Source organism: Cryptomeria japonica, chromosome 3 (genome assembly GCF_030272615.1).
Source record: "Cryptomeria japonica chromosome 3, Sugi_1.0, whole genome shotgun sequence".
In the NCBI taxonomy this organism is placed as follows: Eukaryota; Viridiplantae; Streptophyta; class Pinopsida; order Cupressales; family Cupressaceae; genus Cryptomeria; species Cryptomeria japonica.
The window spans coordinates 26,370,350-26,514,528 of record NC_081407.1 but is presented as its reverse complement, the minus strand read 5'-3'; positions in this window follow the sequence as shown (position 1 = coordinate 26,514,528).

Sequence of the window (144,179 nt, the reverse complement as noted above, 5' to 3'; positions counted from 1 at the left end):
TCATCATCCACACAGTGAACACCACAATCTCCAAAAATTGCAAGTTTGAGTTTTTCCACTTTACTACCCGGTATTTCTGTTTCTTCGACAAGACAAATTAGATAGCAGGTCATGCTTATGGGGGTGCTTTAATCCCCTTATATTCCATGAGATCACCTTCATTTTGCATGAGGGGGGGATCCCATCCCCATTTCTAGTAATGTTCTCTGAGCTCCATCCGCAATGGTAACCCGACTTTGTCTATCTCTGCTAACTGCATTAGAAGGTCTCCCCACCCCTCTTGTATCCAACCCATAGTCTGCTCTTTTTCTGTTTCTGGTTAAGACACCCCTAGGAGTCGGGGTGATTTGGCCAATAGGGGAGTTCTTTCTTCTATTTTTGGGCTTGACCTCAATAAAAGAAGTAGGGTTTTCAGGAGGAGGATCCTGCAAGGGGCAGGTCGGGGGATTCAACTCAAAAGAGTTATCCATATCAACAATCAACTGAATGGGAATATCCTGGGCAGATCTAGTAGAGGTTGGGGAAACCCCGTCAATGCGGGGGGCATTCACAGCAGAGGGTTCCCCAACAATCTCCAGAGGGTCTGAGCTGCTCGGGTCAAGGTCAACAGGAATGATTGGCTCAGGTCTAGAACCAACCAGATCAAAGCCCAAAATAATCGAGGAAGGCTCTGCGACCAAGGCATCCTTCTTTTCTAAGAGCGGCTCATTCCTTTTTCTCCATTCCTTCTTTGGCTTAGACGAGCACTGCCTGGCCCAGTGACCAAATTTTTTGCAGTGGAAACATGCAAAGGGGATGGATTCATACTCTACTTTCTACACCCATCTGCCAAGCTTGGAGAAAAGATCTACCTCAGAAGGTAGGTTTGAGGATTGTTTGACATTAACACATAGTCTAGCATAGACCAATCATATTAATAGCTTGGAGAAAATTATCAAGAATTTAAAGATGAAGTAAACTATATTTTTTATGTAGATTCTAAATATATTTTAAAAAATCAAAATTAAATTAAATTGTGCATATTTTATGTAACTTTTGATAACTTAATTCTTATAAGTATCAAGACTTTTCAAAATTGACGTTTATTTAGTCATGCATAACATTTTTTCTAGAAAGAATAAAATTCTAATTTTTAAAATATATATTTATCACACAAAAAAGATAAAGAGGACAAAAAAGATGAAAACAATAAAAAGACAAAAAACTCAATTTGTTAAATAGAATGCGAAAAATTTATTAAAATTCTAAAATGGAAAGAGAAGGGAGATGAAATGGGATGAAACATAATGCCTTTGGTAGTCATGAATATTATTTAAGATCTTTGAAAATTGTATATATATTGTATCTTTCTCTCACATGATTTGCTTCTTGTTTTATATTTATTTTGTAATATATGTGTTGTTTCTAAATCTTCTCTATTTCATATCATTTTGAGTCTTATAAACTAATTTAAATCTTTTGTAAATGTTTATCTATAAAGTAGATTTAATCAATAATTTGTACTCTTCTAACCAGAATTTTTTCATTCTTTTTTTTTTTCACTTTATAATAATAAGAATGAGAAAAATTATATCAAAAACTGAAATGAAAAGTAAAAGAGAGATTAAAATGGGCTAGAATAAAGTTTGCTTGATAGTTAGTTACTGCCCATGTTTCAATAATAGTTCACTTCTTGCATTTGTTCATAAGCATTGGCATTTTAAGTGCACAAATTTTGGGACATCTTTAAGCACGAATCAATTACTAAATTTAAAGAAACCAAAAAAAAAAAGAACTAAAAGTCCATTAACAAATTTCACATGTACAAATAGCAGGCAATTTTTTTAGCATTTTTGGACCATAATTGGCCCATTTGTGCACCATTATTGGTACCCATAGTGCACAACTACTCGGGCATTTGTGCAAAAGTAAAGTAGGTATCAATTACCAACTTTAAAGAAACCAAAAAAAAAAAACCCTAAAAGCCTATTAATAAATTTCACATGTACTAATAGCTGCCCATTTTTTTAGCATTTTTAGACCATAATTGGTCCATCTGTGCACCATTACATTTGTGCATAAGTAATGACAATTTAAGTGCACGGTTTTGGGGGTATCTTTAAGTTGGTATGGATACTTTGAAATGTGTACTTTTTGACCCTTGCACACATAACAGATCCCACAATGTGCATCATTACTACCCAAAAGGAAGAACAATAACTGTAATCTATTAAGTGGCATACCCAGACAACCAAAAAAATTGTCAAATCCAATATACCATTTAAAATATGTAGGTGAACAAAACTAGCTATAATGATGCTTCCTTTAATAAATAGAAAATCTATAGAAAGTGAAATATAAAGCTAAAAAAGGAAGGTGGAAGGGGTTGGTTGCTAGTTAGTGGCAAGTAGGCATAAGCACATCGTTATCTTTGGAACACAAGAACGTACTTGAAATTGCACGAGAGGATGGTGTGCACTGCTGCATGTGCTTCCATGTGACCGGTCGCTCAAATATGGCCCACCTTCCTACATTGCACATCCATTTCATCCATACTTTTCCACTTTTCCCCCTCTCCTCATTATTCTTGTTTACTCTTGAGAAATATGCTGCATTCTGTCACATTTCGTTAATGATGCAGCACCTGACGTGGGGAAGGAACAAACACCTTCTTGGCAACTTCTAACAGAAACTTCCCTCTCCAATGAAATCTTTCTTTCACTTAGGTTACTACTTACTGTAATTGCGTATTTCAGAGAAATTTTTGAATTGCTCTATTATCTATTGTTTCATGATGGCTGAGTTGGCAGTAAGTTCCGCTGTTATATTATTTTCTAGTTCATACTTACTATTGCTGATTATTTATAGTATTCTTAGATTGTTATATTATTTTTTCTTTTAAAAAACTAAATCTGTTTACACTCTTTTAAGGCAATCATCACTGTTGTTATTTTGTTTCTTAAATAAATATTATTAGACTGAATTAGAGAGTTTGATTCAAAATGTCAATAAATTTTTTTAATATGTCAGTCAAATTTAGAAACATCTCCCATCAATATCATGAATTTGGAAATTTTATATGCGTAAGGATTAAATTATTTAAGAACACACTTTTACCAATTCTAACAGTGTTCTATCTTGGAAAACAAAACCATCCACATTGATTAGTTATTAAAAAAAGAAATGATTTTGTTTTGTTACATTATTCAATGATCCAACATCATATTCAATCAAGTGTATATGTTTCTAAGTTGAAATTTCAAATCATATTCAATGATCCAACATCAAGCAGACAGTGAAGATTTAGATTGCAGACATATCATATATAAAGATAGAAATTCTTAAAACTTTGTCTGTTCTCTATATAACAATTAGTCAATAAATATGATCTGAAGCCTGATCAAAAATATAAAAAACTAATTAGATTTAAACAATTTTTTTTAAATACCACATTAATTATATAAAACTAAGATCAAATTATTATCATATTATATCTTTATTGACTACCAATTTTTTAAAAAGCAAAGATAACACCATCAAATTACCTTTCAATGGTGGACTAAATTAAAATAATTCTGAAATGTTTGAAAAAGATTTTCAATTTCTCTTGTGGTGAGACATGGTAAAATACCATATGCAAAAGACTATTTTTGTGATATTCACAGTGATACCAAGATTATTATGTTTCTTCTTGGACTAACACCCAAGCGTGTGCTTTGACAAGATGCATGCCTGGTTAATATCTTTATTGTACGAACCATAGAAAGCTAATTATATTGACTTCTATAATAAAGCATATAATTGATTCTACTAGCTATTATAGGAAAGTTGTATCATTGGAAAATTGGTAAAATAATAATAATTTTTTCATTTTTCAATATCTTATTATTATTTTTGGAAGGCATCTTTTTATATGAAATGGACGGAGCTAGCTTTGTCTATCAACGGCCTACACTTGCAAGACGATCTGAATCATCACAACCGTTCCTCACTCTGTAAAGGCACGTGACAAAATTAAATTACTCTTGACAATGTCTGTCACAATAAAAGTAATACGGTCACTTTGAATATAATGGTAATAGGTATTTAACCTTATTTTGGAGTTAGAACTCTACATAGTGGTAGTCCTTTTAAATTTTTTAGTGGAGATTCAACTTTTAACTTTTAATTTATATTAATTAAATTATGTTATATTTTATTTATTAGTATTCATAATAAATTTACCCTTCTATTATTAATGTTAATATTGTAATTTTATATTTTTAATGCATATTTTATTTATATTTCAGTTCTAAAGAACTAAAAAATAATATTATTTTGATTTAATTCTTAATTAACTTAATAAATTTTACCTATTAAAGGTCATTGTTAATCCATATAAAAACATGTTTCCTAAACATGCTTCCTCCACATGCTACTTTATCTTCATTTGTTAAAATAAAAGCTACAAATGCAAAATGACATCTCTCTCTCTCTCTCTCTCTTTTCTATCTTTAAACATATCTCCCTCTCTCTATCCATAGATCTCTCTCCCTCTCTATCCCCCTCTTCCTAGACCTCTATATCTATATCTCTTTATCTCTCTAGATATCTCTCTCCATATTTCTTATTCTCTCTCTCTCTCTCTCTCTCTCTCTCTCTCTCTCTCTCTCTCTCTCTCTCTCTCTCTCTCTCTCGCGTTATCTATCCATCTATCTCTACTTTTACATCTCTACCTCTATTTTTATTGCAAAGATAGAACAATATGTAGCATTTAAGCAAAAGGAGGACATCAGCATGGATTTCAGCACCTCTCTAATCTTATGAAAGGGCTAAAGAACACTACACATTGCCCCTTCAATTTTCATTCCTCCATTCGCATAACTAATACAATGTCATCCAAGATAAATTGTTATCTCTTATAAAATAAAATCTTAAATATGTGTTTGATATATTTCAATCTACATATGAAAAATAAATGTTTGAATTACCTTGAATTCCAAGATTGATTTGAACTAAATAAGTATTAATAATCAAATAAATTAAGATTAAAGAGTCGGTTTATTTGTATTTAAAAATCTCAAAATAAATAGATAATAAAATATTAAGTAATTGATTAAAATTGTTAATAGATATTATTTTAAAAATATTATTATTTTTATATTTATAATTGTATATTATATTTTATTATATTGAAATTATTAAATATAAATATTATATAATATATAATTAATGTAAAATATCTTTTTATAGTATGCATTTCCTTCTACGAGCTGCACGATCTACTATTTGAAATCGATGGTTTGGTGTACATGAGAAAGATGGAAAACGATGTAATCAATCTTAGTCACTCATGTCTTTTCATAGTCATTTTTGCTTGTTCCACTAGCATTTTCTCAAGACAAACTAAATTCATATTTTCCATTCTCATTTTTTTCTTGTTGCCACTTAGATTAACTTCCCTTATCCTACATTCCACTTACCATGATGAACTACATGACACTTCTCATTTTTCCTGACCAATGAAAAAAAATGTTTTCACTTTGATATACTTAAATTTTCCATCTTTATCAGTCCCTCTCTCCTCTCTCTTTTTATATTCCCCGTCTCTTTTTCACTCTTCCTCCCTCTACCTCTCCCTCTTTCTATCTCTCTCTCTCATTATTGGTAATGGAGCTTAGTTATCTTCATAATTATAGTTTTTGTTTTGGTCATGCTTGAATCCCTCAAATCGGATGAAAATTTAATTTGAAGATATAACTTTTCCATTGAGATCATTTTTGCACAAACAACATAATTTTCTAAATGAACTACCAATTAACCTAAAGTGATGCACAAATGCAAGAAAAAAATAGAACATCTTTCCTCTCTCTACCCCTCTTTGCCTTTGTATCTCTATTTCTCCAAATTTCTTCTTCCATCTCCCCCTCTATCTCTATCTCATTATCTCTCCATCTCACTCTACTCTTGTATCTCTCCCCCTTTCTAACTCTCTCTAGATATCATTTCCTACTTGTATCTTTGTCTTTCTATATTGCCCTCTCACTCTCTCCCTCTCTATCTTTCTCTATATATTTATTTCTCCCATGTCCATCCCTCTCTCCTCTATCTATTTATCTATATCTTCTTGATTTATAGTTTTTGCTTCATTCATGTTTGGATCCCTACAAGTGGATGCATAGTTCATTTGAAGTTATAACTTCTCCATTGTGACATTTATTGCACACACAACATCATTTGCTAAATTGACTACCAATTGACCTCATACCCTATACAAATATATGCAAAATATATTCCATGATTTTATCTAATTGACCTTCCACACCTCTTCTGCATAGCCATTTGCTAGTTACTAGCAATAATATTTGAAAGTGCTATGAAATGACAGATATTTATACTCAATCAAAAAATATATTATTAAAATTAAAATCATATGAAATTTAAATTTATTAATCTATAAATTTTTGTGAACTGTAACCAATAATTCATAATTTTAATTTATTATATTATTCTATATTTTTATAAATTATTCTTTTCATAAGTATATAATTGATTTTACAAATTATCATTGAAAAGCCTTCAAGAATTGATTAAAGTAATGATTTATTTTTTAATTTTTTGTAGTCTTAGTTTGTTACGAGTTAGTAAATTAGAATAAACATCAATATCTCTTTTATGTTCAATTTCATTATTATATTTATATTTCCTTTCATTCTCATATTATTAACAAGAAGATTTAAAGATACTATAAAATGACTTATATTTATACTGGATTAAAAATTATATTATAAAAAATAAAATATTAGTGATATCTCAAATTTTGTAAGAATAAATCATTTTATATTTTAATCAGTAAATTATAATTTTTTTTTTTTTTGATAAAAGTGGATGAGACCACTAAAATTATATTAATTATATATATCTTTTACATGGTGACTGGTTCAAAGAGCACTAAGGGGAAAGAACCAGTAAGAAAACCCCTCAGTTTTTCTCAAAAAACATAAGCCTACCTACCCAATACAATCACCCATATGTAGCCCAATATACCCTGATTACATTCTCAATTACACTAGATATAAAGGAAGCTTTTACATAAAGCTTGTACTAGTAATTCTGTAGAGAGGATATCATCCCAAAAATGCAGCCAAGTTCAGTGGCATCTCCAAACACTAATCCACTTATGCACCACATGAGTCTAGATATCTGCAGAGAACAAAAAACACAATGAAGAGGGAACCAAGGAGAAGTAGACCTGACAACATAAAAATGGTTAGCATACATAAACCTATCCACATAAGAAGTAGTGGAAGATGGAGACAACCTTCAGGAAATGGGTGAAACCAATCCATATAATGATCCATAGGAGTTGCCAAATGAGTAACAACATGACAAGGAGCCATTTACCCCACCCAAAACACTACATTTTTCAATTTCTCAGAAGAATCCACAACCCACCAATTTTTCCCAATAGATTCCACATCCGGCTAAGCATTGTATAATCCAAAAAAAGAAACAGACAAATATGAACCATACCTAAACACCCATCCAATATATATAACAAAGCGGGGGTTATCATTATATGATTATCAGAATATCATAAGAAGAGAATACCCAGCCAGATAACACCTTCGAATGATAAAAAATGCTTCACATACAGCAAACCCAACCAATGAAGCAAATGACTCACCAACATTATACCCGCAAAGCATAATGATTCATTCAATGGACCAATGCGCAGAAAATGAAACCCAAAAATCATGACACAATCACCCACCACTGCCTGCAAGAAAACATGATTGGCATAAAAGGCAGAGCACATACTTAAGTTGAAACACAACATCTAATGATTACCATAGAAAGCAATATAAACCAGACCCACTAAACTGAAAAGAAACAAGGCAACCAACTATCATGATTGAAGAGCTAATAACTTCCAAATCTGCCAATCGTACATGGAACACAACCTCAATCACCAAATGGGAACAAAAAGAAACCAAAACCAAGCAACCCCAACCACCCAAATTGCAAAAAACTATCAAACCAATATCGGCTAGTCTCAGAAACTACCACCCTCCATCCTTAAAAATGACTCCACTTCCAGGAATGACTATAACTAAGGTGTTGTCATAAGGCAAGGCATCACCCCACTTATAGACACTCAAAGAAGTAAACTCCCCATAAGGCGAGGAAAATTTCCAAGACTAACACCAAAAACCTCCATTCATAATGGGGAGATTCTCCCAATAAATTTCAATAACAACGGTATTATTCCAAAGGCAAACACCCTCATTATAGGCACTTACAAAAGAATGGCCACATCAACAAGGAATTTTAAGATAGAATTTTCATACATGAGATAGGAAAGTCTGAGGGTGCAAGTTATATACAGTCTACACCATCACTAACAACCTTATTTGCAAGAAAATCCACAAATACATAAATTTCTCTAAAGCAGTGAGAAATCGAGAAAGTGGAAAAGCCATTAAGTTGAATAAGAATGTGCTCCAGAAGGTACTGCAAATGCCAAGAGACACATTTTTTGGCAACAACCACCTGACAGACAAGCATTGAATCCCCTTTAATAACAACATCCTTGATATTTAGAGAATGAGCTAGATCAAGACCAAAGGATAGACCCTGAAAGTCAGCCATGTTGTTAGTGCCATAACCAATGCATTTGCCAACTTCCTTGACAATTTTTGAAGAATAGTCAAAGATAATTACCCCAATCCCAGACTTTCCTGGATTGCCCTTAGAGGCCCCATCAAACTGAAGTTTGAAAGAAGGAAAAGGGGGAGGACTCCACTTAACCATATTTCGCTTAAGATGTGAAGAAAAAGAATCCGAAAAAGCCCCATGAGAAGGCAATAAATGCAAAGAGGGCCACCTCCAGGTAACCCAGTTATCCCAGTGGGAAAAGGTTGTTAGTCGCCCTAAATTTTTGTGAATGAAAGAAAGCACTACTTCACTAATGGAGGCTTCAATTTTACCTATGACGTGTGTCAAAGACATAGACTTATGATTAAAAATTCTTGAATTCCTTTCAAGCCACAGATTCCACATCACCAGAGATGGAGCAACTATCCACAAAGATGAATAGGCCGAAGAAGGAAACAATAGGGGTCAGGATTGAAATTGTGAAAGTAGAGTTGAGCAAAGAGTAGAAGACCACCCTAACATACCAGACAACCAATACCAACACTCAGAGGCAAAGGGACAAAGCAGGAAAAGGTGATCCATTGATTCCATGCAATAACCACAAAAAACACAAGGAAAAACTACAGTAATACCAAACCTATCCAGACGCATTCCAGTGAGGATTCTACCTTGAACTGCTAACTAGGCAAAAGCCCCTGCTTTTGGAAGACAAGCAGAGTGCCAGAATAGCTTAGTAGGCTAGTAGACAGATACAGGGGTCTGGATCAAAGAATTGTACCCATCTTTCACCGAATAGGAGCCTACCGTATTTTTAATCCAAACCAAAGAATCCTCTTTATATTGAAAAACTATAGGTCTCTTACGAAGTTCTTCAATAAAAGATAAAATGATATTAATGTTAATAGCCAGGGGAGGGATTTCCTTCCATTTGACCACTTCACAAGGCCCTGAAGTGTCAATGATGAAATAATCTGCAACAAAAGGTCCCCAAAGAGTTGAAAGGATATCCGGCAAAGGGGACCAGTCACGGATATATGAGAGAGCGGGATGCCCATTCCAAACTTCATCCCAAAAATGGGCCTTTCTCCCATTATGGACAACCCAGGATAAATGAGGCAAAACCACCTCTCTACAAGAAATCAGAAAATTCTAGAATGCAGAGCCCTTCGGAAGGGAAGTTGCAGTAAAAATCCTTTCTCTTGGTGAACCCCTTAAATATTTAGCAAGCACAACGAAGGCCCATTTAGAACTAGGGGTTGTGTATGATTTCCAAATCAACTTAGCCCCCACTGCCTTATTTTGAATAGCTAAATCATGAATACCCGCTCCCCCCAACTCCTTGGGATGACAAACTTTATCCCACGCTAGAAGAGGAATCTTATTATTTCCTCCTAAATTATCATTCCAAAGGAAGGACCTAAGGGATACCTTTAAACGCTTAACAACTTGAGAGGGAGCTTGTAGGATAGACATAAGATATGTAGGTATAGCACTCAAAACTGATTTGATTAGAAGAATTTTGCCTGCCATTGTTAACCATTTATGATTCTAGGAGGAAATTCTAGAGGAGATAGAATGAACAATTTAATCCCAAAAAGAGTTCTTATCTGCCCCCAAAAAGAAGGGAATTCCTAAATACATACAGGGGAAAGACCCAACTTGAAAGTTCCAAAAGTGGATAAGATTATCCCTAACTAAAGTGGGGACATTGACAAAAAAGATTTTGGACTTTTCCTTATTAACCTTTTGGCCAGAAAAGGCTGTATAGTCAGAGATAATTTTCTCAATAGCTCGTGGTTCTCTCATAGTGGCCTTCCCAAACAAAAACATATCATCAGTGAATAAGCAATGAGATTGTGAGGAAGGGAGGCCATCCATTCTGATACCTAACCAAAGACCCGAGGTCATAGCATTAGAAATATCCCTACTTAACGCTTCTGCTAGAATAACAAACAAAAAAGGGGATAAGGGATCTCCAAATTTTGTATAGTGTGGTACACAAGGCAATTGGATGAAAGTCTGAAAAAGATGTAGGATTATCTACCTTAGGGATGATCGCAATAAGAGTAGTATTTATTTCTCTTAGAATCGCCCTATTCCTTCTAGACTCCTCCAAAGCTAACAACGCATCTTTCCCTATAAAGTCCCAACATTTCTGGAAGAATAATGCCGTAAATCCATCCGGTCTCGGTGCCTTTTCCGGGTGCATGGAAAAGACTACCTCTTTCAATTCAACCAAGGAAAATGGGGCCATCAACATCTTATTATCTTCTTGAGAGACAAGGGGAGGGATCGAATTTACAAAACCCTCATCAACCACCATTGTAAAAAGCCAAAACTTTAAGTTTGACGTTCTACTCTTAACTATTCCAAGCATCCAATTAGATGATGACGCAACTAATGAGAAGTGAACAACAGAATCTTTCCAAATAATTGCCAGCCCACCTGACGTCCCTAAAGAGGGAGATGAACAAAAATTCCAAACTTTCCAAGAGGAGAATAACCTATCCACCGATTGCAAATGAAGCTTAGTTTCTTGTAACAGCACCAAATCACACTTCATTAAGTCTAATTGTGACTTAATCAAGTGTCGTTTGTTAGGGGCATTTAAGCCCCTAACATTCTAGGAAATTAACCTCATTGTTCTTGAGGGTAGGCCTCAACTCCCATCGAAGCATTCAATGAGATTGGGGAAACCACCCCAACCGAAAAACCCTTATGAAGACTATGTTTAGTAGCTAAAGCTCTTGGAAGAGGAGGACTAAAAGGTTTCTTCGACCTCTTCTTCTTTGAAGTTTCTAAGGAAGACAAAATAGTAGATTCGACCCCTGCAACAATTTCTAATTTTGTTTTGACATGCTTAGGCTTACGCCCCCTCTTCCTTAGAGTTGACAAGGATGAGGAAGGAAGAAGAGGAGTTTGAACCACAAGAAGCCCTGAAGTAGCCACCGCGATGGCTTTATCTACCCCATTCTCCTCCTTGTCTGAGGCCACAGGGACTAGTGGTGACACAAGTCCTGGAACCACCGACGCCTTATCCCTATCAAGGAGATCAAAAGGGTTATTGATGGGAAAAGCAGCCAAATCATTCTCCAAAATGCCTAAATCCACTGAAATTGAGGAGATTACCTTTCTAGCTAAAGGGGAATCCAGAAGAGCCTTATTAGTATTAGCTAAATCCTAAACCTGAGCAATGAGAAGGTCATCTAAAACAATGTCCATCGAATTAACATTTTAACCCTCAGATACGTGCGAAGCATGATCAAACAAAGTCCCCTCAATTGATGCAGCTACAACACCTATATCTTTATAAGGGAAACCAGGGACCCCTGTATCAGCCCCAAACATATAGCCCAAGTCAACCGTAGGCTCAGAGATGCCCAGATCAACCTCAGTCTCAGAAGATGGAACCAAATTAGAGACATTAGGTTTGTTCAATGAAAGAGCATTTCAATGGCCAATCCTCGCAGAAGGACTAGAATTATTGAAAGCTACTACAGAATCCATAGCAGAGACGAGTTTGTTCACAAGGGGAAGAGGGTTGAAAGTAGGACCAGATAAATGTATTTTTTCCCAGGTATGAGGTTCCACATTTTCAACAAACGGAGATTCAGTTTCTCCCAAACCAAAACGGATGGATTTCATGTGAAAAAACATTGGGGAATCCATAACTACAATAGAGCGACCAAAAACACCCAAATATTTAACCAAATTTTTCTGCCATAAACCAAAGGGAGACCTAATATTATAAAACTTTGGCGGCAGAGTGTTAGGGCAAGTTAACACACAAATTTTAACAACTAGTACCCCATCCTCAAGCAATGAACAAGACATCAAGAATTTGCCCAATGAATCCCCAATTTTTGTTAATATGTCAAATTCAATAAATTCAGATGGTAGGAGTGGAAGTTTAAACCACACAGGGACCTGTTTTGGACCAACTCTAGAAGCTTCCAAAAATGGTTTCCAACTTTCCACAAAAATCAGGTTTTTTCCAAGCCAAAAAAATGGAGTACTAAGAGCCTTATCCCTAGCAGATGCTGAATCAAACACAACAAGAAATGAGCTTACAGAAAGCACATGAAAGAACAAAGTGCCATACCATCGAGCGTGAATTTTATGATGAAGCTTGAAAAGGGAAATAGGATCACCCCAGACCTGAATCACAACCGCAAGAACTTGAAGATCCAAAGCTTTCTTCCCCAAAACGGCATCTGAGGCATCAATCAACGAAATCAGAATCGGAGCAGGTTGCGAGGGCAAAACCGAACTCTGTCCATGACCCCCCAAATCCTTAACCAAGTTCGCAGAGGTATTTGCCAAATGACTCGGAGCCTTATTTTTAGAAACCCTCCAATTTTGTTTGCCCTTATGTCGAGCTCCCAAATTTCGAGCCCGTTTTTGATCTCGTCAGAAAAATCCTTTGAAGTAAGCAGAAGAAGGGACAAACTGAAATGTTTTCTCCTCCAACGAGCGAGCGGGCGAAGCCAACACATCCACCCATCTGCTCCCCTGGAAAACCCATTGCGGCACATGTCCAGCTCGAGTGCCAAAAGGGTCCTTCGGAGGAAACAGATCAGACACCGCCTCATCCCCCCAACGCGGAGCCCTCTGCCTACCATTCACATCAATCTCCAAGCTTCGCGCACCCCAAAAATTCTCCATAATAAATTATAAATTAATTTATTATGTTATTCTATATTTTTATATGCAATAATTTAAAATATTACATTGATAAAAAATATTTCATTGTATGATATTTTTCTTCTCTAAATACGTTTCTTTAATAATTTTAATTTCTTCTATCTTTAATATATATATAGTTATAGTTGATGTATACATGGTTTTTGCACAGTTTCCCAAAATGCCATATTTTACTGCAGTTTATTACGCTGTAAATGTTTGATTTTCTGTAGAAATTTTATGTGAAATCAATATATAGTTGAACCTCGAAAAGATTGTGTGTTGCTTGTGTTATTCCTTGCTGGATTTTCCTCCCCAAAGAAATCTTATTGTACGACCATATCGACTACTTACTGTAATTGCTTAGTTGAAAGCAATTTTTCCATTCTTCTATTATTCTACTATTTCACTACTTTCGGCAATGACAACTATGTTTGAGCTGCTATATTATTTTCTACAACATAACCTACTATTAATGATTATTTACGCTATTCTTAAATTGTTATATTATTTCTTCTTTTGGAAAACAAATCTGCTTGGATTCTCTGAAGGCAATCATTATAGTTGAATTTTACAGTCATCTATTATTTTCCTTGTCAATAGTTTGTGTTTTGTTTTTTAATCTGTAGTTCATAAATCATGAGGTTCTATTTCAAATATTGCTAAAAAAAACTTACACAGTCAATTCTACACATTTCATATTTATATTGTAGAAAGTAGAAATTTTATATATGTAAGGGTTAAATTATTCAAAGATACAGTTTCACCTTTTCTACTAGTGCAGAAACCAAACCATCTACATTTTTACACCATTAAAAAAGTGGTGACTTTTTCTTATTTATTTATTCAAAAAATTATTTCTGAAATCTATTAAATATGTTTATGAATGCATTGAACTAAACTTTAAATCCATCTTCAAGTTTTTTCACAATGTTCTCTAGAAATTATTAATAAACTTGGTATCTTAGTATGAAAATATGCTCTTCGGTAGATTGTGAAGTCTCACCGCATCTTTGAAAAATAACACTGCAATATGAACAACATCATTATTCTTCTTACAAAGAATAAAATGTGTCATCTTTGAAAATCTATATACTACCACAAAAATGGAATCATGATCTTTTTGAGTCTTTGGTAAAAAAGGAAGAAAATCCATACTAATATCCTCCCATGGCCTCTTTGGTATAGGTAATGGCTGATCAGCCCTATATTCTTCTCAGTTCCTTTTTCCATCTGACACACTCTACAAATCTATACACATTTCTTCAAATCTTGCTACAATTGCATTCAATAATTTTATTTTTTCCAACAAGTGCTATGGAATTATTACAACCAAAATGTCCTACTAGTCCTCCACTATGCTTCTCCTTAATCATGTTCTCTCTCATGGAAATTCTTGGAATGGATAGTTTTCTTCCTCTAAACAACATAGTATCTTGGATTGTGTAATCTAGCCACTTTGTTCTATCCAATATAATGAGCTCTATGCAAGCCTTCCAAGCTTCTACAAAATCATGATCCTCTAAATAGAAACTCTTGAGTTCATTTAACCGAACCACTTAAACTTGCATTTTTGTCAACAAATTTGCCACTAAGGAATCTCCAATTCTAGTAGATCTTCCACTCATATGTTTCAAAAAAAATGTATAACTTTGCAAAAATTCATCCTATTTCAAATGTCTTTGATTTAACTTCCCTTGACTATTCAAATACTATAAAGTTTGATGATAAGTAAATAAAACAAACTCTTTTGAAAAAAGATAATGTATCAATTTCTTTCATTATTGAACTATTGCATAAAATTCGTAATCATAAATTGAAGACTTCTTTCCCTCGTTGAACTTGTCACTAAAATAAGCATTGGGTTTACCTTCTTGACTCAAAAGAGATCCAATGGCATTGCCACTAGCATCACAATCAACCTAAAATACCTTATTAAAATATATAAATGTCAAAACAATTTTCTCTATAACTTTTTGCTTTAACATATCAAAATTCTTTATTTCTCTTACTGTCCACTTAAACTCTTTTTTATCCACTCTTATTGTTTCAACTATGGGTGCACAATTACTACTAGAATTCCTAATAAACTTTCTATAAAAAAATTCCAAACCATGAAAAGATCTCACCTCAATAGTCTTCCTTGGGGTAGGCCATTTAAGGATGGTATTTACTTTCTTTGGGTCCATTTTAAGACCATATGTTAAGACAAAAAATCCTTGGTACACTAACTCTTTCACAAAACTACACTTATTTAGGTTGTCAACAATTTTTCTATTTTAAACTTCTCAAAGACCTTATGAATATGTATTTTATGCTCCTCCAATGTCTTACTAATCAGAATATTATCCAAGTAAACAATATAAAACCTACCCAAAAACTCTTTTACTACATCATTCATGAGCTGCACAAATTTTCTCAGATGATTGGTTAACCAAAAGGCATGACTAGAAACTTGTACAAGCTCTCATGGGTTTTAAAGGATATTTTTTGTTCATTTCCTTCTCTAATTAAAATTTGGTGATATATCCACTCTTCAAATCTATCTTTGTGAAGTATTTAGCCCCAGTCAAACAATCCACAATGTCATTCATCCTTGGAAAGAGAGATATATGCTTGATAGTAATCAGATTGATAGCTCGAGAGTCTGTACACATCGTCCATTCTCCATTTTCTTTGGTTTTAGTAGTATAAGTACTACATATAGACTAAAAATTTCTTGAATTAACCCTTTTGGCAACCACTCTTTGTTGGAGTCATTCTATGAGTTGCCTTATTTAGTAACTTGGCTCTAGAAATGAGGTCCATTTGATGACTATTCCTTCTCACTAGTGGCAATCCATCAAGGACATTATTAGATACAATATCCTAAAACTCATCTAACAAATATACATCTTTCATAGGTATATCTTCTACTTATTCTTTATTAGCTTTAGGAAATAGAGAAAAAAAGGGATGGTCTTTCTTCATGGAATCTAGAAATTTTCTTCCATCAACTAAAAATATTTAAATTGCATTATCTTTGATCTTCTTCAATGGCTTTATATTGTGTTGAACTCCATATTTTATTAATGAATAAGTATTTTCATATCCTTCATGTATTGCATGACAATCAAATTATCATGGTCTCTCTAACAACTTATTGTCACGACCCCCTGTGTCAATCCTCGCCTATCAGCGGATATAGACACTTCAGAGTTTCAATTTTATCTTGAGTTATTTAAGGTTTGATTCGAATAATATGAACATGGAATTACGAACTTGCCTTGATTATGTTTACTAATGGATGCAAAACAACATAAATTGCTTGCAATCTCATACGTGTGAGATAGGAATGATCACGCTTAATATGTACAATCAACTTAAAATGACTAAACACTTTTAATCGATATAATTTACGATTTCATCTATGGTGAATGGAAATAAAATAAAATAAAATTAATGGCAAATAATAGAATCAACATTAGATGAAGCTAATTTTATTTGATGTTCTAATAAAATAATGTTTATGGATAATTAACATTTATTCATAAATATATTTAGGGAATGGAATAAATGAAATATTTATTTGATAATTCATAGAAAACTATTAATAAATAAATAATATATGTATCAGTCTTAAGATTTATTGATTATTTCATTTATTGGATTATCTATTTAAAGCTTAGGGAGTTATGAATTAAGGGGGGTCATGGAAGTGTTTGGAGAAGTGCATTATAGGCAGGTGTAATTTGGGGGAAAGGAGAGGAAAATCCATTTTGGGGGGGGTTGTTAGTTTTCTTGGGGATGCTGGAATTTGATTCTGGTGTTGGTTGAAGGGTGGATTGTATATGGGTATTAGCACAAGCATTGGAGGGAGTATTCGGGGTAGCATGCTGATTTTTGTGGTTGAACCGATAGAATCAAGATAGATGGGAGTCTTGGAGCTCTTTTACTCTCTGTCGCGTCCTTGGCAAGACATATGCTACTCCATATCTGTATGCAATGTGCAACGAATATGTTTGTGTTCTTTTTCTTTATTCATTGATCGACTAACACAATCAGTGCCATTTTTATTTATCATCTGATTGATGCTTTTGGTCAGCTCTTTGTGATCGAGTATCATATTGATTTTTCCATGTTTACCTACCGATTGATAAAATCGGTGTGTTGTGTCTCATTATCCGATCGACACTTTCAAGATGCACTCCTTTATTGGTCCCTTTGGAAATCATTTTCTTGTATCGAGTCGTCTTTATAACTATGGAATCGGGTGACCTTGATTGTTAACTATGGTACATCGAAGGATATCGATGTGGTGCTAATTTCATGATCCATTTCTTGTGTATTAGTCATAGGTTTTCTTGGGGTGTCTCCTTATTCATGCAGATACCAATATTCGACATGCTATCAGTATCATTACTTTCCTCCTTAAGCCTGGATGTATGCATGTTTGTCCGGATGATATATTGAAAATATTGGTCTGTCATTATGCGACCTCATTCTTGCTTGAGTTAGGACCAATTAGTGCAATCGATGCCTCTTTCTTTGTCTCTGATTCATTAGATTAGCAGTCGACTTCTCCTACTCCACTTCAGGTCATGTTTTATATCCATCTCCCTCTCTCTTATTTTGGCATGTCACGGATGGTCGATGTCTTGTGTTTGATTGCATGTTTCTTTTTATATGGATATCATTCTTTTGTTAGTCAATGACATGCCTCGTTAGTCTCTCGTCCATCCCTTTCTTACCGTCTTTGGTATACTAAGACAGTGTACGTTATTGATGTAGACATTCTTACATTTATATATAACTAAAGATTCACAAGAACATTTTCACCAATCCTGCCATGCAAACTTTTCTTCCAACTCCTTCCATCATAATAGCCCATTCATATATTCGTTCATCCTTGTATTCCTTCCTTCATTATTTCAACACCATCGAATGACATTTGTTAACTCCCTCCTAGGAATACTAGTCATACTACTATTAATAACAGTAATGACGCCATACCCATAAGATGCATTATATATTCCTACACTATTTTCTTTAGTCATATCAAACTTATATTTGCAGTTATTTTATCAGTGGAGCATTCATAAACTAAAAGGGGCCTTGAGTGGTATGGTTGTTTAAGAATCTCATTATGTTGGTTGGCAAATAACTTATATATTGTGTGTGACCTAATAAACTTTAATGGTGTTTTAGCGAGATGATTGTTTATGATAGCATATTGACATATGTAACACTGTGGAGAAAACCCCATGCTCATTACCATGTGATTTGAAATCTATTATACTAGTCTCGTAATTGTTGATTGTGGTGTAATCTTTGTTGGTTTAGCTTTGCTCTGATATTAAATAGTATTTGATAAGTTGATAATGGAAGTAAGATCTTTATTGGTTTATCCATACTTTGTTGATCCCATTTAGTTTACCACTGCTCTGTTATTTTAGTATTTGATAAGGGAAGTTCGATCTTCATTGATTTAGCTCCATTATGTTATTTCAGTGTTTGTGTTAATAATGGAAGTCTAAACTTTGTTTTGGAAAAAGTAATCATGAACCACTAGTTATATCTATCTGAACTAGGTCATAGCATGATATAACATTCTTTTGATCTACTGAAATTAGTGTTAGCCAAATAAATGGACTATTGAGATGTATTATTTCTATGATTGGAAGTTAAAATATACTCTCATTATTATTACATAGGTTTGGGCAGGATTCTATTTGTTGTACAAATGCAGGTTAATAGGAATAATATTAATTAATTTGGACAAACAAAGTAAATAGGTAAGCATTATATTTGCATCTAAAAAGAGCCTTAGACCTCGTAGCCTCATAGCAGGGCATAACATACCACTATGTCCATACCTATATTCATAAGTGCAAATGATCATAATTGACTATGAACTTATTACATTGAATCGCTTCTCCATTTATGTTGCTAGACATGTATATTACCCTAGATTAATCAATGAGTTGGTTTGAATTTCTTTATATCGCATATATATAATATATACATATCAATGTTAATAAGTTGCAAGAAATTATAGCGCTAATGGGATGCCTTCCTTATGAGGTTATAGTGTTAATAGGATATATGGATACTAGTACTAAAGGGTTGATGTGGATATCTAATTAAATAAAATAATTTGTCTTTGTTTTACTGTTGTTTAACTATCGCTGAATAACCTTGTTATCATGGATGATTATCACTTAGTGATAGAAGAATCATTTAATAACTTGGTGGTCATTGGCTAATTATCATTGAGCAAATTAATATTCATTTAAGTTATTGGGGTTAGTTTAACTACCATTGAATTTTTATGTTGGATAAAATAGTTGGGTTTTATTTTGGTGAAATAGAATTCCTTACCTTGTCTCAAGACTTTGTTTGACGCAGTGATAGAATTTTCACTATAATGGTATAAGAAGAGATGATGTTCAAGGTAATTTTCTTCCAAAGAAGGTGGCTATATTGGTTAACTTTGATAGTAAATCATTTAGCCATAACAAGTCTCGATCTTAAAGATATATGACATAAGTTATGTTACGAAAGCTAAAATTGGCTAGGGGTGCATACAATTCTAAAATTAAAGAGAAAGCATGTAGTTTATGTTGTTACCATGTTGTCATACTGAATTACCTCATTAGAATGATAAAATATTTGTCGTTGACTACTAAGGGTTAGTAACCAATAATAATATGTCATTTTATTAGAGATAAATTATCAAGGTTGATATTTTCAATACAAGCTATAACTAATGTAGTAAGAGAAACATGTTGCATCAAATATTTGCTTTATAATATTTGTTAATATTCATTCGATATTGTATGGTAGTTCCCTATAGTATTCATCAATGATTGATTTGTATTGATTTGGTGCATATTAGTATTTTTATCAAGATATCCTGATGTGCAATTGGGCTTCTTTATCATGTATTAGGATTCAAGGAATGGAAGGTATACAGTGTATTAGTGCACTTGTGATTATTCTATATGTTGTTTATAGAACATCTTAACTCTTACTCTTATTTGCAAATTATAAATTGTATTAAACACTTTGATCATACTCATTCTATTCTCCACCTTACTATTTAATTTGAGAGGTAAATATTATGGATTCACCTTATATGAGCCAATCACCTTAATTTGGTAGAGAAAACATATAGTCATATTATTAAACCATTAAAAAGGCATATCAAAGTAAATAGGACATCATTTTCATAAGGATTATATTTATTGGAGTAACCATTTGGGTATTACTATAGGTAGATTTATTTTATTATTTATTTTAGTTTCTTTTATTATGCTATTGATAGTACATGTTCATCACAAATCTTGATAAATCTCAGTTAGGTGTTTTATTTAGGAACTTTCTTAGGCATAGAGTAAAGAGAGATAAGCCTCAGGGGAAAGCGAATAGGTCTTTCGTCCCTGTTTCACCTAAGTGGGTGGCAGCCGATGAGGGTACTGTCTGGGGTACTGGACCCTAGAAAGGGTTGCATACCCACTCTTACTCCAACATATTAGATGGGTTTTAGTTGTTTTCATGAACTATGATGTCTCTGTGCTTTCACGTAGGCAAGGCCATCTATGATGAGCCCCTGAGACATTAGGTCTGGCCCTTAGGTCTCATTTTTTTAAAGTTTGATTGATCTTTCCATATCTTCTCATTAATATGCATGTCTTATTCATCTTTATAAAATCAATAGTCATCTATTGTATGAATGATTTAGTTAAAGTATTTCTATGATTTGATATAAATAATTGTAGACCTTGTGTTGAACATCTAGACAAGTAGGCAAATTGTGCATGCAGGTCTAGAAGAAAGGATAATACAAAATGATGGATTGGTGAGAGCAACTTGAATACGAAGAAGGTACATTTAGTTGTGCTAGATGAAGCCATATGTTAACGTTTAATATATAGCATTGTATGGAACGGTTACTTGACATATTTTACTATTTCTTGTAGTTTGCAAATGTGTTAGGTATAAAAAATTAAAAAAAAGCCTATTGAAAATTCATAATTTTTGAAGTGGGTCCTTACACTTATGAGAAACATCCATAGGCATAATATCACATAATACCTCATCATGATAGTTTCCAATCTTCAACATTATTATATATTATCCATTAACCAAAGCCTTGTGGTCCTTCTACAACCAAACAATCTAGTTGGGATTCAAATGCCTTTTTAGTTCTAACTTCAATATAATAATCATTTCCTTTCAAACAAGGTTATCAATACTACAACCATCTATAATAATATTCCAAACTTTACCATTACACTTACATCTTGTGCAAAATAAATTATTCCTTTGCATTGGTTCTTTCTCATCATTCAAGAAGGTTCTTCTAGTTATGATAATTTCTCCTATCTGCATCTTCAAAATGTGAAGACTCAACATCTTCATCTACATAGGAAACTCAAGAATTACTCTTAGGTCTTTTAAATTTGTATTCCCTTGATGTTGGGGACACTCATAGGATCTACTTCCTTTTCCTCTGCACTGGAAACATGTTCCACAATCGTAGTCCTCATTTTATGTCTCTTCCTCTTTATATCCATTATTTTGATCATGGAAATGGGAGGCATTATTTTCCTCATAATTCTGACTACTACTAGATTATTCATTCTTCTCCTAATCTTGATTTTGACCTCCATAAGACTATCCACTAGTCCTTCGACCATGAGCTCTTACACTTTTCTCATTCTTAAATCTTTATTTTATCTTCTCTTCTGCCTTCAAACCAAAGTGGCATGCATCTTCATGGTTTAAATTATTATCAAACTCAATTTTTCTTGAATTCTTGGATTTAACCCATAGTAGGCAACCTTCTCCTTGTTTGCCATAGTATTGTTGTTCTGATCAAGATTCAATAGAACTCTTTTGTATACTCTTTTGTATATTTTCCTTCTTTCTTTAACTCTTGCATCTTATAAATACCAAACCAAGTTCATGGTCAATAGGAATTATAAACTATCTCTTTAATTTTTTCACCTTATAATCCCATCTCATAATTTTATCTTTTTTCTTCTGTTTTTTTTTAATTGAACTTCTCTAGACCAAATACTGGCATGAACTTTTAGCTTGTTATTTACAAACTTGACCTTCTCATAGTCTTCTACTTATTCATACTCAAATTATTCTTCTAGATCATTGATCTAATTGATCAACTTTTTAGACTAAGATTTCCAAAAAAAATGGAAACTTCAATCTTTATCTTTTTTCCAATCTTGGATTTGGCCCTAAAAACCTATAATTATTAGGATCCCTAGTCACTTCTTAGATTTCTTTGAATTATTTTTCTTCTTTAGATTCATCCTCACTTTCATCTCTTTCCCTAATATCAAACCCTCAATGTAGCTCCTCTTGCAATGCTTGAACTTGTCTTGGAGGACTCTAAAACCTTCTTCTATCACAAAATCATTTCTTCCTGCATGGTTCCTTCATGGAGGCATTTTTATCTCTTTTCTCACAAACCCACAACCATAGTCCCAGTGCAAACTACCCCATGTTTACTGATTTATTTATGAACTCAAGATCTTTTACTCTAATACCAATTGATAAAGGGCACGCCCCTTTAAAACCCAAACACGCAACAAAAATAGATAAATAGACATAAATGCATCGAAGAAACACTTGCTTTCTTTTATCCCAATGAAATAAGAACTATAACATTCAAAAAATTAAATGCTACGGCCACATGGCTCAAAAAAATTCAAAGAAAATCAACTCTATAAGAAACCCCTACAATCTAGTGCCACAATTTATACTAATGGATGTCTCCCTCTGTAAACCTTGGTTAACCTTTTTATTTACCACCAATAACTACCTTAGAATGTTTTAGAAAGTTTAATTTTCTTCTTTTGGTGTTCGATGGGGTTCATTTTCCCACCATGGTGGATTTTCATTTAAATTTGAGTTTTGGTAGGACAACTTTTGGAGCCATAACTTTTGACTTAGCCATCTAATTTGCTATTATAAGATATCATTGAAAAGATCACAAATAGATCTACAACGCTAAATATATCTAAAGATCTTTTTCTTTTCCAAACCTTTTTGGGTCTTCTAAGGTCCATAATTTTGGGTTTGAAACTTGATTAGAGAAATTTCTCGGGAAAATAAGTTGAATATCTTCCAAACAGTGTAGAATATTCAAATGATTTTTTCACCAATCATTTTATTTTTCAATGTTTCTCCTTGGGGTTAGTTTTTATGTCCGACAAACTCAAAAAGGTCAACTTACTAAAAATAGCAAGTGAATATTTTTTACGATTTTACACCTTATAAGCGTCATTATGGGCTCTAAAACAACTAAAGAAAACTACAAAACAAAAGGAAAATATAATATTTTGGGTGATGCAAGATTACCCTTACACCACTAGATGCTCTTGCATCAATCTTACTCAAATACTTTACAACCATCCTAATAATGCCCATAATATAGAACCAACATTCGTATAGTAAACATGAGAATGAAAAATACTTTAATTATCCCATTCATTTTATGTGTAATATTTAATATCTATAGCAACCTATTATGACTAGTAGCATCACACAACTACAAATTCCTACACGATGTGTATAGCATCTACACAATGACTATAGTAGTTTCATGATACCTTTAGTAGCATACATAATGTTTATTGAAGTACACATGATTCCCTAGTAGTCTATATACACACTTAATCATCCTAAACAATGTTTTTTTGTGACAATTGTAAATGGGCTATACCTGATCTTGTGTACCTAACTTTTGAACCTTTTTTATCCATACTACTCAACCACTTTTTTAGCAGTGTATAATTTTCAAACAAATTAAATGCATGCCTTACTAATGTCATTCTATTATAATAAATATGTTATTGTTGGTTAATTTATATTGTGTACTAAACATTGTTCAATTTATATTATGAAGTATATTTAGAAAAGTCTTTTGAAGTTATTTCAATAATATCATTGTTGTCTATGTTTAGATTAACAATCATTACAATAATTGAACAATAATGATTAGGAGAAGAAGTCATTTAAATTATTTTGAAATTGATAAAAAAACAAGGAAAAGCCTAAAAACTAATGACAAATACAACAATTATTTTTCAATAAATTTCTAGATCACTTAAATGCACTATTAAATTATTATTTTTTAAATATTCTTTGAAAAAAACTCATAAAATATGAAAGTATTTTTTAGAATAAACTTGTACAATTGCTTCAATAAAACCATTATTATTATCTGTCTATCTAGATCTACAATCTTTATAACAATTGCTAGCCACAAAGAATGGTGAACATTTAAATTGTTTAAAAAATTATTAGAAATCACAAAAAAGCCTTGAAACCAGGCATGAAGCAGCAATTAGTTTTCAGTGCAATATGGAAGAAAGTGTAAGAACAAATATCTAACACACTCTGCTTATTCTAACCACTCTAATAATTAACAGTATTTCTCTATGAATATTGTTGGGCTTTCAGCAGTACAATATTTTTCTTTATTGGCATAAATTCCTATCATCACGTCAAGTCATACGTTTGGTGGGCTTAACTGATGTTACAAAGTCAATATTTCATTTCTCAAATGGTAATATCTCAACTCTTATGCGATGAAAAGCTACTCTCATGAAAACTGTAGAAATCCACAGCACAAGGATGACCAAGCAAGCCATCTGAGAAAGCACGGCAGCATAAATGCGTACAGGCATTACAACTAAATGTAAACCCACAGCACTAATTTTTAAATTATAATTCATAATTGTATCTTTTAATATTTGTTTGAAACACAACAATAATCTTTAAATCAGGGGAGGGGACCCAATAATAAAGATATTGTGTGACAGTTTGAAATCACTCTCAATTCTTGATAGCAGCTTTCTTGGCAAGTTTCTTATTTATAACTAAGTTTTTAGATCTACATCAGGAAATATGATGTCCCATTGGCATGCTTTTTGTCGATGTGGCCAAACACCTCCAACAAATAAATATTCAAACACCTGCAATATTTTTTAGCCAACATTGTTACTATTAGATCTAACTGCAACAAATAAATATTCCAAGTTGCCACTACTCTATGTCAAGATTATCAAATATTATTTAAGAGGAACAAAATCCATATTTAAGGCATAATAGATGTTCAATAAAGTAGTTTTTAAATGTATCTTTAAGTATTTAAAAAATACAACTAAATGACCGATGAGTTTAATGATTCTTATGGTTTCATCATTATGATTTTATTTTCCTTTTTTTGGTAGTGTCTTTATATAATGTCTTTCTCTTGCATGATCTGTATTTTATTTTATATTTATTTTCACCATGTTAGTTTCTTTTTTTTGAATAAAAGGGGTACAAAAATTATTGAAGATCAGGCACAAAAATTACAAGGAGGACCAAAGCCCCAAGGTCCCCCAAAAAAGAGCCCTAGGCCCAGACCAAGCTCAGCCAACATCATAACTATCCATGTCCTCAACAAGAATCTTCCGCAAGACTTGACAGTAATCTGGGGAGAGATGCTCCCAACCTTCAAACTTCCAATCACTATCATGTTCTGAAGCCCACTTAGCCAAACAATTTGCACGGGGAATGTGGATGAAAGACACCTGCTCCATTATTGAACTAATCTGAAGAATCTGATGAACAATCCCTGCCAGCTGCCAATGAATCCCACTCACCTTCTACTCAGTCAACAAATTAACAATAATTTGTGAATCCAATTCACAGATAACCTTCCTACAACCCAACTTTCAAGCCCACTCCAGGGCATAGAGAATAGCAAGTCCCTCCATATAATTATTAGATTGAATCCCTTTATGCACCGAAACGAGGAAGACCACATCTCCCATACAGTTCCGACCTATCCCACCAACCCCTGCAGGGCCTGGGTTACCCCTACCACCATGTTAGTTTCAATTCCATTAATCATTTTTAATATTTTGTAAATACTTATTCATAAAGTAAACTAAATTAACAATTCCTACGCTTTCAATATGAACACTTTTCGTTGTATTTTCCTTCACTTTATGATTTGATCAAAACAAAAAATATGGAAACAAAAAGAAGATAAAGAAACTCAATCTGTGACATAAAATGTTAAAAGTTTATTTTAAAAAATAAAATGAAATGAAGTATGGTTGCTAATTAGAAATGGAAGGTAGATGAAATGAGACAGACTGAAGTGTTGTTGTTTGCAAATAGTAAGTAAAAAAGTTTCCAATGTTTTAAAAAAAAATAGGTAAGAAAGGAAAAATAAATGTAATGATATGGATTAATCAAAAGATTTTTCAAATGTGTGCTATTCAAGAGATAATGAAAAGATATAATATGCTTTAGTGAGATTAATAATATATAAAGAATAATGAAATTAGATATGTAAGATATAATAGATGTCTAATAAATTAATTTTTAATTGTAACTTTAATTTAAAAGAAATAAAATTAAATGATAGATGAATTTAATGATTCAGATGGTTTCAAGAGTGACTTTTTTAGTTTTTTGTTGTAGCGTCAATTTTAGAGTATTGTTTAAGATCTTTTAAAATTGTTTTTATATATTATCTTTCTTTCTGTCATGTGAATTGTATTTTGTGTTATACATGCTTATGGTGAAAGTGGAAACAACAATATTGAAAGGCTAAATGAATTCAACCACTAAACCCTAGCCAAACAATCAACAAAGATCCACCATAACATTTGAAGATTACCTAAGGCAAAGCAAATCAAATAAAATCACAAAGATTATACCATCACATGTCCAATAGGGTTTGAATCTCCATTCTTCCTATCTCCACTGATCTTGTTTGATATATTTGCTCTCATATTTTATGTGTGCACAAGATCTCAACAAAGAACGAAAATGTGGTTGCAAGTAGGCTTGATCGCATATGAAAGTTGGAAAGCATAGAGTAGTCAAGGATTGAATAGAATTGAATAGGGTTGATAATGAAGGAAGCATCTCCTTATATAGAAGACACTATAAGAAATGAAGGGATAAGATTAAGAGGTAAAAGATAAATGGTCGGCTAAGATTAGAGGGTAGGTAGTGTAGGAATTAAGAGATGAATGGCATGTGTCATAGGTAGAAAAGGTTAATGAATTAATTAAATAAATAAAGATTTATTTAATTAATAGAGAAAGTGAGATCAATTAAATAAATAAGATAATTATTTAATCTAGGGAAAGGATAATTTAAATAAATAAAAGTATTTACTTAAATGAGAAATAAGGCTAGAAGAGGATAAGTAAATTAATTAAATAAATAAAGATTCATTTAATTAATACAAGAATTAGGCTAAAATAATTAAATAAATAAAGATATTTATTTAATTAGACATGACAATTTTAGGTATCTACATTTTGCCCCTCTCTGAGACAATGCAGCTTGTTGCGTTGTTTCAAAGAAGATAAGATGAACTAATACAAAGTTGCCCCAAGATGGGAATAATATGCCCCCTCGAGAGATTGGATGAAAATGTCTGAAAAGATCGCAGACAATCGCTCGATAAGAAAGAAAGGCTACAATGGACTGACCAGATGAAGTGACAGAGTCACAGGATAAAGAAGATTGACTCGAGAGACTAGGGCTAGGGTAGTCTATAAGATAGACTATGAGGGAACACATCCTCATTGTCATCCGCACATCCAAGAGATCAGAGTGTAGAGATAGCAGAGAGCAGTCAGCAATGATGGCATTGGTGCACAGATTCGATCGTATTTGTCAATTTCATAGGCCAACAGATGCAAGAGAGCTGGTAAGTACCACAAAACCTCCTTGTACTTTTGTCGCATTAAATGTTGTCATAAATGCATGCTAGGTAGGTAATAAATGCGCTTTAGGTATATCAAGTGGGGGGAAAACACTAAGGCATGTCTGTGTTGGTGTCAGGCACGTTTGGGTAGGCTAGGTGTGTCTGTGTTTGTGCTAGGAGCATCTATGAATGCAACACCCTCTATGTTCAATGCGAGCGCATATGTGCAGTATGTAAGCATGTTTATGTCTTCAAGGCCAAATCGACAGTTATGTGATGAACATACATTGTTTATTGGATAAGTTGCTAAGAGGATATACTCAAGCAGGTCCTCTAGGGAAGACTAGAATAGCAGATAGGGCTAGGATTGACAATTCTGTGATAGAACATACCTTGGCAATCAGGAAACTACTCAAGAGGATACACTCAAGAAGAGGCCCTAGGATAGGATCAAAGCAACACTTTGTGATGAACAGGGAATACCAAAATGTAGTACTAATGTATGGGGGAGAAGACTGATGACAGGGGAGAGCATTTCAGCATTTCAGAATCTCATAGCAATCTGAATCAATTAGGTCAAATCAATTGGTTTTTCCATCATTGCCAAAGGGGGAGATTGTTGGCATTATAACAGACAAAGAGAGATTGTTGGCATTATAACAAACAAGGAGAGATTGTTGGCATTATAATAGACAAGGAGAGATTGTTGGCATTTCAATAAGGATATTGAGAAGGTTGTTGATGATTATGGATATAATTGATTAAGGATGTTTACTATCTTAATATTATTATTTTGTCATTGATGTCAAGAAATTGATTTTCTAATTCAGTATGATGTTGCCATATCTTAAGAAGTATGATTTGATGAGTATAAAGATGTCTGTAAAAGACACAGAAAGAATGTGATGAATAAGGGGAGGAATAAGTTATTCAATGGGCAACTATTACCGAGTTAGAAAATGATGAGATCATGATGTTTAGATTGTTTTGATATCATACATATGTTATTTGATTGTAAGGTTAATACTATACTATGTTACCGAGCAAAGAACCTAGTCGATAAACACTAAGGTTATCGCTATCGGTTAATGAAGGCAGAATGTCTACCAAATGAAGTTTAGTATTTACCGAGTTGCAACCGAGTAGTAACAGAATGCATTGAATGAATAAAAGCATTATTTAATGAAGGAAGTTGATGAGCTAGCTATGATTAAATGATTGGTATGCCGTGCATGAATTTTGTTAAAGAATCTATGGCAAAGGAAAATCGGCAGGAAGATCTATAGCTCAGATTGAACCGTAACACCCTAGCACAAGTTCCAAGAAATATATGCAAGTCCCAAGGCGGGGTAAACATTTTCAGATCGAAGGATACATTGAACTTGGTCAAAGTTTGAAGATCTGATGGCTATGATTGATCATGGGAAATATGATCAAGGAGATTAAGTGGTTGGCGAATTGTTTATAAATAAGGAACTATTGATAAACAATGTATGTGGGCAAGTGTATGCACAGGGATGCTACATAGTGATTACCGAGCATAGAAGCTTGAAGACCTGTTTTGAATAATAGAGTATAGAGCCCAGCAGAAGGACAAGATTAGTTCTATGTCTATATTGTATTGAGAAAATAAGAATATGCTTTAGCATTTTAGATGTGAAGTTGCAGATAGATTTTTATTACTGTTATTTTGTAAAGTGACAGAAAATATCTTAATCGAGTGGACTTAATAGTCTTATTTGTAAACCCCTCTAGCAAGGTGACATTCTGATTGAATGTTTGAAATCCTTTAACAAGGTCACTTCTAACAAGGTGAAGATCCTAACAGATCTGAGGGAAATGCCTTAACCGGGTCACATCTAGCAATGTTTTTGTAATCTTTAACAGGATTTGCTTTTAACCGAGCATACTCTAGAAGAGTATATTTCTTAGTGGGTCCGAAATCCCATAGTGGTTTTTCCCTATTTGGGTTTCAATGTTAAATCTAGTGTTATGAGTGTTATGATGTTCATATGCTTTTGAGTTTGCATGTTTAGCAGTTTTGGATATATTACTGAAGTATATGTTACCGAGGTTGAATCTAATGTTTTTATGGAAGATTAAGTTTTTATGATTCACCCCCCCCCCCTCTCATCTTATTACCTTGGCATCTGTACTTACATTAAGTATCAGAACTATCAATTGGTATCAGACCTAGCAATTGGTATCAGAGCTTTGGACTCGGGAAGAAAAAGTTTAAAGGTACTTGAGGCAAAGATCCAAAGATGTATAAGAGGGATGCACCGAAGCTGAAAATGTCAAGTTTCTCTACATGGCAAAAAAGGATGAAGCTGCATCTATCAGGAGGTGGAGAATATGCTGTATATTATCTGGAGAATGATTTCATCACACCGAGCACCTATCCATTGACAATGGAAGAGATAAAGGCAAAGCAAGAACATATCCAAGCAATGATTGAAATAACATCTACATTGACTGATTCAAAGTTTAATGATCTAGAAGGCTGCAATGATGCAAAGGCAATGTGGGACAAGCTCATATCTGTATATGGAGGTGATGAACATGTTCAAAGAGAAAAAGTGGGTAGTCTAAGAGGACAACTTGAATCTATGAGGATGAATGAAGGTGAGAACATAACCCAGTACAGTACAAGACTAAAGGAGATTGTCAATCAAATCAAAGGAGCAGGTGGAACTATTGAAGAAAAGGATATAAAAAGTAAGTTGTTAAGAACCTTTCTACCAGCTTATGCAATCCGAGTCTCTACAATTAATGAATTGAGGTCTATACCCAATATGCCAGTTTCTTTAGATGCTACTATTGGTAAGCTACATGCATTTGAGCTAAGTAACTTTGATAACACTGGGTCATCAGTAAATAAAGTTGAATCTGCATTTAGTTCTTTTCATATTGGTGAATCTGATGATTACAATGATAGAATGAGTAAATACACTAAAGGGGATCACAGTGGAGCAAGTCAAAGATTTTGCAAAAACATGGAGGAAGTACACAAACTGTATGAGGAAATGAGAAAGCAAGAAGAGTTTGAAGCACTATTAGCCAGAAGGTTATCGAGAGGCAAAGGAAAGTATAAAGGAAAACTACCTTTGAAATGTTTCAATTGTGATAAGATAGGACATATGTCTTCTAACTGTCCTGACAAAGATTCTACTGAAAAAAGAGATTACCGAGATGATAGACAGAAAGATAATCATTACAGAGGACACTGAGACTTCAGAAGAAGAGATAGAAAGTCATGCTTAAAAGTCGATGAGGAATTCAATGATGATAAATCAGATGAAATTGATACAGAGGAAGTCATTTATGTGGCTATCAAAGATGGATCAGATGAGGAAAGGTATGAAGAAAAAGCCCTAATATCTCACATAAATACTAATGATTCTTGGATCATAGATAGTGGATACTCACATCACATGGCAGGTGATAGACACAAGTTTGTTATGTTAGAAGATTATGATGGAGGCTATGTAAGATTTGATAATGATGCACCATGTCCGGTAAAAGGTAAAGGATCCATAACACTTCTTGACAATGCAAAGTGCAATGATGTTTATTGGGTTGAAGGTTTGAAATACAATTTGTTAAGTGTATCACAGCTAAACAATACAAGATGTTGAATAGAATTTCAGAAAGAAATTGTCAAAGTTCATGACAAGAATGGAAAGTTAGCTACTACCGGGACACAAACAAAAGGTAACACATTTCACCTTGACTCAACTCAAAATAAGTGTCTATATGCAAAAGATAGATGATACCCGGTTATGGCACAAAAGGTTTTGTCATGTAAATTTTGATAATATGATCAAAATAAGCAAGAAACACCGAGTTAGAGGTCTACCAAGTCTTGAAAAACCTGAGAATGCTATGTGTCGAGGATGCCAAATCAGTAAAATGACAAGATCAAGCTTTACAAGTAAGTCCTACACCTCTAAGGGAATTTTAGATCTTGTGCACACTGATCTTTGTGGTCCTATGAAAGTTCAAATTTATTATGGTGATAAATATTTCATATTATTTGTGGATGATTATTCAAGGATGATGTCAGTTATGTTTTTAAAAGAAAAATCAAAAGCTTTTCAAATGTTTAAATGGTACAAGGCAAGAGTTGAAAATGAAACAGGAAGACAACTTAAATGTCTTCGATCAGATAGAGGAGGAGAGTTCACATTTGATGAGTTCAACTTATTCTGCAATGATCATGGTATAAAAAGACAAGTCTCTGCACTGAGAAATCCACAACAAAATGGAATTGCTGAGAGAAGAAACAGATATATTGTGGATTGTGCCAAAACCCTGATGATTGAAAAGAAAGTGCCACAAACATTTTGGAGAGAAGCAATAAGCACAGCAGTTTACACCCTGAACCGAGTACAACTGAAGAAAGGAACTTTGAAGACACCATATGAAATCTGGTATGACAAGAAACCTAATGTAAGTTATTTTAAAATCTTTGGAAGTAGATGATATGTACACAAAGATGATATAAATGGCAAGTTTGATCAGAAATGTGAAGAAGGAACATTTATTGGTTATTCTTCTAGAAGTAAAGCATTTAAATGTCTAATCAAATCATCTAACAAAATAGTAGAAAGTGCAAATGTGAAAATTGATGAATTTGCAGAAAGAAATGATGAAGGAAATTCCAAAGAACCAGAAGATTATGATGAATTTTTCTATGTTCAATTGACAAGTCCTACCAAGAAAACTGTACAAGGAAATGAAGAGAATATTAGGTTACCAAGTGATGAAGAAGATCATACAGAGCCTACCGAGCCTTTATTAGCCAAGTATGTCAGAAGACGTCATGCATCAAGTCTAATTATAGGAGATAAGGATGATCTAGTGATGACAAGGAACAAACTGAGACAGAACACATGTCTGATATCTAAATTTGAACCGAGAATAGTGAAAGAGGCATTTAATAGTGAAGATTGATCAAATCAAGAAGAATGACACATGGACTCTAATCCCAAGACCGAAGGACAAAAATGTAATCGGTACAAAGTGGATTTTCAGAAACAAGCTGAATGAAAAAGGTGAGGTCATTCGAAACAAAGTAAGACTAGTTTGCAAAGGTTATGCCGAAAAGAAGGAATTGATTATGGTGAGACTTTTGCACCTGTGGCAAGACTTGAAGGAGTAAGAACATTGTTGGCATATGCTACTTACAAGAATTTCAAGGTATATCAAATGGATGTCAAATCTACATTTCTGAATGGTATATTAGAAGAAGAAGTTTTTATTGAACAACCTGAAGGATTTGTTGAAGACAAAAATAAAGATCAGGTATGTAAATTGAACAAAGCTTTATATGGTTTGAAACAAGCACCTAGAGCATGGTATGAAAGATTACACTCTTATTTAATCAAGATTGGTTTTATAAGAACAAGTGAAAACAGCAATATGTACATGAAGAATAATGAAAATGGAATACTGATATCAGCCATATTTGTTGATGATATTATATTTTGTGGAAATGACTCTCTATGTAAGAACTTTGGAAACAAAATGAGCAAAGAATTTGAGATGTCATTAATCGATGAGATAAAGTATTTTATAGGTTTACAGATACTACAAATGAAAGATGAGATTTTCATTACTCAATCCAAGTACATAAAAGAAATCTTGAATAAATTTGGAATGGAGGATTCAAAACCAGTAAGTACTCCTATGACTACCAACTGTAAACTATCAAAGAATGATGAATCTGCATCTGTTTATGAGACACTTTACCGATCCATGATTGGAAAGTTACAATATGTTGTTCATAGCAGGCCAGACATAGCACATGCAGTAGGTATAGTTGCAAGATTCTCTGTAGATCCTAAGGAAACACACATGACAACGATCAAGAGAATTTTTAGATACTTAAAAGGAACTGAGGATTATGGCTTAATATATCAAAAAGGAAATGATTTTGATTGAAAAGTTTATACTGATGCTGATTGGGTAGGCAACATTGATGACAGGAAAAGCACAAGTGGAGGAGCTTTCTTTTTAGGAGAAAGACTAGTAAGTTGGCTTAGCAAGAAACAAGGATGTGTTTCACAGTCAACAGCAGAAGCTGAATACGTTGCTAGAACATTGAATTCTACCAACATAGCATGGATCAAACAACTGTTGGAAGGTATAAATGAGAAAGTTACCAAGCTAGTAACTATATTCTGTGACAATACTAGTGCCATTAACATTTCAAAGAATCCTATTATGCACTCTAAGACAAAGCACATCTCTATCAAATATCATTATCTTAAAGAAGAAGCTCAAGAAAAGAAAGTGGTGTTGGAGTATGTTAGCACAAAGGAACAAATAGCAGATATCTTCACCAAGCCACTGCCAAGGGACACTTTTGAGTATCTTAGAAGTAAGTTAGGGGTCCTACCCATCTTCTACTCACTGACCGAGTTTGGTGAAAGCATCAATTCGATGACTCTACAGAATATCTTTTAGGAGTTGATGTTGATTTACACACTTTAGGATGTTTTCTAAAGGTGTACAGGAAACAAATACAGAGAATAGGAATTGAAGACACAAATGCTCTGACCGAAACTAACTTGACACACAATAGTAGGAAACCACTTTATACAGGAACAAATTATGTTTTAGTTCTTTTTGGCATTGTTGTCAAAGGGGGAGAAGACTGTAGAGAAGAGGAGAAGAGTAATGTATGGGGGAGAAGACTGATGATAGGGGAGAGCATTTCAGCATTTCAGAATCTCATAGCAATCTGAATCAATTAGGTCAAATCAATTGGTTTTGCCATCAATGCCAAAGGGGGAGATTGTTGGCATTATAACAGACAAAGAGAGATTGTTGGCATTATAACAAACAAGGAGAGATTGTTGGCATTTCAATAAGGATATTGAGAAGGTTGTAGATGATTATGGATATAACTGATTAAGGATGTTTGTTGTCTTAATATTATTATTTTGTCATTGATGTCAAGAAATTGATTTTCTAATTCAGTATGATGTTGCCATATCTTAAGAAGTATGATTTGATGAGTATAAAGATGTCTATAAAAGACACAGAAAGAATGTGATGAATAAGGGGAGGAATAAGTTATTCAATGGGCAACTATTACCGAGTTAGACAATGATGAGATCATGATGTTTAGATTGTTTTGATATCATACATATGTTATTTGATTGTAAGGTCAATACTATACTATGTTACCGAGCAAAGAACCTAGTCGGTAGACCCTAAGGTTATCGCTATCGGTTAATGAAGGCAGAATGTCTAGCGAGAGAAGTTTAGTATTTACTGAGTTGCAACCGAGTAGTAATAGAATGCATTGAATGAATAAAAGAATTATTTAATGAAGGAAGCTGATGAGTTGGCTATGATTAAATGATTGGTATGCCGTGCATGAAGTTTGTTAAAGAATCTATGGCAAAGAAAAATTGGCAGGAAGATCTATAGCTCAGATTGAACCGCAATACCCTGGCACAAGTTCCAAGAAATATATGCAAGTCCCAAGGTGGGGTAAAACGTTTTCAGATAGAAGGATACATTGAACCTGGTCAAAGTTTGAAGATCTGATGGGTGTGATTGATCATGGGAAATGTGATCAAGGAGATTAAGCGGTTGGCGAATTGTTTATAAATAAGGAACTGTTTATAAACAATGTATGTAGGCAAGTGTATGCACAAGGATGCTACATAGTGATTACCAAGCACAGAAGCTTGAAGACCTATTTTGAATAATAGAGTATAGAGCCCAGTATAAGGACAAGATTAGTTCTATGTCTATATTGTATTGAGCAAATAAGAATCTGCTTTAGCATTTTAGATGTGAAGTTGTAGATAGATTTTTATTACTTTTATTTTGTAAAGTGACAAAAAAATCTCTTAACCGAGTGGACTTAACAGTCTTATTTGTAAAACCCTCTAGCAAGGTGACATTCTGATTGAGTGTTTGAAATCCTTTAACAAGGTCACTTCTAACAAGGTGAAGATCCTAACAGATCTGAGGGAAATCCCTTAATCGGGTCACATCTAGCAATGTGTCTATAATCTTTAACAAGATTTTCTTTTAACCAAGCATACTCTAGAAGAGTATATTTCTTAGTGGGTTAGAAATCCCATAGTGTTTTTTCCCTATTTGGGTTTCCATGTTAAATCTGGTGTTATGAGTGTTATGATGTTCATATGCTTTTGAGTTTGCATGTTTAGCAGTTTTGGATATATTACTGAAGTATATGTTACCAAGGTTGAATCTGATGTTTTTATGGAAGATTAAGTTTGTATGATTCACCCCCCCCCCTCTCATCTTATTACCTTGGCATCTGTACTTACATTAAGTATCAGAACTATCAATTGGTATAAGAGCTATCAATTGGTATCAGAGCTATCAGTTATTTTGATATTAGGGGAGATCATCTCTTGCTCTTTTTCTTTCATAGGATTTTTATCTTTGACTTTGATTTTTGGAGAGTCCAATAGCTTTTGATTTTGATTTGGACTAAAGGACTTCTCTTTATTTTCAACTTTTAGATTTTTCTTTTCAAAGCTTGATTTTTGATCTGCAATGAGTGAGGGCTTTTGTAATTCTTGTTGATCCAAGTCTAGGAGCGGAGTGGAAATGGAATGAGTGGATGATATGGTAAGGCTATGTGAGTTCTCAAGAGGGTTGGAGATACGCTCAATAGATTCTTTGTTTTAACCACTCTTAGGACTATTGATATCAAGAGATGTTTGCACCACTAGAGGAGATTTGCATTCACACTTAGTAGCCACAACACTAGATGGTTCATACCCAGTTCCTTGGAATTTTGAATTGTTTGTAGGTTGTTCCTATCGACTAAATACCTTAGGAGATAGTGGGAGTTGATTAACATGAAAGATATACTCACCACATCCCATGTCTTTAACATTGAACTTTTCTTTTATCTCTATTTGTTTGGATGTAGAAGGTTTCAAGGATTTTGGATCAACATATGTTGATGATGGAAAAGCTTCGCGATTGGCTAGAATTGTTATTGTTGATCTATGTTGTAGATTGTTGCAATATATGAATGGATTTGGATCAGATTTGACGGTCACTTCAACTCCATTGTGTGGGAACGTGATACATCGATGATATGTTAAGAGAACAAATCTCATTTCATGAATCCATGGGCATCCCAAGAGTATGTTGTATGTGAGATCTAGATCAAGGACTTGACAAACCACATCTTTTGTATCTAGCCCAACTCTGAGAGGTAAGGTGATTGTGCTTTTTGATGAATGCTCTTCATCATCATATGCCTTGATGATAATTTTATTTGTAGCATTCACAACTTTGTCTAAATATCCCAATTGTATTATTGTGTTCAAAGTACATATGTTAAGACCAGCTCCTCCATCTATCAGGACTTGCTTTATTCGATGTTTGTGTAGGAAGGCTTCAATGTGTAAAGGTGCATTATGTTGTTGGCTCACGGAGGCATCGTCAGCTTCTATGAATGTAAGGGAGTGTGGAACGGAAAGGTATCCCACCATGGCTTGAAACTGGTCCATGTTCAGATCAGTAGGGACAGAAGTGTCTCTCAAAGTTTTGTCAAGAATGGATTTATGTGCAGGGGATATGCATAAGAGCTCGAGGATGGAGAGAAGTGTGGGTGTCTTCCCTAACTGTTCTACAAGGTTATACTCGGATTTGGTTGATGAGGAAGTGGTGTTTTTAGCTGGAGCACCTTGCAAGGTGAATTTACCTCGACGAGTTGTGACATTACATTCAGAGGTAGGTTCGAAAGAAGATCAAATGCCTTTTAGGACAATCTTGGGTCTTTGGGTAGATTTCTCAGGAGTTTTGTCCTCGATGATAATGGTAGAGACATAATTATCCATTGAAATGTGATTGGCAGTTGAATCATAGTTATAGGATGCTCTTGTATAGTTGGTTTTCTCATCTGTGGCTTTAGCTTTTCCCTTGTCATGTTTTGGGAATGGTTCTTTAAACATTTCACGTTCTTGATTAGATGAGTGTCCTTCAATCTCAATGTCACCTCTATCAATGAGATCTTGTATGATGTTCTTCAACCAATGATAGTTTCCTATTTTATGTCCCTTGCTTTTATGAAATTCACAATATTCATCATCATTCCACTAATTTGATTTGATATTTGTCTCATATGGAGGCAAATCTGGAATTGTTATTATTTTGTTTTCCACTAGCTTCTTGAAAGTTGACTCAAGCGGTTCTCCCAATGGGGTGTACTTCCTTCTTGATTTGGAAGTTGTTTAAGTATTCACTTGATTGTTTGTAGAGCTTGATCCCAAAAAAAATGATTTTCAGTCGTACTGTATTGGCATCAACAACATCATCATTGACTGTGTTCTTGTTTTTATTCCAAAATCTTGGCTTGTCTTTTCTTTTATAGTCCTCTTTGTTTTCTTTGAATATTTTGATGATGCCTTGCTCAATTAGGACTTTCTCTGTTGCTAAGCCTTTTTCAATGATGTCCTTGAAGGTGGACAAATAGGTTTTTCTTAAGTCATAACCAATGTGTTTGTTAACATTTTGGGTGAACATCTCTACCATTTATTTTTGTGGAATTTCACAAGAGCATTTGCTGGCTAGATTCCTCCATCTTTGTAAAAATGATAAAAAAAACTCTCCATCCTTTTGCTTGGTGTTGCACAAAGTAGTGATTGATATGTCTGTCTCTATGTTGCATGAGAAATGTCGGATAAATGCCTCTGCTAAGTCACCCCGTGACTTAATTCTAGGTGGAAGTTGGGAGAATCATTCCATAGCTTGATCACCTAAGCTTTGTGGGAATAATCTCATCAAATATGTCTGTTTTGTTGCTACCTCAATGCAAACTGTGAAAAATTGTCTTATATGTGTCTTAGGATCCGCTTTTCCTCTGTACTTATCAAACTTAGGTGTCACAAAGTGTGTAGGAAATGGAGGCATTGGAATGCTTTTGCCAAATGGATAGGGACATATATCTCTCATTGTGTAAGCTAGCTTCGGTGTATTTATGTCTTCCATTTTTTTTGTAAGTCCTTAATTTACTGCTCCAAATTGTTATTAGGTAGAGATCGACTTATTGGACCATATCCCATGCCTAAGCCACCGGGTGGAGGAGGAGTATGTTGCATTTATGGATGGTATTGATCATACACATGTTCATATGGAGGAGGTCTATAGTGATGCTGCATATATGGACCACTTGGAATAGAATCATGATGAGTAATGGAATATATGTTTTGTCCATGTATACCATACTCTACAGGCATGTCATGAGTTTGTTCTAATGTGTTGCCCCCAAATTTGACATGGGGTTTCCTTGTGTCCAAATTTTGAACATGCCTTTGGATATCCAATTGCTTTGGTGGTTGGTTCTTAGCATTGGCATGTGATTGAGTATATTTTTTTGGATAAGTCTTCAATAATGGTCTGCGAAGATGAGTATCATATGCTTGACCATGTGTATGTAGGACCTTAGGGTTTTGAAACAAAGATGATGGTGATTTAGGCACAAAATGTGGTCATCTATTGCCTCCACTATTAGGCCTCCTTTGATCCATGTTGAGATGAGGTTGTTGCAAATGTCAATTTTCCATTATTTGAGACATGTCAAAATCATAAGGGATCTTGGCTCCACTTTGTGCCATCACTTGTAAGAAATATTGTCTATCTCTCCTCATTATCTCCTCAACCAATCGATTAAAATAGGGATCCATAATGGATTCTTCCACTTCTGTTGAATGTACTGAAATGTTGTCCATATTGTCATTGTGTGTATCATTGTTGTTTATAGTGTCCATGTTCTCAACATTTGGAATGTTTCTATAGGCATCCATGTCAGGTAATGTAGTATGATCATAATTGAAAAAGACATCATTGTCATACTCATAGGCACTCATGTTTGCAGACTCTTGAGCCTCTTTAGCTTCTCTCCTAGATTTTTGGGAAAGGTTTTCAACCATGAACTAGGTCTTGACCAAGATGTGTGAGACTAGATGAAGATGGAAGAGTATGAAAGACCAAGAGTTGGATGGAATGTAAATGAATCTGAGGTTTACTTGCAATGTCCAAAGTGTAAGACCAAGTATGTATGTAGTAAAGTAGGTGTGACTTCCAAAGAGATGATAGTTTCTCTTGATGAGGTAATCTGACCTTGACTCTAAATAAGACCAAATGAGACCCAAAGGTGATAGACCTTGATGAGGGACCACTTAGCAAAATGTTGTTGTATGTAGTGTGTTGACAAAGCAAGATGAGGACAAGCAAGTGACCTTTTGACTCAAGTTTAGACAAATGTGAATGTAATTCAAGGTGTAAAGAAATGATGGATTTTGTGAGACCCAAAGATAGGTTGAATGATAGATGAAAATCTAGAGAAATAAATTAGGAAGCTCAAGAATTCTGAAACTGATTGCTCTTGTTTGCTGGACTGTAAATTTTGCAAAATTTGTGAAGTTGTTTGTTGTGACCAAATCTAAACTTTTGACCATTTTTTGTGACAAGAGGACACAATGTTGATGAAGACTCAATGTTTGCAAGTGTGTAGACTCAAAAAAATGACTCAAAGAAAAGTGTGTTGTTTGATGTAAAATTGTTTTTCATACACTTGAAGACATAATGTTATGATGTTTGGTCTTGAATGTTTGAGTATTTAAAATAAGACAAGCATAATTCTTATGGTTGGTCAGGACTATAGTTGTTGATCCCACATGGGGTTTCCCCCGAGGCTATGCTATTCAGAGTGGATACTTAGATACTTGACCCCACTGGCTCCACCCTCGACACTCACTTCTCCGGGGAAGCCAAGCATCAGTCCCCATGAAAACTCCCCATGGAGAACTTTGTATCTCTACTAAGAACCGTATGAGTGTGGGTCGCTCCAGAGGTCCGACCTCCTGACCCAACAACTAGAAGGATTTTGGCTTTCTAAAAAAAAAAGGTGCTAGTAAGGGCATCCGCTCGTGTGGCCATACATGCGGCACTTTCAGCTCTGTAAATATAGAAGGCTCCCAGCTGGTAGGGGTTACACCCTAGAATTGATCAAACGGGTTAATGGGGAGACATAGTGTTGGTACGAACTAACCAGCACACGTTACCCATGGCTTTCACCATGGATACAGTTGTTTATAGTGGCTCAGAAGAGGATGGCTTTTCGTTGCTACCACTTGGTTCATTCTCTCCTCACTAATAGTCCAAATGACCACATGAGGAGACAAGCCCTCTAGAGATTAAACAAAAAGAGCTTATTACCCAAGACACAAAAGACACTGGTTCAATTTTAGTGCACCAATTGAAGTGTTTGATAATCTATGAAAACAAGGCGCACAATAAAGATCAAAAACCCTTGCCAAAATTCTGTAACAAATATTTGTTAGTAGTTTTGCAATAATACCCCTCCTGCAAGCACACAAGTTAGGTAAATTTTATATCCAAAAGACTTTGTGAGATAGGGGCCTTCGACAAAACGATTTTTTTGATAGATTCAAAGATCAAATTTTCCATGAGTTATTTTGCATCATAAAAACCATAGCACCTATAAAATTTCAAGAAATTTCTAGAAATGTAAGAAAATTAAAAAAATTGCTAATTTGCTCCAAAAATTAATTTTTTATGAAAAATCATAAAAAATTCATATAAAATGCAAAATTGATCTAAAAAATCTAAAATTTTTACTCGACATGCTCGATGGTCTTCCAAGCCTTCATAAAAAACATTTTGCAAAAAAATCCAAGCAGTTTGTGAGATATGAGCAAAATAATGCAAAACCTTAATTTTCAAAGATCCAATTTTTTAGGAATGATTTTGCATCAAATTTAAAATCACAAAGAATAGATCTTGTGTATAAATTAGAGAGATTTCCAAAAATATAAGAAAATCCAAAAATGTCGCTAATTTGCTCTCAAAATTAACTTTTTATGAAAACTCGTAAAAAAATTCATAGAAAATTCAAATGTGCTCCAAAAAACCTGAATATTTTACTAAGACCCTCTGACAATGTTCTTGACCTGCAAAAAAATTTTGATGCCAAAATTCAAAGCCATTTGTGAGATTTGATCAAACTAAATAGAAACCCTAATTTTTAAAGATCCAATTTTTAAGGAAATATTTTGCATCAAAATTAAAATCACAAAGAAGAGATCATGTGTATGAATCAGAGAGGTTTCGAAAAGTAGAATAAAATCCGAAAAATTCGCTTATTTCCTCTCAAAATTAATTTTTTTATGAAAATTCATACAAAATTAAAATATGCTCGAATAGATCTAAATTTTGGTTTGAGAGTTGTTGATTCTGTCTTCCACCTACCAAAATAATTTGGTGCAAAAGGTCCAAGCCGTTTGTGAGATCGGATCAAATCTCTCCAAGATCTTGATTTTGTGTCCAAAACCCTAGCTGCACAAGGTTATTCTCCAAATTGTTTTTCAAAACAACAATATAGGGTTAGAAAAACCTGCAAAAAAAAAAAATCTAACAAAAATCCATGTCCCACTGGGCATGCCAAAATGTTTATGGTGAAAGTGGAAACAACAATATTGAAAGGCTAAATGAATTGAAGCACAAAACCCTAGCCTAACAATCAACAAAGATCCACCATAACATATGAAGATTACATAAGATAGTGCAAATCAAATGAAATCACAAAGATTATACCATCACATGTCCAATAGGTTTTGAATCTCCATTCTTCCTATCTCCATTGATCTTGTTTGATATATTTTCTCTCATATTTTATGTGTGCACAAGAGCTCAACAAAGAACAGAAATGTGGTTGCGAGTAGGCTTGATCACATATGAAAGTTTGAAAGCATAGATTAGTTAGGGATTGAATAGAATGATTAGGATTGAATAGAATTGAATAGGGTTGATAATGAAGGAAGAATCTCCTTATATAGAAGACACTATAAGAAATGGAGGGATAAGATTGAAAAGTGTAAAAGATAAATGGTCGGCTAAGATTAGAGGGTAGGTAGAGAAAATAAGAAAATAATGAGAGGGTAGGTAGTGTAGGAATTAAGAGATGAATGACATGTGTCATAGGTAGAAAAGGTTAATGAATTAATTAAATAAATAAAGATTTATTTAATTAATAGAGGAAGTGAGATCAATTAAATAAATAAGATATTTATTTAATTTAGGAAAAGGATAATTTAAATAAATAAAAGTATTTACTTAAATGAGAAATAAGGCTAGAAGAGGATAAATAAATTAATTAAATAAATAAAGATTCATTTAATTAATAGAAGAATTAAGCTAAAATAATTAAATAAATAAAGATATTTATTTAATTACACGTGACAATTTTAGGTGTCTACAATACATATTTTGGAATTTTCCTATTTCTCTACATTATGTTATTTTCAATCCCATAAACCAATTTTAATCTTTTGTAAATGTTTATTCATAAAGTAAATTAAATTAAGAATTTTTACTCTCTCAATGTAAACATGTTTTACCCTTTTTCTTTCATTTTATTATTTGATAAATACAAAAAAGATGAAAACAATAAGAAGACAAAGAAAGTCAATCTATTATATACAATGCAAAAAAATTATTAAACATCTAAAGTGGAAAGAGAAAGGTAGATTAAATGAGATGAAATGAAGTATGGTGCTAGTATGAATATTATTTAAGATCTTTGAAAATTGTAAATATATTATATCTTTCTCACACATGATTGACTTCTTGTTTTATATTTATTTTGTTTTCTAATCTTCTTTATATTATGATTGTACCTAAAAATATTGTAAAACATCAAATACATCATAAGCTATGCAACCACAAACATAACCTAGTATATGATAATTCTAGCAAAACATTCAAAAGAAGAAGGAAATAAAAAAACTATTATACTATGCAAACCATATATTTGAGCTCATTCCTTGACCTCCATTGTTTCTCTTTCTCCTCCAAATTATTGTGGATCTCACCTCCAAAATGCAAGTGTATGCAAGCAAGATTATAATTTGAAAATGATAGCGTAAGCATACTAGAGACGTGGTCCTTAAATGATTGAAAGAGGCCTCCAATTTATAGAATTTGGAGAGAGATGAGACAAGAATTCGATGGATGAGATCGATTCAATCTGACAGTCGACATCACATGCAAAGGGGAGTCTCTTGGGAAATTACCATTTTGATGGCAAGTGGAAGATGAGTTAGAAGGACAATTCCATTTTCGACACTTGGTTGAAAATGGAAACTTTGCCTTTGAGAGAGGAGACAAGTGATTCACTTTTTAGAAAGTGAATCACTTAAGTGAAGACATTTGAGTGAGGTGGAAATTAATAATTAATAATTATTAATTTCACTCATAAAATCAAATTAGCCAATTAATATTAGAAAAATATTAATTGTGACATGGACAAAAATATGGTGATATTTATTTATTCAAAAAGGGACATGTTAGTAAGAAAGGGGATTATTTAATTATTTAATTAATTAACCTAGGGGAAATGATTTGAATAAATTAAGATACCAACCCTAATGATGAATTAAGTCCTAATAGTGATAATTGATTGGCTAATAATTGATGAAAATTAATGACAATTGACTGAATTTGACAACAAAATAGGACAAAGGATCAAAAAAGACCCAAAATTGATAATGATTTTGATAAGAGACTGATAAGATTGATTGATAATGACTTGAAGATTGCTATCGACAAGACCTAATTCAAAAGCGAGAAAAATGAGGAATGCAGAAGAAGGACTCGATGCTCACAAATGATAAAGACCAAGTGCGCAACATAGAAGAAATGTTAATGCAATGCAAGAACCCTAAAATAAGGCAATGCGCAAATGTTAAAGTATGACTCCACAAGCGTTGACCATTTTTAGATGTCTACAATGATATTTTCAATTTTATCGATTGATTTATTTTTTAATAAATATTTGTTCATACATAAATAAAATTAAGAATTCATACTCTTCCAATGTAAACTTTTCCACTCTATAAGATGATGTCAGTTAGTTAATAGTAAGCAGAGAATCTATCAATATATAGCCTAAAAAAGGTGGAGGGAGGTGATTGGTAGTGAGTGGCAAGTAGATAAGCACGTAGTTAACTTTGGAACATAAAATAAGTAGTTGAAATTACAATTACAAGAGAGAAGGTGTGCACTGCTACGTGTGCTTCCATGTGACTGGTCACTCAAATATGGCCCACCTTCCTACATTGCACATCCATTTCATCCATACATTTCCACTTCTCCCCCTCTCCTCATTATTCTTGTTTTTTTGTGGAGAAAGTGCACATTACATCGCACATCATTATATAATCATATTCATATATGAAATGAATAGTTGGGAGAATGCGAAGGGTCATGTGACTGTTGGACTTCACATTCCCAACAATCTACCCCGTGAAGGCCAACTGGCACAGCCATGCACTAGCATCCATGCTTCCATTTTTGAAATTCACATTAAAACCAACTTGCTAGATTTTAGCTTCGCGAACTCTTGATCACATATGCTTTGAATCAGCCTTTTCCAAATCAAAGCAGAGTAAAAAACTCTATTAGGCACAAACTCACCCATTATGCCAAAAACTAAAACACCACTTTGTTCTAGTTTAAAATGCATTTCTTCATCACCATCACCTTAACTCCCCTGTAACAGAATATCTACCGATTCACAATTACTGGATTCTAATATCCAAACATAAAACTCAAACCTTACAAGGAACAAAACAATGGCATTATTTTCATCATCAAACAACTCCATCAGATTGTTATCACGAGTTCAAGTTCTCTCACCCTCAGGTTGTTCATTATACACATTGGCACTATCATCCACATCCATCCAATCAGGTTGGTGAATGTCAATGCATTCTATCGAGATAAAACATCTCCTCCTCCATTAGAATAAGCATTAACAAATTCAATAACATTTTCATTCACTCCATGTGACACTTGAAACCGCTTGGAGCGATGCCCATTGTGCTCTGCTCCTGTCAATGGTCTCTTTTGCTTCAAACTAGAAAACTGACTTTTATCATTTACTATGTCATCTAAATCCATAGACTCATAGACTTCTATGAAATTATCTACACAAAGGTTGTCATCATTATGGGAGTGCTTCTTTATTTTCGCCAAGGCCATGCCATCCACAGAGCTCTTAGAAGTCAAAATTTCTCCCAGGCCTCCTTGCCTTGCTACCTCACTCCAATCTGCACCCTCCTCATCCTAGGAGTCAACTGTAGATTCAACTTGGGTCTCCAATGGCATACACTCTTCCTCCCGCAATCTCTTGAGTTCATCCTCTTCAACAACAACCACTTTTTCAACATCTTTCAACTTAGAAATTTCAGCGTCTATACAGGGACTATAATGGCATTCAGCCTTCACCACACGAATGCCAACAACTTCCCGGCCATTAACAATTTGGCCAATAAGTGCCAAGGCTTCCTCAAGGGGAGAGCAAATAAGAATCCCAACATCCTTTTCCTTCGCTAGATTCTCCTCTTCAACTGAGTCCCCCTCTTTCTTCCAGCCATCCCACCAATGTACGCGGTGCTTGAAGCATAGTTTTACATGGAACGTAAAACTGCCATAGAAGTTATAAGTTTTATCTTCTCCTTCTTCCTCCATCTCTGCTCAAGCCAACATGGCTTTGATATCAATTGTAAAGATTAGAAAGAGAAGAGAAAACAATAACAGAAACAGAAAAGCAATAAGAAGAGACAACACACAATTTATCGTGGTTCAACAAATATGCCTACATCCACACTCAAAGTAGGGAATAACTTCTATTAATCAGCTCCCAAATACATGGGCTACACACAGCCATTATATAATCATATTCAGATATGAAATGAACAATTGGGAGAATGCGAAGGGTCACGTGACCGTTGGACTTCACATTCGCAACACGCACATCTTATAGGACAAGTAGAAGTCCTGAAATCTCTACCAAATTTTGTGAATAATAACAAACACCCAGCTTGAATATAGCAATATAGAGCAGATCAAAACAATATCGCCATAGCTAAATAACAGGTGGTGTTCAGTTTTTTGCTTGGTTTTTCCTTCTTTTCTATTTCTCTTCTTTTCTTTCAAAATTATGTTATATATATGGTTTCTCTCAAAGTTTTCCAAAATGCTATATTTTACTCTGGGTTATGCCCTAGAAACGGTTTGAAGACAAGGCCTTTGTAATAAATGTTTGATTTTGTGTCAAATCAAAATATATTTCGCCATATTGTGGAAACCCAAAAAGATTGCCTCTTCCAGTCTTTGATTTAGGTTGCATGCGTAACTACTTACTGTAATTGCTTAGTTTTGAGAATTGTGGAAACCTGAAAAGATTGCCTCTTCCATTCTACTATTCTATTATTTCATGATGGCTAAGTTGGCAGTAAGTTTGGTCTGTTATATTTATTTATTTTTATGTTTTTATTTTTTAATTTTTTGATAATGAATTATAGAGTTTGATCTAAAATGTCAATGGAAAAGTTTAATATAGTCAAATTTAGAAACATCTCATGTCAATATCATGAACTGTGGAAATTTTATATCTACAAGGACTGAATAATTAAAACACACATTCACCTACTCTAACAGTATTATATTTTCGAAAATAAAACCATCCACATTAGTTAATTATTGCAAGACTTTTGTTCACCATTAAAAAAAGGAGTTATTTTGTTTTGTTACATTATTCAAAACATTACTTCTAGAATCAAACTATCTAACATGAGAAAGCAAACAGTGAATATTTGAATTGCAAACGTATTCTTAAAAAGATGTGGAAGTTCTTAAGACTATGTCCCAAATCCAATTCTTTACTGTCATCTATATAATAATGAATCAATAAATATGATTAGAAATATGATTAAAAAAATACATAATTAATTTTTAAACAATTTTCCTCAAACAATATAAATTATAAGATACTAATGCGAATTATTATTTCTTTATTGACCACAAATTTAAAAAAGCTAAATAATCTTGCCAACATTTAATCAATTTAGCTGTCAATATTACCATTGGTTGACTCCAATTTGTTTTCTTTACTTTCCAAGTAATCCATGGTTTCGATTCGTTTAATTAGCAAGTCCATCCGGTCTTGCACTTGAAACAAAACCACCCACACTGAGATAAATGCGTCAGAGTTGGTCATCAATTGCAAGTTATTCTGGTAAGGCATAAGAATGGCTTTTTGATTAAATGAAAATAATTCTGAAATGTTTAAGGGGGATTTTCAGTTTGTCTTGTGATGAGAAATGGTAAATACCATATGGAAAAAAGGTTATTTCACCATGGGGTCTATTCACGATATAAACATATTTTTATCATATTCAGAGTTAGACCAAGATTATTATGTTTCTTCCTGGACCAACACCCAATCGTATGCTTTGACAAGATGACTGCCTGCTTAATGTCTTTATCGTATCCACCAATAAAAAGTTATATCAACAAATAATTATCTTGACTTCTATAATATAATATTTTTTAAAGCATACAATAGATCCTGCAAGCTATCATAGGAAAGTCTGTAACTTTGAAAATTGTAAAAACATTATTTTTTTAATATTTTATTGTGGTAATTTGTTATGAGTTTAATATTACTTTTATGTTCAGTTTTAGAATTATATTTATATTTGTTTCATTTTGTTTTTACCCGGAATAACAGTTGAAAGTGCTATGAAATAATGGATACTTATATTCCATAAAAAAATATATTATTAAAATTAAAATTTTGATGAATCTTAAATTTATTAATCTATAAATTATTTTAAATGTCAACTAATAATTTATAATTTCATTTATCATATTTTTTTGGTCAATAAAAGCGAATCAAAATTTATATTATAATAAAGATAAGTTTTATAGAGATATGTTTAAAAGAGATCTTGTGGATCTTTAAAACCCATACATATGATACTAACGAGTTCCTGCAGATTATGAAAAACCACACAATATGAAACTAAGTCCAACATCTATAGAAAGAGGAGGAAGAGCCTCCTAGCAAATTCTGAAAAATTAGCAAGATTTTCTTTCAAAAACTGAAAGCACACATCAAGAAAAAACAGGGGAGTGCATATCTCTCAAAATTCGAATGGAGCAACTACAACAATTATGCTCTTGGCAAGTGACCCTGACCCCTCTTGCAACCACCACCCCATGGGCAACCTTTGCTGCAAACTAAACCACTACCATACCCATTTTCAGAAACATTCGGACTAGCTACTTGAGAATCTCCACTTGGGAGAGGAGGGTCAATTGGTTCATCCTCTTTGTTGAGAAACATGTGTCTCAACCTTGCAGTCTTTTTCTGGAAAATTCCAAAATTTGTTTGAGGTAGTTTTCCACATGTTTATGCATTGGAAAATGGTTAGTGAGTTGTTAAAAATGAGCTTGTCCATAGTAGAATATAGGTGGGCCATTTTTAGAGCCTTAATGACTCATTTTGTGACTTTTAAGAGGGTCTAAGCTAGGGGACAAAATTATGGACGGATTTACTATTTTAACCTGGTTGTTTTTCCATTTTGGAAATGTAAATGTCAAAAATGGGCACCATGTGGCATGGTGGTTAAGCCCATGGTTTTGTAAAACCACAAGTGGTTTCTAGGTTGTAAAATCACTATAAAAGGAGGGCTTGGGGAGGAGTTTTATAATTGAGTTTTTAGCAAGACTGGATGCTAGAAGGAGTCTCTCTGAGTTCGAGTTGTGGTGATGCACTCCTGTAAGAACTTGCATTGCAAGTGTATTGTAATCAGCTTGATTTGATAATACATTGTGTGAGTTTTGGAGGGTGGGGTTTTTCTCCCAGAAGGGTTTCCCCATGGTAATCACTCTGTTATGTGTTCATTGCTATTTTGTTTATGCTTTATTGTGCATTTCTTGATATCTTAGTAATATGTAAGTTGAAAGTTGCATAACCATCCCCTCAAGATTAGCGTAGGAAGCGTTTCCGCACACCTTTGCTTCCTTACAAGTGGTATCAAAGCCTGGCTAGTTTTGGTTCTATTTGTTGGGTACAGGGTTTTTTGAGCTAATCAAGGTTTGAGTGGGAGCTTGTGCAGAGTTTTTCATTTCTATATTGCAGGATCGTAAAGATGGCAAGTATATTAGGGAGGATTGATGTAGAAAAGTTTTCTGGCACAAACTTTGAGATGTGGAAGCTGAAGATGGAAGATCTGTTGATTGATTGAGATCTATGGGATGTGATTGATAAGAATAAGCATAGGCCCGCAGATCCGACTTTAGCTGCACAATATGATGTAATGGATAGAAAAGCTAAAGGTCTCATAAGATTGTGCCTTGCAGACTCAATTTTGATTAATGTCCATGAAGAATCTACTGCAAAGAAACTTTGGAAGAAGCTAAGTGAGATCTACCAAGCGAAATCACTTGTGAACAAGATCTTCTTAGGGAAGAAATTGTATTCTTTGAGAATGGGAGAAGGTGGACAAATTTCTGAGCATCTAGAAGGCTTTAATATGTTGGTAACTCAGTTGACCTCTGTTGGGGTGCCAATGGATGAAGAAGAAAGATGCCAAATCTTGCTATGTTCGTTGCCAGACTCATGGGAGAGCCTTGTTATGGCCATAGGGAGCACTGCAGTCATCTTGAAGATGGAGGATGTCTTTGTATCCTTAAAGATGAGAAGGAAGGTCTCTCTGAATGCCAAAGAGGCTTTGAGTGTTCGAGGAAGACCAAAAGAAAGAGGCAAGAATGAAAAGCAGCATGGCCGTTCTAAGTCCAAGAATAAGGGGAGATCAAAATCTCCTGGTAAGTCCAAGGTAATTTGCTGGAATTGTGGAAAGCCCGGACATTTCCGAAAGGACTGCAAAGAGGAGAAGAAAAAGAAGAAGAAGAAGAAAGATTCTGATTCTAAGTCCGAGAAGGAAGATGGAGATGCTTTCATCGCAGCCTTGGCCACTCGTGCAGGTGACAATGCATGGTTAATAGACTCAGGTGCATCTTTCCACATGACTCCTAATAGAAACTGGTTTAGTAAGTATGAAAATTTTGATGGTGGTAAGGTGTATTTGGGTGATAACTCAATACTTGATATTGTTGGTCGTGGAAGTATTCGTGTGAAATTTTCTGATGGTAGAATTAGAAGATTTGATGGTGTCTTGCATATCCTGAGACTAGCAAGGAATTTGTTATCTATTAGCAAGCTAATAGATGTGGGTGTGCATGTACAGTTTTCTGAAGCAGGTGTGAAAATGGTAAGAGGTGCTATGGTGATAGCAAGAGGAAGCAGAATGGGTACATTGTACCAGCTTGATGCATGCATAGTTGAGTGCAATAGCACTTCTGATAAGACTATGATAAAGACTATGTTGGAAAAGGAGAGGGTTTCTCTTTCAACAGATGGTCGTGGTTTTTGGGTACCCAAGGGTGCTCTATCTACCGAATCAAAGTTGCCTACAAAGAAGACCATGTTATGGCACCAAAGACTTGGCCACATAGGTGAGAAGAGTCTACGGACCTTGAAAAATAAGAACCTTGTTGATGGGTTGAATGATTGCAATCTTGAATTTGATTTTTGTGAGCATTGTATTTATGGAAAACAAAACCGCATTCAGTTTTACTCTAGTTCTTATAAGTCTTCAACTGTTTTGGATCTAATCCATTCGGATGTATTTGGTCCAGTTGATGTTTCTTCTATTGGTAAATCAGTTTATTATGTTTCTTTCATTGATGATTTCAGTAGAAGAACATGGGTTTATTTTCTTAAGAGTAAAGTTGAAGCTTTCAGTCATTTCAAAGAATTTAAAGCAATGGTTGAGTTGCAGACTGGAAAGAAGATAAAATGTTTAAGGACAGATAATGGTGATGAATATTGCTCCAATGATTTTGACACATTTTGTAAAGATTGTGGTATTAAAAGAGAGAAGACAACTCTGTATTCTCCACAACAGAATGGAGTTGCAGAAAGAATGAACAAGACCTTGATGGAGAAGGCTAGGAGTATGCTGAGTGGAACTGGACTAGAACAAAAGTTCTGGGTTGAAGCTGTAGCCACTGCCTGCTACCTGATAAACAGGTCTCCTACATCAGCTCTTGTTGATAAGATGCTAATGGAAGCATGGTCGGGCCACAAGCCTTCACTTAGACATCTGAGAGTGTTTGGTTGCGAAGCATATGCTCATGTGCCAAAGGAGAAGCAAACAAAATTGGACAACAAAGCTGTTAAATGTATTTTCATCAGATACAGTTATGGTGTAAAAGGATACAAGCTTTGGAATCTTGTTGAACAAAAGGTATTTTATTCAAGAAGTGTTATTTTTAGAGAAACTAAGCCTTCTTCTGTTACAGTGCAGTCAGAACAAACAGAACAAAAGAAAGATGTGATTCAACTACCTGCTACACTAGAGAAAGTTGAATCGAGGCCCTTAGAAAGACAAGAAGTCGAGGAGAGCTCTATGAGTTCTGAATCATCAGAGGAAGAAGAGGTACCTGAAGCTGAACCTGAACCAGATCTTGCTCGAAGGTCTAATAGACAAAGGAAACCACCTGAAAGGTATGGCTATTCTCCTGATGATTGGAGATGCATATTTGCATTGAATGCTAACATTGATGAACCAAGATCTGTAGAAGAGGCTCTTGGTATGAATGATTCAGAGTCCTGGAAAATAGCCATGGATGAAGAAATGGCAGCTCTTAAGAGGAATGAAACATGGGACCTTGTACCATTGCCTGAAGGATGAAAGCTTGTTGGTTGTAAATGGGTGTTCAAGAAGAAGATGGGTTCAGATGGAAGCATTGAGAAGTATAAAGTACGTTTGGTTGCAAAAGGTTACTCTCAGGTTGAGGGAGTAGATTATGGTGAGATTTTTTCTCCAGTAGCCAAAATGGCATCCATTAGATTTTTACTTTCTATTGCAGCAGCCTATGATCTAGAGATCAAGCAAATGGATGTGAAAACAGCTTTCCTTCATGGAGATTCAGAGGAAGAAATTTACATGACACAGCCAGAGCACTATGTGATGAAAGGTAAAAGTCATTTGGTCTGTAAGTTCAAGAAATCCTTGTATGGTTTACAACAGAGTCCTAGGATGTGGTACCAGAAGTTTGATACATATGTGTTGAGTTTGGGATTTGTGCGATCTAAATCTGATCACTGTATATATTTTAAATCTGATGGTGATCGTTTCTTGGTCATTGCCCTGTATGTTGATGACATGTTTATTGGCAAAGGAAAAGGTTTGATTGCAGAGTTAAAATCTTAGCTCTCGATAAAGTTTGAAATGAAAGATCTTGGTGCAGCTAGGCACATTCTGGGAATGGAGATTGTAAGAGATAGACAAAACAAAAAGATTTAGCTAGGCCAGAGCAAGTATGTTGGTACTATGCTGAGAAGATTTAATATGCAAGATTCTAGACCATTGAGTGTTCCTGTTACAATGGGAACAAAGCTTTCTAGTTCATAGTGTCCTACATCCCCATTGGAGATGGAAGAGATGAGTCGAGTACCATACCAAAGTGATGTTGGAAGTTTGATGTATGCTATGGTCTGTACAAGACCAGACATTGCCCAAGCAGTGGGAGTTCTTTCTCATTATATGTCTAATCCAGGAAGAGCACATTGGGATGCAATAAAAAGAGTTTTCAGATACTTGAGGGGTACTTCAAAGTACTCGATATGTTTTCATGGAACAAGAAATGAGCATTCCTTAGATATTCGAGGCTATGTGGATTCAGACTAGGCCGATGATGTTGATAGAAGAAGATCCACCAGTGCATATGTGTTTACATTATTCAGTGGTGCAATTAGTTGGATGAGAAAGCGACAGGCTGTGGTCGCTTTGTCCACTACTGAGGCAGAATATATGGCAGCTACTCGTGCTTGTAAGGAAGCCATCTGGCTAAAGAGATTGTGTTCAGATATAGAGTTTAAACAGGGTGCAGTGACAATTTACAGTGACAGTCAGAGTACAATCTACCTAGCGAAGAACCCTACTTTTCATGCCAGGACCAAGCAAATTGATGTACAATATCATTTTGTGAGAGATATGATTGAGGATGGCAAGGTGAAGCTGGAAAAGGTAGAAACTTTGGTGAATGTTGCTGATGCATTAACTAAGCCCGTGAGCATAGAGAAATTCAGATGGTGTTCAGAGTCTATGGGCCTCTCGGCCCCTAGCAATTAAGTCCATGATATTTTGGATCCCCTGACTCTTGCAAGGTGTTCGACAAGTGGGAGAATGTTGAGAAACATGTGTCTCAACCTTGCAGTCTTTTTCTGGAAAATTCCAAAATTTGTTTGAGGTAGTTTTCCACATGTTTATGCATTGGAAAATGGTTAGTGAGTTGTTAAAAATGAGTCTTGTCCATAGTAGAATATAGGTGGGCCATTTTTAGAGCCTTAATGACTCATTTTGTGACTTTTAAGAGGGTCTAAGCTAGGGGACAAAATTATGGACGGGATTACTATTTTAACCTGGTTGTTTTTCCATTTTGGAAATGTAAATGTCAAAAATGGGCACCATGAGGCATGGTGGTTAAGCCCATGGTTTTGTAAAACCACAAGTGGTTTCTAGGTTGTAAAATCACTATAAAAGGAGGGCTTGGGGAGGAGTTTTTAGCAAGACTGGATGCTAGAAGGAGTCTCTCTGAGTTCGAGTTGTGGTGATGCGCTCCTGTAAGAACTTGCATTGCAAGTGTATTGTAATCAGCTTGATTTGATAATACATTGTGCAAGTTTTGGAGGGTGGGGTTTTTCTCCCAGAAGAGTTTCCCCATGGTAATCACTGTGTTATGTGTTCATTGCTATTTTGTTTATGCTTTATTGTGCATTTCTTGATATCTTAGTAATATGTAAGTTGAAAGTTGCATAACCGTCCCCTCAAGATTAGCGTAGGAAGCATTTCTACACACCTTTGCTTCCGTACACTCTTGGAGGAAACCATTAAGGATTACATAGTCTTTGAAATCCTTCACTTTGTTCTGGTCTTCTGGCTGGTTGGGAAGGATTCTCCATTTCGAGTAATCGATCACCGCAGAGATATTTTGCCTGTGATTTCTTCTACCAGAACCCTTAAGATCTAGAAGGAGGGGATAGTAAGTGACGGTTTCTCCTTCCTCATGGGTTGCCTCAATTTCTGCAGACCTTGGAACACTCGAGCTAGGAAGGGAATAGTATAAATCCTTATCTAACCCATACAGTAATTTCGGCTCAAAAAGCTCAAAAGCCAGAGAAGAGGTGATATCCTCAAAGAACCCTGCATTGAGAACAAAAGCAACAAAATGAGAGGAGTTGTGGGTGTTATCCCTATAGAATTTGTTTTGATCAAGGTGCTCCTATCCCAATATCATTTTTATTGTTGTGAGGATGAGGAGATTAACCAAATGGATCAAATGCTTGAGCCTGAGGTTTGTTATCTCCTTGAAGCAAACTTGTCGAATAGGACTAGAGAGTGAGATTGGCATATCAACTCCAAAACAAGGAATATTATCAGAGGATATTTTGATAACAAGACTGGGAGGAGGCACCACCATTGCTAGTTTTGAGGCCAAGGAACCCTGCAGAAAACACAAAACCAAACAACCTGCAAAGAGAGAATTAATAAAGTGAGTAGGCTGAATTCTTGAGACAGAGGGGTTCCTTCCATTAAAATGACTCTTTATCAACTTGAAAGGATTTTTTTGTTGTTTTCAAGAAAGCTTCGTCACTCTCAAGATGGAGATGCAATCATGACATGATGTTGATTAATCCCTCAAGGCAAAGCCTTCGCTTCAAAAAATTAATTCACCGCCAACTTCTTCAACTATCAAAGCTGGAAAATTGGAGGAAGCCTTAAATGCTAGAGCTGTTGGAATGGATTGATTTGATGGGACTTCTAGCTATGTCAGAAATCTTAAGACAACTATTAGGCTTCATGATAAAGAAGAGGAAAGTGATTTGTTCAGGTGAGAATAATCTGCCAATTCTATCACTATTATTTAGAGGATCCGGTTAATACTGAGAGGGGGGGTGAATTAGTATTAACAACAAACTGAAATCTTAAACCAAACTGATTAATACTTCACCAAAATAGATAATAACCAGTATCGGTAGCCACTAAAATAAATCTACTAATCATATTTATCAAACTGCTTATTTAAGTGTTCCATATGATGCATGCAATAGAAATATATCAACTTAACACAAACGCAAATCAATTACCATATGAACACTAGGATTTTCACGTGGAAACCCAAATGGGAAAAACCACGATGGGAATTGGTACCCACTAGATTTTGCACTCTTTCGGAATGTGCCCTGTCAGGAGCCTAGCTCAGTTAGGAGCTTACAATTATGCCCGGTTAGGAGCAAACTCTATTAGGAGTCCCCCAATTAAGGGATTTACCTCAGCACTATTAGGATCTTTACTCTATTAGGAGTAACCTTGTGAAAGGATTTAGAACCCAAGCTAATGAATCACCTGGTGAAGGGATTTATACAATCAAGCCTATCAAGACCTACCCGGTTAAGGGATTTTGAGTCTACTGCAACTGTTATGGAACAAAAGATGTATGATTTGAAAATAGAACTCTCTACTTGCTTGTACATATCCTTTTTTGCTCCAATCTGCTTCTCTCTTGCAGACACATACACTGGTTCAGCCACACACTCTTCTTTTGATCATCGACATAGTAAATCATTGCCAACATACCCTAAATAGACTTTACAACTTAGTCGATTACAAAACCCTAACCTCGTACTAAGATTTACATCATAGATCATCACAAATATTTATAAATCATTACAACAAATCACAAATCAATTACAACTGTTGAATGATCATCAATGATCATCGCACTTTGATCTGATAAGCAATCAAGCCCTTAAAACATTCTTCTATGTTCTTCGTTATTTCCAAAGTGATTGCATTTTTAATCATGCCAGAACAATACTTTAACACTTCACGCAGATTTAGCCATGTCATTGCCATCTTACAAACATAATGTAATACACCGCTGAACTCAAAATCATTACCAGTTATAAGATTTGAATACTGGTTCTTAAACCCTATAGAAAATACATCAGTCAATCACAAACATGATTTTCAGTAACCAAAACATGATGTGGTTCTGGTGATAGCCTCATTACAATATTACAAACACATATTCCAAACCGCAACACCAAATTCCTCATCAATCTCTAGATCCAATTACTTAAGCATAACATAGTTTCACATTTACCGGTTAAAGTCCTATTTGCTAGTTAGCTGTCAAATCCATTCCATAGCTTTCCAGTCAATCATAGACGACTTAGATAACATGATAGAACAATGTAACCATAGTTGTCATCAATGACAACACAAACTGATCATCAAGTCATCAAACAACATCTCAACTATATCATCACCAATAGTCCTTATACAGGTTCATCAATATCATCAATAGTTATGCCAATATGCCAACAATCACAAATAGAAATTTCCTACCCTGTGAAGCTAAAAGAGAATGAGTCATTTTAGTTTTATCTGTGTTGTTTTTCCTCTCCAAATTTAAAGTTGAGAGGAGAAGGATGTTCACTTCCAAACTCAGGCAAAGGTAAAGGACTGCATGAGCCTTGGAAGTCAACTTGATTAGCTAGCAAGGACAGTCACACATGAGGTGATCATAAACGCGGTTCAGACCACATCTTTCAATTTCATTGAAAAAAGATTTCCAACGGCTTGCAATTATACCCATACTAGAAAAAATTTGCCAAGTCAGTTTGAAAGACAAATAATTTTGATCTACTACTAGTGCCCACATTAGACAATGACAAATAAAAAATATTTGGAAAGACTGAGAGAAGCCTATCAAAGATCATTAAACCATATGACTATTTAGCAATAGCCTATAAAATTAAAATTTTACTAATTCAAAAAAGGCGGGAAAGGCTAATGGCCTGGATTGAGATATTGACCATCCGACCACCAACAAAGTTTCGTCCCTTCTGCTGCTAATTTGGAGAGCTGATCCACCTCCATGTTGGATGCGTTGTAGATATGCCTAATACAATATTTATCGAATTCTTCCTGTACCAATAAGATATTTTCCAATAAAGCTTTTAAAAGCCAATTGGGAGTCTTCTAGGAAGCAATTGCATTTATCAGAATGGTCGAGTCCCCTTCAATTTCCAAATCCTTAATACCTCTCTTTGAGCACTCTGTAACACCAATAAGAAGAACTTTAAATTCTGCTATATTGTTTGCATCCTACGGGATAGGAATGACAAGTTTGCCTATAAAGGATCCAAGATGGTCCCTAACAACACAATTGATGCCTGAAGGACACGAGTTTACTTTTGAGGCACCATCAAAATTTGGTTTGAGCCTTCCTGGATCGGGAGGAGACCAAGCAGAAAGTCTCCTTTCTTCAACCTTCTTACTCATAAGGGGAGGAATTTTAATGCCCTTCCATCTTAAGTTTACCTTTCCATCCCAGTCCATAAATCTATGACTGGGATTAAGACTGAAATACAATTTGCAATTGATAAAATCCACTATTGAATTGTCAATGAAATTGATGACGGACTCAACCTTCCTGGCTTTGTTGTTGAAAATTATTCTATTTCATTCCTTCCAAACCTCCCAAATGAGGCTCGAAGGGCTTATTTCTCATAGGGGGCTAAGAACACCTTGAATTGATCTAACTAGCTATCCTTGGAAGAGGGAGACAATATCATTAGAAAGTGTTGAAATCCATCCCAATCTGGCACAAATCCACCTCCAGCATCTAGCCGAGAAGGGACAATTTAGAAGGAGGTGATCCATTGTTTTCTCTTGAGCCTTACATAGAATGCATCTGGAGGGACCTTCGAAGCCCATTTTCTTGAATCTTTTTCCATTTTCTTTCTCGTAGATATCTAGGAAAAAACTCCATCTTTTGGGATGAGATTGCTGCCCTAGAAGAGGTTACGGTGAATTCCAAAGGCTTCTTGCTTATGGTGGAATGCTATAAGATTATAGCAATCCTTAACCATGTATTGCCCAAATTTGGCATGAGTCCATATCAAGGAATCCTGACACTTTCTGAAGAACAATTTTCTATTTTTGATGGTTTTCCAAAGAAGATCTAGTTCATTCTGAGGAAGAGGAAGCCCTTCAAAGATTTTCCAATGCTAGCCTAAGGGGTCTTTCTCAGAGTGAACAACATAGTCCTTGATATATATTCCCCGATTTAGTTTGAGCCAATATTTTATGCTTTGAATGGAAATCAAGCTATCAATACTTGGATAACCCCCCCAAGAATCCTCCCAGAATAAGCACGAAGACCCTTCATGGACATCCCAAGATAAGTAATCAGCCACTAAGAGCTTACATTTGATTATGAAATTCCATATCCTTGATGCATTTTGAAACCTATCGACTCTCATAAAGTTATTAGATATCCCATTCTTTACATATTTAGCTTTCATGAGTCTTACCCATCTTGATGTTTGGTCCTTGATCATCTTCCATGCAAGCTTGGCACCCAGAGCTTGACTCGGAAGGCATTGGTTGCGGATTCCCAATCCACCTATAGAATTAGGCTTGCCAATTTTATCCCAGTATATAAGGGCAATCTTGTGCGTCTCCTTAGAGATTTTCTAGAAAAAAATTATCATTTTATAAATTAAAAAGGAACTCATGTCAGTTGTTAAAGAAAGACAAGATGGAAGATAAATTGGGAAGGCATAAATTAACATCTACAACATAATCAATATTCCTGCCTAAGAGAGCCATTTTCCTTTCCAAGAGTTGATACTATTCTCTAATTTCATCTTCAAAGGGTCCCAGAGTTTTGAATTCCCCAGTCCTTTATTAATAAGGATTCCGAGATAAACACAGGGGATAGATCCTTTCTTACAGTTGAGTATCCTCATAATTCTAAGTTCTGCTTTAGAAGAAGTAGAAAAGAGATAAATTTATGATTTCTCTCTATTGATAACCTATCCTAGGGCCTTTCCATAAGAGGTTATGATGTTATGAAGATGATTTAATTCCCTATGAGTGGCTTCACCCATTATCAAAGTGTCATCTGCAAATTTAAGGTGGGTAGCTGAAAAATATCTTACAATTTTGATGCCCTTAAGCAGACCCGATCTATGAGAGTCTTTGAGCACTCAACCCAATTCCTTTGCCATAATGATGAATAGAAATGGAGATAAGGGGTCCTGTTGACGTGTTTTTTATGACTACATCAAACACATAATAAAGTTGCCTAACGGTCACTTCACTCTTTCTTGATCAAAGTGCGATTGCATGCTAAGATTGCAAGAAGTTCAAACAATCGACTCCAAAGTTCCTTTATGCTACAAACATAACTCAGTTGGCTAATGTGATTGCTGGTAATCCAAAGGGTCTTAAGTTTGGATCATTCCTTCACTTATTTGCTGAGGCGTAGAAATTTATCATTAGATATAGCAATTTGGTAATGCTTCTACTTTGAATGAAATTGGAATGAACTAAAAATTAAGGGGAAAGAGTTTAGAAGCATCTAAATCTACTCCTCAGGGCAGTGATAGCAACAACTAATGCTTCGGTGGATAAATTCAAATAAACCAAGCTCTGCTTCGCCAAGTTTAACTACAACTACACAAGAACTGGTGCAATCTTGTAGGGATGCTAGAGGATTTTTAAATTGAGAAAGTGCATTTGAATACCCAAAAACGATGCAATCCAAACGACTATCCACAATCAAACACAGCACAAATTTAGGAGTTCAAGGAAACTTTACACACCATCTTATAATCAACAAGATGCCAAAAGTATGAATCATGGAAATTCATCAAACACGATTACATTCTCCATTGAAACCAACCCACTTTATCTAATAGCCGAGAAAATAAAATTTTACTCTAAGTGAGGAAGGTGAAACCATGCAAGTTTTGAAATAATAACTTAAGTGGACACCATCAAAAAACAATGTTTCACTATTATTATCTCAAAAACTTATCGCAACAATTTCATACAAAGCTCCCTCCTTTACAAATGAGGGGGGTTGCCCCTTTATAGAGGCCTCGGGCCATGCAAACCCTAATTAGGGTTTCATCCTAGAATATTCCCCACCCAAGATGCGACAAGGTAGGAATCAAAAATAAATACCCGATAAAGCCCATATACAATTATTCCATGAGCCCAAAATGGGACCCACTAGTGCATTAAATGCACCACCTCTTTCAAATTCACCCAACATGCGTTGAATATTCATCAATGCAAAAATTGCCCCATTATGTCATAAATGCTCCATCATTTCCACATGCGGTGACTACATGCAAAAAGAATCTACCATAAATTCAACATGCAATGACCGGGTCGCCATTTGGTCAAATATTTCGACAATGAATGCGCCACCATACTACCATGTGTTCAATAGATCTTCGCCATGCAAGTGGACCCTGTTGCCGTATATCCACTCCTACACATCTCGAATTGTTGGAGAGAGAGAATTTGATTCTGGAAGAGTTTCCTTGAAGTCTCTTCAACTTTCCTTGCTTGAAGAAGGTTTTTCATCAATTCTGCACATTTCCTATTTTTTAGGAAAATTTGAAATTAGGGTTCCACAGTCTACGAGAGAAAATTCTCCTACAAATCCAAATATGCAAAAATTTTGAAATTTTGATGTAATTTGATGCCCGAGAATGGATTTTTAAAAACTTTTCTTGGGGGAAATTTCTTGTTCAGTTCATCCTTGATTCCTTCCTTGCCAAGATTTTTTTTTTTACCTTCAATTCATCCCGGCGTAGGAGTTATCCTTTGCAAAGAAATTTGTTCCTGTCCCCTGAGGAAGAAAATTCCTCATGCCTTAGCCAAATTTTTGAGTTTTCAATTTTGAGCATGGAATTCACTCTTCATGGTGGAATTCATCACTTCCAAGCCTTGGAAGAATTTTCAATTTTCCTGATTGGGCATAGGATTTTGACTTTAATGGATAAAATTCACCCTTTCCATGCTCCTCCTTGATACCTTGACTTGGGCACCTACCTTTGAACTTGGACAATGATTCTACATTGGTAACGAGATTTGTGATTTTGAAGCTTTCTATGACCATCAAGTTTTCGCATCCCAATAGCTTCCTTATGCACAAATCTCACTTGGTAATGGAATTTCGAACCTTCTTGGATTTCCATGCCTGGGCCAATTTGATGTCCTCCTAAAGAATAGGGTACAATTCCTCTCAAAGGAGTGGAATTCACTTTGCCATGGAATTTCTTCCGTCCTTTGATTTTCTTTGACTTAGTCGTTCCATCATCTTTTCCTTAGCCAAGTAGTTTTTTTTTTTAAAAAAAAAATTGGAGGAATTTTATCGAGTGTTCATTTTACATGCAACCCCCACTTTGGCGCCCTTCATCACCTTTGGGTGGAATCTTGCATTTGCCATGGAATTCCATGGACCTTCCATTTTGACACCCTATCACTTTCCAAGGCGCAATTTTGACTAAGGGAAGGAATGCATTTATTTGCTATGAATTCGAAGACTCATTGATTTTAGCGCCCTTCATCACCTTAGGGCGGTATTTTGTATGCTTCATGGAATATCGTGGCTTTTTCGAATCCTCCATGACTCCTCTAGTTTGGCGCCCTTCATCTTTGCTAGGCGCAATTTTGCACTGGGCATGGAATGATCAAATGAAAATAATTCTGAAAGGTTTAAGGAGGATTTTCAATTTATCTTGTGATGAGAAATGGTAAATACGATATGGGAAAAAGGTTATTTCACCATGGGGTCTATTCACGATATAGACATATTTTTATCATACTCAGAGTGAGACCAAGATTATTATGTTTCTTCCTGGACTAACACCCAGTCGTATGGTTTGACAAGATGCCTGCCTGCTTAATATCTTTATCGTATCCGCCAATAAGAAGTTGCATTAACAAATAATTATCTTGACTTCTATAATATAATATTTTTTAAAGCATACAATAGATCGTGCAAGCTATCATAGGAAAGTCTGTAACTTTGAAAATTGTAAAAACATGATTTTTTTAATATTTTATTGTGTTAATTTGTTATGAGTTTAATATTACTTTTATGTTCAGTTTTAGAATTATATTTATATTTGTTTCATTCTGTTTTTACCCGCAATAACAGTTAAAAGTGCTATGAAATAATTGATATTTATATTCAATCAAAAAATATATTATTAAAATTAAAATTTTGATGTATCTTAAATTAATTAATTTATAATTGAATTTATCATTTTTTTTAAGGTCAATAAAGACAGAGTCAAAATTTATATTATAATAAAGATAAGTTTTACAGAGATATGTTTAAAAGAGATCTTGTAGATCTTTAAAACCCATTCATATGTTACTAACAAGTTCCTACAGATTATGAAAGACCACACAATATGAAACTAAGTCCAACATCTATAGAAGCAGATTCTGAAAATTAGCAAGATTTTCTTTGGAAAACTGAAATCACACATCAAGAAAAACAAGGGAGTGCATATCTCTCAAAATTCGAATGGAGCAACTGCGACAATTATGCTCTTGGCAAGTGACCCCGACCCCTCCTGCGACCACCACCCTGTCGGCGATCTCTATTGCAAACTAAACTACTGCCATACCCACTTTCAGAAACATTCGGAGTAGCTACCTGAGAATCTCCACTTAAGAGAGGAGGGTCAATTGGTTCATCCTCCTGGAGGAAACCATTAAGGATTACATAGTCTTTGAAATCCTTCACTTTGTTCTGGTCTTCTGGTTGGTTGGGAAGTATTCTCCATTTCAAGTAATCGACCACCGCAAAGATATTTTGCCTGTGATTTCTTCTGTCAGAACCCTTAAGATCTAGGAGGGGATAGTAGGTGACGGTTTCTCTTTCCTTATGGGTTGCCTCAATTTCTGTAGGCCTTAGAACACTTGAGCTAGGAAGGGAATAGTATAAAATCTTATCTAACCCGCAGAGTAATTCTGGCTCAAAATGATCGAAAGCCAGAGAAGAGGTGATATCCTCAAAGAACCCTGCATTGAGAGCAGAGGAAACAAAATGAGAGGAGAAGTGGGTGTTATCCCTGTAGAATTCATTTCGATCGAGGTGCCCCTATCCCAATATCATTTTTATTACTGTGAGGATGATGGGATTAACTGAATGGATCAAATGCTTGAGCCTGAGTTCTGTTATCTCGTTGAAGCAAACTGGTCGAATAGGACTAGAGAGGGAGATTGGCATATCAACCCCCAAAAAAGGAATGTTATAGAGGATATTTAGATAAAAAGACTGGGAGGAGGTGCCACCATTGCCAGTTTTGAAGCCAAGGAACCCTGTAGAAAACATGAAACCAAACAACCTGCAAAGAGAGAATTAATAAAGTGAGCAGGCCGAATTCTTGAGACGGAGGGGTTCCTTCAGTTAAAATGACTCTTTATCAACTTGAGAGGAGTTTTCCGTTGTTTTCACGAAATCTTCATCACTCTCAAGATGGAGATGCAGTCATGACATGATGTTGATTAATCCCTCAAGGCAAAGCCTCCACTTCAAAAACTTAATTCACTGCCAACTTCTTCAATTATCAAAGCTGGAAAATCGGATGAAGCCTTAAATGCCAGAGTCGTTGGAATGGATTGATTTGATGGGACTTCTAGCTACATCAGAAATATCAAGACAACTACTAGGCTTCATGATAAAGAAGAGGAAAGCGAGCTATTCGGAGGAGAATGATCTGCCAATTCTATCACAAATATAAATTTCCTACCTGGTGAAGCTAAAAGAGAAGGAGTCCTTTTAGTTTTATCTGTGTCATTTTTCCTCTCCAAATTTAAAGCTGAGAGGAGAAGGATGGTCACCTCCAAACTCAGGCGAAGGCAAAGGACTGCACGAGCCTTGGAGGTCGGCTTGAATAGCTAGCAAGGACAGTCACATTGAGGTGATCATAAATGCCGTTCAGACCACAACTTTCAACATCGCCGAAAAAAGATTTCCAACGACTTGCAATTATACCCATACTAGAAAAAAATTTCCACATCACCTTGAAAGCCAAATAATTATGATCTGCTACTAGTGACCATGTTAGACAATGACAAATCAAGAATCCTTGGAAAGAGTGAGAGAAGCCGATCAAAGATCATTAAACCATATGACCGTTTAGCAATAGCCTATAAAAACAAAATTTTATTAATTCAAAAAAGGCAGGAAAGGCTAATGGCCTAGATTGAGATATTGACCATCCAACCACCAACCAAGTTATGTCCCTTCTGCTGCTAATTTGGAGAGATGATCCGCCTCCATGTTGGCTTCTCTATAGATATGCCTGATAGAATAGTTGCTGAATTCCTCCAATACCAATAAGATCTTTTGGAATAAAGCTTTTAAACACCAATTGGGAGTGTTTTGGGAAGTAATTGCATTTATCAAAATGGCCGAGTCCCCTTCAATTTCCAAATCCTTAATACCTCTCTTTGAGCACTCTATAAGACCAATAACAAGAGCTTTAAATTCTTTTAGATGGTCCCTAACAACACAATCAATGCCTGAAGGACCTGGGTTTCCTTTTGAGGCGCCATCGAAATTTAGTTTGAGCCTTCTTGGATTGGGAGGAGACCAAGCAGCAAGTCTCCTTTCTTCAACCTTCTTACTCATAAGGGGGGGAATTTTAATTCCCTTCTGGATCCTAAGTTTACCTTGCCATCCCAATCCATAAATTTTTGACTCGGATTAAGATTGAAACACAATTTGCAATTGATAAACTCCACTATTGAATTGTCAATGGAATTGATGATAGACTCAACCTTCCTGGCTTTCTTGTCGAAAATTATTCTATTTTTTTCCTTCCAAACCTCCCAAATGAGGCTCAAAGGGGTGATTTTCCATAGGGGGCTGAGAACACCTTCAATTGGTCTAACTGGGCATCCTTGGAAGAGGGAGACTATATCATTAGGAAGTGCTGAAATCCATCCCAATGTGGCACAAATCCACCTCCAACATCTGGCCAAGAAGGGACTATTTAGAAGGAGGTGATCCATTGCTTCCTCATGATTCTTACTTAGAACGCATCTGGAGTGACCTTCGAAGCCCATTTTCTTGAAACTTTTTGCATTTTCTTTCTCGTAGCTAGATAGGCAAAAGCTCCATCTTTTGGGATGAGAATGCTGCCCCATAAGATCTTATGGTGAAATCTAAAGGCTTCTTGCTCATGGTGAATTATAAAGGCTTCTTGCTCATGGTAGAATGCTATAAGATTATAGCCATCCTTAACTGTGTATTGCCCAGATTTGGTGGGATTCCATATAAAGGAATCATGAACCTTTATGAAGAACAATTGTCTATTTTTAATGGTTTTCCAAAGAAGATCTAGTTCATTCTAGGGAAGAAGAAGCCCCTCAAAGCTTTTCCAATGCTAGCCTAAGGGGTCTTGCTCAAAGTGAGCAACATAGTCCTTGATATATATTCCCCAATTTAGTTTGAGCCAATCTTTTGTGCTTTGAATGGAAATCAATCTATCAATACTTGGAAAACCCCCCCAAGTACCCTCCCAGAATAAGCACGAAGACCCTTCATGGACATCCCAAGATAAGTAATCAGCCACTAAGGGCCTACATTTTATTATGAAAATCCATATCCTTGATCCATTGAGCAACCTATCGACTCTCATAAAGTTATTAGATATCCCATTCTTTAGATATTAGTGTTCATGAGTCTTACCCATCACGATGTTGGGTCCTTGATCATCTTCCATGCAAGCTTGGCACCCAAAGCTTGATTCTGAAGGCGCTGGTTGCGCACGCCCAATCCACCTATAGAATTAGGCTTGCAAATTTTGTCCCACGATATAAGGGCAATCTTGTGCCTCTCTTTAGAGATTTTCCAAAAAAAAAACCTCATTTTCTAATTTAAAAAGAAACTCATGCCAGTTGTTAAAGAAAGACAAGATAAAAGATAAATTGGGAAGGCATAAATTACCATCTACAACATAATCACTCTTCCCACCCAAGAGAGCCATTTTCCTTAACAAGAGTTGATATTATTCTCTAATTCCATCTTCCAAGGGTTCCAGAACTTTGAATTCCTTAGTCCTTTATCATTAGGGATTCCAAGATAAACACATGAAAGAGATCATTTCTTATAGTTGAGTATCCTCATAATTCTAAGTTCTGCTTTGGAAGAAGTAGAAAAGAGATAAGTTTATGATTTCTCTCTATTTATAACCTGTCCTGAGGCCTTGCCATAAGAGGTTAGGATTTTATGAAGATGTTTTTCTTCCCTATGAGTGGCTTCACCCATTATCAAAGTGTCATCTACAAAATCCTAGTGGGTAGCTGAAAAATCTCTTACAATTTTGATGCCCTTAAGAAGACCCGATCTATGAGAGTCTTTGAGTCTCAACCCAATGCCTCTGCCATAATGATGAATAGAAATGGAGATAAGGGGTCATGTTGACGTGTTTTTCATGACTAAGTCGAACACAGAATAAAGTTGCCTAGCAGTCACTTCACTCTCTCTTGATCAAAGTGTGATTGCATGCTTAGATTACAAGAAGTTCAAACAATCGACTCTAAGATTCCTTTATGCTACAAACATGACTCAATTGGCTAATGTGATTGCTGGTAGTCCAAGGGCCCTTACATTTGGATCATTCTTTCACTTATTTGTCGAGGCGTGGAAATTTATCATTCGATATAACAATTTGGTAATGCTTCTACTTCGAACAAAATTGGAATGAACTGAAAATAAAGGGGAAAGGGTTTAGAAGGATCTAAATCTACTCCTAAGGGCAGTGATATCAACAGTTAATGCTTCAGTGGATAAATTCCAAATAAACCAAGCTCTGCTTTGCCAAGTTTAACTACAACTCCGCAAGAACCGGTGCAATCTTCTAGGGATGCTAGAGGATTTTCAAATTGAGAAAGTGCATTTGAATACCCCAAAATAGCGCAATCCAAATGACTATCTACAATCAAACTTAGCACCAATTTAGCGGTTCAGGCTAACTTTACACACCATCTTATAATCAACAAGATGCCAAAAGTATGAACCATGGAAATTCGTCAAACACCATTACATTCTCCATTGAAATCAAAGCACTTTATCTAAGAATCGAGAAAATAAAAATTCAACTCTAAGTGAGGAAGTTGAAACCATGCAAGTTTTGAAAAAATAACTTAAGTGGACACCATTAGATAACAATGGTTCACAATTATTATCTCAAAAACTTATCGCAATAATTTCATACAAAGCTCCCTCCTTTATAAATGAGGGGGGTCACCCCTTTATATAGGCCTTAGGGCATGCAAACCCTAATTAGGGTTTCACCCTATAAGATTCCCCTCTCAAGATGCAACAAGGTGGGAATCAACAATAAATACCCCATAAAGCCCATATACAATTATTCCATGAGCTCAAAATGGTGCCCACTAGTGCATTAAATGCACCAGCTCTTTCAAATTTGCCCAACATGTATTGAATATTCATCCATGCAAAAATCACCCCATTATGTCATAAATGCTCCATCATTTCCACATGTGGTGGCTGCATGCAAAAAGAATCTGACATAAATTTAACACGCAATGACCGTGTCGCCATTTGGTCAAATATTTTGACAATGAATGTGCCACCATACAACCATGCATTCAATAGATCCTCGCCATGCAAGTGGACCCTGTCGTCGTATATCCGCTCCTACACATCTTGAATTGTTGGAGAGAGAAAATTTGATTCAGGAAGAATTTTCTTGAAATTTCTTCACCTTTCCTTCCTTGAAGAAGGTTTTTCATCAGTTTTGCACATTTCCTAAATTTTAGGAAAAATTTTAAATTAGGGTTCCATGGTCCAGGAGAGAGAAAACTCTCCTAGAATCCAAATCAATAAATTTTTTGAAATTTGGATGTGATTTGATGCCCGAAAATGGATTTTTTTAAACTTTTCCTGGGGGAAATTTCTTGTTCAATTCATCCCTGATTCCTTCCTTGCCAAGAAATTGGTTTTTTACCTTCAATTCATCCCAAAGTGGAATTTATGTTGTGAACGAATTATCCTTTGGAAAGAAATTTGTTCCTTTCCCCTAAGGAAGGAAATTCCTTATGCCTTAGCCAATTTTTTGAGTTTTCAATCCTGAGCATGAAATTCACTCTTCATGGCGAAATTCATCACTTCCAAGCCTTGGAAGAATTTTCAATTTTCCTGATTGGGCATAGGATTTTGACTTTGATGGATAAAATTCATCCTTTCCATGCTCTTCCTTGATACCTTGACTTTGGTACCTGCCTTTGAACTTGGGCAATGATTCTGCATTGGTAAGGAATTTTGTGATTTTGAAGCTTTCCATGACCATCAAGTTTTGGCATCCTAGTACCTTCCTTACGCACAAATCTCACTTGGTGATGGAATTTTAAACCTTCTTGGATTTTCATGCCTGGGCCAATTCGATGCCCTCCTGAGGAGTAGAGTGCAATTCCTCTCAAGGCGTGGAATTCACTCTACCATGGAATATCTTCCTTCCTTTGATTTTCTTTGACTTAGCCATTTCATCATCTTTTCCTTGGCCAAGTATTTTTTATTTTTTTTAAAAATTGGAGGAGGAACTTTATCAAGTGTTCATTTTCCATGCAACCCCCACTTTGGCACCCTTCATCACCTTTGGGCACAATCTTGCATTTTCCATGGAATTCCATCCACTTCATGAATTCCATGGACCTTCCATTTTGGTGCCCTATCACTTTCCAAGGCGCAATTTTGACTAAGGGAAGGAATTCATTGATTTGCTATGAATTCCAAGACTCATTAATTTTAGCGCCTTTCATCACCTTAGGGCGGCACTTTGCATGTGTCATGGAATATTGTGGTTTTTTTTAATCCTCCATGGATCCTCTAGTTTGGCGCCCTTCATCTTTGCTAGGCACAATTTTGCACTAGGCATGGAATCTTGACTTTTTCTAGCTTTCCCCTGCTTCCTTCATTTGGTGCCTTCCATGGTGGTAGGGCGCATTTTTCTCTTGGTCATGGAATTCCTACTTTTTCCATCTCTCCATGCAAATGTCTTGGGCAGATTTTTGCTAGGAGGAAGGAATTTTGACCATGGAGGAATTTTCCTTTATTAGAATATATATATGAAATATAACATTTAAGTATAAGTGGCATCTTCAATATATCTTTTTCCTTTCTTATAATTTAAGTTATATTTCATATATATTGTCAGGATGTTTGAGAGTGGTTTTAGGTCCCTAGGAATCATAATGCAAATTCTGGATTTTGGAAGATCTTTCAAATTTTCAAACTTAGTCAAATTTCAGGGTATTTTCGGATCAAGATGACATTGGTGGATTGATGTGAATTTCCAGAATTAGATGATTTTGCATGCTTTCCTCTTCTAGAATATTCCAAACTTAATCATTTTTTGATCCAATTTGTCTGCCTTTTGACTCTTCTAGATTTAGAAATGATCTTCAGGAATGTTCAGTCTTCAACATCTTCAGGTATATTCAATTTTCAGTGTTTTCCTGTGAAGAACCTGCCAAAAATAGATTTTTGCAAATAGGTAAGTGTTTTAAAATGTTAGGGTTCGGACAAAATAGGTCAGGAAAGCACTTACTAAAAAAAGAAACTTACTAAAAATAGAAATTACTAAAAATAGTAAGTTTGATTTTTGGCAAAATGACGATATTCCGAGACTCAATAAAATCCCTAAAAAATAGGAACTTTCTAAAGATAGAAAGTTGCTACGTTTTGGCTCAAATTTTATTGGGAGGTTCCTCAAAAGGATCTCGATTCCAGTTCTGCATTCAGTTTTTCCAAAACCCTAATAGAAACCCCTAAATTCTAGGACTAAAGAGAGAAAACCAAAAATTGATGAAACACACCCTAAACTTCACCAAAATCACTCAAACAAAAAAGAAGACTTAATCAATTGCAAAGCAGAGAGACTGGAGAGACTACTGTGAAAAGACCCCCAAAACCAAAACAAAGATCGAGTGGGCTTAAAAGTAGGGCTCCCCATTTGCAATGGGGCGATGTGTGAAAACGTCACAACAGGTCCCCTTGTCTAATGCCTTTGAAGAATAAAAATATCCTTTTGGGTTCCCGTTTATGAGAATGGAGAACCTAGGAGATGATATGCAATTCAAGATCTGATTGATCCATCTATTATTAAAGCCAAAAGCCTGCATAACTTTGCATAGGAATCGCCAATCAACATTGTAATAAGCCTTCAAAATATCCAACTTTATGATCAGCCCTGGTTTGTTGATGTTTTGGAGTGTGTGAATTGCCTCTTGAGTGATGATCACCCCATCTAGAATTGACGTGCCATGAAAAAATCCAATCTTCTCTTTTGAAATCATGCTATCCAACAAAGGTTTAAGTCTATTAGTGAGTACCTTGGATAGGATTTTTTATATAGTATTGCAAAGAGAGATAGGTCTAAAGTCCCCCATCTTAACTACTTTCTCTTTTTTAGGAATAAGAGTTATAAAGGTATTGTTAATTTCCTTGAGGAAATGACTTGATTTCCTCAACAACTCAAAGGCCTCAGCTAGTTCCACCCCAAAAATTTGCCAGCATTTTTTGAAGAAGTTGATTGGGAAGCCATCCAGCCCAAGGGATTTGTCTGAGGCGAGTTGGCTTAATACTATTGATACCTCCTCCACAGTAATGCATTCATTTAGCTTTTGGTTTTGTTCATCTGAAATGACTTTTGGAATGAATTAAAGAAATTTATTTTGTTCTTGGAGATCTGAACCTTCAACATAATTAAGCAAGGAGTGGAAGAACCCTGTAATTTTAGAATGAATGATTTTATAATCCTCTACTATTTGGTTACCTTGAATTTCTATTGTGACAATTCTATTTGCAGATTTTCTCTGTTTCGTGGAGTTATGAAAAAATTTGGTATTTTTGTCCTTAGCTTGTAGCCAACTTTCTCTCGATTTTTGCTTCTAGAATATTTATTATTTGGAAAGAATATCTTCATAGTCTTACAGAAACTCTTTTTCTCTGAGAAAATCATCTTGAGACATCCCCTTCTGAATAACTATTTCATTGAGCTCCTCCCATTGGGATTCTATGTTTCTCTTAGAAACGAAAATATTTTTGAACTACTCTATGTTCCATATAAGGAGTTTTCTTTTTATATACTTCAACTTAGAGACAAAGCAAAATAGTTTAGAGCCTTCAAAAGAAGCTTCTCTCCACCATAGATCAACTAGGGGCAAGAAATCGGGATCCTTCATCCACATATTCTCAAATCTGAAAGGAGGTTTGAGGGACATGGTCACTCCCTAAAGGCTTAGAAGTAAAGGGAAGTGATCAGACCCTGAGCATGGGAGAAATTTTCATTCAGGAGAGTGAGGGAATGAAGAGAAATCTCCCAACCAGAAAAATATTTCAATCTTTTCTGCAATATTACTAAATCCTAGTCTTTTGTTATTCCAGGTGAAAATGTTGTCTCTTGAATCCACTTCAAGAAGTTCATTCCTATCAATCCAATCATTAGAATCCTCCTGAGATTTTCCAAGTCTAAGAGTTATACCTCTCTTGTCTGTCATACTTCTAATAGCATTGAAGTCCCCCCCAATGAATAAGATCTCTTTGACAATTAGAGATGATTCCATACAAGTTTAGCTAGAAAGCTCATTTATGAGAAGTGGAAACTGGATCATAAACATTAATCAGGAAGAAGGAGATATTCGAGGATAAAATTTTGACAGAAGCCAAAAGCCAATGCTTGTCTGAAGCCAACTTCTCGATGTGGAGAATTGAAGGCTTCCATAATAAGAGAAGTCCACCAGAAGCATCTTCTGGTTGAACTGATTCCACTTTGCAATCTATGTATTGGTTGCCTAGATAAAGCCTGAAAAGCTCAGCCTGTTGTGGATTAAATTTAGTTTCCCAAAGCATGATTATTTTTGCATTAATCAAAAGAAGTCTTCTCTTGATTACGCATTTCTTGTTAGGGGCATTCAAGCCCCTAACATTCTAGGATAAGATTTTCATTTTTGTTCAGGAAAGGAACAACCCTTCCTTACTTTAAGAATATCTGTAATTTTGATTTGACCAAGCTCCTCACCCACCAATGATCTATGTTCACTTAAAGATTTTCTTCCTTTCTTGGGGGAGGTTAAGCCAAAATACAGTTGTGGAATTCCATCTACATACTGCTTAATGCACAAATTTATTTTCTCTTTCACCTGAGAATACAAAGCAGCTAGATGAGTTTTCATGATTGATTCAAAGACTTCTTCCTCTTCTATATAATTGGTCAACAAGCTTTGAATTTTTGGAGCTATTCCCAAATCTGGAGAGGCAAAAGGATTGAGAGATATTTTCTACACAGAATCTAGGACCTGCATAGTTAAATGAATACGACTTGAGAAGGGAGTGACTAGCTTGAGCGGGGAGATGGCAGGAACAGGGGATCTACAGTGAGACAGAAGAGGTGTCATTAAATCCTCTGCGTCCACAATCTGCTGCAAGTATCCTGGATCCTAAGAATTAACCATAATTTCAGAAACTCTATCTTCCAAGGTCCCATTCATTTCTTTTAAAATATCCTTCTTTAAACTTTTTTTTTCTAAAAGGAGGTCTGAAAGAGTCTAGGCTTTAGATTTCTTTTAAGAAGAGTCAGTAAGAGAGGCCCTACCTTGGATTTCCCATATCTTTTCCTTTTCCTGGTTGGTTTCTTGGCTTTTGCTGGGAAATCCCTCTAGAAGCCCCTTTTAAGAGGTTTCTTCTTAAGGCGTTTATTTTTTGCCTGGATACCCAAAGATGAAGTAGGAAGCAGGGGGTGAACAAGATTAATCTCTTGGCAAGCTTTAGAGGGACCAGGATCAGAGGGGATGAGAGGACCTTTTGCAAGAGGAAACTCAGTCCCCTTGCCATCCTACAAAAAAAACCCCATAACTTGGGATGGCTCTATGGAACGCCTGCATGGCTCTTGAAAGAGAGAACCTGAAGCACCAACCATTAAAGAGCCCAAGACAATTTGGTTTATCAATAGGCACTTCCCACGGTACCTATCAGTCAATCTTTTGACTTTCTGCTTCCATCTTCCAACTTCAGAAACTATCTCCATCTTGCTATAAAAGCCTAAATACAAATCAATATCAACATAGATGTTTGCAACATCCCCTTGATTCCCATTGAGAAAATATTCTTCTATTCCAAGAAAAGAACCCAGAGCAACACCAATTTTTAAAAGGGCCTCTACACACCAAAACTCAGATGGAAAACCAACTAAGCTTAGCCAAATGGGTGACCTCTTGATTCTATACGAGTAAGGGTCAAAACCAGGTTTCCAGTCTACAAAGTGGAAAGTGGATCCTTGATAGAATATGGAGCTTCCTTGAAGAATACTACTTTTGAGGCTAGAATCCACACATTCAATAAGGAAGAAATCATTTTGGATAGAGCGAATAGAAGCCATACCAGGAAAAGATTTTTGCCACCAAACGATGATTTATTTGCTATTGCTAGTTTGCTACCAATGCCACACCATTTTGTGAAGAACGCTTTCTCCCTGAGGAGACCGATAGAAGGATTGATAGTTGTTGATGGCATAACAAACAATTTGCTTCCCGGACCCCTTTTGCTAGCAACCTTAAATGGAAACTTTTGGGAAAGGGGTTGATCAACCTTCTGGTTGTTATCCATGTTCATCAAACTCCCTGCATGGTGTGAATGCTAGAAAGGGGTTCTGGTTGGAGCAGACTCAATTTTTATTTACCAAGGAGATTGTCGTGAGAACCCATTCCATTTGGGGAACTTGGACACTTTCTTGGACCCTACCGTGCCTAAGGAAAAAAAAGACTTTTCTTGGTGAGATCTCATATCCTTAGAAATTGGAATAGTCTGCTTGACATTCCTAAGGGGGACACAATTTGCATCGGTAGCCATTTTGAGGCCAATCTGGAATAGAGTTTTCCCTTCAAAGGGTGACCCAGTAGCTTGGACTCACCAGGGATGCACATGGGAGGCTTTTCCCTGAGAAAGATGCTGCTTTTTTGTGTCCATGACCACTTTGAAACTAGTCTGAATCAGAGGTTTCCCTTCAATGGAAGACCCAGTACCTTGGCAACGAGTATCGAGAACATGTTTGGTTTTTAACAGATTCATGGAGGAGGACGGGTCAGAACCAAAGCCCACCTTTTTACACAAAGAATGTCCGAATGGATGGTGGAAATGAACCTGTCTGCTAAACAAGTCTCGAAGGCCAGGAAGGACCCTCACATGATCTTTCCTGGATGGAAAAGTGTTTAGAGATAATAAATATGTTTAGAGCTATTTTTAAAAAAAACATGCGAGTTAACTCAATAATAACAAGGCGGTCCATGTCTATGATTAAAATTCTTATAATAATTGCTAAGCCACAAAGAGCAGTGGCCATTTAAATTATTTTAAAAATCTTTAAAAGGTAGAAGAAAGCCTAAAAACTGGCTATAAACACATCAATCACTTTTCAAAAGCCTAAAAACTGGCTATAAACACATCAATCACTTTTCAATAAATTTTCAAGAAGTTCCTTACATGCACTATCAAATCATGAGATAATAAAATATTTCAAACAAAAAATTAGCCTCATAAAATATTTTTTGAACTATTTATGGAATAAACTTGTAAAGTTATATCAATGACACAATTATTATTTATGTCTAATCCCTCAATCCTTATAATAACTTTTTGGCCACCAAAAGTGGTGGCCATTTAAATTATTTTAAAATTATTGAAAAGTAGAAGAAAGCCTAAAGTCTAGCAACAAATGTTGCAATTGTTTTATTACATCCCCTATTGAATCATGAAGGGATAATAAAATATTTAAAATAGATAACTAGACTCATAAAAAAAAATGGAATTATTTATAGAATAAATTTATAAAGTTATTGATGTCTAGGCCTTCAATCTTTTCAATAATTGCTACGCCTCAAAGAATAGTGGCCACTTGAATTGTTTTCAAAATCCATGAAAGATGGAATAAAGCCTAAACTCCAATGATCAATGTAGTCATTTCTTTTTTAAAATTTTAGAAATTACTTAATGCACTATCAAAATCATATTGCTTTTCAAAAACTTAAGAAATAATTTAGTACACTATCAAAATCTTTAAGTTGTGATAACATATTTCAAACATAAAATTTACTTCATAAAATATTTTTAAAACTAGTTTAACAAAATACTTCAATAATAACTTGTCATCCATGTCCACTCATACAATCATTGGTGACAAAAAAACAATAGTGACTAGGGGAAAGGATTCAGTCACTGTGCACCCTAACTTCGCACTTCTCAAAATCCTACGTGGAAATTTCAAATCACTCTGATTTTTTTTACAATGGCTTACTTGACAAGTCCCCTGTTTATAACTAAGGTTTCCGGGCTACATCATCAAATATGATGCCACATCAGCATTCTTTTTGCCAAGGTGTCCAAAACATCCCCCCAAAAAAGTGAGACCAATAGGTGTGCAAAAGGGCCCTAATACTTGTGCAACTAATGTGGCATCACATGATTGGTTACTTTTCACAACAAATAGTATATTTCATTCAATTATTGGTACTTATCATACAACTATTGGTGCAATGTTGTACAAAAGTTGGACATTAAATCAACAAGTAGGGGGTATTAAATCAACAACTTCTATCACAAGAATTGGAATGCGCTCAACTCCTGGGTCCTTTCCCCTATTTAAATTGTTTTGAAAATCCATGTCCAGTCCTACAATCCTTTCAATAATTGTTAGGCCAAAGACAATGACGATTATTTTAATTATTTGAAGAATCCTTGGAAGGCAGAAGAAATCCTAAAATTCAGCGATAAATACAACAATGGCTATTCAAAGCAGTAAAAGAATGAAGAACTAACAGAAAATGTTGAGTCTCATCACTCTAATAACTAACAATATTTTTCTTTTATTGGAATAGATTCCTCACTTCATGTGGTGGGCTTAATTGATATATTTTCATTTCCCAAATGGTGTCCAAGGAGACATCTCAACTCTTATGCAATGAAAAGCTCCTCTCATGAAAATAGATGTGTCATAATCTCATTAAAATTGTTGGAATGGAATGTACAAGAATCATCAATGTGATGGGTTCAAAGACATCAAAGACAAGTATGCCAACTTAATGTCATATATTTCTCCATATAATTTATTCAATAAGGAGACAATTGAGAAAATGAGGATTCTTATCATCTCATTGCATAAGAATTGGACTGAAATTTAGAAGATCATTATGTCAAGGTTGATTGTTCCATAGACTATTTTTAGCCTCGTGGATGTCTACAATTCTAATTATAGGACCTATTTTCGTTGGTATCTTTTGTTTCGAACCATTTAAGTAATCCATTTTATTCTTTAATTTAGTTTAGGAGAATGATTTAATATATTTATATATTGATGAGTCAAGAAATTTTATGTGAAGTCTATATTCTTTCTTCATTCTATCAATTTTTCATTTGCACACATTCTCATATCTTTTGTTCATACTTAAACAACATTTAGCTATATTCTCATGTACTCTTCATTTATACACTTATCCATGGAAATATTATTAAACCTTTCATTCTCACATTGATTATCAATGATAAGAAAATAATTGTGTTTCATTTTGATCATTTGTTTTGAACAATAATTCATAATTTCAATTTTTAATATTTGTTGGAAGCACAAAAATGATCTTTGAATTAATTTTCTCTTATAATATAACAAGTTACACACAAACTCAACATTGCACACATAGATTTGATCTCCAACATATATAGAATTTAAATTCAAATTCTAGTTGACTTTTACCCATTCCATTCCTACCAAGATGCATCTAAACACAAGTTTGCATGATTTATTTCTATGTAGTTGTATTTAAAAGAATTCATTTGGGTTCATTTGATCATTTTAGTATTTTTATTTTAATATCATTTTCATTATAAGGAAAAGCGCTTCACTGTTCCACACAAAAAAATGAGCCTAGATATAAACATTCATCGTACAATCATTTTGATGACTAGCACTAGTTGTCCTTGATCTTGTAGCATCATAAATTATATACCCTTAATTAGGTTGTCCAATTCCATGCTTATTTATCTCTCACCTTAGTATGTCCCATTATACTATGCATTATAGGACTTCCTTAGGCATTCAATTAACAATTTAAATAAACCTACGTCTTTTTTATTCAATTCACATTTCATAAACTGAGCACTTGATCTTAGGCATGCCCCTTTTTATTATTTCATCCTAATTTAATCTTAATCTTACCCCAATTTCAATTTCCAAAGCATATTTCGCATATAAATGCATTATGGTTTGAGCCACTGAGATCGAATTTGCATTAGAACCCCATTATCTTGCATTCCTTGAAACTTAGAAAAATGTTGCTACGACAGGGTTGCCCTACCCTCTTGGTCCCACACTTTTTTCCTTGAATTTTGGGAGCATAAATCGGTGGTCTTGCATAATTCAAATATTGTTTTGTGTGAAAATATATCAATTTTAGGTCAACTTTTTTTCAAGTTCAAATTTAGGGTTTCATATATAAGGCAAGTCTTTTTCTGATTTGGAAATCTAATCTAGCATTTATGTTGGAGATACTTATAAAGTGAAAGTGTTACTTTTAGGTGAAGTCTCATATTTGAAAATTCATCAATTATCAAGTCTTCGTCAACATCATTTCAACCATGGAAGCTTCATGAGACATTGGAGAATAATAAGGGAATCCTTGATTGATGATTGGCTTGTCCCTCTTCCTAAGGGATTAGGTATGATTTCATGTTGTTATTGCGCTTCTCCATTAAGCTTTAGATCTACCTCATATTAGTTTTTAGATTTATATCATGACTTTAGATTTTCATTCTAATACAATCATTTTGGGTTGACTCTAACACATTTAAGTATGACTGTAGTTTCTATCTTAGTCCTTTTAGCTCATAGAAATTTTAGTCAAACACTTTTCCAATTACAATATCGTCTATTTGTGGAGGTGGAAGTCACCAAAATATTGGGTTGACCAAGATAAACCCCTATATAACCACCACCCTACCATTTTTTGTCTTGCAAGTGCAGTTATAGGTACCTGAGAAAGCTAGAAGACCTTGAAAAGCATCAAAAAGATGGTATAGACCTGCTCCTAGAATTTGAACCTAGTTTTGAGGGACCAAGATAGTGGGGGTGCCCCTGTTGTAAGATCATTCTATGCTTGCATCCTATTTTGTTTATATGTTGAACTCATATTTGACTCTATGTGTGTGTGGTATTCTATTGATGTGTGTATGGACATACTTATTTGATTTGTGTTGGTGGACTATTCATGATGATTCTACATTTTAGGACATGATAATGTTTATGATGATCTATGCATATGAGTACATATGGATGATATTAGTGTTTAGTGCTTATGATTTCTAAATGATTATATATGAGATGGTGTATTATGATTATGATGGAGTATGATGTACTAACATATTTTTCAGATGATTCTATTGGAGGACTAGTTATGATTACTAATGCTATTGCTAGATATGTATATGGATAAATATGTTAGGTAGATGTTTTGTGTTTGGTTGATGCAAGTACTAGACATGAATTCCACCTAGCTTGATAGGCCTAAGTGCACCTATACAATCCTCAATCCAGTGGTACACAAAGATAGCATTAAGGCCCTAGTGACCTATCCCTAACTATTGTCCTGAATTAAGACAATAACCTTGGTCTTGAGTTTACCTATCCAAATTTCCATAAAGGCAAACCCCATGTATCCATGTCAATGATCATTATTTTGTGTGGTGTTTGATGGATCTAATCTTGGATATATTTATTAGCATTTATGTGCTATACTATTAATAATATTTATGTTGTTATTAATATTATTTATGGTATAAATATTTCTTATACATATTCTTATTAATAATATTTTAACACCTTTTATGTGATATAATTTTTTCTTTTTTTATTAGGGATAAAATAGATTTCAAAGGGAGCTAAAACCCTCTAGAATTAATGGGAATCTAGAACCCACAAGCAAAATGCTACAAAAAATATACAAAAAGAAGCTAACACTAGCCAACTGCCAACCAAACATTAGCAAGGTAGCTAAGAACAAGGAAAGTCACCCACTTGGTCTACGCCATCCGACAATAGAAGTTAGTAACACAAGAGATCCAAGATCCAAGGTTTTTACCAAGGCGCCCTTAACCCGTGTCAAGATATAATTTGCTAATGTTAATATTATAATATTTAACTTCTTTTTGTGTAATTAAGAACACAAATAGTATGTGTAAATATATTAACTATTTGGAGTAATTAATAAATAGTCTTATTACTTATGTAACTTTATTTGGGTTGAGCTAAATAATATTCATTTATTATTGTTCATTTTGGTGGAAGTTGCTTGAGAATTTGGGATTAATTAAATAAGTTATTTATTAAATAAACTTGGATTTCTATAGTTTGATTATTGGGAGTCTATGTTCTCCCATACATGTTTTTGAGGGGAATGTTTTTTGGTTTTTGGTTTTCTTGGTGGACAGAGTTCTTGGAACTTTTGGAAAAATGATTTTTGGAGAAGTTTATTGAGACTGATTTTGGAGGGAGAATATTTCTATTTTGGTGTAGATTTTGGAGGAATTCCTTGGTGAATGATTGTGTGAAATAGACTTAGAATTGGTTGGAGTTTTTTGCTTTCTTCAACTTGCTTGTTTGCTAGTCGGATTTATTGTTGTTTGTTGAAGTGTTATTGTGCAAATTTTCTTCATTCTCCTTGTTTTCTCAAGTTTTGAGGTAGGGTTCATTACCCTCTTTGTTTGTTATTTGATTTTTCTATTTGAAATGGAAAAATATTGTGATTATGATCTTTTGTATCAATCTGGAAGTGGATTCAATTTCCAGTTATGAATGATAAGTTATATGTTGAATGCCTCTTTGAGTTTGTTATATGTTAGGGGTTGTTTTTCTATTATTTATTCTAGATCCTTTTTCAATGATCTTGTGAATTAATTGATTATGTTTCTAGGAGGAAAATAGGCATCCCTCAAATGGGTCTTACTCTGATTTTTCCTTCTAAGTCATCATGATGTCCAATTTGATTCCCTAGGTGAACCCAAGTTTCGTTTCTTGCAACTGTGAATTGATTTTCGCAACTATTAATTCATTTTTGTAACTATCAGTCAATATTTTTGTATTTTTTATCAATTGGTCTGAAATAATCTATTGTGAGATTCTTAATCAAGTGATAACCTAACAAGTGAACTAGGGTAGGACATATTAACAAGATAATTTTGTGTCCCACCCATGGACTTGAGTGCTTGTGTAGACTAAGGATGGGATTGGGAAGGCCTGACCATCCTAGGGTCATTGATTTGGCATGATCGAACCTCCTTGTCTTTATGAAAAGACTATTTCGTTCCACATGAGCTTTCAAATGGGGGTTGGCGCCTAGAGAAACTACCATCATAACGCATGTTGAGGCTATTTGATGACACTCTTTCCTTCTTTTACTCTAGAACCATATCCTATAGAAGCCACTTGTGGAACCTTGTTATGTATCCTATTTGTCCTTATGTATACCCTATCTTCCCTTAGTTGTTGGTGTTGGGCTAGAGAGTTGACCTTGTTTTCTTGTGTGTGGGGCCTTGTGAATATTTCCTAAGAATAGTGGGGTGTACCTAAGGGTTCCACATGGTTGGCTGGTTGTTTCCAACCTCCATTGAGGACTGGTGGACTTGTTTGTGTGTGTTGGATGGATCTTGTTATCTTCTTTCTAGTACCTCTTTATTCATGATGCAAATTATTCAGTTATTGTATTAGCATATATGACATGTATCATTGTGAAGAATTATAATTGCATTATTAATGTTGTTGTATCTTGAACACTTCATAAGAAGGATGATATAATTTGAATGTATATAATTGATAAATAATGTAAGTCTAGAATAGTTTTTAAGTAGTTTAGTGTTGGTATCAACTTCTCTTATGTGGATAGATGATCTATCATGTAATATTGAAAGGTTATCATAGGACCATTTGATTTGGTGCTTAAAATGAACATAGTTATAAATGTTCTTATGTTTTGCAATGTTATTGTTGTTTCATTTATGATTTATGTGTCTTAGATTTTTTTTAAAAGCGTTACAAAGTAGTGACATTAGGGAACCCAAAGAGGACATAGTTTGAATGTATGTTTATCTTCCATTTGTGCATTGCAATGACTAGTTTTATGATGAGTTTAAAGACACAATGTATTATTTTATTTTTTAATTATTAGTATGTTATCTTTGTTAGTTGTTGAGCTAGTCCTCAAGGTTCCTTAGCAGGGAATTACAACTAGTATTTGAGCCCATGTTTCTACATTGGGAACTCTGGTGCATATGTTCCCTTTACACTATCATTATGGTAGGTGTCCTTGGATAATGTTCATTGATGCATAGCTTTCTATGTCTCATGCTCTAGTTGGTATTTAGTTCTTTTCATTATATTTATGTTATGTTTGTGTTAGGATTGATGCCTCCTAGGAGTAGGGGCCAAGGGAAAGGTTATCATCTAGGCACCTAATAGAACTTGTATCAAGAGAAGTTCCAAGAGTATCATCAAGGGGACTCCCAAGAGAATTATTAGGAGGAGCAACATGAGGTTGAACGAAGTGATCAAAGGGGAGAGTATCAGAGTGAGAATAAAGATGGTGGGTTAGGAGGTCCTTAGGTGTTTCATCTCTTGCAGGAGATTATTGCCCATTTAGGGCCTAAGAAGGTGGGATCTTAGTGTGAGGAGTCCCATCATTCCTAGTATTAGGAAAGGGAAAGGACTCATATCCCTCCTTAAGGTGGAGGCCATGAGTCTCCCCAGAGGAAAGCTTCAATAAAAGATGAGGATGGCATTTTCACTCAACACATGAGAGACCTTCTGAAGTCTTGAACACCCACTTTCAATGGTTCTAGCAGTGGCTCAAAGGCCGAGACTTGGTTGATTGATTTGGAGAGATGATTTGCTACACATCCCTATGGCAATAACACTAAGGCCAGACGTTCCATCATGCATATCAGGGGATTTACATCGACATGGTGGTGCATGGAGGAGCAAAATATCTGTCTTAATATTGCTTCCATATCATGCGAGATGTTCCTTGAGGTATTTCAAACCCACTTTTTGTCAGATAACTAGAGACAGAGACATTCGGATGAGTTTCATGATTTATGTAGATGGTTATGTCAGTAGAGAAGTATGAGAACTATTTCTTTGAGCTTAAGCCGCATGAAAGTATCTTAAATGATGGGCCCATGTTGGTGCACAACATATTTTTTGGGGCCTCAATGCCTATATTAGTGGAGGAGTTCGGGTCTTCAAACCTAAGACCATGGAGGTTGTGATAAAGAAGGTACAGTTCGTTGAGGAGAATCTGGCCATGGCTCTTGGAGGTTAGATAGGTGTTCAGATAGGTAGTGCCCCTCCATCAAGATCTATTGCTAGGAATAATTAGTCTTAGGCAATAGGCTCTTCTAGGAGTCACCTTTCACCTTCTAAAGGTGGACAGTAGTAGTAGAGGTAGAATAATTCTCAGGGCTATTAGAATGTTCATGGTGGTGGTTCTCAGTTAGGGAAGGGTCATAATTTGCATCATGCCAAGTGTAATGAGTTTAGTCAGCCTTCTTAGAATGTACAACGACATTACAATAGAGGTATCTTTCATCAATTTAGTGCACCCTCCATATATAGAGCTTATGGAAAAAGAGATTGTTTCACCTATGGCCAACATGGTCACATTAAAATTCAGTATCCTTATAGGACTTCATATGTATCTAGTTAGAGGTATGCCACTTCAGATCCTACTATGGGTGATGTAGGCAGACTCCATAGGGTGTTTGTGGTGGTTGATAATTGTTGAGAAGAACGTCAAGGCACTATGGTTGATACACTTGGTGTGTTATGTGGTGTTCCTATCTCTATCTTGTTTGACTCTAGTTCTTTTGATTCCTTTATATCTCCTTCTCTTGTGGAGAGATGTGGGCTTGCAACTACAAAGAAAGTTGATAGGTGGTAAGTTGAGTTGGCTACTAGTTGCAAGGTGGTTGTAGATTCCCTTATGTGTGGTTGTGTGTTGGACTTAGATTTGTTCACCACCATAGTTAACCTTCATATTCTTCCCTTGGGGTCTTACAATGTAGTGTTAGCAATGGATTGATTCGGTGCACACCTGTAGCATCATAAATTATACACCTTTACTAATGTGTCTAATTTCACACTCTCCTAGCACCTATTTTAGTCTTTCCCTTTCCTCTATGCATTATAGGACTTTTATTGATTTAAACTAATATTTAAATTAATATTATGCTTTTTATTCAACTTTATTAGATCATCACACTCTTATTTGGGCCCTTAATTGTAGGTATGCCCTTTATTATTTTTATCCTAATTTAATTCTTCATCTTAACCTAATTTCAATCTTCAAAGTGCATTTTCACATATCTAAACACCTTGGATTGACCTAATAGGTTGGATTTGATTTTATAATCACAATATTTCACATCCCTAGAAAATTGGAAAAAAATTGGTCGGGATAGAATGATAGCATTCTAGTCCGATGCATTTTTCCTCGAATTTCAAGATCTTAATTTAGCGGTATTATAATGTTCAAATCCCACTTTGTGTCAATTTTTATCAATTCTAAGTTGGCTTAATGGTGGTTTTAATTATTAAATCCCTATATAAGGCATTCCTCTCAATTCATTTTCAACCTTACAACTTATACTAGCATTATCATCAATTCAAGCGAAATTATTCTTCCTTAAGAGCAGATCTGATTCAAGGAATAAAAAATTACATCAAGGCATATTCACATTATGTTTCAACTATGATTTCATGATGGATTTTATGTCATTTATCATGCTATTGCATCAACACATGAAGGACTTATCTTAAGAACATTGCATCACCTATTGAAGGTATAATCATTTACATTCAAGCATTTCATCCTTACCCTCAAAAGGAAAGCTTTTCCAATTCAATTCAAGTTCAATTTATATTTCAACTAGGATTAATTCCAAACCCTAGGTTTGACCTAAGGAAAACCCCTATCCACAACCCCCTTTCCTTCTTGTGTGCATTTATAGGTATCTAGTGGATCTAGGAAGATTAGAACAACATCAAGATCCAGAGATAGAGCATCTAGTCAAATTCTAGTAGAAAGTGTTTGGACCAAGGTGCTCAACACCCTAGTCCTCCAAGACCAAGGTTCCTAGCACCCTAGTCCTCCCCAATTAGCCTCATATTTTGTAGGAAGCTCTTAGGCAGTCTCAGATTTCATCTCCCCAATTTGTAATAAGCCTAGTCTCTAGGACCAGGGCACCCAACACCTTGGTCCTACCAATTTCAATTCAAATTTTGGTCATAGGTGGACAACAAAATCCCATTCTTAGATTTGTACTTGTTGTCTCGGTTCTATTAATTTTTCAGTCTACTGTCTTAATACTTTAGTCACTTGTATTCATCATCTTTGTGTAGTCTCACATCCTCCCATATTTTGCACATTTCATTTCATAGTAGAAAATAAATAGAAACCCTAAAATTATTCCTTGACTTCCTTTCACAAGAGAGTTAAAGAGAATCACTCCTCTAGGTGCTTTCATATTCCAATGTATGAATGAAAGTGGTGTTAGGTCCTAATACTACCCGATTCCATATTTATCCATCAAATTTTGGTGAACCCTACTATTCTTACACTTTCATATTTCTAATTTTGAGTTTTAGATCTAATTTTCAAATTGAGATACTTTCATTTTATATCTTTCTTTAACACAAAAATACAAAATATACTTGTTTTATGCATTTTGTGTGTTTTCATGCCTTAGATCATTTCATTTCAATAGTTAGCATTTATTTTTTAAATATGTCAAATTACTCTTTGCAAGACTGTCATACCTTTGACAATCCATTTGCTTTTAATGACTATCCTTTTTCAAAATAGTAAAGAACAACTTGAGGAGGCTCTTGATGGTTTCCTTTATCCTAAGTCTTCTAAACCATATTTTTGTCAGAGGTTAATCAATATAATATGTAAGCCATTTAGTAGTGATGACCTTGAGATGTTAGATGAAACTCTTGATGACTTCATCCTTACCTCTAAATCATCCTCTAAATCTCCAAAAACTCACAAGGATATTACCATGCATGACAATCCTCTTTATGAACATTTACCTTTGATCAATCCTATTTATGAAGAAGATTTTGTGATAAAAAAAAGTTGATGTGGTTGACAATCCTCTTTATCAAGCTTTACCTTCTAGACATGAGGCCTTAATGAACCATTATAATTCCTCTCCCAAGTCTTCTATTGTTCATGAGGATAATTTGGTTCAAGAAAAGATTATTAACAATTCTTTTACAAATCTTCCTCTTAAGGATGAAGTTTTGAAAATTGATGTTGATCTTTCTCCTAAAATATGTCTCTCATAAGAATATCCTAGAGGAAGAGGATTATATCATAAACACCTTCTGAAATGTTACTTTACCTTCCATACATGGTACCTCTCCTAGAGAAAAAGTATTGATGGATATTGATTTACCCTCTCCCAAATTTGGTCCTACCAATGAGGGTAGATTGGTGCAAGAAGAGGTTATGAACACTTGTTTGAAAACTCTCCCTTCTAAGGATGAATCTCTCAAGAATGATGTTTATCCTAAAATCTACCTCCTCGATAAGAATCATTTGGTTCAAGCAGATGATACTATATCTACCATTCCTAGTTCTACCATAGCTTCTTTTCATTTCAATGAATTTCCCACTAAAGATGAAGCATTAATGAGTTATGTTTGTCCTTCTCCTAAAGCTTGTCTTACCCATAAAGATACTTTTGTGCAAGAGGATGAAACCATTAGCAATTTCCTTCATGCTCTCCCTTCTAAAGATGTATCCTTTGAAAGCAAAGAGCTTAATCATGTCAATACCATTCATGTTTCTAGTTATGAGAAGCCTAAACCCAAGGATCCTCCCAATATCCTAAAAGTTACAAAATACATATGTGAAAGAGATTATATGGAGAGACAACTAGAACAAAAATATGGTTTTTAAATACATCACAAATTTAATTCTTGTGTCAAAAAGATATATCTTGATGTTGTTCGCACTTCCCTTCTTTCTCCACCTCATCTTAAGCAAAATTTTGATAAGGGACCTAATCTTGTTGAGAAACTCCATGATATCTTAGCTAAGATTTCCCTTTGGGATTTGATTCAAACTTTACCTTCATACCATAAGTTTATTTCAAGAAGCCTTTCATAATGTTATTCCTCATCCTTGTTCTAAACCAAATGATATTGCATTCACGTGAGATGAATTACTTTATATAGAGGTTAAAAATAGAGATGATCCCCTTATGATTACTCTTCACATTTATGAACAAAGAATAAGAGGTTCTTTTATTGATAATGGATCATCACTTAACATTTGTTGTCTTGATTTATTAGACAAGATAAATTGGGATAATTATTCTATTCAACCCAACCCTCTTTGTGTTTGTGGCTTTGATAATGTTCCTAAAGAGTCACTTGGTATAGTCATATTACCTATCAAAGAAAGACCTGTGACTTTACCTACTTCTATTCATGTCATGTCCAACCATCTTAATTATAACTTTCTTCTAGGTAGACCATGGATTCCTGCTATGAAAGCAGTCCCTTCTACTCTTCATCACACAATCAAATTTATATATAACAATTAAATTCACACAATCAAGGTTGATCCTCATCCCTACGATTTTGTTCAGGATGAAGAAGGATGCATTTCTCCCTTTAATACTATGATTCCTTCAACAACACAATCTCCTACCAGTGATGCTTTCTTACCAAATAATTGGGGTACATTAGACTTTATGCCTTTTGTAGACACCTAAAATTGTCCTATCTAATTAAATAAATATTTTTATTTATTTAATTATTTTAGCCTAATTCTTATATTAATTAAATGAATCTCTATTTATTTAATTAATTCATTCATTTATCTTCTTCTAAACCTTTCCTCATTTAAATAAATACATTTATTTATTTAAATTGTCCTTTTCCTAAATTAACTAAATATTTTATTTATATAATTGATCCCACTACTTCTATTAATTAAATGAATCTTTATTTATTTAATTAATTCATTAGCCTTTTCTACCTATAACACATGTCATTCATCTCTTAATTCCTACACTACCTCCCCTTTTATTATTTTCTTATTTCTTTTACCTGCCCTTTAATCCTAGCCGGCCATTTATCTTTTACACCTGTTAATCTTATATCTCCATTTCTTATATTGTCTTCTATATAAGGAGATACTTCCTTCATTATCAATCCTCCCAAGATTCTAGCATTCGAACTTTCATATGCAATCAAGCCTACTTGCAACTACATTTCCATTCTTTGTGCACACATAAAATCTGAGAGCAAATAGATCAAGCAAAATCAATGGAGATTCAAACCCTATTGGACATGTGATGGTATAATCTTTGTGATTTTGTTGATTTTGCATTGTTTTAGGTAATATTCATATGTTATGGTGGATATTTGTTGTTATTAGGCTAGGGTTTTGTGGTTGAACTCATTTAGTCTTTCAATATTGTTATTCCATTTTTACCATAAACACCTCCCATCAATGGGTCTAAAATCCCTTAATCTAAGAAGGAATCTTTGAAGGAGCCATGTGTGTCATTTATCCAAACTTCTTCTAAATCAATTCCACCTCTCCTTCCAACACATGTCTTGATGATGATGGGAGCTCTTTAGACTATAGCACTAGGAATGAACCCTCTCCTCTATACATTCAACATATATATCTAATTCTATGCATGGATACAATGGACATGTTTTAGGATGTGGCAACAAAGTTTTGATGGTCATGAGAAATTTACACCAAACTTTTCCCAAGAAGGTCTAGGTTTCCAAAGTCCTTTGTCGACATCCCCTTCCCCATTGTCTCATACATCTATGTCTTCTTACAACTTCTCATCAAAACAAGAGAGTATCTTGTATGAGCTTCTTAAAGCCAACTTTATTACTCTCCCTCTATCAAATCAAAGAAAACATTGTAAGAAAAATCGACACAATCCTTCTTTTTGTAAGTATCATCAAATCCCTAGCCATGCCACTAGTGAATGTCATGATTTAGTGTATAAAATTCAACAACTTATTGCAAGTGGTACCATTCTAATACTAGATGACAATGAGTTGGACTCTTATATTATTCCTTCCACATAACATTAGTGGGTGTTATGTTGCTCCTCATTATGTGGCATTGGTAGATTACCTATTGGGGTCTCATTGTCATTCATGATGAAAAACTTTCATGTGCAATTATACTTTGGTAGCACCATAATAACCTATTTTGTATCTTCTCTTGTCTCTATGTTGGGGGAAAGAATGATATCCAAAAATCTCTTCTTCTTAAGATTAAATTTTCTCTTTGTGAAGTAGTGTCTTCTATAAGGATCTCTTATTGATTCTGGAGGTGTATATCCCTACTAGGGATCTCCTTCCTCTTACTGGAACAAGTATCCCTATTGAGGATCTCATCCTTGTCTTATAAGCACATATCCTTAATTGGACATTTTCCTTAGTGTTGAATTTCTATCATCATTCATCAAATTATTCTCTTTATTGAGTTGTATCTTTTGTAATGATCCCTTCTATATTGTTCAATATGCATCCCTGTTGAGGATCTTTTCCTTGTTTTAGAAAAGTGTGTCTTTTATAAAACATCCCTCTTTGTTGTCCTTATCTCCCTACTTTGGGGGCAAGAATAATATTTCAACTCTCTCTCTTTTTCTAAAGATTTCCTTTTCCCTTTGTTGAGTTGCATCTTTCATAATTTGATATCATTTCTTGCATAGAATTGTCTTTAATATGAGTGCATGTGTGTTCCTTGTTTAGGAACTACTCTTTGTTTGAAATGGTAAATCTTTTGTGAAAAATCTCTCCTTAGTCAAAGTGTGCAATTATAAGAATCCACTTCTTCCTAAACATTGGAGAAGGTGTATATTATTAGTCCTCTTCTCCTTCCAAGATGTCATCTTTACTAAGGATCCCCTCTACTCTTGGAGGTAGATATCTTTATGCAAATATCTCTTCTACCTTTGTTAATCATGCATCCCTGAAAAGGATCCCTTTACATTAGTTGCAAGATATCTCTTTTACAATTATCTCATCCTTTCTTAAAGAAATGAAGCCTATTTAGGAGTCTTTCTTTCTAGCTTGGAATGCATGCATTATTGCTTAGCAGATATCTCCTTGGTGTTGAAGGTGGGTATCCTTGTTTCTATCTACCTTAAGACATCAACATATGACTATGTTGACATCTTAAGGGTGGGGGGATATATGTGGCCTCCTAGTTGCATTTTCGATTGCTGATTATCGATTATCAATATGGGATTATTGCATACTCATGTTTCATCCCTATTTTATCCATCGCTTGTGGGATTATTGCATCCTCATTTCATTTATCAACATGGGATTGTTGTATCCTCATGCTTCATCTTCATTTAATGCATCATTTGTCTTATCTGAGGTTACAAATACTCGAAACAAGACAAAACAATGTCTTACATGAGATGCTTGATGTAGCTTTCTAGCCTATAGAATCCATGTTCTTTTATTTTATTATTCTATATTTTTATAAAATATATTATAATTTAAACTATTACATTGATAAAAAAATATTCTGTTTTATGATTTTTTCTTCTCTAAATATGTCTCTTTAATAATAATGTTTAAATAAAATAATAAAAATTAAGAGATTTTGTTTGTTGGCAGACTTTATAGATTTGTTTCCATTTTCCTTTTCTATATATATAAACTTGTATACATGGTTTTTGCAAAGTTTCCCAAAATCTGCAGTTTATTACGCTGTAAATGTTTGATTTTGTGTAGAAATTTTATGTGAAATCAATATATAGTTGAACCTCGAAAAGATTGTGTGCTGCTTGTGTTATTCCTTGCTGGACTTTCCTCCCCAAAGAAATCTTATTGTACGACCATATCGACTACTTATTGTAATTGCTTAGTTGAAAGCAATTTTTCCATTCTTCTATTATTCTACTATTTCACTACTTTCGGCAATGACAACTATGTTTGAGCTGCTATATTATTTTCTACAACATAACCTACTACTAATGCTATTCTTAAATTGTTATATTAAACATGAATTGTGAAAAACTAATATAAACAAATATAATATTATTATTTTTTATTAATAAGAAATAAATAAAAGTTAATTGGTCTAACAAACATTTAATTAATTTCCCTACCAATATTCATAGTGGTTGATTAAAATTTATGTATGAATTGCCTTACTTTGTAAGGTATATTATCATAGGAAAGCCTTGTATCATTGGAATTGGTTAAATAAAGAATATTTTATATTATATGATATAAGTTTGAAAATAAAGTTTTGTATCATTGGAATTGGTAAGAAAATTTAATTCAATTCTTCTTATATATAAAAGGTACATACATTTGGTTTAGTATTTTATTGTGTGTTTGTTATGATTTATTAAATTAAACATAAATATTATTTTTGTGTTTTATTTAATATTTAGATTTATATTTGTTTTCTTTTTGCTATTATCAATGATAACATTTAAAAGTGTTATTAAATAATGATTATTCATATTTATCAAAAAAATTATTATGAAACTTTCAAATTTGTTGTTCTATCAACTATTTTAAATTTTAATCAATAATTTATAACATAATTCAATTTAAATCTATTATATATTTATATATATTAAAAAATATATAATAATTAAATTTACTTTTTAAAATAAATGTTTTTCATATAATCATATTTAAAAAAAATAAATATAAAGTATAAGATCACTTTTATTGATTTTTCAAAAAGTTGTCTACTTAATGGTCTTGCAAGTATAATAATTAAGATTAGAATATTTCATTTGTTTACATTTGTACTTAATATCATAATGTTTTCAATCTATTAAAAAAATATATTCAATTTTTTTTTTTAATATATATATATATATATATATATATATATATATATATATATATATATATATATATATATATATATATATATATATGTATGTATGTATGTATGTATGTATGTATGTATGTATGTATGTATGTATATGTATATGTATATGTATATGTATATGTATATGTATATATGTATGTGTGTGTATGTTTGTGTTTGTGTTTGTGTTTGTGTATGTGTATGTGTATGTGTGTGTATATAAAATTGTAATTACATGATCTATGATGAAATTTTCATACATATGTCAAGTTCCATTTCATTTTGTTTTTATTTTGACTTTATTTTGATACAATGATGTAATACAAATATCTTAAGAAGTGGTACACGCTTGTTCTAATTTAATCTTTTTTTCATATCTTGTTACTAATTCATTTGCATTCATTCACAGTTATGTTATCTATAATTAATTCATATTTAAATCAATTTAATACATTTATCATATCCAATTATCTATCATGTACCATAGCATTAACAAAATTGTTATATGCAAACTTAGGCTACATGGAAAAATTAAAATCCCATCCTTTGGGCTTATCTCCTACTAAGTATCTTAGCAAGTTGCACGAGCTCTTTTTTCACTACTTATTTTTTCCAACAAGTGCAATGGTCTTATTACAACCAAAATGTCCTGCTAGTCCTCCACATGCTTCTCCTTAATCATTTTCTCTCTCATGGAACTTATTGGAATGCATAGTTTGCTTCCTCTAAACAACATACCATCTTGGAATGTGTGCTATAGCCACTTTTTTCTATCCAATATAACGAGCTCTATGCAAGCCTTCCAAGCTTTTGCAAAATCATGATCCTCTAAATAGAAACTCTTGAGTTCATTTAACCAAACCACTTCAACTTGCATTTTTGTCAACAAATTTTCCACCTACTTAAGACATCTCCAACTCTAGTAGATCTCCCACTCATATGTTTTCAAAAAAAATGTATAACTTTGCAAAAATTCTTCCTATTTCAAATGTCTTTGATTTAACTTTCCTTGAATATTCAAATACTATAAAGTTTGATGATAAGTAAATAAAACAAAATCTTTTGGCAAAATATAATGTCTCCAATTCTTTAATTCATGAACTATTGCATAAAACTCCTAATCATAAATATAACACTTGTTTCCATCATTGAAATTTTCACTAAAATAAGCATTGGGTTTACCTTCTTGACTCAAAATAGCTCCGATGGCATTGCCACTAGCATTAAATTAACCTAAAATAACTTATTAAAATATATAAATGCCAAAATAGTTTTCTTTGTAACTTCCTGCTTTAACATGTCAAAAATCTTTGTTTCTCCTATAGTCCACTTAAACCCTTTTTTATCCCCTCTCATAGTTTCAAGTAGGGGTGCACAAATATTACTAGAATTCCTAATAAACTTTCTATAAAAAATATCCAAACCATGAAATTATCTCACCTCAATAGTGTTCCTTGGGGTAGGTCATTCAAGGATAGCATTTAATTTCTTTGGGTCCATTTTAAGACCATATCTTGAAACAAAAATTCCTCGGTGCACTAACTCTTTCACAAAAATACACTTATTTAGGTTAATCAACAATTTTTCTTTTCTTAACTTCTCCAAGACCATGCAAATATGTATTTTATGCTCCTCTAATGTCTTAGTGATCAAAATATTATCCATGTAAACAATATAAAACTTAGCCAAAAACTCTTTTACTACTTCATTTATGAGTTGCATGAATGTGCTTAGTTGATTGGTTAACCAAAAGGCATGAATAGACACTTTTACAAGCTCTCATTGGTTTTAAAGGATATTTTTTATTCATTTCCTTCTCTAATAAAGATTTAGTGATATCCACTTTTTATTTTGAATAAAAGGGTAAAAACTTTATTGAAAATCAGACACAAGAATTACAAAGAGAACCGGAGTCCCAAGGCCCCAGGAATGAACCACAAACCCAGCCAAAGATTAGCTAGCTTCATAACTATCCATGTCCTCAGCAAAAATCTTCTCCAAGTCCTGACAGTAATCTGAGGAGAGATGCTTCCAACCTTCAACTTTCCAATCATTACCATGTTCCAAGGCCCACTTAGCCAAACAATCAGTTGCTCTATTTCATTCATGAGGACTATGGATGAAAGACACCTGCTCCATCAAAGAAATAATTTGAAGAATCTGATGAACAATCCCTGCTAGCTGCCAATCAATCCCACTCACCTTCTACTCTATCATCAAGTTAACAATAATTTGTGAATCCGATTCACAGACAACCTTCCTTCGTCCCAACTCCCAAGCATGCTCCAGGGCATAGAGAATTGCAAATCCCTCCATAAAGTTATTAGATTGTCACCCTTTATGCATCAAAAAGAAGAAAACCACCTCTCCCATATGATTCCTACTAGCACAACCAACCCTAGCAGGGCCTAGGTTACCCCTAGAGGAGCCATCAGTGTTAATAAACTCATCATGAGGGGGCATCCACATTCCCACCCTTTGAACCTTCTTCATAGCTGGCCTACCTCTCCTGACACAAGCTGAGGTGGGAGACAACTCCTGCAAACCCAGCCTACTCACAATATTTGCCTCATCTCTATCTAGAAGAAAATATACCTCATATTTAGCTTCCACCATCTCCTGAATCATAACAATGATTCCATTCCACACTTGTTGAACTAACAGTCTGACCTCATGAAAGCTCCTCTTGTTCCTCTCGAGCCAGATCTACCATAGAATGAAAATGGGCCCAATATACCAAACAGTCTTGAGGAAGGAGGACAAGATAGGAGGTCTACCCCAAATTGCTCTAAAACTCCACTAGAGAATCCACGTGAACACAAGGATGCTTCCACACCCCCCACTTGTAATGCCAAATAAGCAGCGAGAAGGGGCATCTGAAGAACGGGTGTGAGGAATCTTCCTCCCCATTACCATACAAAGCACAAATGGAAGGCCCCAAGAATCCCTGCTTGCAAATATTGTGCCGAGTTAGGCATCTATTCAAAGCCAAAGTCCAAGCGAAGCAATTACACTTCGGCCAAGAAAAATTATTCCACACATGTTTCCACCAATGCACCTCTCTTCCCTCTAGTTTTTGGTTCAACAATTCATGGTATCCACTAGCCACAGTAAATATGCCCTTAGGATTTGGAAACCAAGCAAGTCCATCCCTACCCTTGGGGGAACTATAGTGTCTACTCGCCAGAAAGCCATGCAACTCAGCACACTCTTCATCCATCCCACCAATCGGCCACTCATTAGGAGCCTTCCACTGCTCCAACTCCAGCCACCCACACCTATAAACAGCCTTGAAGTCACTCATTCTTGACCACCCTTCCTCCAAAAACCTCTAGGAAAGATTCCCAAGGCTAGGAAACTGATCAAGTATGGGGGGTATCCATCCAAAGAGTCATTCCAGAAAAGGACCTCTTCCCCCCTCCTACATATCCAAAAGAGTCTTCCTTGATAAGAGAATCCCCCTTCTTGAGAGTATACCAAATTGTTGAGCCTTTTTCCTCAAGCGGGTATCTTGGAATTTCCTCCATCGGGTTCCTCTGCATATATTTGTAGGCCAAAGTCCTAGCCCAACCTTGATCCTGCTCGACACACCACCTCTAGTACAATTTAGTGGCCAGCGCCTCCCCAAATAAAATAGACTACCTTAAACCACGCCCACCAACTGCTTCAGGCTACACGCCAAGTCCCAATTGACAAGACACCATTTGGACGAGGATAGATTGCCTGCCCATAAGAATTGCCTTGCCCAAAGAGTCCAATCCCTTCAAGAACCACTTAGGAGCCACTTGTAGCATACATTAATAAATCGGAAGAGCCTAAACCACGTACTGGATCAATTGAACCCTCCCAACAAAGGATAACCATTTGTGTGTCCAATGTTTAACCTTCGTGTGAAATTTATCCAAGATACCCTACCATGAATCCCTAGGAAGGTTACCAGGAGAAATAGGAATACCCAAATAAGTCAAGGGCAGAGAGCCAACTTGGAATCTCAAGATAAGAGCAATCCTCCTCTGAATAGTTCCAACAGTGTTGAAGAAGAGGATATAAGATTTATCCTCATTGATCAACTGGCCCGAGGCCGCAAGATAAACATCCAAAACTTTATGCATATTAGTAGCTTCTTTGATCTGAGCAAGTCCCATCAGGGCTGTGTCATCAAAAAACTGTAAATGAGACCGCAACTGCAAGTCATTACCCCAAATCCAACCCTGAATAATACCCAGACCCACATTATGCTTAGTCAGCCTCCCCAGGCCCTTAGCCAGAAGAATGAATAAGTAAGGGGAAAGGGGGTCCCTTGGTGAAGACCCCTAGAAGCACCAAACAACTCAGTATGATCTCCATTGATTAGCACAGAGAAAGAGGTAGACGTAACACAACTCATAACCCATTGGATCCATTTATCAGCAAAGTTGAAAGCCTTGAGGATCTTCTAGAGGAAGGACCAATGAACTCTATCGTAAGCCTTAGCCATATCCAACTCAATAAACATAGATTTTTCCTTGGAGGTTGCCATAGAATGAATAGTCTTCGTAGCAATGACCACACCATCCAAGATTTAGCACCCTTCCACGAACCTGCTCTGCTCCTCAAAGATAATACCCCCAAGATAATTCTTCAACCTATCCTCTATCAGCTTAGAGATGATCTTATAAATCACATTGCAGAGAGAGATAGGGAAGAATTGGACTAACCGGTTATCCCCATCACACTTGGGGATTAGAGAAATGAAAGTCGCATTCAAAGCCTGAAGCATTTGATTATTCCTCTAAGACTCTTGGACTACTTCCAATAAGTCCAATTTGATAATATCCTAAAAATCTTGAAAGAATTCAACCAGGAACCCATCTAGTCCAGGAGCTTTTCCCTTCCTCATGTGAAAAAAAATCCTCTCGAGTTCTTCCAGCAAAATAGCACCCATAAGCTGCTCATTCATCTCCCTAGTAACTAGAGAAGGAATGCAAGAGAGAACCTAATTCTCCTCCACCAATTCCCCCTGAGAATCCTCACTCAAGAGGGACCAGAAATATTGTAAAGACTCCCTAGAGATCTCCAGCACGGATAAAAATGTCTCACCTCTATCATTGACCAGAACAAGAATGGAATTTTCATGTCTTCTTGCTTTCATTGAGTTGAAGAGGAAAGCAGCATTCTTATCCCCCACTTGAAGCCAATCAATACGAGCTCTCTATTTCCAATATATTTCTTCCCTAAGCTCCCATTCCTCTAAAGCCTTGATAGCCCTATCTTCCTCCCTAAGAAAGGCTTTAGACAAGCCATGCCCTCTGATTTCACCGGTGATGACATTCAACACTATTTGAAAAGCTTTCTTAGCATGAAAAATGTTCTCGAAATACTGACGATTCCATTATTTAAGTTGAAACTTACAAAATTGCAATTTCTTGGAAAAAGTGTACATAGCACTGCCAAAGACTGGCCTCCCTTTCCTCCACCACTCCGCTACATGAGTCTGCAAAGCAAGATCCCGAAGCCATATAAGTTGGAATTTGAATGAAGGAGAGTGAGTGACCGGAGCAAAAGAAGAAACTAGCTTGATGGGCCAATGGTTTGACCCTCTCTAGTGAATAATCTCAGAACTTGTGGACCACTCCCCACCAACCCAAAAACTAGAAACCAGAAATCGATCCAACCTCTCTCTAATCCAATACTCCCCCACCCTCCTATTGTTCCAAGTGAACAAACCATTACCAGGCTTAATGTCAACAAGATGCAATGATGATATACTATGCCGAAAAAGGAAAGAAGAAGGATCCAATTGCATAACACCAACCTTCTTCTCACTCAACTCAAGGATGGCATTGAAATCGCCTACCATAATCCAAGGATGAAAAGGGAACAACCTTCGCATACAAGCAATATGAGACCATAAGTTCTTCTTACCCTAAAGATCAATGGGGGCATAGATATTAGTAATCAAGATATATTCCCTAGTCTCAAGGCTAGAGACAACCCTGGATAACGAAGATCAAGAGGCAGCCCACCAAACATGGCAAATCCTCAAAGGGTTCCAAAGATAGGCCACCCCTCCAGAGCAGCCAACTACCCCAATACACTAACACTAGCTTCTCCCCTATAGCTTTGGCACCAAATCCATCATACTTTCCACATAAAGTTTTGTCTCCTGCAAGAAAAGGATATCAAGAGAATGACTCCTTATCAACTCGCAAAAAACTTTTTGTCTAGGGCCACTGTTCAAGCCCCTCACATTCCATGATAGAACAATCTGTAACGTCCTAAAATTGTGACACTTGCAATTTTGACTACATTTGGGTCTTCACGATGGCGATGCAACACTAAACCTGAATGGAGACCCCGAAACTTGTTCATGACACCGAAAACTGCATTTTTCTGCACCTTGGCTTGATCCCTCCTTGCACCCTGCTGTCCCGAGAGGTGGGACCATGGCGCCCAGCGCCCTGGTCCTTCAGGACTAGCGCGCCCAGTGCCCTGGTCCCTGGCCCTATTTTGGGCCCGGTCTCTTTTGGGCCTTGGGTCTTTATGTTGGCAATTCGGGAGATAATGTTTCCTGGTCGGCCTAAGGTCAGAAAAATCAGTCTATCAGCCCTAATTGACAAGTATATAAACTACATTTCCTCTCCCATTTTGAGGAGGAAGGACATATGTGTACAAGACGCAGAAGCGATATTAAAACACTCAAACATTCAAGCATTCAAGCATTCAAGCATTCCTTCAAGCAATTAAGCATTCTAAGTCTCCATTCAAGGCTAAGTGTTGCATTCAAGACAAGGATTCAACCATTGAAGAGGAGATCACATACAACATACAACATACAACAACATTTACACCTTCGCATGTAAGAATACAAACATTCTTACAACAAGGTATCAGTACTTGTTTACATTAAAATCATTTACATTTACAGCATTCTCATTTCTTGGTTAATTCCAAAACTGGGGTTTGACCTAAGGGAAAACCCCTAATCCCTAACCCCCCAATCGTCCTCTCTTTTCTGTGTGTAGGTTGCAGGTATGCGACTGTAATTGAAGATCTGGAATCCTTGTGCAGAGACGAACAGATCCCCCTTCGTTTCGCGGATTTTTCGGAGGACCCTGTGCACGCCGGGCGCCATCGTCCCATCAACTTTCGCTCAAATTTGTAGGACAGCATCATCTCAACATTTTACTGCTAATTCTAGGTCCGCAGCTTCATCCCATGTTTCTATTTCTGTCTGCAAACCAATCTTTCTTACTTTCACCTACACTCCTAATTCAGTCCTTCTATCTACATTCTTTACAAAAGAGGGTAGCCTTGCTATCACAACCCTTGAAACTCATTTAAAATCCAATCTTGCATTGTGTGAGATTGGATCTTGTGGGTTTCAACCCCTCTTTTGAATGTAAAGTCTCTCCTAAGTGAAAACCATCAATCCTAGTGACCTCCTTTCTCTCTCCTTGGAGTGGAGTTGGGGAGCGGAGAACAACTAGGGTTCGATCGCTTTTTTCCGCTTTACATTTTGGTGAACCCGATGTGAACATCCTTTCTGATTATTCATGGTTAGATCTTAAAATTGGATGCCTTGATTACATTTCCATGTTTGATCTTTTGCAAATTTTAGAGGTTAATTGCATGAAAACCCTAAATTTTCTTTTTTTGAGCTTGCGAAATGTCTAAATGTTAATGCTTGTTTCAGATCTACCCTTCTATTGCAAATTATCAATTCATATTTGTGCTTTAATTCTGAAAATTAAGTGGTTAAGTGTCAAAACCCTAATTTTTAAAACCCTCTTGATTCAACCTTTGACCGACAATTTCACTTATCAAAACATCTCCAAATCAGCTGTAACTTTGGATTCCGCAACAAAATCATAATATCTTTCATCCCTGAAAATTTGGAAAAAAGTTGCGAGGACCGTGTGCACCCCGAGCGCCATTGTCCCCCACATTTTTTTCGAAATTTCGGGAGCTAGATCTTACTGTATTTTTCTGCTAAAATCCAGAATCTTGGCTGATTTCATCAATTTTAACACTTTCAAAATTAAAGTCAAAGTTAGTCTAGTGATTGCTTGGATTAAGGCTCCTAATCATTCAAAAATTGTTGAAATTGAAATTTTGTGTCAAAATTGTGTTCTTACTGTCCTAAATCTAAAAAGTGTGTCGGCATTCATTCGAAATTTCAGTGCTTTATTCAAATTCTTGTAATTTGTGACTTTTGAAATTAAGTGTTTAATTACACCAACTTTGATTTCCGCTTTCAAAATTGAATTTTCCATGAAATTGAGTCAAATTTTAATTTTCAAAGCTTGCATTGCTCTTAGTATTCCCTCTAAAATCATAAAATTCAAAATTTTAGTTTCCATCTCTTTTTCAAAATTCAAATTTTGCATTTTTCAACAATCTTGGTAGGGTTCAATTTTGAGATTGCAACTTTAATTTGGCCTATCTACAGATCATAAAATCACTCAATTTTTTCAGATTAGCTTTAAAATCATCATAACTTTCATCCCTGAAAATTTCAAAAAAAGTTGCAAGGACTGTGTGCACTCCGTTCGCCACAATCCCTGACATTTTTTCTGAAATTTCGAGAGATTGTCATGATTGCATTTAACAGCCTAAATCTAGGAGATTGGTTGATTTTATTGAAATTTGCTACCTCTGAATTCAAAATCTTCTCTCCCCCTCTAGTGCATGAGTTTTACAACAATAAGCCCTACTTACACTATTCCCGTTAGACGAAGCCTTAGAATTAAGTCTTTCCAAGGTTTAATTACCGAGGAGATGGAACCTAATTTGAATGGCGTTTTTAACGAGGACACGGGTAATTCCTCTAATCCTCCTAATGATGAAGAAGCTCTCCATGAGGTTTCTGTAGAACAACTTTCGAAATTGGATAACCAATTTGATGATTTTCAGCAATGGATGTCTCAAGAGTATCCCGATAGTCAAGCTCTTTCATTAATTGAGGGTCTAAAACGTATGGTTCAAAGTGATAAGAATGGAATTGATATTTTGCGTGGTATTGCACACATTGTGGATTCGAATGTGATGCCTATGAAGAGTTGTGCCGAAACTTTAGGTTATACACAACCTCCCACTCAAGTCAATCATTCTACTTCGTTGACAACTTCTATTGCTAGCATACCTACCTTTAAATCAAACATAATGACCACTTCTATACAAGACATTCCACCTATGATCACCAGTCATGGGGGCAATCCTTCCTCTTCAATTAACCCTCTTCCTTCATTCAATCCAACTTCTTCATTCATTCCTTCAATAAGTGTTCCTATTATATCTCCACAAATGAACGTGATGCAAGGGGGCAATTCATTTAACCATTCCATTCCTCCTTGTAGTGCTCCTCTTTTTCAATCATCTCCTATGACTAACTATCATAGTGTCCCGCCACCTTACTCTCAATCAATACCTTCTTTCAATAACATAATACCTCCATCACAATCTAACACGTCTAATATGAACTCCTCGACTGAAGCGACCATTAACAATCTTGCACAAATTGTCTCTTCTTTACAGCAACAAATTGCCTCTATGAATCAATCTAAGTTTAGTGTGCCCACATTTGATGTTGCGAGCCCACTTTCTCTTGACATTGTTCAAGCTATCCCCCCTAAACATGTTGAAATCCCGAATTTGGAGCTTTATAATGGTAAAGGTGATCCTCTAACACATGTTAAGACTTTTCAAACAATATGTACCGATTTTGCTTATGACCAAAGGTTGCTTGCCAAACTGTTTACTAGGACATTAAGAGATAAAGCCCTACAATGGTATTGCTCATTGCCTTCTTATTCTATTACTTCTTTCGAACAACTTGCAAATGCTTTTATTCAACAATTTCAAAACAATATAGGTCCTAAAGTTACTTTGATTGATTTAATGCATTGTAAACAAGGTGTTAAAGAAAAAGTGACTGATTTCATTGGTAGATATAAGCATTTGTGTGCTCAAATTTCTTTTCCAGTACCTGACAATGATATTCAAAGAATCTTTATTTCTAATTTACAAAAAGATATTAGAGAAAAACTTCTATTTTCTGAGTTTACTTCTTTCCAACAGTTGTGTGCAACTCTTCACAATTATCAACTGACTGTGAGTCAAATGGAACAAGCAAATCCTATGGCTCCGAGTGATAAGGGTGATAGTAGTCAACAACCATTTGGGAAGTTTAAACCGAATAGAGAGTCCATTAAGTTCAATGAAAACATCATCAACAACAATGTGAATGCAGCATCAGGTGTGCCTCCTATTTCTAAGTTTTTCAAGAAAGAAAGAAAGTTTACTCCTTTGAATGAATCATTGCATAGTATTATGAATAAGTTATTGGAACAAAATGTGCTTACTCTCCCTCCTATAAAGCAAATAGATCCTGCAAAGATTAACTCACCCTATTTTGATAACAAATCTTTTTGTCAATTTCATCATCAACCTAGGCATGATACTGAAAAATGTTTTGCTTTAAAGGGTAAAATTCAAGATTTGATTGATAATAATACTATCTCTGTTTCTGGTGTGAATGATAAAGGCAACACATCTGTAGCTCCTCCTAACCAAAATCTTAAGATTTTTACTGATCCATTACCTTCTCATACCTCTAATGTGATTGAGACTAATGATTCCTCTTTCTCATCTGATGGTCTTGTGTCTATGAATCCGAATGTGATTAACTTTGTAGAGCAGCAAGAAAACCCTAAAGAACCTTCCATCACATTTGATTCTAGTGAAACTATTAGGGCACCTGATTGTCCTTTATATATAGTTGCAAAAGTCAAGAATACACCTTGTCGTGGAGTGCTTATTGATCCTTCTTGCATGGTTAATGTTATTACTGAAGAATTTCTCTTTACTTTACAATTGAATCAAGTGATCTATGATGAAACAAATGTGGTTGTGAAATTGTTTGATGCATTTTCTTCTCCTGCAATTGGTTCTATTACATTACCTATTGAAGTTCATAACAAATCCCGTGATGTGAGCTTTGCTATTATTCCTTCATCCGAACAATTTCGTGTGAAGCTAGGCTATCCTTGGCTATCTTCCATGAAAGCTATTGCTTCTCCTATTCACAAGTGTTTGAAATTTCCCCATAATAGTGAAGTTGTTACTGTCAATCATAGTCTCTTTCAACCAGCTGAAAGAACTTCTAGCGTTCCTATTGATTATATTTGGCCTAAACAATTCCAATCTCTTCCACCGCGAAGTGATCATCTTTTCAAATCTTATCAAAAGTGGAAAACAGATATGATCCTCTCTCTAAGTGAACCTAGAACACCCAAAATTGATATTCCTATCGTTCTTGAGAAGGAAGTTCTTCCTTTGAAAGATAAAACTAATGTCTTTCCTCAAGAAGACTCCCAACCCATTCCTATGGATGTGACTATGTCTATGTCTAATAAACTTTCTAAAAGTAGACCTATACCTCCTCGTCATGATGGACTTGGTCTCCTTCCTAAACCAAATATTCCTCCTTTATATGGAGCAGTTCCTCCTCCTTCCTCTTATAGAGAGAAGAGACCTTCCTCTTCTCCTATTATCCAACATAAGAAACCACAACCTAAACACCCAAGTGATAAGGATGAGAACATTCCTCCTCCTCAATCTTCCCAACTTCCTACTAAGACTAGACGAAATCGTTCTGTGCGTGAACGCCGACGAAAGCGTCGTCTTAGAGCTCAGGCAACTGCTTCTCAAACTTTGCAATCCCCAAAAACACCTTCAACAAGCATTATTCCATTGTCTCCAAAATCTCCTAAACATAAGATGCATGATGGTTTTGATCCTGTGCGAGTTAAAGATCCTATTTTTATAAATCTTGATGATGATATAGATGAAAATGTTATTCATGATGAAAATGTTACTCCTCTTCATATTGATAGTGAATATGAATATGTTGATGTTGATAACCATTTATCTAACGAATTTTCTAAAGCACTTATTCTAGCTCCTAGACAAGAACAACGTGGCTTGGAACATGAACATAGCCATTGTTTGGATCTTGTGATAGCTCCATCTGCTGTGTTGGATGTTCCTCCTCTAGCGTGTTTCCTGCCTTCCCGAAATATTGATCAGCAAGATCGGGGGGTGGATGACGTGCTAGACTAGTTTCATTAGCATAGCAGACTCTCTCCTCCTCTCTTTCTTTTGTTACTTCTTCTATGTGTTATTCTCATTCTTCTATTTGTTGTCCTTAGTGTTGTCTACTTGAGGACGATGCAAAGCATTGAGATCTCTTTTGGTCTCTCTCATGTTGACTCAAAAGACACATGTGTTCCCTTCTTCCAGGTGACCTTCCTTGATTGGGGAATGAAGAACAATTATGCATACCTACATATGATATACATGAATTATCATACAGCATACTGACCCCGAGGAAAGAGAAGTCACCTCGTGCTTTGTGTTTTGTGTCTATTATCCTTGGGTTTATCTCACACTTGGGGGATAAATCTTTGTGATAACGTCCTCCTTTCCCTTCTCATTTCTTATGTGTATCACTACCTTAAAGCAATCACCCCCGTTGAGGCGTGTGCGATCACTTTAACGTAGGGGGGCATACACCCCGTCTATCCCTTCAGGATACTTGAAAATTTCTTGGCGAACTTAGCTTTGCCTTGAAAATTTTTGGTATTTCTCTTCCATGACTCATAGTGAGGGAACCTTACTACTGACAGTCATGGTTCTCCCTCGTGATCTTCCCTTTTACTTTGTCAATCAAAGTCGTAAGATTCTTAGTCCACTGGGGGCTTGGTGTGTCTTGCCTCCTTGACGTGGTGAAAGTCTTTCAATGTTGTTTCCTTGTACTTTACCAGAAGTATGGGCGTACGCTTATACTCCCACTAAAGTGGGGGCTAAATGTAATGTCCTAAAATTGTGACACTTGCAATTTCAACTGCATTTGGGTCTTCATGATGGTGATGCAACACTGAACCTGAATGGAGACCCCGAAACTTGTTCATGACACCGAAAACTGCATTTTTCTGCACCTTGGCTTGATCCCTCCTTGCACCCTGCTGTCCCGGGAGGTGGGACCATGGCGCCCAGCGCCCTGGTCCTTCAGGACTAGGGTGACCAGCACCCTGGTCCCCCAGGACCATGGCACCTAGCGCCCTGGTCCCTGGCCCTATTTTGGGCCCGGTCTCTTTTGGGCCTCGGGTCTTTATGTTGGCAATTCGGGAAATAATGTTTCCTGGTCGGCCTAAGGTCGGAAAAATCAGTCTATCAGCCCTAATTGACAAGTATATAAACTACATTTCCTCTCCCATTTTGAGGAGGAAGGACATATGTGTACAAGACGTAGAAGCGATATTAAAACACTCAAACATTCAAGCATTCAAGCATTCCTTCAAGCAATTGAGCATTCTAAGTCTCCATTCAAGGCTAAGTGTTGCATTCAAGACAAGGATTCAACCATTGAAGAGGAGATCACATACAACATACAACATACAACAACATTTACACCTTCGCATGTAAGAATACAAACATTCTTACAACAAGGTATCAGTACTTGTTTACATTACAATCATTTACACTTACAACATTCTCATTTCTTGGTTAATTCCAAAACCGGGGTTTGACCTAAGGGCAAACCCCTAATCCCTAACCCCCGAATCATCCTCTCTTTTCTATGTGTAGGTTGTAGGTATATGGCTATAATTGAAGATCTGGAATCCTTGTGCAGAGATGAACAGATCCCCCTTCGTTTCACGGATTTTTCGGAGGACCGTGTGCACGCCGAGCGCCATCGTCCCATCAACTTTCGCTCAAATTTGTAGGACAGCATCATCTCGACATTTTACTGCTAATTCCAGGTCTGCAGCTTCATCCCATGTTTCTATTTTTGTTTGCAAACGAATCTTTCTTACTTTCACCTACACTCCTAATTCAATCCTTCTATCTACATTCTTTACAAAAGAGGGTAGCCTTGCTGTCACAACCCTTGAAACTCATTTAAAATCCAATCTTGCATTGTGTGAGATTGGATCTTATGGGTTTCAACCCCTCTTTTGAATGTAAAGTCTCTCCTAAGTGAAAACCATCAATCCTAGTGACCTCCTTTCTCTCTCCTTGGAGTGGAGTTGGGGAGGGGAGAACAACTAGGGTTCGATCGCTTTTTTCCGCTTTACACAATCATTTTGGGGGATTGGAAAAATGAGAATCCAGAGTCTTTACTGACCCTAACTCAACCAAATTCTCCCCCATCAATTTGATCTTATCCAAATCCTTCTTTCCGCCAGCCTTTCAAATCTTCTTTGTTGGTCCTTTCTTAATGTCCTTTTGATGAAGACCCAGATGTAAGGCGATCTTGTTACTTTTGCCCCCAGTAGATTCCAATTTTTGAGCTGCAGGAGAACCATCCCCCCAGCCAACTCCACTACAGCACTAGAAATGGGCCCCAACTAAGCCACTACTGGCAGATACATCTCTATTTGTTGACTCCCAACAATTTGCAGAGCCTTGGCAGAGTCTGAATTCACACTATCATTGACTAGCCTTGATGCACCCTGATCCAAAGGAGTTCTCCCTAGGTTCACTTCCTGTTGGGTAAGGTCGTCCAAGGCTTCAAATCTATTAAAGGTATCCTCCTCTTGTCTCTCCTGTAGGGGACTCCACACCCCCTTGCAAGATAACAAACTCCCCCTGTGACTGATATCTATGTTAAGCTTTTTTTTTTGTTTTTCACTTGAATATCTCTCCCCCTTTGACATTAATGCAAGAAATATAACATAAACATCAAAGAAAAATCATAAAACCTCTGAACCATACAACTGACTACTCCCCCTGAGTAGTAGCACCATCTCATCAATCCAAAATGAATAATAGTTTTGATAAATGCATACCAAATTGATGTCAATCAACATCACTCAAGTCTTTACCAGAGGGGTAGAGACCCCCAATCTATCTCTAAAATACTCAAATGATTTCTTAGGCAAAGGTTTAGCAAAGATATCTTCAATATTCTCTTTAGTGTTCACATATTTACCAATATGACTTCATTTGCTTCCACCTTCTCCTTCATAAAGTTATACTTGATTGATATATGCTTTTTCTTAGAATAAAATATCAGATTCTTTGATATGTCAATAGCAGCAAAGTTATCACAATGAATAACTACTAGTTCATTGCAATCTACCCTTATATACTTCAACACTTTCTTCATCCATAGAACTCATGTATAGTTAGTAGCAACAACAAAATACTCAGCTTCAACAATAGATAAAGAAGTACATGATTGTTTCTTTCCAATCCATGAAACATGTTTCTTTCCAAGAAAGAAAGCTCCACCAGATGTGCTCTTCCGGTCATCAACATCTCCAACCCAAGCTACATCTATATATGCATATAGTATAAAGTCATCATTTTTAGGATACCACAAACCATATTCAATAGTTCCTGCAAATATTTGAAAATCCTTTTCACTGAACTCTCTTGATTCTCTCTAGGATCACTTTGATATCTTAATACAATACGAACAACATTCATTATATTCGGTCTAGTCTGAGTCAACTGTAACAAATGTCCAATCATAGATTTATACCTATTAGGATTTATCAGAGTTGATTAATCTTTCTTTGTTAATTTCTCACTAGTAACCATAGGGGTACCAACCAGTTTAGAATTTTCCATACCAAATTTCTTCAACAACTCTCTAGCATACTTAGTTTGACAGATGAAAATACCTTTATCAGTCTGATTAATATGCAAACCTAAGAAAAAACTCATTTCTCCAATCATAGACATCTCAAATTCATTCTTCATATTACCAGAGAATTCCATACATAACTTATCCTCGCCTCCAAAAATGATATCATCGACAAAGACCTCAACAATCAATATGTCAACATCAGTGATCTTATAATACAAGTTACTATCAACATTACCTTTAGTGAAACCAAGCTTCAAAAGATATTAGTCCAATCCAGCATACCAAGCTCTTGGGGCTTTCTTCAATCCATATAAATCTTTCCTTAACCTTCGAACCATGTTTTTGTCATCTAAAAGTGAAAAACCATTGGGTTCCTCAATATAAACTTCCTCTTCAAGATCTCCATTCAAAAATGCACACTTAACATCTATCCGATAAACCTTGTAGTTCTTATGCGCAACATAAGCAAGAAATAATCTTACAGCTTCAATCCTAGCTACCAAAGCAAAAGTTTCATCATAATCAATTCCTTTCTTCTGAGAATATCCTTTACAAACCAATCTAGCCTTGTTCCTCACAACTTGTCCATTTTCATTCAATTTATTCCTAAGAACCCATTTAGTTCCAATAACATTCTTATTTTTAGGTCGAGGAACTAAAGTCCATATATTGTTCTTTTCTATCTGATCCAATTCCTCTTCCATAGCTTTCATCCAACATTCATCTTTACATGCTTCATCTACTGATGTCGATTCAATTTGAGAAATTAAACATACCTCTTCAGCTGCCAACCTTCTTCTTCAGAGAGTAGTTTCTAGATTTGATTTGTGTGTAAGATTTTTGCATCAAGATTTTATTTCCTCTCTTGTCCTTATAGTGAGGTTTGACTCTCTTGGTATCCCGTACTTCATGCACAATTCTCTTATCCCTCCTTTTTATTCCAAGTCTACTACTTTTCATCTTATTTGACTCTCTTCATCTCGATGATGGATCAAAGAGTGTGATCTGAAATGTTGATGCAAAAATCTTACACACAATCAAATTCAGAAAATACTCTCTAAATATGATGGATTGTGGAAATCTCTTAGAATTAACCATCTTCTTGTCATTACTCCTTTCCTCTTGTCTCCAATGATCTGATCTTTTGAATTATTCAACCTTACATACTGAGAAGCCTTCTGACTTTTTGATTCCCTTCTCTGATCTTCAATTACTGTTGAATTTTCTAATACTACCGGAGTAAGTGGTTCAACATTTTGTTTCATTATAGGTGCGACCAGTTTAGTTATAACCATTTTCACTTCTGGTTCTCTCTCATAAGTTCTGATTTGACCTCTTTTCTTCTCATCCACCTTGACATTAGCGCTCTCCACAATTTTCTGCAATCTTTTGTTTTAACATCTATATTCTTTGATTTGATTAGAATAACCAAGAAATATTCCTTCATCACATCTAGGATCAAACTTTCCAATGGAATCATCTCTTTTGATATAGCATTTATTACCAGAGATTCAAAAATACTTAACTATAGGTGTATGATCAAACCATAACTCATAAGGTGTCTTACTAGTGTCTCCTTTGATATGAACTCTATTGAATATTTAAACCGTTGCGCTCACAGCTTCTCTCCAATAGATACATGGCAAATTAGCTTCCATCATCATAGATCTAGCCACATCGAGGATAGTTATGTTCTTTCTTTCTACAACACCATTTTGTTGAGGTGTCTGGGGTGCAGACAACTGTCTCCATATCTCATGTTTCTCACAATAACTATTAAATTCATCGGATGTGAATTTACCACCATGATTAGATCTTAAGCATTTTAATCTTGAATCATGTCTCTATCTCAACCATAGATTTAAAGATCTTGAACTTTTCAAAGGCTTCAAATTTCTCCCTTAGAAAAGTAACCCGCGTCATTCTAAAATACTCATTAATGATTAGCATGAAAACTTCTTACTCTAGCAGGACCACACAAAGAAGTATGAATAAGATCAAGAATATCTTTAGATTTGTCTTGTATACTCTTATAAGAAGTTTTGACTTGCTTTCCCATTTGACATTCCTTTCATACCGGATTATGAGGCTTCACAATCTTAGGTATATCTATAACTGCCTTAGTTGAACTAATCTTTACAATGAAATCAAAAGTCACATGACACAACCTCTTATGCCATAGCCAACTCTCATCAATATGTGCAATCAAACATGTCCTCTCACTAGAGTTCAAATGAAAGATGTTACCTTTAGTCTGAGTAATAGTTACAATCTCCAATCTAGATTTGTTAATGACTTTGCATTTTCCATCCTTGAAATGTAATTGAAATCCCTTATCCACCAACTTTCCCACACTCGAAGTATTTTCCTTAAACCTTCAACATAATAAACATTATCAGTGTTATGCTTACCATCCAATAATATAGTTCCTCTTCCTCTGATCATGCATGCTTTGTCATCTACAAATCTGACCAGACCACCATCAAATTCTTGCAAAGATAGAAACTTTCTTTTATCTCTTGTCATATGATGTGGACATCCACTGTCTATTACCCATTCATCCTTGTCTTCAACTTTAGAAACAAGTGTCTTCTCTTCACTGTGAATGACAGGTTCCAGAGCATCTTCCTTGATAGCCAAGAATACCCATTCACTTCTATTGCCAAATCTATTAGTTGAATCTTTCGTCGGTTCATCATCAGAATCATCAGTTACACCTTCCTCATCCCCATAGTAGCATGATTTGTCTTTTTTCCTCCTATACTTATTCTTGTTCTAATAATCATGGTTAGGCCTAAAAGATCTTCTAGCTTTCTCTTCAAATCTTGAATTCCTCTCAGGACATCTAGATGCAAAATGACCTATCTTATTACATGAAAAACATTTGAAATGTGATTTTCCTTCATACTTACTTCCTGCTCAACCTTTAGGTACTCTTCTAGCAAATGGGGCTTCAAGTTCTTCAAGGTCTTCATTCTCTTTCTTCATATCCTTCAGTTCATCCGCATATAATGATTTCCAATCACTCTTGCTAGTTGATGATGTAGATGCCTTGAATGCTGAATTTGTCTTTGCAACTCCTTGAGGACCAAATTCTTCAAGCTCAAAATCAAATAGCTTTCCAACCAAAGTATCCCTGTTAACAAAAATGTTAGACATTATTCTCAACTCATTAATTGCAGTAGCCTTCATCTTGTAAGTAGATGGTAAAGCTCTCAATACTTTAGAAACAATCTCATCTTCGGTCAAAGATCCACCACAACATTGAATTCCCAAAACAATTTCATTAACTCTTTCCATAAAATTTGTAATCCTTTCATCTTCTTCCATCTCAGGTTCTCATACCTTACTTGATAACCATCAAGTTTAGAAATTTTAATAGTAGGGTCACCTTCATTTAGAGTCTCCAACTTATCCCATATATCTTTTGCAAATGATTTGTTTGTTAATCCCATTACCTGTTGATCTCAAAGGGCACTCAAGAGGACTTCTCTAGCTCTACAATCATTTTCAATATTCTTATCCAAGTCTGCTAGAGGAGGGTTGCCAGATGTCGGATCATAAGGTGTATATCCCTTCTCAATGATCTCCTCAATCTCCTTGATAAGACATCTCAGACGAGTCTCCATTTGAAGCTTCCATACTCTATAATTTCTTCCTTCAAGCCTAGGACTGTCCTTCTGGTAAGCAATTGAAGTTCAATGATTAGACGCCATAAGATCTTTCTCAAGCGATTAAGCTTCTGCAGAGAGGACCAAGCTCTGATACCAATTGTTGGGATAACTAGTGAACAACTGAGGGGGGGGGGTGAATCAGTTGTTAACAGATTCTGAAACTTTAAACACACAAAACCTTTTATCAGAATGCATAAACCAAATACCAGAATAGTAGATATATCAATTAAGCATAAACATAAATCATAAACCAATTACCATCCATCCACAACACATAAAACCAAGATTTGTACGTGGAAAACCTGATAAAGGGAAAAACCACGGTGGGAAGCCTACCCACAGTCAGATAATACTTCTGCAGTAAGTATGTGATTACAATAAGGGGCCTGCACATGCAGGAAGGCCAACAACCTAGAGCATACTTCTCAACACAAAGGAGCCTCACTGATTACAAAATAAATCCAGACTACAATTCGGAAATAAGAATGAATTGGAAGAGTAACATCTCCTATGCCTAAGTACAGTTCCAGATAAGCTCAATGTCGGAGGTCTAAAACCTCTTACACAAACCCAATTTGATCACCTATGATCGACCAAATCCTCTGCATATGATTACAACTTTATTCACACACAGATAATCCCATAACCTTGACCACATGCCACAATATACAAAGAGATCTTACATCATATTTATACCAATCGGGGACCTAAACAATTAGGTCGGCCACCTAAAAGATAATACAATAAATCCATTACATAAACCCACAAACCAATGATAAACCAAGTCAGCCTAAGACTGAAACAACATTAACCAAACAATAGATCCAACCGGTAACACATCGGAAGCATCCGCCAACACGTTACATAAACTGGTCCATAACCTAGCAGAATAAGACCAGACCTAAAATAGGTTGTCATATGCCAAATGAAATACCACCAATCAACTGGAACACGAACACGATAACCATCACCATATTGAAAACCTTCTAGAAACCACACCAACACCACTTATCGAATTCATCAAAAGATCTTCAACAAAGCTCTGCTGGTAAAACACTTACCGGTAACAAAAAGGCTTACTAGAACATATGATAGCTTCTGAATCACCATATCCCAAACCAATTGAATGACAAGCATCTGAACAACATGAATAACCGAACCAAACCAGTTCCACCAATCAGAATATACCAAAGACAAATCTCCTGATCATCATCAAATTCGAACCACTCTAACAGAATCTAGTAGAAAACCAAATAAGCTAGTGTTGACGTCAATGAAAAACATCAATGCAAAACATAATCAATTGCTCCAATTTTCCAACAATAATATCACATAATACCTCATCATAATATTTTCCAATCTTGAACTTTATCAGATTTTGTTCGTTAACCAGAGCCTTGTGGTCCTTCTACAACAAAGCAATCCAATTGGGATTGAAATCCCTTTTTATTTTTTATTTTGATATAATAACCATTTCCTCTCAAAGAATCTTATCAATACTACAACCATCTATAATAATATTCCAAACTTTACCATTACTCTTACATCTTTTGCAAAATAAATTCTCCCTTTGGGTTGGATCTTTCTCATCATTCAACAAGGTTCTTCTAGCAATGAGAATTTCTCCTCTCTACATCTTCAATATGTGAAGACTGAACATCTTCATGGGAAACTCAATCATTACCCTTAGGTCTTTTATTTTTATTCCCTTCATGTTAGGTAGACCGATAGGATCTACTTCCATTTTCTTTGTATTGGAAACATTTTCCATAGTTGTAGTCCTCATTCTATTCCTCTTCCTCTCTGGTTTCCATTATTTTGATCATGAGAATGGGAGGCATAATTTTCCTCGTAATTATAACTGCTAGTAGATTCTTTGTTATTCTTTTGATCTTCATTTTGACCTCCATAAGACAATCCACTAGTCCTTCCACCATGACCTCTTACACTTTTCTCATTTTGAAATCTTTAGTTTATCTTCTCTTCTACCTTCAAACCAAACTGATATGCATCTTTGTTGGTAGACATTATTATTAAACTCGTTTTTCTTGAATTCTTGGATTTATCCCATTTATGTAGTAGGCAACCTTCTCCTTGTTCACCTTAGAATTTCCTCTTCTGATCAAGATTCAATAGAACTTTTTTGTATACTCTTTTGTAGATTTTTTTGCTTTCTGCAACTCTTGCAACTTCTAAATACCAAATCAAGCTCATAGTCAATAGGAATGAACTATCTCTTTAATTTTTCTACCATATAATCCCATCTCGTTATTTTAACTTTATCTTCTATTTTTTTCTATTTGAACTTCTCTTGACCAAATATTGGCATGGCCTTTTAGCTTGTTCTTTACAAACTTGACCCTCTCAAGGTCTTCTACTTCTTCGTACTCAAAATATTTTTCTAGATCATTGAACCAATTGATCAACTTTCCTAGATTAAGATTTCTAAAAAAACTGGAACTTCAACCTTTATCTTTTTTCCAGTCTTGGAAATGGCCCTAAGACCCTAGAATTATTAGGATCTCTAGTCACTTATTAGTTTTTTTTTAACTATATTTCTTCTTTAGATTCATCCTCACTTTCATCTCTTTCCCTAATATCAACCCTTCTACATAGGTTTTCATGCAATGCTTGAACTCCTCTCTAGAGGACTCTAAAACCTTCTTCTATCACACTATCATTTCTTCCTCCATGGTTCCTTCATGGAGGAATTTTTATCTTTTCTCATAAATCCACAACCATAATCCCAATGCAAACCACCCCATGTTTAGTGATTTGTTTATGCACTCAAGATCTTTTTCTCCAATACCAATTGATAAAGGGTACTCCCCTTAAAAACCCAAACACACAACAACAATAGACAAATAAACATAAAATGCATCAAAGAAACACTTTCTTTCTTTTATCCCAACGTAATAGGAACTACAACATTCAAAAAATTAAATGCTATAGCTCCACATGAATCAAATCATTTCAAACAAAATTAATTCTCTAAGAAAACCCTACAATCTGGAGCCACAATCTATGGTAATGGATCTCTCTCTCTATAAACCTTAGTTAACCTCTTTATTTACCACCAAGTTTTCTTCTTTTGGTTCTCAATGGGGTTCATTTTCCCACCATCATGGATTTTCATGGAAATTTGAGTTTTGGTACCGACAACTTTTGGAGCCATAACTTTTTACTCGGCTATCTAATTTGCTATTATAAGATATCATTAGAAAGATCATTTGTAAGATATCATTTGAAAGATCATATTTGAAGATCTTTTTTTCTTTCAAACTTTTTTGGGGCTTCTAAGGTCCTTAATTTTGAGTTTGAAATTTGATTGGAGAAATTTCGTGGGATGATAAGCTAAATATCTTCCAAACAATGTAAAGAATATTGAGATGATTCTTTCACCAATCATTTTATTTTTCAATGTTTCTCCTTGGGGTTACTTTTTATGTCTGACGAACTCGGAAAGGTCAACTTACTAAAAATAACAGATGAATATTTGTTGCCATTTTACACCTTGTAAGTGTCATCATGGGCTCTAAAAGAACTAAACAAAACTACAAAACAAAAGAAAAACACAATATTTTTGAGCAATGCAAGATTACCCTTAAACCACATCAATCTTACTCAAAAAACCCTTGAAACCAGGTATGAATGCAACAATTACTTTTTCAGTGCAATATGGAAGAAAGTGTAAGAACAAATATCTAACACACTCTGCTTATTCTAACCACTCTAATAATTAACAATATTTCTCTATGAATATTGTTGGGCTTTCAGGAGTACAATATTTTTCTTTATTGGCATAAATTCCTATCATCACGTTAAGTTATACGTTTGGTGGGCTTAACTGATGTAACAAAGTCAATATTTCATATGAAAATAATAGAAATCCCATGAATATTGAACAAGGATGACCAAGCAAGGCATCTGCGAAAATACGGCAGCATAAATGTGTATTCTTAACAATTTACATTTATCCGTCAGCGTATTCTTAAAAATTTCATTCCATTCTTGACTATGGCATACTTTTGTGTTGATGGTGAAAAGATGTGTTTTGATCATTATTTTTTGAATTATAAATTATATTTGTATTTTTTAATATTTATTGGAAGCATAACAATAATCTTTAAATTAGGGGAAAGGATTCAGTAGTGAAGCATCCTAAGTTCTGGCCTTTCAAAGATATTGTGTGACAATTTGAAATCACTCTCAATTCTGTATAGCAGTTTTCTTGACAAGTTCCTTATTTATAACTAAGCTTTTAGGTCTACATCAGCAAATATGAGGTCACATTGGCATGCGTTTTGTTGATGTGCCCAAAATGACCCCAAGAAAAGTGCTTTTGTTGAAGTGTCTCAAATGAACCTAAGAAAAGTTGTAGTTGTGCACCAAGTCATGTTTTATTGGTGTTGTGATATGGCATCATGTGATTTATTGCTTTCTAGATCTAAGGAATGCATTTCATTCAATTATCAGAATTCATGTTCAACACTAATAACTTTAAAGTCACAACTACAATTTCTATAATATTAAAGATATTGAACATTATATCAATACAATCTAAATAACCTTACAATATTCAAACACCTACAACATTTTTTTAATCAACATTGTTACTATTAGATCTAAATGAAACAGATAAATATACCAAGTTGCCACTACTCTGTGTCAAGATTATTAAATATTATTTAAGAAGAATAGAATCATATATTTAAGGCATAATAGATGTTCAATAAATGGATTTTTAAATATTTTAAAAATACAACTAAAATGATAGTTGAATTTAATGATTCTTATGGTTTCATCATTATGATTTTTTTTCCTTTTTTAAGCATCTTTATATTATATCTTCCTCTTCCATGATTTGTATTTTGTTTTATATTTATTTACACAATGTTATTTTCAATTTCATTAACCATTTTTAATATTTTGTAAATGCTTATTCATAAAGTAAATGAAATTAACAATTCCTACTCTTTCAATGTGAACATTTTTACCTCTATTTTCCTTCACTTTAATTATGGAAACAAAAAAAAGATAAAGAAACTCAATCTCTGACATAAAATGTTAAGAGTTTATTTAGAAAAAATAAAATGAAAAGAGCAAGGGCTCAATGAAAGGGGATGAAATGAAGTGTGGTTGCTAATTAGAAACAATATTTAACATCTTTGAAAATTGACTTTATTTTATATCTTTCTCTCACATGATTTTCTTTTGTTTATATTTATTTTGGAATATATATGTTGTTTTTGTATCTTCTCTATATTGTAGATGAAATGAGATAGAATGAAGTGTGGTTGTTCATAAATAATAAGTAAAAAAGTTTTTAATGTTTTAGAAAAATTCAAGCAAGAAAGTAAAAATAAATGTAATGATAGGGATTAACCAAAAGATATTTCAAATATGTTCTATTCAAAAGATTATGAAAAAGATATAATATGTTTTAGTGAGATTAATAATATATAAAGAATAATGAAATTAGATATGCAAGACATAATAGATGTCTAATAAATTAATTTCTAAATGTATCTTTAAATTAAAAGAAATACAATTAAAATGATAGATTTATTTAATGATTCTTATGGTTTCAAGGCTGACTTTTTTCTTTTTCTTTGTAGCGTCAATTTTAGGAGTATTATTTATGATCTTTTAAAATTGTTTTTATATTATATCTTTCTTTCTGTCATGTGAATTGTATTTTGTTTTATACAGATTTTGGAATTTTCATGTCTTCTCTACATTATGTTATTTTCAATCCCATAAACCAATTGTAATCTTTTGTAAATGTTTATTCATAAAGTAAATTAAATCAAGAATTTTTCCTCTCTCAATGTAAACATTTTTTACTCTTTTTTTCTTTCATTTTATAATTTGATAAACAAAAAAAGATGAAAACAATAAGAAGACAAAGAAACACAATCTATTATACACAACCTAAAAATTGATTAAAAATCTAAAACGGAAAGAGAAAGATAGATTAAATGGAATGAAATGAAGTATGGTCGCTAGTCATGAATATTATTTAAGATCATTGAAAATTGTAAATATATTATATCTTTCTCACACATGATTGACTTCTTATTTTATATTTATTATGGAATATATATATTTTCTAAACTTCTTTATACTATGAGATTTTATTCTTTAATAAATATTAATTAATAAATAAATAAAATTAAGAATTCATACTCTTCCAATGTAAACTTTTTCACCTCATAAGCCGGGCTTAACCGGCACACTCGAAGCTTTGACTGCTTCGGTGTGCGGGGCCCATTGTAACCTTTGAGCTGACATTTCCCCTTCACAGCTTGCCGTTTACGGAGTTTTGGTTTCCACTATTTCTTTCGCTAACGTCCATTCCCTCCTGTCCGTTCGGTTCAAAAAATTGTCGCCATTAACATTTGAAATTAAAAACTTCCCACGCAGAAGTTTGAAAGCGTTGGATGGGATAAAAGAAGCGAGCATTCCCATTGTTTCACCGCCATGGAAGATTTTTGTCAGGAACAAAGGTTTCCATCCCTGCTAGATTGCTTATGCGACTGGTTCTGCAGCAGACAAAAGACATGGGCATGCTCACGATGCAGTTGGTAAATGGGAGGTTTGGAATAGGGTATAGGCATCCATCAAAGCATAACAAAATGGCAATTATTGTCGGATCTTACAATAGGTAATGCTCTCGTAGACATGTATCCAGAATGTGGAAGCATGGAGAGGGCAGAAGTACTGTTTGACCAGATCCCTAAAAGAAATGTGGTAGCATGGAACCCGTTTGATGACAGGATATGCACAAGATGCGTTTCTTGAAAAGGATTCATAAAATCTCAACCAAATGCGATTGGTAGGTATAAACCCAGACTCTGCAACTTTTACCAGTATCTTCCCAGGCCGTGTGAAAGTGGGAGCTTTACAACGGAGTATGGATATCCGCCATGGGAAGCTGGAAAGGAATTTTGTCAGATGTTGTTGTTGTAGCTAGCTTGGTAGACATGTATGCAAAATGCATAAGCTTCGACAAGGTACGTTTACTGTTTGACAGAATGTCTTGAAGAATTATTTGATATAGTGCCATGATTCCAAGATATGCAAAAGGTGGAAGCATAGTCAAGGAACGTGAACTGTTTGACAAAATGCCTCAAAGAAATATGTTCGCACAGAACACCCTGATTGCAAGTTGAGGATGTCTTCTTAGGTTCATGGTGTGCCAAAACAACTTTTGAGGACCTTAAATATTTAAATATTTTATTCAATATCATGAATCTAGGCTTAGTGTCACATAGAATATCAATCAAAGCAGATATATGGCATTGAAATCATTTGGGAGGAAGATTACTGACATGAGAAATCCTATCAACAATTGTTTCCATGCTATCATACTCTTATTTCAATTGTAATATTGTCTTATGACCTTGCTTAAGTTCTTTGCTACTAATGAGGATCTAGATAATACACACAAACATGGAAGAGATGTCAATGTTGACATCTTGTCAAATAAATCTTTTGATGAGATCCATACCAAGCACTTCTAAAATGATATCCACTGAAATCTTACCATTTCGAAGGAATGGAATCTTAGCATTTTCGAGGAATGAAAGAAACAATTTGTCTTATTCAAAGTTACCCTATAACATGTTCCCCCATAACATTTACTTTTGCAAGAAACACAAAAGCAACTCAAATTTATGATGTATGATACTATAAGTTCTTTACAAATATATAAGAATGAAGCAACACCATTTTCATGCCCATGTTTAGCTCTACAACTAACAAAACTTGTAACTAATTTTTCGATTCGTTTCAATATTACAAAAAATAACAATTTTGAACATTTAGACATAAAGATATTATAGTAATGGTGTTTAGCAACTTGATGTATATATTATGAATAGAAATAAAGATATATATTTTTAATGCATTTGTTATGTACTTGATTTTTCTTCATGTGTGTTCATCTATTTGTTATGGTTGTTGGATAAGTTTTTAAACAAACCTCTTATGTATGACTGCATCAAAAAATATTAGAGATTGAGTTATTATGAAAGAAAATGACAACCCACAATAGAAATATTGTGTGCTACAATATAAATGACCCATAGAAGTCTCATAAAGAAATCTTATGAGCATATAACACTGTACGTGACCCATAAGAGAGCTTGTTCACTAAAAAAAGGGATTGTGCAGGTGTCTTTTAGTACTATAATGATAGATAGAAGATATGCATGTGTGAACATCCTCCAACAAGTGTGTTAGGTAGAGGTTGCATTAGATTGGAATAAATGCATTTGAGAGAAAGGATCAAATATCCTCTAGTACCATGGTATTGGAATAGGGTTGTTAACAAAGAACTAAAGGCGAAGTAATCATCACTAATTGACATTAGATGTAGTATTTTGAAAAGGGAAATCTATCAAATTTAGCACCAATCTGCGAGATTTAAGAGTAGAATCAATTTTTGCAAGTTTGCATTGTGAGAAAGGTGAGCAAATAGAAGCACCAAACTTGAATCAATTTTCAAGAGGCATATAAGTAAATTTCTTGTAAAGGGTAATTTGAACCAAGAAGTAACTTTGGGTGACTTTTTGGCAAGATGTTGACTAGATCATTGACATGGTTAGAGGCAAAGTTATCCATTCTATCTTAGATCTAGATTCATGAAGAAGAAAATTGTAAATAATATGAAAAGCTGATAAAGATCATGTAAAACATATCTTCCCTAAATTGGTCACTTAGGAAAGTAGATAGAAGTGATGTAACATGTCTAAGAAATAAGAGATCCCATGAATACTTTTGCAAAATAAATTTCTATTTAAGGCGATCTGAAAAGGAAGCAATAGTGCGTGATGTGCTAATAGATGTATGGTGACACACAGCTAACATCAAATGAAGTGAAAAAACAATTTCACTATAGGAAATAATTGATTATTCTAAGGAACAATTGATGTATAGTAAGAAAACCAAATCTAAATAATATGAATGATAAGATGCCCTATATGCAACAAATGACTAGTTAAAGAAGACAAGATGATGGTAATATTGCTAATGTTGAAACTAGAGGAAATGAGAAGTTTGATATAGTGAATAATGTGGTAGGTAATTGGAAGAAACTAGCAAGAAGAATAATGCCAATGACTAAAGTCATTAGTACAATAGGGAAAGTTGCGAGGTGTGGCAACATATAGCCTTCTAGCAAATGTGTGGTACAATAACCGGTATTAAGAGGTAATGAAAATAAGTTTCTCCATGTTTATCAAGAGTGTGTTCCAAGGTTTGGAGAAATTTATAGAGGTCATGTGCATAACCAAAAGAAGAGGGATGAACATTGATGTTGAGGATCAAGGAACAAAATGGATGAAATAATATTGAAAGAAAAAGTAGCATTAGAGAATTATGGCATCTGAATTATTCATACACAAGAAGTGTTGGTATTAATATTTGTGAGGTCCCTAGATTGTATAATTGGTTTTTTTTATCTCCTTTGTTACCCTTGCTTTACCTTATCCCAACACTTATCTTAGTTCAGAGAGTGGTGAATTTGTTCAACATTAGACCTAAAAAATGAGATATAAATCAACAATTAGAAATGGAAACTGGAATAATATTCAAATAACAACATAAATAAGAGGATATTTTTCCTAATACAAGGAGGTAACAAGCTCAATGGAAATCTAAAAACCTAGGTAATTCATGTCAACATAAGACCCTGATAAAGGTAAACTAATTGGTAAATATGGAAAAAGTAATGCCTTTGTAGATTTAAGCGATTAGTATCAATATAGTTTAGACGGCCCTGTCAATAACATGGTTATAAATAGTAAGAAGATTTTTAAATTTAACAATGATATGCCATGGAATCAACAAAATATAGGAGTAAGAAATAAAAGGTCATCTCATGAGTTGCACACGGAGAATGTGAACATAAATTTCCCCCTGAACCCACATGTGTGAGAAACTAAAGGGACACTCAACATCATTCTCCTCATGTCATCTCTTCAAAAATTGAAGCTAAAAAAGAATAGGAACCTCCCTTCCATGATGTCAAAGCTACTATGGAATTAGCAATAGAACATAAGGACTAAAGGTTTGAACAACATCTAGAAATAAATGAATGACTTAGATAAATGCAATGTGAAATGCAATAGTAAGCTCAATTTCTTCAATAGAACTTGCAAATCAACTAGAATCAAAATATTGCTCGGGAAGTCAATAGGAACCAAACCATATCACTTACCATTCTGGACCAGCAAACACAAAAATTACAATACAACCAAAATATTCCTAATTAGTAATATTAGCAACAAAAAAATAATTAGGAAAATGTAAGAATACCTCCTAAGATTCAAGCTCAAAGGTCATTTCCAATAAGATAGTCTTTAGGAATGGATAGATAGAAGTATCTCTATAAATCTATAGCATCCCTAATTATCCTAATCTTATTCAAAATGATAGAGGAAAAGTGTCAAAATTCCAAGGCCGTAACATTTTCACTGGTGACAACCACGTAAGATGTTCCATCAATGTAATTGATGAGTATGAAATAGAAGATGCAAATATCACAATGAAAATATTTGTGTAGTCACTAGAATAGTGTTAAGGAATAATATAGAAGCCTTCCATAAAACAACATAGACTCATGGGATGAATTTATGAATTTTTTAGATTAAAATTTTGGAGAAAGGATTGACCCTAAACATGTAATCCATGAGTTGACTACTATTAGGAAAGGGGTGAATGAAAATGTTGTTTATTTTAATAGTAGGTTTATGATGGTGATAAAAAGATGCCTCCCAGGCTATTAGGCTAGGTTGAACCCATGTGACTAATGTTGTAGTACATAGCATATAATGTAAATTTGGGTTATTGTTTACACGATAATTACACAATAAAATAACTCAATATTTGAGGGAAACTTATTCTTTAGAAATTAGCATAAGGAGCAACATGAGAAAATATAGAAAGTATGTTAAAAGAACTTGTGTTAAATAGGTGAGTCCAAATGTAGCCACTTCAATTAAATCTCTCATTGCTAAGTATAAATTTGATATATTAATAGAGGTTGTGAAGGATATACCATACATGGTTACAAGAGACAAATCAATTCGTTCTAATGCTATAACAAAACACTTCAATGAAGATCAAATGCTACACAATCAACCTAACAATCATGATAGATCTAAGAAGCTTGGATAAAGTATAAATCAAATAAGTTTAAGACATTAAGGGTATCATAAGATAAACACCCTTGATCCCTTAATAAAGGATCAAGCGAATCTCTAAGAAGATGCATTATAAGGTGAAAAAGATTTGAAATTTGATCAAATAGTTTTATTGTATGTGTACACGATCATTGCATTTCATGAAATTATACTTATTTAAGGCATGGTGTAGAATAGTTCACATGTCTTATCAACATGTCCATGCCTTTCATCAACTCAACATGTGAATGGCAGAAAGTAAAATATGATCCAAAAACTAATCTCTTTGCCATTGTTGCTTCAATATTTCATAATTAAATAAAAAATAGAACCAATAGTTCACATGCCTTTTATATACACCCAATCCTCTCATTTATTGTTCTAATTTTTTGTATGGACTAGCCTCCTATTACAAAGGGTCTTCAAAGTTATTTTAGGTGATAATATTCAAGATGAAACTAGGATAATTTAATACTTGTATTTTCTCTAATTTCTTCTCTAACTATGTGGATTTGGTATAAGATATAGACTTATCAAATACAATTGGTTATGGGCAAACTTAGGAATTTTGGCTACCATTGATTATTTATAGTCAAGTTGTCATTTCCTATGATGATATAATGGATGAGCTTCAACTTGGGATTTATTCTCTCATGAAATGATAAAGAATTGTTTTGCAACTTCTTATATTTTTACTATTATGTGGACTAATATAGCTAGCAGTTTTTTACTAGATTCCATGCATGCCCTAAACTCTCATAGTGGCTAGCCTAGGGAGTGCCTGTCAACTAGGGTCTTAGAGGCTTTCATGGCACTTATATTTCTATTTTGGCATGCTACTTCTTGACCCCTTGCTACTTGTCCTTCCTCTATTTTCACATTGAAATTGTTGTCTCCTCTACTAACTACTAATGCTTCAACTTCTTCCTCAACTAGCTCTCTCTCTCTCTCTCTCTCTCTCTCTCTCTCTCTCTCTCTCTCTCTCTCTCTCTCTCTCTCTCTCTCTCTCTCTCTCTCTCAAACTTAGCTATTTAGCCACTACATTTTATTTATATTCCTATTTCACTTTTATTAATATTCTTTTTATTGACGATCTCTCATATTTTATCTAAACAAATACTATTTTCAAAATAAATTAAAAAATATGATTCCTTAGAGGGAATATTTCTCAAGATATTAATTTTTGAACTTTTCAATAGTTAAAGAAAAGTGTCAAGTTTGAAAAAATAGCCTAATATTCTATATTTAAAACATTAAACACATTAAAAGATTACATTTAATTAGATTGCATTAATTATATTACATTTAATTAGTTTACATCATTTAAAATACTAAAATATATATGCAGCAGTTTGCATGTGTTCAAGTCAAAAAGCTAGTTCACAAACTACTACTATTCATTTCCTTTATCATAGTTTGTTATGGACTCAAATTTAATCTAGTCAATTGTCCTTAATTTTAAATAAGGTTGTAGTTAATATAACTCTTGTTCCCTTATTGATAAAAATGGAGATGTTAGAATTTAATTTCTTCATAAAGAATAGTGGTACCATGCAATCTTGGAGCAAACTGACAACTCACTTCAATGAAATTTTGAAATCTTAGATAAACTAATTATGTAGGGAGATTCTAGGGTTTATGTTAGTGTATGTATAAGAAGAGAGTTTTCCAAACCCTTATCAATTGTAATTCTACTAGAATCTAATATAGGGAAGTAAAATTAGTTGATAGGAATTAAGGTTAATCCAATATTGTAGGCATAATAAATAAAAAATATAAATAGAATATCACACAAATGATTATGAAATGGGTTAGAAAATAATTAGTTGAGCCTAATAAATCTTCAAATGAAAATCCACGCAACAAAAAAATAATATAGGAAATGAGGAGATTATAACTATCATGCAAAAATCAGTTGATCTACTTCCATCAAGATGACTTGCTCTTGTGGTCTAGTGAAAAATTTAAGGAAATTTCTCTTGAACTTGAAATTAAATCATTAGTAAACAAGTCCAATGAAATAGAGGCATATGAGGAAGACCTACAAATAGAACATGAGGAAGCCAAAATACTGGTCTCCATGGATTTTTTATCAATATCATAATAAGAGACACAAAAGATCAAAGCTAACTACAACCTATTAGGTCCCAGAGACAACTGAGAGGGGGGGTGAATCAGATGTCAAATAAATTCAAACCAAAAACAACTTAATGCTTAATACCGGTAAATTAGTTCAATATGCCGGTAGATAGTTTTAACAGTTAATTGCTATATCGGTAAGGATTAGTGTATGAAATATAAAGACAAAGTCATCCACAACACATAACACCAATATTTGTACGTGGAAACCCTGTAAGGGGAAAAACCATGGTGGGAAACCTTACCCACAATCAGATGATACTACTGCAAATAGTAAGTGTATATAAATGGGGCCTGCACATGCAGAAAGGCCAAGCGCCTAGAGCTCACTGCTCAATCACAAAACGGGAGTCATACTGACTACAGTTGGATGGTTAAATCCAATAAGAATGTACTGCACAAAATAGCATCTTCATATGTTGGATTCAGTACCTGTGTAGTTCTGATTGTCTTCACAAAAACCCTTCTTCAATCTTCAAATGATGTCTGCGTGTATAGCTTTGCTTATTCTCACATATATCTTCACACAATCCTTTTTCACATTCCACATTTGATCTTACAAATAAGATCTTACATTTATACCACAACCTAAGACCAATTTTAGTAGGTCGGCTCTACAAGATATTACCATAAAACATTTTACAAACAATACATTATCCGATGCAATAACAGATCAAACATGTTGACTTAATGCATTTACAATAATAATTAATCATCTCCATAGCATGTCATGCTGATCTGGAAAAGATAAACCCGCCGGTGTAACCTTGGACCTATTTGTCGGTAACATCAAATATGCGAATGCTAATGTACCAATAAACAAAACTCCAAAATAAAGTGTTCACACAATGTCTTCGACATAACCAAGTGTTTTCCATATCATTCCAAGTGTCGGTGATCATTATATCTTGCGGGTGTACCAGATACCAGTGACTGTGCATGAGTCACTTGCTTGTTGGTGAATGTTGTTGATTCTCCAAAGTGCTAGAGTTTTAGTAGGTGTTGACATCAATGACACAACCATACCAAAATACCAACAATCTCTCCCTTTGGCATTGATGGCAAAACAAGATGAAAAAACCATCAAAGTGCCAAAACAGAAATACCAAATACAAAAAACCAACAATCTCCAAAAAGAGATCATAACCAGAATTCAAAATACAGATACAGAGAGTAATAATCTCTCCCAAACAACAATCTCTCCCCCTGGGAGCAACATGTGTTTTCCTTGCATTTTTCAAAGTTTTTCCATACCAATCTCTCCCCCTTTGACATCAAATGCCAAAGTTACAATAAAACCAAGTTCATATACAAAATACCAATCAATTCAATATACCAACTGCTCCCCCTTAGAAGTGGCTTCCCATCAAAGCCGGAAAAAAGATTTCTCTATTATTTCTGTCGGTTGATGACAATCATCACCTTCCTAAGTCTCTACCAGTGGGGGTATGACCCCAAGCTGATCTCTAAGATATTCAAAAGTCTCCTTAGGCAAAGGTTTAGTGAAGATATCTACAATCTGCTCTTTAGTATTCACATAATCCATTTTAATCTCCTTTGTTTCAACATTTTCTTAACCCATAGTACCTGTGTACAGTTAGTTGCTGCTGCAACATATTTTGATTCTGCTGTTGATAAAGATGTACAACTTTGTTTCTTACTCAACCAAGAAACTAATCTGTTTCCAAGAAAGAATGCTCCGCCAGTGGTGCTTTTTCTGCTCCGCCAGTGGTGCTTTTTCTATCATCCACTTCTTTTGCCCAATTTGCACTCAACCCCAAAATAAGAAAGAGGTGTAAGATAGTTCAAGATGTCACAACTAAAGAGGTCAAACCTAGTTCTCAATCTTCACTAAATTTTGATAAAAAAAATATTAAATTAGGGCGAAGTAGCCCCAATACTATAATGATGATCCTAACTTTGAATGTTATTGGCCTCATTACCTCTAACAAAACTAATGTAAGAGAATCCCAACACAATGTGGTAAATATTAAATCATTATGAAAAAGTGAACTTTTTTAGTTTGTTTAAATTGTTTGTTTGTTAGTTGTAGTTATTAGTCTATGGTGAAACATGAAATTGGATTTTATGGTTTTGGGATTAGTTTAAGTTATGGTTTTTTAGTGTCATATTAAATTTGAGAAAAAATTAATAGAAAAAAGATGGTCAATCAGTTTAAGGGCATCTATAAGGTGGATAGTTGTGTATAGTTGAGATTATTTTCATGCATGTGGCAATTGATTTATAGCTTGAACCAAATAAAATAATATTTATATGGAAATATTGAGCCCTTCACAATAATGTTTTAGTACCACATGTAGGTTTCTCCATTATTCAATGCTTTGAATTTGTAAGTATATTATTTTTTGGTTGATGGCAAGTTACATGTGGTATTGGGCTTTATACTAGATTATGGCTAACATTGATAATTGAAAAATGTGTTGATGTTGTATATACTATCTTTTATATGAAAGAAAGCCAAGCAGAGAGGTAAGGCAAGGACTAAATAGGTAGAATAAAAAAAAAATCTCAAGAAATTTAGCTAGCTAAAAGTGAAAAGAACTAAAACATTTTCACAACTAAGAAAAGAGGGAACTAAAAAAGTCACTTCTATCAAATATAATAAAGGAGAATCTCTCAATAAGCCTAAACTCATTAAGGTTGAATATTCCTTTGAGGCATTTTGTCAAACAGTTCACGTGCCTTGCCTATACTTCTACCTTTTGCATATCTTGGAATCATGGCACTCTGTCAAATAATTCTTCAAGACATTCTGTCAAACAGTAAATGTACGTTGTCGAAGCTTACGCATTTTGCATACATGTCTACCAGGGTAGCTGCAGCAACAGCATCTGACAAAATTCCTTTCCAGCTTCCCATGGCGGATGTCCATACTCTGTTGTAAAGCTCCCACTTTCACACGGCCTGGGAAGATACTGGCAAAGGTTGCAGAGTCTGGGTTTACAGCTACCAATCGCATTTGGTTGAAAATTTATGAATCCTTTTCAAGAAACGCATCTTGTGCATATCCTGTGATCAAACAGGTTCCATGCTACCACGTTTCTTTTAGGCATCTGGTCAAACAGTTCTTCTACCCTCTCTATGCTTCCACATTCTGGATACATGTCTACGAGAGTATTACCTATTGTAAAATCCGACAGTAATTGCCATTTTGTTATGCTTTGATGGATGCCTATACCCTGTTCCAAAACTCCCATTTACCAACTGCATCGTCAGCATGCCCGTGTCTTTTGTCTGCTGTAGAACCAGTCACATAAGCAGTCTAGCAGGGATGGAAAACTTTGTACCTGCAAAAATCTTCCATGGCGGTGAAACTATGGGAGTGCCCGCTTCTTTTATCCCATCCAACGCTTTCAAACTTCTACGCGGGAAGTTTTTAATTTCAAATGTTAACGGCGACAATTTTTTGAACCGAACGGACGGGAGGGAATGGACGTTAGCGAAAGAAACAGTGGAAACCAAAACTCCGTAAACGGTAACGCTGTGAAGGGGAAATGTCAGCTCAAAGGTTAGAGTGGGCCCCGCACACCGAAGCAGTCAAAGCTTCGAGTGTGCCGGTTAAGCCCGGCCGTGCACACCTTCTCTCTTGTAATTGTAGTTTCAACGACTTCTTTTACGTGCTTATCTACTTGCCACTCACTACCTATCACCTCCCTCCACCTTTTTAAGCTTTATATTGATGGATTCTTTACTTACTATTAACTCATCCCGGTGTGCACTGCTGCATGTGCTTCCATGTGACCGGTCGCTCAAATATGGCCCACCTTCCTACATTGCACATCCATTTCATCCATACTTTTCAACTTCTCCTCTTCCCCTCATAATTGCCTTTTTGTGTAGAGATGAATTCTCCTCAACAAGCACTGCATACATATTCATTCTAATGACCAAGTCCATACGATCTTTCATCTGAAACAATTCTAGATAATTGCGTTTGAGTTCGTCATCAATTGCAAGTTATTCTCGTACGCAAAAAATGGCTTTATGATTAAATTAAATTAATTCTGAAATATTTTAAAGGGGACTTTCAATTTCTCTTGTGATGAGAAATGGTAAAATACGATATGGAAAAATTTATTTCATAATTTGAGGCCCATTGACGATATAAACATATTTTTATCATACTCAGAGTGAGACTAAGATTATTATGTTTCTTCTTGGACTAACACCCAACCAGATGGTTTGACATAATGTATGCCTGTTTAATATCTTTATCTTACCCATCATAAGAAGTTTCATTAACAAATAATTATCTTGACTTCTATAATATAATATTTTTTAAAGCATGAATTAGATCATGCAAACTATAATACTAAAATCTGTAAGGTTGGAAAATTGTAAAATAATAATTTTTTCTATATTTTATTGTGTTAGATTGTTATAAGTTAGTAAATTAAAATAAATATTAATATCAGTTTTATGTTCAGTTTCATAATTATATTTTTATTTGTTTCCATTCTGTTTTTACTAACAATAGCAGTTAAAAGTGTTATCAAATAGTTGGTATTTATATTCAATCAAAAATAAAATTTTGATGATTCTTAGATTTATTAAATTATAAATTATTGATTAAATGAATCTTAGATTTATTAATTTATAAATTATTTTAAATTTTAATCAACAATTTATAATTTATCATATTATTCTATATTTTTATAAATAATTTTTTAATAAATATTTATGAAAATCTTATCCCTAAAAAATTGGTAATTTTTTTTCAATATTTAGTTGTCTTAATTTGTTTTTGAGTTAAAATCAATATTAATTTTATGTTCAGTTTCATAATCAGATTCATATTTACTTTCATTTTTGTATTAATAACAACAACATTTTAAAAATGCTATAAAAAAATTGAATTATATTCAATCAAAAATCATATTATTAAAATTGAAACATTGATAAATCTCTTAGTTTTTGCAAAGTTTCTCATAATGCTATATTTTACTACAATTTATTACCTTGTAAATGTTTGAACAACAGTAAGATAAGGACTTTGTAATGAATGTTTGATTTAGTGTAGAAATTGTATGTCAAATAAATATATAGTTGAATCTCCAAAAGATTGTCTGTTGCTTGTGTAATTCTTTGGCGAACTTCCCTCTCCAATGAAATATTTCATTAATGTAGGTTACAAGTGTAACGACTGCTTACTGTAATTGTTTAGTTGAAAGCAATTTTTGAATTGTTCTATTATTCTCTTATTTCATGACCGTTGAGTTGTTGTGTTACATTATTTTCTAGAACATATCTATTCTTATTAATTATTTATATTATTCTTAAATTTTTATATTATTGTTCTTGGTTGTTTCTGGATTCGATTGTGTGTGAATTTTTGCATCAACATTTCGGATCACACTCCGTGATGATGGATCAGGGAGTGTGATGATGGATAAGGGAGTGTGATCCCAAATGTTGATGCAAAAACTCACACACAATCGAATCCAGAAACAACCAAGAATAATATCTCATGGATTGTGGAAACTTAATGTCTGTTCTTTATATTATTCCTTCTTTTGAAAAATTAATCTAGTTCTACTATCTGAAGCTAATCATCACAATTGAATTTTACAGTCACCAATCAATTTCCATGTCACCAGTTTTATTGTTTTGCTTGAATAATCATTTGTTTTTGGGTTTTTTATTTGTAGGAGAAATTTTTACAGGGTCAAATTAGAAACATTTTATAATAATGAATTTTTTTAGTATCTGTGAGCACTGTACTGTTAAAAGGCACAGTTTCGCTTTTTCTAATATAGTTTTATGTTGAACAACAAAACCATGACATTGACTAATTATTACAACCTTTTTCGACATTAAAAAACAGTGACTTTGTCTTATTTATTTATTCAAAAACTTATATCTGAAATCACTTAAATATGTTTATCAATGTTGTCTCTCACATTAAATGATCTCATTAAAAAAAATAGTAAAATTAGTGAGATTAGATTGGATGGTAGAGACACCTATCTATCTTCAAGTTTCTTTACAGTAACTTTTTAAAATTATTTAATTATTATTCTTTTTTATAGATTACAATGAATGCATCAATGATATATATATATATAATCCAAGTCACTTACAGGTACCATTTAGAACTATTATTAAAATAAGCTTGTAAAATTGCTTCAATAAATTCATTACTGTCCACGTCTGGACTTACCATCCTTACAATAATTGGTAGGCCACACAGAATGGTGAGCATTAAAATAATTCTAAAAATTAATAGAAAGCACAAGAAAAGCCTTGAAACGAGGCGTGAATGCAGCAATCAGTTTTCAATGCAATATGGAGGAAAGTGTAAGAAGAGATATCTAACACACTGCGCGTATTCTAATCACCGCTAATATTGGGCTTCCAGCAGTAGAATATTTTGTTTTATTGGCATAGATTCCAATATTTTGTTTTATTGGCATAGATTCCAATATTTTGTTTTATTGGCATAGATTCCAATATTTTGTGAGAATTGATGTAGCAAAGTCAATATTTCATTTCTGAAATGGCAACCAAAGCGACGTCGCAAATCTTATCCGATGAAAGCTACTTTGTGGTAGATGTCACATTCTCGTGAACATTGAACGGGGCATCTGAGAAAACACAGCAGCCTAAACGATCCTATTGATTTTCAATAGGTATTGCATTGCTTTTCATATAGTTTTATATTTATTTTGGGAGAATGGGTCGATATAATAGTGTAATTTCTTTTTCTATGTTGTTATTTTTTTATTTTTTTATATACAATCTTATATTATTTTTTACATATTTTACCACCATTTATCTATATTTTCATTTATTTTTTATTTATGAATTTATTCTTAAAAATTTCATTCTATCATTGATTATGCATTCTTTTTTTATTGATGGCCAAAAGACATTTTTTGTTTTGATCATTACTCATAATTATATCATTGGATATTTGTTGGAAGCACAACAATAATCTTTGAACTAGGGGTGAGGAGCTAATAGTTGAGCTCCCTAACTTTGTATCTCTCAAAATCTTATGTAGCAATTTCAAATAACTCTCATTTCTTCACAACACCCTACATGGCAAGTCCTTTGCTTATAACTAAGGTTTCTAGCATATATTGGAGCATGAACTAATCAATGAAGCTTGGCTACAATCCTAATAAGAGAGTCAAGTTGATTGCATCATAGTCCTTTGTTGCAAAGAGGGCTGATTCACTGATATGTTGTCTAACTAAACCTAAGGATGCAATGGATAAGCTAACTAAGTGGTTGTAACCCGATCAAAATGACATAAATCCATAGAGATAGGTATGGAAATGGAAAGAGAGTACAAAGAGGAACCTAGCACCAAAAATAGAGATGCACTATGTAGGACATTGACACTAGGTGCTTGAGTCCAAGTGTAGATTTTGGAGGTTTAAGTGCCAAAAACTAGACAAAGAGCAATTTAGGTTGTCATTGAAAATACAAGGGCGACATGCAAGACAAGGTGCAAGGCTCGTAGGGTTTTTCTCCAAACTTTAGCTTACAATCTTTGTCTTAATTTTTTCTCTAAAGTCAACTCTAATGACTTGTTTGCCTAATTCTCTACCTATTTCTTTGCTTGATTTTATTTTTGTTGTTGAGTAAGCTATGAGTTCTTTAGAGCTTGTCTCCACCACTCTCCTAGAGGTCGATGGTGCAGCTCCTATTTCACCACCTTTGGCAAAGTCACCTACCTCTTCTATTGAGAGGCATTTATTTGAATCAAGTTAGAGGATATCCTGACATTGTCTACGATCTTCACACAGTCGTTGACTCTTGCTTCTCAAGAGCTTCTAGATGAGAATGTGGAATTTGCATCTGTTGGCAATATGCTGAATTTGGTTGGAGACTATCTTGGTTAGTCTTGGTGATCATCTTGGTTTTGGCTGTGATTCTAATCCAATATGATCAGATCTCTAGAATCGGTTTTGATTCTTATTCTGATGGTTTCATGCTTGCTATATTCTAGTGGTTTCATGATTTGGTTATTGCTTTTGGTATTTGCCTTTGTTGGCTTGTTCTTGGTTTTCCCGGCTAGCTTTTGGCTTTACCGGCTTCTGGCATTCCCGATTAGCTTTATAGGTATGTTGTTTTGGTGACTTGGTCAATGGATTTTGGGTCTGGCTTATGGAATCGGTTTCTATCATGTTGTTGGTACTTCTTGATCATATTCCGAGCATTTGGTGACTTTGCATTGGATGGCGTGCTATTATGATGGTCCTATTTGGATCTGGTTAAACTCTCACTAAGGGTTTCTACTGGCAAGTGAAGCATGTTGGCTTTTGGTCTTAGTGGAATCCCTGATGGAAATAAGTGTTTGGTTACTTGATTAAGGTCCTTGCTATGTAATGTAAATCATAATATTGGTCCGGTGGTACCGTGTGATGTATTTTTTGTAATTATGGGTTTAGGGTTTAGCCAACCTTGTCAATAAGATTGATGATATGTATTTATAGGTGACTTGTTCATGTAATTTCAAGATCGATGATTATGGTTGGTTAAGTCTGCATTATCAGAGAAAGGATTGTGTGCAAATAGAGTCACATCATTCCAGTGAAGGTTGGAAAGGTTTTGTATTGCAGAGAAGACATCAGTGCTTAACCAAAACTGTATCAGGCATTAGTAGATGGTACTTTCATAGTTCATTGCTTTACGAATTTTAGTCCGATGTTTATGTAAGTTAATGAGACTTCCCTTTATGATGAGCAGTGCGCTCTAGACTGCTGGCATTTCTACATGTGCAGATTGTTAAATGATGTTCAATTTACATTCAATATGCAAGTTATATTCTATTATCTAATTTGGTATTATTACTTTCTTATTGTATATATCTAACTATCTTCTTGCTTGTGGCAGATGAGAGGAACATTTAATATTTTCTATGTCCTATCTCAAGAATGCCACTTACTATAAGTATATGACAAATGAGGCATGGTCAAGAAATGCCTTAATCGGTCATGACCGATCAAGACATTACTTGATCTTGCCTTTTTGTTTATACTAACAAATAACATGTTACGTAAATGCCAATCGGTGTGGAGTATGACCAAAGATTATCGGTGTTTACCAAGCGCTAACACCCAATAGCATATCGGTCACTGTCAATGCTAACAGTCGATAGTTATTAGTGTGTTAGCCTTGACAACCGATAACTATCAGTGTAGACTAACACACTGATAACTATCGATGACTAACATAATACCACCCGATATGCATTCCGATATATATTGCATGCACCCCGATATAATATGCAACCCGATCTAATATAATATGCAATCCGATAATATATTAATCGGTGTCATCATTATTTATGTTTAATTGATATTCATCTAAATACAAGATTCATTAGATAGATGAGCATGAGGAAGATAAATAGTATGATTAATCAATAGTTTGTCCATATGCAAATATAGAATAGCTATCAAGAATGAATTAATTGCTTGAGGGTTTTATCATATTTATCGATATGATAAATGATTGAATGAGAGACTTCATTTATCTCTCATTCAATCATTTATCTTACCGAAGCTATTATGCATTAACACTCCCTCTTAGCTAGGTAAGATGAATGTAGATAATATATTCAAGCATCATAATTTAATTGATAGTGATCATTTTAGTCATCCATGGGAATCATACCACCTAATCATTTGGTATGAAGTATCGCCTAAACACGTGATACTGGAGTTCATTATATCAATCTTGAAATTGACAGGATATCACCTAAGCATGTGATATCAGTGTTGCCTACACCCAATACTTAAGGATAATCATATGAGAAAGATTAATTTCTCACCTTATCCTAGTTGTGATAAGTGCACCAACACTTTTATACAAATGTTTTATCACAACACAATCATGGCACATCCATGACATACTAGAGATCCAACATGATAACTGGTTTGGACACTATAAGATCATCACCTTATAATATCCCCATACAATCGTTCACTATCTTGAGATATCGTCACCTCTTAGATGTGAACCCAGGGGATAGAATCCAAAAATTGTCCCAACATGACAAAGAGGTTTACACATTAAACATCTTATGGGTATTCACATATAGATTACAAAGCAATTTACCTTTCTGTCATACCTAAACCTTTTCTGAAGTGATCAACCTTCACTCTGGAAAGGGGTTTGGTCAGAATGTCTGTAGTTTGATCTCCTATACAAACATATTCCATTTGGATTGCATTCCTATCTATCATATCTGGCACATAGTGGTATGGAATCTCAATATGTTTGGATCTGTCATGAAACACTGGGTTTACTGAAAGTTTTATGCAACTCTGATTGTCATAGTGTATAATAGTGGGTTTTATAGGTTCTCCAAACAATCCTACAAGCAACTTCCTGAGCCATACTACCTCTCAAGCAGGCATAGAAGCTGCAATGTATTTTGCCTCGGTGGAACTTTGAGCTACAGAAGACTGCTTCCTGCTGATCCAAGATATCATAGCTGAACCTAGACTGAAGCAACACCCTGAAGTGTTTTTCTTGTCTGTTACACTTCCAGCCCAATTTGAATCTGTAAATCCATGTAAGTCTATCTCAACCTTCTTTTATTTGAGACCAAGGTTTAGAGTACCTTGTAGGTACCTCATAGTGTGCTTCACTGCAACCAGGTGTATCTCCTTTGGTTCACACATAAACTGACTTAGAGCATTGACTGCATAACAGATATCTAGTGTTGTATTTACTAGATACATCAGGGACCCAATCATCTGTCTGTATTGAGTAGAATCAGTGGGTTGTGACTCTGCTGCTACTTCTTTAAGTTTATGTAAGTTGGTTTCCATAAGAGAGGTCATGGGTCTACAATTTAGCATTCCGAATCTCTTCAAAATATCCAAAGTGTACTTTCCTTGGTTTAGTATGATGTTGTCAGAATTCTGCCATACTTCTAATCCTAGGAAGTAATGAAGGAATCCTAAGTCCTTCATATCAAATTCTTTAGATAGATCATTCTTGCATTGTTTTATAAGTTGATCACTTCCTGTGATTAATAAGTCATCAACATATAAGATCAATATTAGCATATCATCTCCATTTCTTTTGTAGTAGAGATTAGGATATGCATCATTTTTGGAAAAACCTAGTCCTAAGAGATAGGTGTCTATTCTTTCATACCATGCCCTGGGAGCCTGTTTGAGCCCATAGAGAGCTTACTTGAGTCTACACACATGAGACTCTGTGTCATGAATTTCAAAGCCTTCAGGTTGCTCTAGGTAGACTTCTTCTGAGATCTCGCCATTTAGGAAAGTTGTCTTAACATCCATTTGGTGTACCTTCCATCCCTTTGTTGCTGCAATGGCTAATACAACTCTTACTGAGGTATACTTGGCAACTGGTGCAAAGGTTTCTTCATAATCTATTCCTTCCCTTTGTGAGAAGCCTCTAGCTACAAATCTAGCCTTGTGTTTTTCAATACTGCCATCTGCAGCATGTTTGATTTTGAACAACCATTTAGATGAAACCACAGATTTCTTGGTTGGTCTAGGAACAATCTCTCAAACATCGTTCTTCATAATGGATTGATACTCTTCAAACATGGCATCCTTCCATACTTGATGTTGAAGTGCATTTGATACAATTCTTGGTTCAACTTTAGAGAGGTCATTCATAAGGGCAACATAGCTAGCAAATTTATTAGGCCTTTTGCTTTCTCTGAAGGTTCCTAAGGGAGAAGCAAACTTCTGAGCTTCTTCTACAGTTTTGGTGGCCCATAGTGGTCTTTTCTTGAGGTTTTCTATAGGTGGACTTAAAGTGTCACTCATAGTTTCCTTACGATTCTTCCTCTGAAGCTCAGGAGTAGGATCTCTATCTAAGCCGGAGTTAGGAATATGGACTTCAGGATCTAGAGAGCTTTGGGCTCCTTTGAAGGCTAAGTTTTCCTCAAAGATCACAGCCCTACTTAGTTCAATGTTCTTTTGGCTGGGTATATATATTCTGTAGGCTTTGGAGGTTTCATTGTATCCTACAAAGATTCCTCTCTTTCCAGAGGGTTCTAATTTTAATCTTTTCTCCTTAGGTACATGAATATACACTAGACATCCAAAAATCCTAAGGTGGCTTATATCTGGTTATGATTTTGTAAAGACTTCTTCAGGGGTCTTGTTTTCAAGATGAGAGTGAGGACATATGTTTTGAATGTATACTACAGTGCTAGTTGCTTCTTCCCAAAGATTGATATTTAGATTCTGATCAAGAATCATAGCTTTGGCAGCTTCAACGATTGTCCTATTTTTCCTTTTTTCTATCCCATTTTGTTGAGGGTTGTAAGGTATTGTTAACTCCCTCTTAATCCTTGAATTTTTACAAAACTCTTTAAATAATTATGATGTGTATTCCCCCCCATTATCAGTTCTAAGGGTTTTAATTTTGTTTCCTGAGTAGTTTTCTGTTAATGATTTGAATTCTTTAAACCTATTAAGGATCTCTTCTTATTCTTTGCATTTCAAAAAGTAGATCTAGGTTTTCCTAGAGTAGTCATCGACAAATATCACATAATATAAAAATCCCCCCAATGAGTTTACAGACATATGTCCACATACATCAGAATGAATTAACTCTAAGACTTTACTTGTTTTCCTAGTACTACTTTGAAAAGAACCCTTAGTATTTTTGCCTAGGGCACATCCTGTGCATTCCCCTGAATGATATTGCTTTAGCTTAGGTAGACCTGTGACAAGGTCTCCCATTGATGATAAAACTCAAAAATTTAGGTGGCCTAGTCTTCTATGCCAGATTTCATTGGCATCTGTAGTTTCATGAATTAGGGCTAAATTGGGCTCTATGCATAGCTCATATAGGTAGCCTTGTCTTTGACCAATTGTACTAGCTTTCTTGATAAATGATTTCTTTGGCCAAGCCAACACTTTGTTGTCCATGAATGTCACTTTGTATCCATTGTCCTCCAGTGCTGATATTGAGACAAGATTCCTCTTAATGCTTGGAACATATAGTACTCCTTCAAGTTGTAATGATACACCTGACTTCAATTTGATGGTGCAGTTTCCAGCTCCTTTGACAGGGCGTGTGGAGTAATCTCCGATGGTTACCTCTTCATCATTTTCCTCTCTCATAAAGTCTAGTACTTCTTTGAATCCTGTGATGTGTCTGGATGAGCCACTCTCCATTACCCAAGAGTTCACTTTGTTTGATGTTTGATGTGTGAGTGCTGAATAGAGCACATACTTCTCAGAGTCCTCTTCCCTTTTCGATTTTCTTGATTTGGCAAATGTGGCTTGTTTAGCTCTTTTTGGACATTTGGCAACATAGTGCCCAAATTTATCACATCTATAACACTGAATTTGAGAAGGTCCTTTTTGAAAGAGTTCTTTCCATGATGACTCTTTCTCTTCCTGAATTGCTTCTTCCTGCCCTTTCTATCTGAGTTCGTAGTTAGAACTTGAAGAACTTCATCTATATTATTTTGTTTGATTCCTTTCTTATTTTATCTTGATTCCTCTTGGAGACAGTCAACCTTTAGTCTATCGAATTTCAAAAAGTTGTCCCTTGCACTGATGCCTTGGACGAACATTTCCCAGATACTAGGTAACCCATCTAAAGTAATGAGGGTTAATTCTTTGCTTTGGATCTCATATCCAAGAGTTGATAGTTCATCCTTTAAGTTCAATATCCGCATGAAGTAGGCATTGACTGATTCTTCTTTCATCATGGATATATAATTTATCTCTCTTTTTAGAGCCAAGGTTCTATTGGCATTGGATATCTCAAAAGCATCTTCAAGTGCTTTGAACATGTTGAAGGCTGATTCGTGTTTCTTTATAATGGGCATAATATTGTTCCTTACCCCATCAACTATTATTTTGATAGCCTAATCATTTCCTTCTCTCCAAATTGCTTGATCAGGTTCAGTCTCAAGTTCTTTGGATTCAGCCTTTATGAATGATTCAACTTTGTTATCTTTTAGTATCATTTGAATTCTGAATTTCCATGCGGAGAAATCGTCACCTCCTGCAAGTCTGTCTTCAAATCTGATAGCATTGGCCATTGATAGGATTGTGATGTTGAATATATGCTTTAATTTTATGTAAAATTGAACAGCCCCAGGTTCGATTTAACTATAGCTCTGATACCATGTTAAATGATGTTCAATTTACATTCAATATGCAAGCTATATTCTATTATCTAATTTGGTATTATTACTTTCTTATTGTATTTATCTAACTATCTTCTTGCTTGTGGCAGATGAGAGGAACATTTAATATTTTCTATGTCCTATCTCAAGAATGCCACTTACTATAAGTATATGACAAATGAGGCACGGTCAAGCAATGCCTTGATCGGTCATGACCGATCAAAACATTACTTGATAGTGCCTTTTTGTTTATACTAACAAACAACATGTTACATAAATGCCAATCGGTGTGGAGTATGACCGAAGATTATCGGTGTTTACCAAGCGCTAACACCCAATAGTTATCGGTGTGTTATCCTTGACAACCGATAACTATCGGTGTAGACTAAGACACCGATAACTATTAGTGACTAACATAATACCACCCGATATGCATTCCGATATATATTACATGCACCCCAATATAATATGCAACCCGATCTAATATAATATGCAATCCGATAATATATTAATTGGTGTCATCATTATTTATGTTTAATCGATATTCATCTAAATACAAGATTCATTAGATAGATGAACATGAGGAAGATACATAGTATGATTAATCAATAGTTTGTCCATATGCAAATATAGAATAGCTATCAAGGATGAATTAATTGTTTGATGGTTTTATCATAGTTATCAATATGATAAATGATTGAATGAGAGACTTCATTTATCTCTCATTCAATCATTTATCTTACCGAAGCTATTATGCATTAACACAGTTCCCATTGTAATTATTCATAATACTACTGCATAGTATTCATCTAATTGTGGGTAGGGTTTCCCACCGTGGTTTTTCCCTTTCTAGGATTTCCACGTCAAAATATTGGTGTTAGTGCTTTCGTGATATATCATTCCTTGTATTTTGCTCTAGGATAAGGTTTATAATTGAATTGATTGTTGTTATTGTTAGTAAACTAATTCACCCCCCCCTCTCAGTTTACTGCCAGTATCAGTACATTCCAACAACTGGTATCAAAGCAAGGTCCTCTCTACAGAAGCCTAGCCACTTGAGGAGAGCTAATGGCAACTGCATCAAGTTCCACATTCAATCCTTACCGGAAGGAGAGTCCCAAATTTGATGGTACAAATTACAAAAATGGAAGGATCAAATGAAGATTCATCTCAGATGTCTTGGAGCTAAAGTTTGGTAGATAATGGAGAGAGGGTATATACCTCATGATCCTAATTCTGGAATGCCGACACCTGCTAATGAATAGAAGAGAGCTGAAAATGATGTAAGAGAAAAAGAAGCATTGTTAAGCGCCCTATCCAATGAAAATCTATTGAATGTCATAGAATTGGAGAATGCTAAGCTGATCTGGACAAAGCTTGAAACTCTTTATGAAGGTGACTAGGCTGTGAGAATTTCTGAACTTGAAGTTTTCTGGGTAAGATATGAAACTTTAAAGATGGAAGAATATGAGAAGATAAGTTCTTTCATGGATAGAGTCAATGAGATTGTCATGGGTATCAAATGTTGTGGCAGATCAGTTAGTGAGGATGAGATAGTGTCAAAATTTCTAAGAGTTCTACCTTCGGCTTACAAGATGAAGGCTACTGCTACCAATGAACTCCATACAATGTCAAGTACCCTTGTGACCAGAGATACACTACTTGGGAAATTGACTTCTTTTGAACTTGAAGAACTTGGAGATCAGAGTGCTGCTAAAACCGAGACTGCATTTAAGGCATCTTCCTCCGGTAAAAAAAAGATAGATTGGAAAAAGATGTATGCTAAGGATGTGGAGGAAATTGAGAAAGAAGAAAGAGAACTTGAAGAGATGGAAGCCCTGATTGCTAAAATAATTCCTAAAGGACTAGATGGAAGTAAGTATGAAGGAAAAGTCCCTTTTAAATGTTTTTCATGCAATAAGATTGGTTATTTTGCATCTAGATGTCCTGAAAGAGCTGCTAGGAATCAAGAAAGATTTGTGACGAATTATGAGCCTAATCCTGAATATCAGAGTAGACCTAGATTCAGAATAAATAAGGATAAATCATGTTATTATGCTGGTGATGATGATTTTGGTATTTCTAATGATAATGATGAACCTGTGAGTGGATCCGGTAATGGTGCCTCATTGGGCAAAGATTGGGTGTTTATTGCTATCAAGGATGATTCTCTAGAATTTGTCATTGAAATAACACATACTGAGGAAAAGGATTTAGCTGCAAAAAATGAAGAGAAGGATGAATGGTTTATAGACAGTGGATGCTCACATCACATGACTACTGACAAAAGAAAGTTCTTATCATTGCAAGAATTTGATGGTGGATTGGTTAGAGTTGGAGACAACAAGGCATGTAGGATCAAAGGCAAAGGAACAATATCACTGGATGGTAAGACTAATACTGATAATATTTATTATGTTGAAGGTTTAAAGCATAATCTTGTAAGTGTAGGTCAGATGGTGGATAGAGGATTTCATTTGCAATTCAAGGATGGAAAATGTAATATCATCAATAAATCTGGATTGGAGATTGCTTTCAGAACTCAGACTAATGGTAATATCTTTCATTTGAACTCTGGTGAGAAGGCTTGCTTGATTTCTTAGATTGATGAAAGTTGGTTATGGCATAAGAGGATGTGTCATGTAAATTTTGATTGCATAGTAAATATTAGTTCAATACCAACTGTCAAAGATTTTCCCAAGATTATTAAACCTCATAATCTGGTATGTACAAAATGTCAAATGGGTAAGCAAGCTAGAACTTCTTTCAGAAGTGTACATGATTAATCTAATGAAATTCTTGATCTTATTCATACTGATTTTTTTGGACTGGCAAGGACTAAAAGCTTTCAAGGTGATAGATATTTTATGTAACTTATTGATGACTATTCTAGAATGATGTGGGTGGCATTTTTGAAAGAGAAATCTGAAGCTTTTGAGAAATTCAAAATCTTTAAGGCTATGGTTGAGACTGAGATAGGACTAAAGATAAAGTGCTTAAGATCGGATCATGGTGGTGTGTTCAACAACTTTTGTGAAAGGAATGGTATTAGGAGACAACTTTTTGCACCTAGAACCCCACAACAGAATGGATTGGTGGAAAGAAAGAACAAAACAATTTTGGATTTAGCAAGGACAATGATGACTGAAGCTAAATTACCTGATATCTATTGGAGAGAGGTTGTCAATACTGTTGTATACACTTTCAATAGAGTGCACATAAAAGGTGATACTGGTAAGACTCCTTATGAATTATGGATTGGTCATACTCCTACTGTTAGATATTTCAGAATTTTTGGAAGCAAATGTTACATTAGAAGAGATGATGCATTAGGAAAGTTTGATCCTAGAAGTGATGGAATATTTTTGGGTTATTCTACTAAGAGAAAAACATATAGATGTTATAACAAAAGATTGAATAGGATATTGGAAAGCCTAAATGTGGATGAGCATGACAGTAATCAAATCAGATCATTTGATTATGGACTAGAAGATGAATTTATCAGACCTAAACCGGTAATTCAAGAATCAGTTTAGAACAGTGAATAAGTGACACCAGTAGCATCAAAAAATGTAACAGCGACAGAGGAACAACATAATGAGTCAGCAAATCAAGAATATTCAAAGACTCCCAGGCATGTAAAACTAAATCATTCTGAAGATCAGATCTTTGGGGATTATTGCATGGTGTGCGCCCTTGGTTTCCTTGTGTTGTGCAATGCAGTGCTTGGATTTATGGCATGGTATACATTCTTTCTTAGGAATAAGTTGGTTTCATGGCTTAGTAAGAAACAATCATGCACATCATTGTCTACTACTGAAGCAGAATATGTTGCAACTACTACCAACTGTACTCAAATTTTATGGATGAAACAAATATTAAATGATATAAGGACCGTAAGTTATGATGAGCCTATTATTATTCACTGTGATAATACTATTTCTATTGATATGACAAAGAATCTGGTATTTCATTCCAAATCAAAACACATTTCTATAAGGTATAATTTCTTGAAAGAAAAGGTTGAAGCAAAGGAAGTCAGATTGGTTTATGTGCCTACTAAGGAGCAGATTGTAGATATTCCAACGAAACCATTTCCTAAAGACACTTTTGAATATCTTAGAGATCATTTGGGGGTTACCAACCCTTCAGAAGAAACTTAGAGATGTAGGGATGCATCAATCCGGTGAGCTTATCAGACATACTTTTTTGATCTGGGGGGTTGATGAAGATGGTGCTACTACTTAGGGGGAGTAGTCAACTATTTGATTTAGTACTCTTGGTTTAGTATCCATCCATTTTCATTGATGTCAAAAGGGGAGAAGTTATTCATGTGAAAATTGCTAGATCTTTTGATGGTGTTTTGGAGATTGTTGGCATTCCTTAGCACTTGGATATTTTTCACATTCAGTGTTGCCATCAATGCCAAAGGGGGAGATTGTTGGCAATATGTTGGATCTATTTAAGTGTTTTCATTGATGTCAACACTGTATCCCGGTTGGAGACTATCTCGGTTGGATCTATCCCGGTTAGTCTTGGTGATCATCTTGGTTTTGGCTGTGATTTTGATCCGGTATGATCAGATCTCTAGAATCAATTTTGATGCTTATTCTAATGGTTTCATGCTTTGTATATTCTGGTGGTTTCATGATTTGGTTATCACTTTTGGTATTTCCCTTTACCAGCTTGTTCTTGGTTTTCCTGGCTAGCTTTTGGCTTTATCGGCTTCTGGCATTCCCGGTTAGCTTTAGTGGTATGCTGTTTTGGTGACTTGGTCAGTGGATTTTGGGTCCGGCTTATGGAATTAGTTTCTATCATGTTGTTGGTACTTCTTGATCATATCTTGAGCATTTGGTGATTTTGCATTAGATGGCGTGCTATTATGTTGGTCATATTTGTATTCTGTTAAACTTTCACTGAGGGTTTCTGTTAGGTCTCAGAGACAACTGAGAGGGGGGGGGGGGGTGAATCAGTTGTCACATAAATTTAAACCAAAAACAATTTAACCAACTTAATGCTTACTATTGGTAAACCAGTTCAATATGCTGGTAGACAGTTTTAACAGTTAATTGCTATACCGGTAATGGTTAGTGCATGAAACATAAACACAAAGTCATCCACAATACATAATACCAATATTTGTACATGGAAACCCTATAAGGGGAAAAACCATGGTGGGAAACCTTACCCACAATCAGATGATACTACTGCAGATAGTAAGTGTACATAAATGGGGTCTGCACATGTAGAAAGGCCAACAGCCTGGAGCTCACTACTCAATCAAAAAATGGGAGTCACACTGACTACAGTTGGATGGTTAAATCCAATAAGAATGTACTGCACAAAATAGCATCTTCATATGCTAGATTCAATATCGGTGTAATGCTGATATGCTTTCACAAAAACCTAGCTTCACCTTCAAATGATGTCTGCGTGTATAGCTCTGCTTAATCTCGCATATACCTTCACACAATCCTTTTTTGCATTCCACATTTGATCTTACAAATAAGATCTTACATTTATACCATAACCTAAGACCAATTTTAGTAGGTCGTCTCTACAAGATATTACAATAAAAACATTTT